The sequence below is a fragment of the Oncorhynchus clarkii genome, chromosome 13, assembly GCF_045791955.1.
Source record: "Oncorhynchus clarkii lewisi isolate Uvic-CL-2024 chromosome 13, UVic_Ocla_1.0, whole genome shotgun sequence".
Lineage (NCBI taxonomy): Eukaryota > Metazoa > Chordata > Actinopteri > Salmoniformes > Salmonidae > Oncorhynchus > Oncorhynchus clarkii.
Window position 1 is genome coordinate 20,618,636 of NC_092159.1, and position 144,179 is coordinate 20,762,814.

A 144,179-nucleotide genomic window follows, 5' to 3' on the forward strand; every position below is an offset into this window, starting at 1 on the left:
CAAAAATAATTAAATATAGTTGAGTATTGCAACAATTTGCAATGTTGATGTACTTACTGTACAGTTGTGGCCAAAAGTTTTGAGAATGACACAAAAGTCTGCTGCTTCAGTGTCTTTAGATATTTTTGTCAGATGTTACTATGGAATACTGAAGTATAATTGCAAGCATTTCATGGGTGTCAAAGGCTTTTATTGACAATTATATGAAGTTGATGCAAAGAGTCAATATTTGCAGTGTTGACCCTTCTTTTTCAAGACCTCTGCAATCTGCCCTGGCATGCTGTCAATGAACTTCAGGGCCACATCCTGACTGATTGTCACGACTTCCGCCAAAGTTGGTGCCTCTCCTTGTTCGGGCGGCGTTCGGCGCTCGTCGTCTCCGGCTTTCTAGCTTCCACCGATCCATGTTTCTGTTTTCCATTTGTTATGTCTTGAGTGTACACACCTGGTTCCCATTAGGTTATTATTATTTCCCTATTTAACCCTCTGGTTCCCATTATGTTTTGTGCGTGATTGTTCCTGGTTTATGTTAGTCGTTTGTGTTAGGGTTTGTGATCCCTGCGTGGATTTATTTTTCCTGATTATTTTCCAGAGGAATAGTCGTAATGGACGCCAGCAAGAAGAACAAGAACAATAGACATTGTTAAGTGAAGTCAACCAAGTCCTCTCTGGTATGTCTGCAGTAGATGGCAGCAGGATCAGGATGATACACCACATGACCAAATGTATGTGGACACCTGCTCATCGAACATCTCATTCCAGAATCATGGGCATTAATATGGAGTTGGTCCCCCTTTTGCTGCTATAACAACCTCCACTCTTCTGGGGAGGCTTTCCACTAGATGTTGGGAAATTGCTGCGAGGACTTGCTTCCATTTAGCCACAAGAGCATTAGTGAGGTCGGGCACCTGTATTTGGGGGAGTTTCTCCCATTCTTCTCTACAGATCCTATCAAGCTCTGTCAGGTTGGATGGGGAGCTTTACTGCACAGTTATATTTTCTGGTCTCTCCAGAGATGTTCGTTCAAGTCTTGGCTCTGGCTGGGCCACTCAAGGATATTCAGGGACTTGTCACGAAGCCACTCCTGCGTTGTCTTGGCTGTGTGCTTAGTGTCGTTGTCCTGTTGGTAGGTGTACCTTCGCCCAGTCTAAGGTCCTGAGCACTCTGGAACAAGTTTTCATCAAGGATCTCTGTGTACTTTGCTCTTTCATCATTGCCTCGATCCTGACTAGTCTCCCAGTCCCTGCTGCTGAACAACATCCCCACAGCATGATGCTGCCACCATCTTGCTTCACCGTAGGGATTGTGCCAGGGTTCCTCCAGACGTTACGCTTGGCATTCAGACCAAAGAGTTTCACCTTGGTTTCATCAGACCAGAGAATCTTGTTTCTCAGGATCTGAGAGTCTTTAGGTGCCTTTTGGCAAACTCCAAACAGGCTGTCATCTGCTTTTACTGAGTGGTTTCTGTCTGGCACTCTATCATAAAGGCCTGATGGGTGGTATGCTGCAGAGATGGTTTTCCTTCTGGAAGGTTCTCCCATCTCCACAGAGGAACTCTAGAGCTTTGTCAGAGTGATCATCGGGTTCTTGGTCACCTCCCTGACCAAAGCACTGACCAAAGCACTGACCAAAGCACCCCGATAGCTCACTTTGGCCGGATGGCCAGTTCTAGGAAAAGTCTTGGTGGTTTCAAACTTCTTCCATTTAAAAATGATGGAGGCCACTGTGTTCTTGGGGACCTTCAATGCTGCTGACATTTTTTGGTACTCTTCCCCAGATCTGTGCCTCGACACAATTCTGCTTCGAAGCTCTACTGACAATTCCTTCAACCTCATGGCTTGGTTTTTGTTCTGACATACAAAGTCGACGATGGGACCTTAGATAGACAGATGGACTCCAATCAAGTTGTGGAAATATCTCAAGAATGATAAATGGAAACAGGATACGCCTGAGCTCAGTTTTGAGTCTCATAGCAAAGGGTCTGAATACTTATGTAAATATGGTATTTCTGTTTTTTATTTTTAATACATTTGCAAAAATCCTTGTTTTGCTATGTCAATATGGTGCATTATGTGTAGATTGCTGAGGATTATTTTTTTAAATCCATTTTATAATAAGGATATAATGTAAAATTTTTGGGGAAAAAGTAAAGGGGTCTGAATACTTTCCAAAGGCACTGTGTGTATATATATATATATATATATACATACACACACACACACACACACACACACTCAGTTGAAGTTGGAAGTTTACATACACCTTAGCCAAATACATTTAAACTCAGTTTTTCACAATTCCTGACATTTAAACCTAGTAAATATTCCCTGTTTTAGGTCAGTTAGGATCACCACTTTATTTTAAGAATGTGAAATGTCAGAATAATAGTAGAGAGAATTATTTATTTCAGCTTTTATTTCTTTCATCACAATCCCAGTGGGTCAGAAGTTTACATACACTCAATTAGTATTTGGTAGCATTGCCTTTAAATTGTTTAACTTGGGTCAAATGTTTTGGGTAGCCTTCCACAATCTTCCCACAATAAGTTGGGTGAATTTTGGCCCATTCGTCCTGACAGAGCTGGTGTAGGCCTCCTTGCTCGCACATGCTTTTTCAGTTCTGCCCACACATTTTCTATGGGATTGAAGGTCAGGGCTTTGTGATGGCCATTCCAATACGTTGACTTTGTTGTCCTTAAGCCATTTTGCCACAACTTTGGAAGCTTGGGGTCATTGTCCATTTGGAAGACCCATTTGCGATCAAGCTTTAACTGAAGTCTTGAGATGTTGCTTCAATATAGCCACATAATTTTCCTACCTCATGACGCCATCTATTTTGTGAAGTGCACCAGTCCCTCCTGCAGCAAAGCACACCCACAACATGATGCTGCCACCCCCGTGCTTCATGGTTGGGATGGTGTTCTTCGGCTTGCAAGCCTCCCACTTTTTCCTCCAAACATAACGATGGTCAAACAGATCTATTTTTGTTTCATCAGACCAGGCGGCATTTCTACAAAAAGTACGGTCTTTATCTCCATGTGCAGTTGCAAACCGTAATCTGGCTTTTTTATGGCGTTTTTGGAGCAGTGGCATCTTCCTTGCTGAGCGGCCTTTCAGGTTATGTCGATATAGGACTCGTTTTACTGTGGATATCGGTACTATTGTACCCGTTTCCTCCAGCATCTTCACAAGGTCCTTTGCTGTTGTTCTGGGATTGATTTGCACTTTTCGCACCAAAGAACGTTCATCTCTAGGAGACAGAACGCATCTCCTTCCTGAGCAGAATGCCGGCTGTCTGGTCCCATGGTGTTTATACTTGCGTATTATTGTTTGTACAGTTGAACGTGTCAATTAGCCTTTCAGAAGCTTCTAAATCCATGACATAATTTTCTGGAATTTTCCAAGCTGTTTAAAGGCACAGTCAACTTAGTGTATGTAAACTTCTGACCCACTGGAATTGTGATGCAGTGAAATAAGTGAAATAATCTGTCTGTAAACAATTGTTGGTAAAATGACTTGTGTCAAGCACAAAGTAGATGTCCTAACAGACTTGCCAAAACTGTAGTTTGTTAACAAGAAATTTGTGGAGGGGTTGAAAAACTAGTTTTAATGACTCCAACCTAAGTGTATGTAAACTTCCGACTTAAACTGTGTGTGTATATATATATATATATATGTATCTGCATTCAAGTTTAGCTGCATCACTCAAGCTTGTAAACATCTTTGGTGAAATCAAGATTAAACTGAGGCCTACATTTAGCAATGTATAAATTATTCTAATTATTTTCCAGCCGCATTGCCATTCGCTCCGACAAAAATTGCCCTGCAGCTGAATCTATTTGCCTACCCCTGACGCATGTGTTAATGCAGTCATAAAGTATGTTTCTATCATGTGTGAAAAGTGTGGTGAAGCTTTCCTGTCGTTTGTGAGACTTAACGTCTTCCTGTTCATTCTGTTGCCTTGTCACGTAACCCTTTTGTTAATATAGGTTGAAGATACCCATTAACTTCAACCTATATGTAAATAAAGAGGTGAGAAACTTAAAAGGCAGGTTTGTTATTTAGAATGCACTGGGTAAGGTAGGAGGTGATACTGGGAGCAGGTGTTCCGTACAGTAAGAGGACAGGAAGGGTAGGGCAGAAACACTTGGAATTCAGTTAGAGTTTCAGCTCCCATTTCCTTTCCACTTTCAAGGTATGGAATAAAAATTATCTATACAAAAAAATATTTCCCATTCAGCTGAACATACAGTACTTATGAATACATTATTTATCTATACATAGTTAGAAAGGCATCAAATCTAAATATTCACCTACTGCTAGTCTCTCTCTCAACCCCGAGAACACATGCAGCTGAGTGAAACTAACACCTAAAATGTTTTGGAGAGATTGTTGTTGGCCTGATTAACAAGAGACAGGGAATAGAGCAAAGCAGTGAGTGCTAGAAAATGACAGGTTGTAGAATAGCAGATCCATAGTAGCCAAGGGACGTGATAGGAAGGAATGAGGAGGACCCGTGGTTGCAGAAAAGCAATACTTGAATTTATTGCAGATGAAGATTTTCAGGATACATGGCTTGTCTTGAAAAACCGTTGTCCGTAGCAGTAACAATCAATATCCAAAAACTCTCAAAAATGACAGCGAGTCTAAAGTTCAGCCCCTCAATAGGGTTCCTACTTCAGCTAAGACTATGCCTAAATCATTCCATGGAGGGCCTAGTGTCTGCAGTTTTTTTTTAACTTTCAGTTTAGACCTAGACAAACAGGTGAGGGAAGTTCTTCACTAATTAGTGACCATAATTCATCAAGTAAAAGAGAGGAGCGAAAACCCACAGACACTCCGTGGAATGAGTTTAACATGATCTAGTCCAGGATTTCCAAAACTCGATCCCGGGTTTCCCCCCCACATTTTGTTTTTTGCCCTAACACTACACGGCTGATTCAAATAACCAACTCCTCATCAAGTTTTGATTATTTGAATCAGCTGTGTAGTGGTAGGGCAGGACCGAGTTTGGGAAACTCTGACGTAAACCAGCCCCGTCTGTTTTGCCCCGCCAGTTGCGCTAGAGTCAGTTGTTGCTAAACAACCAACCCGTCTATGCTAAACAGCATATTAGGGATTACCCCTTCATCAGCTCTGAACAGAGCCTAACTCTCCCCTTTACTGGGACTAAAGAGAGTCTACCAGGACAGCCTAAATCAACTGCCTGTACATATCGGACACAACAAACTGCTTTGGAGCACGTTGTAAAATGGTGTTTAACCCTGAGCTGAGAGAAAAGGACAGCCTTTCTACCTTAGCACCTAAACCATTCCCATATCAATTAACCAATGTGTACATTTAATTACACCAGGCAATACTATGAAAACAGTGACAGGTGCTCTGCTGCGGCCTCTCCCTTGTAAATCAGAAAAGACAGTCATTTTTCAGACAGTACCAGAAACTGTAGTAGTTAAATGTATGCTCACTAGAGGGAAGCAAAACCCTGATCATCATCACATATATAAGTGTATGAGGAGATGCCATTGGCCATGTTCGAGAGCATCAAATCCATGGTGCATTGTGGGTAAATGGTGACCGACTGACTGATCTACTAATATTCAAGAGTTGTTATTTATGATGCAAGGTGATTTGTCGATCAGTCATTCGGCAGTCGGCTGCAGTGTCGAACAAGCCCAATGGTCACGTTCTGCTCAGACGTTGCTTGCATTAACCAATGGTTGCATGCCACGTCATCGACTGTCATCAACTGACATATTGCTACAACATGTGGTAAGCAGATACTTAAAATACCTATCCAGGCGTTGTAAGATCTGTCAGGTGTCAAACGTCTAAGCTCAGGAACACAGAGAAAAACGTCTAAAATAATTTGAATACATTTTTAAAGCAGACTTCTAAAAATGTAGTCACAGCTTGTAAACTAAAATGGCCAACAAAAGTCTACCCACTGGGCACACACTGGTTGAATCAACGTTGTTTCTATGTCCTTTCAATGAAATGAAGTTGAATAGACGTCTGTGCCCAGTGGGTATTTTGTCACAGCATTTTGTTTTAAACAATTGGCAATTGTTGTTGTTTTTTGCACATTGAGGCAGCAGTTATGTCAACATCATTCATAGCAAAAACTGACCACCTGAGAAGGCTGGTGGGATGAGTTATAGGAGGCTGGGCTCATTGTAATGGCTTGAATTGAATAAATGGAAGGGTATCAAACACAAACATATGGAAAAAAACGTTTGACTCTGTTCCATTAATTCCATTCCAGCAATTCAAATGAGCCCGTCCTCCTATAGCTCCTCTCACTAGCCTCCTCTGCAGACCAAGTATAGGCAGCCTGGATCAAAATGTTGTTGTTTTAAAAAGGTCAGAGTTGGAACTTACCATTTTAAATGAATATGTACTGTATTTCATCAAGGTAAGTGTTTCCTTTAGGCTTCACAAGAGGAGCCCAAATAATGTCTTAAGCTTGTGTGGATTTTGCCCTTATCATAACTCCAAATCAATTGCACCACATTGGGTCATTGGATGTCCCCTTTAGCCTTGTCAGGGAAATGCCCCGACTCTTAGGCGCTGCCCAAATGCTCTATCTAATCGCACTTACGCCTCGAATGCAAAACAGGTTTGGAAACATTTGTAACTTAACTTTAAATGCGAATGACAACATTTTTCAAACACAAAACATACACTTACTGTAGACATTACACCGTATAGCAAAGTTGCAGCCAGCTGTGTTTTGAGTAACACCTGCTTCTGACCAGACCGGAAATGTGGAATGGAATGGTCCAATGGAAATGTGAGTGCAGAGTGAGAGGATGTGTCATTCCATGGCTGAAGGCTGTTACAGCTGGGTGCAACTTTCTAAACTGCTTACAGTAAGAGTATCTTTTGTATTTGAGAGATTCTTACTCACTGGTATAAAAGTTAAGTTACAAAGGTTTCCAAAACCGTACTGCAAACTAGGATTATGAACGTTTCTAAACGTTAAAACAGAGCGTCGGGATTGTAGTTCACATAGAGCCAGTTGTGATCCATACCTTCAGTTTACAACCCAAAAGGCTATAAGCCCCCTTGGGTTCTCGAGAGCTAGTGTGGATTTAGATAAGGCCCAGACAAGGAGCTAACCTGCCTATTTCAAGTTAAATATGAAACTTAAGCTATGAGTATAAAAGATTACGTGAGTAACTAATCTCATCCATCTTGAATTCTCCTCTTTCCCATGTTATTTATTTAACTAGGAAAGTCAGTTAAGAACAAATTCTTATTTTCAATGACAGCCTAGGAACAGTGGGTTAATTGCCTGCAGAGCGACTGATTTTTACCTTTTCAGCTCAGGGATTTGATTTTGCAACCTTTCGGTTACAAGTCCAACACACCTGACAGGTGTGGCAAATGAAACAGCATGATTGTTACACAGGTGCGCCTTGTGCTGGGGACAATAAAGGCCGCTGACATATGCAGTTTTGTCACACAACAATGCCACAGATGTCTCAAGTTTTGAGGGAGCATGCAATTGGCTTGCTGACTGCAAGAATGTCCACCAGAGCAGTGGCCAGAGAATTGAATGTTCATGTCTCTACCATAACCCACCTCCAATGTAATTTTAGAGAATTTGGCAGTAAGTCCAACCAGCCTCACAACCGCAGACCACGTGTAACCAAGTCAGTCCAGGACCTCCAGATCCGGCTTCTCCACCTATGGAATCATCTGTGACCAGCCACCAGGACAGCTGATGAAACAGAGGAATATGTCTGTCTGTAATAAAGCCCTTTTGTGGGGTAAAACCCATTCTGATTGGCTGGGCCTGGTTCTCAATTTGGTGGGCCTATGTCCTCTCAGGCCCGCTCTTGGCTGTGCCCCTGCCCAGTCACGTGAAATCTATAGATTAGGGCATAATATAATTATTTCAATTGACTGATTTCCTTAAATTAACTGTAACAGTAAACCGTTAAATTGTTGCATGTTGCGTTTATATTTTCGTTCAGTAATAGAAACATCTGAGCCATTAATATTTATAGGTCTAAATAGGGTGTTTGTGACATTTCACACCACAATAAAATGCAATGGATGTGTTCTAATTTACGAATAGAACCTCCTCAATCTTCCATGTAATGGTCAGTATAGCGAAATTTTGGGGACGCCAATGAGCTCAAACAAATGTATTCCATAGGGCAACAACCCATGACGTCGTCTCTGCGACCTCTCTCTTAATATGGATTGACTGGATGCTTACGTACGGATGATGTCATGCATGGAAAGCGCAACACTAAAATAACAGCATGGTCATAGGTGGGACGTGCGTAAAAGGCACATCCACATCCATTCGTGCCACTGATGCACGCTTGATTCCGTATGCACGCTCGTGTGGTCTGAAACTTGGAGCATCCCACGAAGTGCACATCAGGCTTGGTGAAACATCCAGCGACAATAAATAATACAGTCTAGGCTACGATACATTAGAGTTGTCTACTCGGTTTGAATTGGGATACGGTGAACGGTTACGCATGAGCCGCGGCAACAGTGCGAACAGTGAAAGGACCAGCGGGATCTACTACAAGAATACTTGGACGAATACTCAATACATTTTTTTGAGAAAACGTTGACTAAATTGTCTCCCAAACGACCAGAACATGAAGAAAAGTCCTGCGAATTCAGGTATGTTGGGAAATGTGTTATTATTGTGGAATACACTATTTTGCGCCCAACCCGCAATTCCAAGTTGCTTTATTTCCAAATGATCTTGAAGGCTTGTTGTAGCTGATGTGATATTTTTGAGTACATGTCTGTCTACTGTGTATTTTCAGCACTTAGTTTGATTCCTTTGTATTTTAATTATTTTAATATGAACCTCCTTTTTATATACATTTCTGAATATATTTTAGTTTAATGATCTATCGGCTAGTGTTTTTCCCTTACATGTCTGCATGTGTACCAACTATATCCCTGGATTACCCTGTATTTTCATTACTTGCATGACTTGTCATTAGACAAATCAAAGAGCCTACACTTAAACACAGGGAGCAGTACAGGTCAGTCGCCTCTACTCCTTTTCTCTCCTTTTTATTATCAGACTCTTTACTTTGATTTCTTTTATCATTCTCTCTCTCTTTGTTTTCATTTTCTTCTCTCCCTCTGATCAATGTGTGTATGCAGACTGAGTGTACTCTACCTAGAGGAGAGCCCCCTGGACTTCTCTAGCCATTAAGGCCTCTGTCTCATTATGCATCATCCCTTTGTCCTTCTCCTTCCTGCTCTCTGTGGCTGTGATGTGCTGGCCCTCTCTATAGCTGTGATGTGCTGGCCCTCTCTATGGCTGTGATGTGCTGGCCCTCTCTATGGCTGTGATGTGCTGGCCCTCTCTGTGGCTGTGATGTGCTGGCCCTCTCTGTGGCTGTGATGTGCTGGCCCTCTCTGTGGCTGATGTGCTGGCCCTCTCTATGGCTGTGATGTGCTGGCCCTCTCTGTGGCTGTGATGTGCTGGCCCTCTCTGTGGCTGTGATGTGCTGGCCCTCTCTGTGGCTGTGATGTGCTGGCCCTCTCTGTGGCTGTGATGTGCTGGCCCTCTCTATGGCTGTGATGTTCCGGTCTCTCGCTAGGCTGCACTCTATTAATACACACAGTGGTGTGTGTGTGTGTGTGTGTGTGTGTGTGCGTGTGTGTGTGTGTGTGTGTGTGTGTGTGTGTCACAGCATACCTCTGCTCACTAGCTCCTCTCAGACCCCATCTGTGCTTCCCACTCGTTCCCAACGTTCAGGACCGCAGGACGGGCTCCTGGGATCAAGTGGATTAGAGAATCGGAAAAGAACACATGCTGATGCCACAGTGTTTTTTTGTGTGTGTTGGGATTCATGCTCAGGTCACAGTTGGCAATACACCACAAATAGATCAGGGACCAGGCTAAGCATCATTAAGTCAGTATGTGACCTTTCAGAGAGAAGGAGAATGGCCTTTAAAGCAGGACCTTTTCCTACATAGCATTATCCTCAGCAGTTTATGGGGTGCTATCAGTGATTATCACTGTATGTCGGCTCCTATCTCTGTTAATCATCCCAGAGACCTGGGAGAGCTCTGATACTGATACCAGCCCTCTCTTAGTGGTGGTGTTGAGACAAGCCAGACAGCCTGTCCAAAACACTCCCTAACCCTTCTCCTTGGGCCTATCCTTTCAATATTAAATCTGTAAGTTGTTAGCAATATGGTGGAAGGTCCCCCACTACACTGCTTTAACCTATCCAAGCCCTTCAGATCTGCTTATACTGATACCAGTGCTCTGTTAGTGAGGATGAGGCGAAACAGAGGCCCATTCTAAAGGGAAACGTACCCAGGGGCTTTTCTGCATAGTTCAAGCTTTGCATGGATGCGTCCTGATTAAGGGACCGCCACCGGCTCGGTTGCCTGTATTTCTGAGCTGATTCCTCATGAGTTATGATGATGCTCTGTTCTAGCGGCAATTCTGGGCTTGTGTAGTTGTCACAAGTGGAGATGTTGAGAGAAATGGGGAGAAATGTGAAAAAGCACCTGCACCAAAAAGGCTAAAAATGCACCTGCCTCAGGTTTGCAGTGGTCTATTTTGCATTGCTGTGATTAGCGCTGGTCTATTTCGCGTTGCTGTGATTAGCGCTGGTCTATTTTGCATTGCTGTGGTTAGCGCTGGTCTATTTCGCGTTGCTGTGATTAGCGCTGGTCTATTTCGCGTTGCTGTGATTAGCGCTGATCTATTTCGCGTTGCTGTGATTAGCGCTGGTCTATTTCGCGTTGCTGTGATTAGCGCTGGTCTATTTCGCGTTGCTGTGATTAGCGCTGGTCTATTTCGCGTTGCTGTGATTAGCGCTGGTCTATTTCGCGTTGCTGTGATTAGCGCTGGTCTATTTCGCGTCACTGTGGTTAGCTCTGGTCTATTTCTGTGGTTAGCACTGGTCTATTTCCCAACCCTGTAGTTAGCGCTGGTCTATTCCCCATCCCTGTGGTTAGCGCTGGTCTATTTCCCGTCCCTGTGGTTAGCGCTGGTCTATTTCCCGTCCCTGTGGTTAGCGCTGGTCTATTTCGTGTTGCTGTGGTTAGCTCCGGTCTATTTCCCATCCCTGTGGTTAGCGCTGGTCTATTTCCCATCCCTGTGGTTAGCACTGGTCTATTTCGTGTTGCTGTGGTTAGCTCCGGTCTATTTCCCATCCCTGTGGTTAGCGCTGGTCTATTTCGTGTTGCTGGGGTTAGCGCTGGTCTATTTCCCGTCCCTGTAGTTAGCGCTGGTCTATTCCCCATCCCTGTGGTTAGCGCTGGTCTATTCCCCATCCCTGTGGTATGCTCTGATCTATTTCCCATCCCTGTGGTTAGCTCTGATCTATTTCCCATCCCTGTGGTTGGCGCTGGTCTATTCCACATCCCTGTGGTTGGCGCTGGTCTATTCCCCATCCCTGTGGTTGGCGCTGGTCTATTCCCCATCCCTGTGGTTGGCGCTGGTCTATTCCCCATCCCTGTGGTTAGCGCTGGTCTATTCCCCATCCCTGTGGTTGGCGCTGGTCTATTCCCCATCCCTGTGGTTAGCGCTGGTCTATTCCCCATCCCTGTGGTTGTCGCTGGTCTATTTCCCATCCCTGTGGTTAGCTCTAATCTATTTCGCGTCGCTGTGTAACAGCGGGGGTTCCTTCTCCCTCATCTACTCTCCTCCTCAGTCTTCAATTACTAACAACCAGTGGACATACAGTTGAAGTCGGAAGTTTACATACACCTTAGCCAAATACATTTAAACAAAGTTTTTCAAAATTCCTGTACGATCACTTTATTTTAAGAATGTGAAATGTCAGAATAATAGTAGAGAGAGTGATTTATTTCAGCTTTTATTTATTTCATCACATTCCTAGTGGGTCAGAAGTTTACATACACTCAATTAGTATTTGGTAGCATTGCCTTTAAATAGTTTAACTTGGGTCACACGTTTCGGGTAGCCTTCCACAAGCTTCCCACAATAAGTTGGGTGAATTTTGGTCCATTCGTCATGACAGAGCTGGTGTAACTGAGTCAGGTCTGTAGGCACACGCTTTTTCAGTTCTGCCCACAGATTTTCTATAGGATTGAAGTCAGGGCTTTGTGATGGCCTCTCCAATACATTGACTTTGTTGTCCTTAAGCCATTTTGCCACAACTTTGGAAGTATGCTTGGGGTCATTGTCCATTTGGAAGACCTATTTGCGACCAAGCTTTAACTTCCTGACAGATGTCTTGTGATGTTCCACATCATTTTCCTACCTCATGATGCCATCTATTCTGTGAAGTGCACCAGTTCCTCCTGCAGCAAAGCACACCCACAACATGACGCTGCCACCCCCATGCTTCACGGTTGGGATGGTGTTCTTCGGCTTGCAAACCTCCCCCTTTTTCCTCCAAACATAACAATGGTCATTATGGCCGAACAGTTTTATTTTTGTTTCATTAGACTAGAGGACATTTCTCCAAAATGTACGATCTTTGTCCCCATATGTCGATATAGGACTCGTTTTACTGTGGATATAGATACTTTTGTACCTGTTTCCTCCAGTATCTTCACAAGGTCCTTTGATGTTGTTCTGGGATTGATTTGCACTTTTTGCACTAAAGTACGTTCATCTCTAGGAGACAGAACGCGTCTCCTTCCTGAGCGGTATGATGGCTGCATGGGCCCATAGTGTTTATACTTGCGTACTATTGTTTTTACAGATGAATGTGGTACCTTCAGGTGTTTGGAAATTGCTCCCAAGGATTAACCAGGAGGTCTACAATTATTTTTCTGAGGTCTTGGCTGATTTCTTTTGATTTTCCCATGATACCAAGCAGCGAAGCACTGAGTTTGAAGGTAGGCCTTGAAATACATCTACAGGTACACCTCTAATTTACTCAAATTATGTCAATTAGCCTATCAGAAGCTTCTAAAGCCATGACATCATTTTCTGGAATTTTCCAAGCTGTGTGAAGGCACAGTCAACTTAGTGTATGTAAACTTCCGACCCACTGGAATTGTGATACAGTGAATTTTAAGTTAAATAATCTGTCTGTAAACAATTGTTGGAAAAATGACTTGTCATGCACAAAGTAGATGTCCTAACCGACTTGCCAAAACTATAGTTTGTTAACAAGAAATTTGTGGAGTGGTTTAAAAGCAAATTTTAATGACTCCAACCTAAATGTATGTAAACTTTCTACGTCAACTGTAGATATTAGATATTTATTTCCACACAGAGCAACACATGTTTTGTGTCTGATGTCTCCTATGAAGGCAAGGCCAGAGAATCTTCATCTGGACAGAGGCGTCTGCCTGCCTGCCTGCCTGCCTACTTACTTACTTACTTACCTACTAATGGGTTGGATGTACCCATGCTGTTGCCTATTTTCCAGTAACAATCTCCAAATGAAAGTGCGGTGGGGGCTCAGCAGAGTAAATGCACTCCCCATCTCTCTCTCTCTCTCTCTCTCTCTGTACACATGAGTGAACCCAGTCAGCTGCACTGTACACTGACTCCTCTCAGGATTCGTCCGCACACTGAATGAACCTTTTGTGCTCAGGAGTTGCTTAAGGGGGTGTTATGAACGTGTTGCACTTGCTATTTTTTTAAACTGGCCTCCATAATGAAGTGGGTGTCAGGTCTCTGATGTGCATTAGCAGCAAGCCTTTCAACGACTTAATAGCAAATAAAATGGCTTGGTGAAGCGTAACGTCCCCATCTGCATGATTTGTCATCAGGAAAATCGTTATCCTGACCTACAGCGTTTTATATTCTAGTCTTCAGCTAAGTTAGTACTGACAGGAAAGAGAGACCAGAAATAAATGTATTGTTAGTGTGTTTGAGTTACTAATCAGTAACAGTGTTTTGTTTGTCAGATTGTTTGTGTGTGACGTAGTCGTCCCTAAGGGGGGCAGCACTCCCGGTGATGTCATTGATGTGAGGAAGTGACAAAATGATCTCAGCCCTGTGTACAGTATTTGGCTTAAGGAGGCTGTTGGCCCAGTTGCATCAGGTGTGTAAGTGCTGAATCAGATTAGTGCTGGGCTGGAACAAACGCCTGCATACTGTGTGAGTGTCCCTGGACCAGAATGGAGCAAAGCCGTAGTAAAGGGATGCTGTGTATCAACCCTCCGTGTGGCTGGACGAGTTGAGCAACCCTGCATGTAATAAGGAACTTTGTATCTAGTTTTTCTCATTGGGCTCCAGTGTGTCAGCCATCCTCCTACTCAGTAGCACAACGGCAGATCCAGGTCCCGTAGTGACCAAGCAGCAGATGAGGAGTCAATACTGCTATTTACGTCTCCTAAACAATGTTGCCTTACAGTGAAGCCAGCTCGTTCCCTGAGTCTGAGACACTCTGTACTGGACCAAACCCAACTCACTGTGGATCGTGCTTCCAATGGTTCACAGTGTTCGAGCATGGTGCTGGCAACACAAGGGTTGTGGATTAGACTTCCCACACGGGCCATTGGTTGTTAATGTGCGTCCTGTGTCATTGTTAATAATGTTGACTATTCTGTCTCTTTAGAATAAAGTGTCTGCTAAGTGACGTATTAACCTCTCCCGTTGATGAGTATCACACCAGAACTCCCACCCAGAACTCCCACCCAGAACTCCCACTCAGACCTCCCAAGGGACTTGGTGTTCTGTGAATTTGCGTATCCGCACAAACGGTTCCATCTCCATTTCCTGCTGGAGAAGCTTTAATCTTTCATTAGCCTAATCTTAAGCCCCGTCCCCATAGGAAGTAACCCATTACTTATTATGGCTCATTTGTCTCCTGTCTCCCCAGGTCCAGATGCCTCTATGATTAGCCTCGCTGTGCAGGAATGCCCACTGACGTTTTGTTTCGGAATGCCGTCAAAACCGCCGGAAATACTGTGGTGCGCTCTGTGACATCATTAGCCAGTGTGTCAGAGTTCAACTCTATATAAGGATGTTGATTTGTGTAACACGCATGACATTTCAGCTTAAAGCCTAGACCCCCCAAAAAAACCTCCACACACACACACACACACACACACACACTTAAAACAGGACACTGAAAACAGGGCCATGTCACTATGGCTTAGGGTGATGGGCAGTCCTCTAGTGTTAATCATTATTTAGTTATATAACTTATATAAAACACACACACCTTCTGTTGAGAGCAGCTGTCATTAACAAAGCATAACTAATGAGCTAGTCATTATTGCCATCAGATTAGCTTGTAAACATAATGCGGACAGTCATATTAGAGGGTAATATAGACTGGGTCAGTCATCTAATCAAAAGAACAGATTTTTCTCCAAAACTGTTTATTGCATTTCCGCAGCTGCATTAAAAACAGTCATTGTCTGAGTAATGGCGTGTGTTTTTAAAAAATAGTCGATTTTAAAAGTACTATGGTAGGTAATATGGATGGCCATGTCAATTAATAGTTGCATAATGTCCCAGTAGAAGCCACGTAGGGCATATTTAACGCTCTGAGGTCTTGTATTTATCTGGGAGTGCTCTGTGACCAAACTCCACATGCACAGACACTACCACTGTGTGTGTGTGTGTGTGTGTGTGTGTGTGTGTGTGTGTGTGTGTGTGTGTGTGTGTGTGTGTGTGTGTGTGTGTGCGCGCGCGGAGACTGTTTGGGTCAGTGCAGCAGATTTAGACATAAGCAGCCTGCCATGCTGATTACAGGGGCACAAGCCACAAGGAACCACAGGAACTCTTTCTCTCTCTCTGCCACTCCATTTCTCCCTCTCGTTCTCTCACTCGCTCACTCACTCCCTCACCATGACTCCGTTTAGTCTAATTCGCAGAGACAGGAGGTGTGTGCGTGGGTGGAATTATTGTTGACTACCTAGCCCTCAGTCTTGTTTGTCCATACACTCTGTACCCTGCTGTGTGTTAGGCAGCACTTACTGAATTGATAACGAATCCAAGCCACTGTTGATTTGTTTTCTCAGTGTCAACAGTTGTCAGTATTTAACTCCATCTATCAGTTCTATCAACTCTATCAGCCATTCAAAATGCTAAGTGTGGTTCTGATAGCCTGAGTCCAAGATCTGTTTGTGCTGTCTTGCCAACTCCCTTGCTATGAGTGTCACGCCAAACAAGTTGGAACACAAACAGATCAGAGACTCAGGCTAGGTCTGGGCTAGGTAGAGCCGGAGACTCCCGGGCCTGGACCCGACACTGTGAGGATAGATCCCATTCTGGTCTGTCTGCTGCCAGCTTCCTCCAGGCTCTAATTACTAACTTATGGTGAGGAAATATCCAGCAGATAAACCCAGTACCACCACAGCCACGCTGGGGAGGGACAGACAGGCGGACTGCAGTCCAAGCACTTTTACAACACTTTGATTTAACTTCTTACTGACCTGGAATTGGGGTGGGGGGGTGGGGGGGAGGGGGACTTTTGGAAAGCAAAAAGTCTGTCTTTGAGTTAGAGTTGAGAAATGATTGTACATACTAGTTTGTGTCTGTTTTGTCCTGTGATCAGCCGTTCCAAGAGTGGTTACTCAGCCTTCGGGGCCTTGCTTATTCCGCTGTATATTGGCCATGAAATTCATTCTCTATTTGGTTATGAACTGGGAAGTGTAACTTCTCTCACTGACTGGTTTACACCAGATCATCTTTAACCAATGAAAACCATTGAGAGATTGCTGGCAAACAGAACCGTCAAATACCAAGTCTAATCACTGTCTTATTGAAAGCAGGCCTTGCTCATTAACTCAACCACACATAATCTCAATCCGCGTCTTTACATCGGGTCAATTGCCTTCTATCTGCCCCGTGGCAGGAAATGCCAATCTAGCGAGTGGGAATTAGTGCATGTGTGAGAGAGTCCTTAGATTCCCCCAGAGCCCCAGTGAGCCCCACTCACTCATCCCCTCTACCCCAGCATTTGGACACCATCAGTGGGGAATATGGGGATTGGGGATGAGCATGTGGCTGCCATCGGGAGCAGAGAGAACCAGGTGATTGGATCAAATCAAGGTCCCTCAATCAGGCTGTGTGTGTGTGTGTGTGTGTGTGTGTGTGTGTGTGTGTGTGTGTGTGTGTGTGTGTGTGTGTGTGTGTGTGTGTGTGTGTGTGTGTGTGTGTGTGTGTGTGTCAAAGGCTCTAGATTAGCAGCTGCTGTATGTGTCGTAGCAGGGTTTTTATTTAAGATGGTGACCCTTTTTAGAACATTGCAGATAGAAATTAATATGTAGAGCTTATCGATTCCTGAATGTTGTAAGAGCATGATCCCCAGGCCAGCAGGTATGGTTGTAGGAGCAGGGCAGGAGACACATGAGAAGGACAGGCCTGTCTGTGTCTGACAGAGAATAAGGGAGCTGCGCTGCGTAGCGCTGAGATGAGGTCATAGATTGTGGCTGCAGCGACGAATCGGGCACAGTCTGTTTTATTTTCTCTCTCTCCCTCGCTCTCCTTTTATTCTACATCATCAGCTCTGACTGTATTTTTAGGAAGGCGGTCTAAAATTGTGTGTGTGTGTGTGTATCATCAGCCCCCCGAGGCCCTTCCCCAGATGTGCAGAAGACATGCTCCTGCAGAGGGAACCTCCTGATCTCTCCTCCCTTTTACCTTCACTCCTCTCTTCTTCCTGTCCATTTACATTCAGTCCTTTCACTACCTCCTCCTCTCTTATATTTACATTCAGTCCTTTCACTACCTCCTCCTCTCTTATATTTACATTCGGCCCTTTCACTACCTCCTCCTCTCTTATATTTACATTCAGTCCTTTCACTACCTCCTCCTCTCTTATCTCTCTCTTTTCTCTCCCCCCTCATCTTTAATCTCCTTCTGACTGTTCTGTGTCCTTCATAGTGCATCACCGCCCCACAGGCATGTCTATACTAGTGGTCCGATGTGTGCTGGTCCAGTCCTTGACTCTTATGTAACTAAATGTAACATGTTGTGGGTCAGGCGTTTGGCCATAGGTCATGTACTAAAGTGACGGCTTCCATTTAATGTGAGCCCTTAGGCTCACCATGCAACGTCAGTAGCCTCCAGCTTTTTTGGGCTTGTGTGTTTGGTCTTGCATGGGTGCTTCTGTGTACATGGCGGTCCGCGTTCTATGCCCATCTGCCCTACTGCACAAAGTGTGCTTGTGTGTTTACAGGATGTACGGTCATGCGAGAGAAATAACAGCCCTCTTCTGAATAGCCCCCTTCCTCCGCAGGGTGTGTGTGTGTGTGTGTGTGGTGTGTGTGTGTGTGTGTGTGTGTGTGTGTGTGTGTGTGTGTGTGTGTGTGTGTGTGTGTGTGTGTGTGTGTGTGTGTGTCTGCATGTGAGTGTGTGTGTGTGTGTGTGTGTGTCTGCATGTGAGTGTGTTTGTATGTGTGTGCATGCCCATTTGTGTGTGTGTGTCTGCATGTGAGTGTGTTTGTATGTGTGTGCATGCCCATTTGTGTGTGTGTGTGTGTGTGTGTGTGTGTGTGTGTGCACGTGAGTGTGTGTGTGCTAGAGGTCAACCGAATAATCGGCATGGCCGAATTAGGGCTGATTTCAAGTTTTCATAACAACCGGTAATCTGCATTTTTGGATGCCGATTGCACTCCACGAGGAAACTGCGTGGCAGGCTGACCACCTGTTACGCAAGTGTAGCAAGGAGCCAAGGAAAGTTGCTAGCTAGCATTAAACTTATCTTATAAAAAACAATCTATCTTCACATAATCACTAGTTAACTACACATGGTTGATGATATTACTAGGTTAACTAGCTTGTCCTGCGTTGCATATAAATGAACAGGCACCGCATTGATTATCGTCGAATCACAGCCAACTTCGCCAAACGGGGGATGATTTAACAAAAGCACATTTGCGAAAAAAGCACAATTGTTGCACGAATGTACCTAACCATAAACATCAATGCATTTTTTAAAATCAATAGACAGAAGTAGATTTTTTTTTAAACCTGCATATTTAGTTAAAAGAAATTCATGTTAGCAGGCAATATTAAACTAGGGAAATTGTGTCACTGTATATGCAACAGTTTGGGCCGCCTGGCTCGTTGCAAACTAATTAGCCAGAATTTTACATAATTATGACATAACATTGAAGGTTGTGCAATGTAACAGCAATATTTATGGCACAGTCCAAGAAGGGCACTTCTCTCTCCAGAATGAGCTCTCTCCTGGCAAGTTGTGCACATTCATTGTTTCATAACTTCATTTTTTGAATTGTTTGAGTTTCATTGTTAGTGTCTATCAATTCCCCATTACATACAGTAGCTCACCAGAAGTACATTTTACTGTTAATTCCTATAATTTCTAATCTACAACATTTATTTGGTTACGGTAATGTCTGTTAATGCTTTCAATATATTATTATTCCAGTCGTTTACCCGTTTCTCATTGTCGGAGTGGACACGTTGTTTGCAGAGCGCATAACCTGTACTACACTTGTAAGAAACACGTTTTGGTTTATTTCATTCCGTTTACGAATTCTGTCAATTTAGCCATTGACAGGAGCACTCCAAACAAAAGACAATGTTGAGCAAGGACGCGCACCTGGTTACACATAGAAGTAGGCCGGCCTATAGGCTTCTCAACGTAATGTTTTCTTCACAGCGAGGAAGCAAAGTCTGTTTTTACATCCATTCAGACTAACAATAGTTCCTCAATGTATTTGAAAAGTCTTTCCAGCTCTCTCCCTTTTTCATAACCACTCGGTGTGAAATGAAAGATGTCAAACATCATAAAATGGGCCTACCTGACTACGACTTATCCCTTGCGCAAATAGCCAACAGCTGACGGCACAGAATATTTTATACAATGTTGCAAGGAGCTTCAGGCCAGACCCAAGTTAATAGCCGATACAATGTTTCAAGTTCGTTGCAGAAAGGCCACCTGTAGCCACTGCCGGCTGAAATATTTTTAGATGTTTGCTTTATAGGCTATTTTTACATGGCAATTAAAGTTACTTTTTAGGTTTATCATTTTGCATTTAGAATTGGATAGAATTTTGATTAACCTCATGACAATGATTTTGAGATACGGAGACATTATTTTAAATAAAATAATTGTTCCACATAAATGTGCATATGAAAAACACAACTGGTACGCAGATCAGTAGAAGTTGTAAGATAAATTGGCATTCCACGTGAGAAAGTTGGCCTACTCCTCGTGTAGCCTATTACCGGCAACTTCAGGAGAGTAATAGCAGAATCTGCGAAAGCCAGCGAGAGCTGGATGGTCAGGACAGGTTAAGGTTTTTTTCTTATGGTTATCTTGTTCTCTGGCTCCCTCTTGAGTCATTTGTGTCTTATTTCATCAAACAGTGAGCTTAAAGTATAAGACAAGCTCAATGCATATAAAAACATATAGGGTGTGTCTATCACAGGAGGTTAGTGGCACCTTAATTGGGGAGGACGGGCTAGTGATAATGGCTGGTTTCCATATGTTTGATGCCATTCTGTTCACTCTGTTCCAGCCATTTATTATGAGCCGTGCTCACCTCAGCAGCCTCCACTGATATTTATTTTCTCCGTTGGGGACAGCGCTAGTGTGGTGGGAGGTTCTCCTCCAGCAGGCAGGTTGGGATGATTTAGAGGGGAGATGGTAAAACGCATGAGTGAGACCATCCCTCTACAGATGGACGCTGGTCTCTCTCTCTCCTTTCTCTACAGATGGACGCTGGAGCTGGTCTCGCTCTCCTCTCTCTACAGATTGGAGCTGGTCTCTCTCTCCTCAAATAGGTCTCAGAATGGAGCCAGTACAGTACAGCCCTGTTGAGGCTTATAGTAAACCAACGTTGAGTCAGAGCTGGCTTACCGCAGCACCACTGTTTAAATACCGTACACATATCATACATGAAAAAGTGTGTCACCAAAAGATACTGCTGTTTTGTTAGCTGTCTGAGTGTCACTAATAGGAAGTCACAGATTGTCACTTGTGTTTCTGTGTGTGTTTGTGCGTGTGGCCGCATGCGTGCCTGCTTGCATGAGTCTGTGTGAGAGGCCACAATGCTTTTGGGCTCAGGCCAAGGGTCTGACTCGATCTCGCCTGGCCAGCTGAGCACTGACTAGGTCCAGGGTAGACCGGGTAAGTGCTGCCCTTTGGCTGTCCTAAAGAGTTCTCCTTAATTAAAACATGTCATAAGCATTCATTGCATTCTACTAACTTTGTTATTGCGCAACAGCTTTAACAGAAAAGGGATCTTTTTTTATATATTGCTAGTCTTGGCCCAGATTAGCTCTGCTTTAAATGTCTGAGGACTAAGCAGCATGAGACACCCCCCCAACACCACACACACACACACACACACATGCTAAAACACACGCACGCACACACACACACACATGCTAAAACACACGTGCACAGTGCAGGATTTGGTGGAATCAGCCAGGGGCCTTAAAACCGGGCCTCTATTTTTGACAGACTTGGGTAACATTGACAAACACCATGTGGATGGAAGTTGGCTTCTTCCTTATGACTGAGTTCCTCTTTAATTCAGCATCAAAAAAGTGAGAATTTAGATCTGAGTGTATCTGTTTCTTTGTGTGACCTTTAGTAACCACACAGTACACATAGACACACACCTACAAAATCCACACACACCCCTATCCCTCCATCCAGTCCCTCTACTCCCCCACACAGACATATGGCCATATGACATGAGCAAGGAGGTGCAGCGGAGGGGGAGAGACATACAGTACGTCTCCACAGAGCTGGTTTAGGTCAGAAGAGGGACCCTAGACAGCCCTTTTTAACAGAACCCCGTTACGTAGATACAGATAACCCCACTGCTCATCCATGCCGGTCTCATTCCCACTAGGATCCAGTGTGTGTGTAGAGTGGGGTGTTTGTGTGTGTGTGTGTGTGTGTGTGTGTGTGTGTGTGTGTGTGTGTGTGTGTGTGTGTGTGTGTGTGCCACAACTCCGTGATCTATTGGCCATGGGGCACCCTTTTTATGACTGGTTCCAACTTCCTTGGGTCCCTCATACAGTTGATGCAGCATTTTTAAAAAGAGGATCTTACAATGAGGGAAAACCCAGAGAATGTTTGTGAACTCACTTCTGATCACACTCTTTGGCAGAGAGACTGTAAAGTTTGGCTACGGTTGAAGTTTTTGACAACGTACAAGAAATCCCTGTCGACACGTACACCATCCCCAGCCACGTCTCTTGTATCAACACCTCACCTTCGATAAAGCCTGGAGCTTGTCATCGGGGTGAGCCAAGAGAAACAATTTGCCCTATCGCAACTGTAGCATATTACTGTCCTCACCCAGCCGCGGTTACTGTAGACTAAACTAAAACAGCCCAGGACAGGTCACATTCACCTGAAAGAGCCAAAGGGTTTGTCTCAGTCATGTTTCCGCTAAAGCTATCTAGATAGCTAAGTCGCTAACTCTGGCTAGCTAAAGTCGCTAACTCTGTAGTATCTAGGGAGGGATCGGATGTCCCTTTGAGAACAAATGGAAAGGGCAGGGAAGTGCTTGTAACTTGGGCCGCCCTCTCCCTTTCACTCACACACACACATGGGTGTGTTTGTTTGGCTGTTTTCTCGCCCAGACGGCGGCTCGCTAAGTGACCCTTGACCACGCCTGGAGAGCAAGGTGGAGGGTCAGAGGTCAGAGTGCGTCCTGCTCTCCTGGCGTCAGGGGAGCGGTTGGAACGGGAGTGGGGTTAGGGGTGGGCACTATGGAATGTTCCAGGTCTGTTAAGTGGCTCCAGTGTTTGTTTTTCCTGATTAAACCCAAGTCAATAGACCTGGAGATACTCCGGGAGGATAGAATACATCGTCTCCGGTCAGGAAATGTTAAAGTTTCTCTATAACTCACTCAGTTGAGTGTAATGTTTTGAGAGTGTTCTTCGTCCTCTTACCCCACATTTACCTTGTACCCTCGGCGTCTTAGAATAGTGTCGAAGGTCCCAACACTTACAGTATCAGAGTGTGTGTGTGTGATTGGGGGCTGTTGAATGGAGGTAGCGGGACGCTTGAGTTCCAGGACCCTAGAGAAAAACGAATTAAAAGAGCGAGAACTTCCATATGATCCGTTCTGACACTGCATTATCACGGCAGATTGAAGACATTAGCACTACAGAGGGAGGGAGGGGGGGCGAGAGGTGACTAAGTCAGACAGAAAAAGGGGAAGTCTCCAGCAAAAAAAAAAGGGAGGGAGAGAAAAAAGACAGACATTACATGTGGCTATCTGAGGCTGCGAGCAAGTAATGGAGCGAGACAGAATAGCCGGTAAGTTCTAGGCTCTCAAACTTTTTTCTTCTGCATAGTTTGGAGCCTTTTTCATTGAAGAAAAGCTGCTTAATTTACTCTGTTCTAACTCACTTGGTAACTTTGCTGCCTCGCCTGTGTAGAGGAAGCCACGAGTCATTCGGGGTTCTGTTTGCTTCGTCGGCCAATACAGTAGACGCTGGGGCACCCTGTCTGTCTAGTCCGCTTGCCTCACTACTGTTTGAAAGAGTACAGGACTAACTAATTCATCTTGCTAGTAAATTCGACAAGAACATGATCATCGGCTCTAATGATGATTTCACTCTTCTCACTTTGGATTTTTGTTGTTGTTGAATTCACTCCATTTTTAAGGGTTGACTTGTAATAGTTTACTCTACAGCTGGTGGTAGTCTTTGTCTCTCTTTCTGACACGGTCAGCTGTGAGATGCTGTCTTTACTGAATGTGCTTGTCTGCATGAGTGTGTGCGTGAGAGGGGGGCATCATGTGAAGAAGTGTCTAAATCACCATGACTACAAGGTATCCTGGACACTACTATGGAAAGAAATGTGGAAAAGCCACAAAACCAAACATGCAATTTGTGACTGAGGCATTGCAGTAGGATTGCATTGGATAGGATGGAATAATGATTCACCACAGTTGACCTTGATGTGGGAGCTGGACTATAGATAGACATGATTAACTCTGAATAATGTCATAGCCATGCATACGAGGGAGTTTATGCTTGATTTCAGTCATCTGGATTAACTATGATTGATGGGAAAGTCTCTATTTTTAGTTATGGGATGAGGCATGAGCTCATGTCTCATATCGTCGCTAATATGCTTTTTTTCCCGGTTGTGGCCTCCGCCAGCGTCTTTTCAGGAAAGCCTGGCACGTCCCACACACTGTGTCCTGTCCGACTGCGTGTCTTGTCATGCTGTGTCCTCCACGCTGTTGCTCTCAGCTTCAGGGTTGATATTCCTCCACTTCCCCTGTTAATGTCACCCTCTCTGTTTACACACAGTGCTACAACTGAAGCTATCTCTGATCCATAGATCTGCCTTATCAGGTCTTTCATTGGATTTTCTGTTTTTTGATAAGTTTTGAGTTGTAGAGGGGCTTCTAAACTGGCCCATATGGGCTCAGTCTGGATTAAAACGATAACGCTAATCCAACAGGCTTGTGGAGATTAGCGTCGGACATCAAGCCGAGCGTCACTCTGAAAATGATCCTTCATTCAGCTGCTAATGAGATGGCTCCGCTTCAGCTCAGTGAGTCTGATCTGCTGTGCAGACTCTGTATAGTTCTAGATTAGACCACAGGGAGGCAGTGTTGCTATGTGAGTTTTCCCTTAGCCATCTGTTTCTGCAGGCAGGCAGAAACTGTTTCTGGAGTGCACCACCATTTCACTGAGTACTGTGAAAAGTTCCATGTGGATGATTCATATTTTGCAGACAGGGATTTCTTTCTTGTGTGATTTGGAAGAATATAGCAAAGTCGGACGTTGGTGGGGGTGAGGAGAAGTGTGAGGTTTTTCCACAGCTCGAGCGTTTGGTGGCAGCAGTCGCCTTTCATCCAGGAAGCCCTGGGTTGAGCAACTTCCTCTTTGTTTTGTCTTTATAGGGTTGTTTTTTAGATATGTTGCTACGACAACCCCCCCCCCCCCCCCCAAAAAAAACAACAACACGTAACTTGTTTTGAGAGCTATATGAGCTACAGTATTGTCTTAACGGGACATTTTGGACCCGTGTTATGAGCCTCTCTACCCTCTCCGTTTTGTCTCTGTAGTGTTTCAAACCTCTGCTATAAACCGTAGCATCAGACCTCAACGGTACGGCCGTAGCCTCTCTACCCTCGGCTGTGCTGGATTTAAGATAATATGTTCAATGTGATGTCTTATTGATCATCTCTAAGTATTGGCAGCACATTGGGCTATAATGTCAGATAGTTGACTCCCTCATTGTGTTTGGCTGCTGCTTCAGTGATACAATTCGAAATCTATGTTTAATAGTGGAAATGAGAGGAAATCAGAAATGCCATGTCCATGTCTGTATTGTGACATTTCTAATGGAGATGATCAGTACAGGATATCCTGTTGAGTGACGCTCTCATCACAGCCATGGCAGGCTATTGGTGGCTGAGGTGTGAGTTGACAGACCTGTTGAGGTCAAGGCGGAGGGAGGGAGGGAGGGAGGGAGGGAGGGAGGGAGGTGGCGATGGGGCTTTGCTCTGAACACTTACATGCTCTGGATCAACACAAGGCCTGTTCAGTGTGTCACGTCAGCTTACTCATCCTTCGGCTGCTGTGTGTGAATATTCCTTTGCATTCGTTTGGGTTTTGCACAATGTACACAGTGCAGTGAATGCTAACGATAGCCAATGCAGTACCCTTAAGACACAGCACAACAAACGCATGCAAGACTCCACTCACACACACATGCACACTACCCAGTGGCGAACCCCCTGTCGAGGAAGTCGCAAGGCTCTTTGTGTTCCATACAAGCAGTGTACAGGATTTCCTCCATGAGTCAGCTGTCGACACTTCTACCTTCCCACCCCCCATGCACCCTACCTTTTATTGTCTGCTAATATTATTATTTCTCCACTAGGATAAGACCGGGCCCAAAGAACATGGCCCTGGACATTGAGAACAGGAAAGTCGGAAACTGGGCGGGCAGCCCCACCTTTTGGTGTTGGGAGTTTGGCTGGTACTAGGCTATTACATGAAAATGATGGAACAGGGGTCAAATCATGGTGTTAGCTTAGTCATGATCTATTCGTCGATGGATACTGGTGGCCCTGAAGGTGTATCACGGCAAGGGCCAGCTCTCGTGTGGCCCTTGTATGATCTACGGGTCTGACTGGGCCTTGTACCAGTGGAACATTCATTGAAGGTGTGGAAAATGCTAATGTAACCTGTAGGGAATGCTACAATAATGGTACTTTTAGATGGTACGGGGTAGACGGTAGATGGCAAACCAGATGTCATTGTTTTCAATGAGAGCACGACAGTAAACCGTTGAGGTTGGCGGTGAATGCCGTCAGGTAGATGGGACTTGCCGCCAGAGTTCAAATATTGAAACTTTTGCCTTCTGCCATGTCTCGCTATGTTCTGTTCTTTATTTTTGTCTTATTATCTATCCTGATGTCTAGTCACTTTACCCTGCCTTCAGGTACATATCTACCTCAAATACCTTATTATTATCTATCCTGATGTCTAGTCACTTTACCCTGCCTTCATGTACATATCTACCTCAAATACCTTATTATTATCTATCCTGATGTCTAGTCACTTTACCCTGCCTTCATATACATATCTACCTCAAATACCTTATTATTATCTATCCTGACGTCTAGTCACTTTACCCTGCCTTCATGTACATATCTACCTCATATACCTTATTATTATCTATCCTGATGTCTAGTCACTTTACCCTGCCTTCATATACATATCTACCTCAAATACCTTATTATTATCTATCCTGACGTCTAGTCACTTTACCCTGCCTTCATATACATATCTACCTCAAATACCTTATTATTATCTATCCTGATGCCTAGTCACTTTACCCTGCCTTCATGTACATATCTACCTGAAATAGTACTACTGCACATTGTACTGGTACTCCCAGTATATAGCTACATTCTTGTGTATTTTATTCCTCTTGTGTTACTATTTTTGTTTTTTTTTGTTAACTCTGCCTTGTTGGGAAGGGCTTGTAAGCGTGTCACAGTAAAGTCTACACCAGTTGTATTCGGCGCCTGTGACAAATAAAATGTGATTTGATGACGACTGGTATGATGTTCTTTGCGTCCCTCGTCTAAACGCAGCATAACATGACTTGTGAAAAGGCACACTTCATCGCACAGTGTTTTTTTTTATGCCTGATGGGCAAAGTGTGAAATGATCCAGTCAGGCTAGGAGGCCTGGCGTGTTTACAAGTTCTAGTTGGACAGCTCTCTCGTGCCCTTGTTCTCTCTGTCTCTCTCTCTCTCTCTCTCCTCTGTCTCTGTCTGTTTCTGTGTGTGTTATTATCCCGTTTAATTGAGTAGTTTCTCTACTCAAGATTTTTATTGAAGCCACGTTTATTTAGCTCTGTTAATTCCATCAGCAGTCATCAGTGCACTGTTGCCACACTGTCTGGACTGAAAGGTCAGGACAATGCCGTTTTTAAAAGGTGACATTTTAGAGGAACTGTCTAACCTCTCGCATGCACACACGCACACACACACACACACACACACACTCATAAATGGAGTTGATGTGGGGCGACTGGTTTTGTCACTTCCTCGTGATAAACGTCTGTGGTTGTGTTCCTATTCGTCTGAAATTGGCCTGACGACCAGGTCTGCAGGTAGAACCAGGGACGTATTAGGAGGCCCACACAGTAAGTGACAAAGCTAACCCACCCACACGTGAAGTAACAAGTGTGAATATGTGAAGAGTCCTAGACCAGCCTATCCTATAAGTACATTGTACTGACCCAAACCGGCACCCTTTTACACAAACAACATGCATCTACACCACAGCTCTCCTGTCTCCTCTCTCTCTCTCTCTGCCATTATCCAGAACCCGGCTGTATTGTTTTGGTGGGGATTTTTCTACAGTTTAGCCCTGAGCCTTCAAACACTGTTTACTGGGCTATTTCAGGGGTACTGAAACACACACACACGCGCTCCAGATGTTGTTTTGAAAATCCGTCTCTCTATGCCTGGGAGGGAGCCATCATCGGCGTGTGTGTTTGCGTGCGTGTTTAGATAAATATATGCTGGCTGGGGAGGTGTGTATTTCGCACTGTGTGTTTTTAGGTTTAATTGAGGACTGGGGCTGTGTGGCATATGGTTTACAGTACTGCCACTGAGTCTGAGTACCAGGGGGCCACACACTGCTCCGTTTGACCGAAGATACGTACATGAATGCACAGGCATGGGTTAGTGTGGATGTAACACAGATGCACGCGCACACATCCACGCAGGCACACACACCACACGCCTATACACAGCTGTCAGGTTTTACTGGATGTGCGATACACACAATGTGGGTATGTGAGTACTTATGAGGCGGACTCAACCCATGGTTGCTTTCAGCACTGAGGCAGCCTACACAATCCATAGAAGACTGTAACCTTTCCAACACAGCACAAGTGGTAAAAAAACAAAACATGGTAGCAGTCTAGAAGAGGTATTCCAGTCCTATAACTGGTATATACAGTGCCTTGCGAAAGTATTCGGCCCCCTTGAACTTTGCGACCTTTTGCCACATTTCAGGCTTCAAACATAAAGATATAAAACTGTATTTTTTTGTGAAGAATCAACAACAAGTGGGACACAATCATGAAGTGGAACGACATTTATTGGATATTTCAAACTTTTTTAACAAATAAAAAACTGAAAAATTGGGCGTGCAAAATTATTCAGCCCCCTTAAGTTAATACTTTGTAGCGCCACCTTTTGCTGCAATTACAGCTGTAAGTCGCTTGGGGTATGTCTCTATCAGTTTTGCACATCGAGAGACTGACATTTTTTCCCATTCCTCCTTGCAAAACAGCTCGAGCTCAGTGAGGTTGGATGGAGAGCATTTGTGAAGCTGTTAGGGTGAGGCGACGCCAGCCACCAGGTGGGCCCACTTCCAGAGAAGTGAGTGTTCTTTAATTAGAGAGGTAGTGAGTCTAAGGATGAGTCTGAAATGGACCCCTGTTCCCTAAAAACATCTACATTTTTTTATTTAACCTTTTATATAACTAGGCAAGTCAATTCTTATTTACAATGACTTCCTACCCCGGCCAAACCTGGACCACGCTGGGACTATTGTGCCTTTCCCTATGGGACTCCTATCATGACCTGATGTGATGCAGCCTGGACTATACTATATAGTGCACTACCTTTTTGACCAGGGCTCCTATAGTGCATTACCTTTTTGACCAGGGCTCATATAGTGCACTACCTTTTTGACCAGGGCTCCTATAGCGCTCTACCTTTTTGACCAGGGCTCCTATTGTGCATTACCTTTTTGACCAGGGCTCCTATAGTGCATTACCTTTTTGACCAGGGCTCCTATAGTGCATTACCTTTTTGACCAGGGCTCCTATAGTGCATTACCTTTTTGACCAGGGCTCCTATAGTGCATTACCTTTTTGACCAGGGCTCCTATAGTGCATTACCTTTTTGACCAGGGCTCATATAGTGCTCTACCTTTTTGACCAGGGCTCCTATAGTGCTCTACCTTTTTGACCAGGGCTCCTATAGTGCATTACCTTTTTGACCAGGGCTCATATAGTGCTCTACCTTTTTGACCAGGGCTCCTATAGTGCATGACCTTTTTGACCAGGGCTCCTATAGTGCTCTACCTTTTTGACCAGGGCTCCTATAGAGCATTACCTTTTTGACAAGGGCTCCTATAGTGCATTACCTTTTTGACCAGGGCTCATATAGTGCTCTACCTTTTTGACTAGGGCTCATATAGTGTACCTTTTTGACCAGGGCTCCTATAGTGCATTACCTTTTTGACCTGGGCTCATATAGTGCTCTACCTTTTTGACCAGGGCTCATATACCTTTTTGACCCTATATAGGGAAAAGGGTGCCATTGCAGATGCAGTCAGACTTTGTGTCAGGAAAGCACCAGAGAAGTGAGTGTTCTTTAATTAGTGCTAGAGAGGCAGAATTACATGTTTATCAATAACTACTGAGGTACTTAGTTCATGTTAGCTCGATTGGAGTGGGACTGAGTGGCTTGAGTTTTATGAAGGCCATTTTTGAGGGCCTGAGCTTTCTGGTTGATTAGATGAAGCCAGGAAGTTGATTAAGTGGCTGTGTGACAATTCCCCTGTTGGCTCATGTCTTTTTTACAGACTTGACACACAGACACAGTCATTTTTATATTACTTTTTTTTTTTACCAGGCAAGTCAGTTATTAAGAACAAATTCTTATTTACAATGACAGCCTAGGAACAGTGGGTTAACTGCCTGTTCAGGGGCAGAACGACAGATTTGTACCTTGTCAGCTCAGAACTTTGAACTTGGAACCTTTCGGTTACTAGTCCAACACTCTAACCACTAGGCTACCCTGCCGCCCCTCATTGAGAGGGAGGCGGCAGGCAGGGAGATGCACAAAATAAAGGGAGGGAGTTTCTCTCTGAGGGGAGGAGAGGAGGGCTTGCTTTTCACTCTCTGAAGACTGAGTGCTGCGATGTAGTGCCAGGCATAGGAGGAAGCAGAGAAAAAAATAAGTTGCTCCTTTAAGAAAGCTGTTGGATTGGATCAGATCTACTACTCAGCACTCTGGTTTTTTACACTGGCTCCTAATTTTGGATTTGTTTAGAATCAATAGGGGGACTCTGGAACGTTACCTTGATTGGGAAGGGATTTGGGAATTCTGTTTACTTGGATATCAAACCAGCAAGATGTCTGACTCCAAGGTTACTGCTCACTTGGACGGAATTATCTCTGACTTTGAAGGTTTGTCACGTTTTGATCACCCTCTTTTATTTGTCACAGACGTTCCTATCGACAGCCAGTGGTGACTAACGACTGACGATAACTGATGTCAAAACTACTATTTCTAGATCGAATTTACAATTGAGTCACTAGCCTTTTCCACTTAACAGCACTGGTCTCTCTCACTCTGTTTTTGTTTCTTGAGTTTGTTTGTACACACATTGGGCATGTGTTCCCCTCAGTCTCTTTTTTATTTGACCTATATTGAACCAGGCAAGTCAGTTAAGAACAAATTCTTATTTTCAATGACGGCCTAGGAACAGTGGGTTAACTGCCTTGTTCAGGGTCATAACTACAGATTTGTACCTTGTCAGCTCAGGGATTCGAACTTGGCCAACGCTCTAACCACTAGGCTACCCTGCCGCCCCTCTTAATCCGAGTCTGCTATTGATTATATGGGGTTGCAGGTAGCCTAGTGGTTAGAGCATTGGGCCAGTAACCGAACGGTTGCTAGATCGGATCCCCAAGCTGACAAGGTAAAAATCTGTCGTTCTTCCCTGTAAAATAAGAATTTGTTCTTAGCTGACTTGCCTTGTTAAATAAAGGTAAATACAAAATATCCTAGTTACGTCACTGTCAGTATTGACAGTGCTACTCCACCACAGGAAACCTTCCAGCTGAAAGCATTAAAGGGACTCATAGTAAAGCCTCACATCTGGCCACCGCATCAAACCCCCATTCATTCACAACTCCTCAGTGTCCTCTGTCTCTCTCCTTTGTTTTCCTAGCTGTCCTGTGAAGCTAGCATTGATTTCCTTTGTTGTCCTCTTCCTCCTCCGGTCCGAGTGTGTCCTTCCCTCCAGCTGTGAGAGGTCTGACAGGTGCCACACACACACACACACACGTTTGTTTTGCTATCCTTGTGGGGAACAAACAATTGATTCCCATTCAAAATCCTATTTTCCCTAACCCAGCGTTTCCCAAACTCAGTCCTCGGACCCCAAGGGGTGCACATTTTGGGTTTTGGCCTAACTTAACAGCTGATTAAAATGATCAAAGCTAGATGATTAGTTGATTTATTTGAATCAGCTGTGTAGTGCTAGGGCATAAAACAAAACATGCACCCCTTGGGGTCCCAAGGAACGAGTTGGGGAAACACTGCCCTAACCCCTAATCCTTAATCTAACCTTAATCCTAAAACTAACTCTAACCCTAATTGTAAGCCTAAACCTAACCGCTGAAGCTAAAAAAAAAGCCTTATCCCTTGTGGTCTTGACAAAATGTACCCATTTGTCTGAATTTTCCTTGTTTTACTATCCCTGTGAGGGCTCTGGAGGCCGATACGTAAAGCTTATTAAAGAGCAGTGATACTATCGAGAGCAGTGTGCGGGTTTCTTATTTTTATCCCCACAACGATTGTAAAACCAGAACCCACACACTTTGAACTGAAAGTGTGTTTCCTCCGTCAGATCTGAGAATCTGAATGTGTGACTGAACACAGTTAAACATGTCAGTATTGTTCATTTCATTTCTTTAGGGTCACATGGACACAGTCCAGAACTTGATGAGCGTTGAGTTCTCGCTCTCTTGGTCAGATCGGTATATGTGCATTCACTCCCTTAGAATTATACTTCTGGATGTGTGGTCCTGCTTCAGAAAGTAGTTTTGAGTCAGTGAAGCTCAAAACAATATCCGTCCGGGCATGAGGGTTAAGACCTTGTTCTTTGACAGAAAGGATTGTGGTGATCTCTCCATATTGGACAGACCAAACTCTATCTCCCACATCTGTAGGTTTATGTCCAGGTAGTTTTGTTTAGTGAGTGATTATGTGTTCTGAGGGAGTGTGCCGCTGTTTGGGCAGGGAGAGGAAATTCCACCGAGAGTGAGTGAGAGTGTGTGTGTGTGTGTGTGTGTGTGTGTGTGTGTGTGTTACCCTGCCAAAAATAGGTAAAGTAAACATGTGTTCTATTGCCTGGGCTCTCTTTTAAAGTGGCATGTGTTTATGTATATTTGGTGGAGTGTCCGTGCACTTTTATGACCATATTTGGGGGCTTGTGCACCACTTTCTTTTGTAAACTCAGTTTAGGTACAGTGTGCTGTTAACTTTCCATTAGCAGTACTATGTGATCAAATGGATGAAAAATACCATATCAGTGCCATGGTAACAGGATGGTGTCAGCCACCCTGTCACTCAGCCTGTCCTCTCAGGCAGTAGTGGATTCTGCTTGAATCTGATACTCTCTGGTATCTGATCTGGGGCCGTGTAGAAACGTCACTATTGGTCGCGCACTGCTGCTGAAACACAGCTGACGTCGGACTACTCTGCCATTTAATTGCAAATCCAGTCTGGTCCGTGTTATGTCTGTCTCAAACTAGAAGTGTGGGGATTTTCCAGAGGCTTATTGTTTGTGGACAGTGTGTGTGTGTTTAGATTGTGTGGTTTATGTTAGTGCGTCGGTATGGATTTTAATTTCTTATTTCTGAGTGCACCTGAGATCACCATCAATTCATAAGCCTTGGTCTATTATTGCTCTCTGATTAATTGAATCAACTCAATAGAGAGTCAACTAAATAGGGAATGATCCTCTCGGGGTCTGTTTGCTATGGTGGAGTTTGAAATAGTTGCAGGTGTTGTCTGGAATCCATCCGCCTCTTGCTACTTCTAACATTGGAAACGGCTCCTGTGGTCAACAAGTGATGTAAATCAGGATGGCAGTGGCCTGCAGTACAGAAGGCTTTCTAGTCGTTAACCTGTGGCTGTTGCTTGTTCAAAGGACTGAACTAGGCCTTACCTGCCAAGCACCCAGGGGTTCAGACTGAAAGGTATGGAGCCAAGCACTACTGAACTACCAACAGCTGCATTCACTTTGAGTTCCTCTTTCTCTCTCTCTCTTTGTCACACTGTGTGTCAGCGTAAACCCAACCGTGTCCAGAGAAGACATGAGGAAGTGTATATTTGACACCCTAACGATAGCGGTGGCTAAGCTTTGGACTGATCAAGTGAAATATCTTCGGGGGAGGATTTGTGTAAAGTTATCGGTCATTCGATGGCCTTGCCTTGTCAGACTTGGTTTTGAAAGATTTCTATAGCTTCTGTTGACACTGGCAGAACCGCTGTGTGCGTACGCGTGGGTATGTAGCGCCCCGAAGTTAAACTTCACCATTATAGTTTGTGTTAGCGTATCAAGATAAAGTGTTGTCAAACTTGAATAGACATTCTGTTCAAGTCATAATCACTGTTTTGCCAGTGGGTTTGGTATTGTGTGTACAGTGGTATATATATATATATATATATATATATATATATATATATATATATATATATATATATATGTCTGAAACTGCACAGTTTTAAATGCTAGCATTATATCATCATGCCTCTTATGTTTCATAGACCATAATCTGGCAGTATTACAGTAACTGTCAGCGTCCTCATAGTTCCACCGTCATGTGATACGGATCAGGAAGTGAGCGAGTCGGGAATGTAAGAGATTGTTCAGTGAGACAACCATTGACTACAGACTTAATACCATGGTGTTATATGAGCAGAGAAAGGTCAGCAATATTATTCGGCAATATCTTCTCCAGTATCCCATAGATAGTGTGTAATACTATATATTTGCTACAGTACAGTTGGCCTTTTCTGCCCTAAAGAACCCTCAAAACACACACTTGCACATCCGACCCAATAGACATAAATTAGACTAGACAGACACACACACACACACACACACACACACACACACACACACACACACACAGATGAAACTCTAGCATTTGGGTCCCCAGGAGAGCTCCCTTCACTCTTCAGTTCTAAGAGGCCGGTCTGAAGCCGTCTGGCCCCCGTCTAGACCCATTTCTTTGAGGAAGCTGATCCAGCCGGTCACATCAGGACTCAGACGACATGGAGCTCAGGGCCCATACTCACAAAGCGTCTCAGAGAAGGAGTATTGATTAAGGCCTGGGACTCTAACATGAAGGCCACCATGATGTCCGTTGGCCTTGTTTAGTAGGATAGTGTGCTGATGTGGATGAGCTGTAGTGCAACAGTGGGCCCTAGAGAACACAACCTCATGTCTTGACCTTTTTAGTCAGTTTTAGTATACGTATATGGTCCCTCTCTCGCCCTCTCTTTCCTCAGTGTTCAATCTTTTCTCTAGCCTCACTAAACCCCACAACAGGATGCGGTGATGACTTTGATCTTTCTGACCTCAGTCAGAGCCCAACACAACCAGGAAGTCGGTCTCTTTCTATATCTACCGTGAGACTGTAAACAGGAAACAATACGTTTTGGTTCTGATGGCTCGTTTTGGTTGGAGCATAATTACATTTCCCAGCTCCATAAAAATCGAATTTTATTTGTCACATGCTTCGTGAATAACAGGTGTAGACTAGCAGTGAAATGCACACTGACTGTGTTAACTCAAACCATTAAATAAAAGCACCTGGATAGCTGTATAATTATCATAAGCATATCTCTTTCTAGCTGCATCAGAGCTGTACAGTATCTATTGTCCATTACTCTGTGTGTCCTTGAGGAGATGAGCTAACGCCAGTAATGCACACAGGGACAGGAAGTCAAGGCTAACACCTGGGCCTAGCAGGGTATTTCTCCTCTATTTAAATCGCCCAGGACGATACCAGTAGTGCGATACTCGTTAGTGTCGTGGCAGGGAAACAAAACACGAAGCAGATTTAACTTCTTTAGGAAAACAGGTTCTAATGTTGGAAAACAAACATCATTATGTTGTCGTCCAGAGTCACATGCATTTATTTTCCAAGCTACAGCACAATATTTTACATAGCTGTTTTTTTTAAAGGACCAAAGAGTTGAGTTTGCTTCGTGTTTTCATTTTTGCTATGGACATTTTTTTTTGCGATGCTGGTATCTACCGGCCCTACTATTTAGGCCAGGTGGTAAGAGAGCCTCCATCTTAGTGTGTTGTGCTATTCTAGGACCAGGAGTTTTTCTGACCACAACATCTGGCCAGGAAAAACTCTGTTGGCCCAGTTATAGGCCTTGGACTATGGGCCCAGATTTGTTCTTGGTCAGGAAAAATGCCTGGCCCTATGGCCACTGTTATGGTCATCCCCTCACGGGAGACTGTGGGACACAGAACACCAAGAGGTAGGCTACACATGGAGAGAGAGAAGTAGGCTCTGTTTGTTAAGGAGATTCCGCAGAGACGTTCTGTATTTCCAGCTCATTGTCTGGGAATGCCATTTCACTTTGGGGGGGGGGGGGGGGGGGGGGGGGGGGTGAGACGGTATCGTCCGCCTGGCCTACCGCCTGGTATCGTCCCAGGTCAATCCAGCATGTGTGAAATCCATGACAAGGATATCCTTGGATGCTTCCTCGGAAACACGTAATCCTTCTTCTCTGTCTTCTAATGGAATGACGTTGGAAAGAGTGACCTCTGAGTGTATAGAAAACCGTGGGAAACCGCATGGTGGAACTGAGTCGCGGAACGTTCATATTTGCTATAGCAATTCCCGTAATGTCTCTCTCTCTTTCCAAGTCATTCTGAGGCATATGGTGTCTGTTGAGAAAGTTGCATTTGTAGGTCATATTAAATCATATGCAGCCATCTTGGATGTTATGATAACACTTAAGTTCTATCAGTGTTATGCGGTTTCTGACCGTCGCTATGAAACCGTGGTCTTACACCCAGCCGACTGTTTTTTAAGCATCGAGCATTTAATCATACATTGTACCGTTTCTCCCTGATGGCAACACTTACGTCCTATCAGTGTTAGGCATATACCGGCTGTCTCTCTATGCATTGCAACTCTGCAATGTTCAAGAGCATGCAACGATACAGAACATTCAGATAGAAATGTATGTGGTAGAAAAGATAGAATAGGGAATCGTGCCAGCTCTGTTCATTCGATTTCTGTCTGCAACGTTCAGAACGTTTCCGATCACTGAATGCACTAATGGCCTCCCAGCTCACTGTTTGCTAAGCACTAAGCAGCGGACTGATTTGGCAGTCAAGTCCTTGTCCTGGACCGAGTTGAAAGTAGCCGGAACCTTGGAATCGTTCCACACAATCATAAAACACAAAAGGGAGGAAAGGGGGGTTATGGGGGATGGAGTAGAGTGGCAAAGGGGTTTGGACATGGAAATAACTTCTGTATTATATAAGCGGCATTTGGGATTGGGTCTCCCGTTCTAATTGAAGATATGGGAGATGGGACGTGTTTTTAGTAACAGCCAAAGCAACGCCCATCCTTAAAATGGAGGACTAAAACGTTTTTTTTTTTATAATGCCTCGTAGACTCGTAAAATTTAACGCCAATATTCCCCAAATCACGAGAGCGTAATGGAGGAAGCATGAGAGAATAACAGTTAGTCGTTGGAAATAAATGTTTAAGTTTTAAGTTTTCAGAAAGTGTTTTGGGGGGGTTGTTAAGAGCATTTAACAGCTACAGTATGTACACACGAGACCCTTCAAGTGCAGTTGGGCGATTTAGCAGTTTGCTAATGCTGCTATGCTAACGTTGGTTAGCTAGCTTTTCAATGCGCAGGGAATGCAAGACCACGGAGAGGCAGATCAGTCAAATAAAATGGAAAGACGTATGGTAGCCATAGCAGGAGTGCGTGTTTTAAATAGAGAGCTACAGAGGGAAGGGGTGCTAGCAACACCAATCATACAACAGAATATAGACATCATGGACACTTATGAGGCCATAAAAAGGTTCTTGAACTGGACAATTGCCATTGGACAGTCAAAGAAGAGCAAGACATTTCCTCCAGCACGCTAAATTATAGTTTGGCAAGAAGAGGATTTGTCTTAGGGGGAGAAAGAGTATCGCTGTCATAAAATGAAGAGGTTTATAGCAGTAAAATTAGATTAGGCCCGTAACTGATGTTTTGAGGAAAGGCTTGAGGTGTGATTGCCTCCAGCTCCCTGAGTCCCTTCACTGCTCTGACTGGGTTTACGGAGAGGGCAATGGGATAGGGGCTGAGTACCCCCTCTGTGGGTGTACATACATACATACACACATACATACACGCGTGTAGACAGACAGACACACACACACTCTTTAGGCCATAACAGAACGGATCATTAGCTTGGAGTTGTGTTGAGTGGTACAGAGAGGACATGGATGTGTGTGACTGTGATGTCATAACCAGCTCGTAACCACAGTGACTAGCTTAGCATGTTCCCCATGGGATTCAAGTTGACTTCCAAGAGGCAATGCCTACAAGGCCAAACTAGCCTTATGTTTTGGTTGAAACTTTTTTTTTTTTTTTTCTCACAAAGCCACCAGTAACCTGGGGGAAGCGTGGCTCCTTTTTGTTAATTTGGTATTAATGCATTGTATATAGGCTATGCATCAGTTACTACCACCACTACTCTTCCATAACTCATCCATATCTCATACAATATTAAAGAATGCATGTAGAGAATATAAGGCCACGGAAGTATACGGCCATTTGAGGCTGTGCAAGTGGGTGTATAAATTGGATCACATTTTATAACATACAGTAAGTACCACACTGTGTCATACAACTGGCACCATATAAACGTATGCAGTGCCATCTGCAGTCGTATGTAGTGACAGATTGGCACCACTAATAAAGAGTTATTGAAATGAGTTGAGCTTGGCTTAATTGCTTGTTGCTGCCATTTTCCTTTGTGATGTCACCGAAATTGCTTTTCCAGCTTCTCTCTACCCACTAACCTCGAGCAGCTATGATGCCAGGGACGTCAATACAGTTCATGTTGCTCCTCTGGAATTAGAATACACTGTTCATATATTTGCTGACGTATATGTTTGGTCCAGGACTAGCCGCAATGTTTGTTTAGGAAACCGGCCCTAAGTGCACTCTGATTATCAGCAATGTCAGAAATGGTCAAGAATGGATGACTCATTGACTGAGTGTGTCTGTCTCATCTCACCCTCCATGCAGCTCTAAAGAGGTCGTTTGAGGTGGAGGATGTGGACACCTCGGCCAACTCCTCACCAGGCTCCCGCCGGGCGCCCAGCAACCCCAACCACCGCCCCGTCATGTCCCCCACCAGCGTCTACTACCGTGAACTGGGCGCCAGCAATAACAACAACGGCTCCATCTCCAAGACCATCATGGGAGGGGGCGGCTCCAAGCCTCCTGAACCCATATCCCGGGGACGCACGGAGCTCTCCATCGACATTTCCTCCAAGCAGGTGGATCCAACCAGCCCTGGTTCCCTCCGATTCGGCACGAAACGACCCGAGGTCCTAGGCCACTCCAAGACCCCCGAGGTGGGCCACAAACGGGAGGTGACCTTCGCTAAAACACCCCAGGATGTGGTGATTCGCGGAGGGGCCCGGACCCCCGAGCCCCCCAGCCATGCCCGGAGGTTCGATCCCCCCAATCTGGGGGACGGCCCGGCCGCTAGGACCACACCAGGGATCAGCGTCACCAAAGCACCCGAGACAACGGGGAATGGAAAGAACAACCACGAGAACCATGGTCATCATGCACCAGTCCACCACCCGCACCACGCCAACCCCCACCACAACACCATCGTCACCACCATCCGCTGCTCCTCGCCCAACCGCACCAAGTCCCCCAACCCTGACAGTAAGTAACCTCTGACCCTGACCCTACCTCTGACCCTTTCTTCTCCTGAACCCTCTAACTCCTTAGGTTCCTCATGTGATCCTGGATGTAGTCACTCTAACAGAGTGAGGGGCTTCAAGTAGGGGAGAACACAAACAGCCATAGAGATGCTTGGGTTTGTAGGAAGGCCCCAACTTTCCATTGTCTTTCAATTGTGTCACTGTGAAGCTGCTATGGAGATGACCAGTATATACATGTATAAACAAGGGAGAGTAAAGCAGTGTTTTGAGGCTTTGGGCCTGCTGTGTGTGCTACTAACCACCGATCATAGGATCTGGTGTGTGTGTGTGTGTGTGTGTGTGTGTGTGTGTGTGTGTGTGTGTGTGTGTGTGTGTGTGTGTGTGTGTGTGTGTGTGTGTGTGTGATCTGGGCTAGAGTTCCCTCTGGCATTGCACAGGCTGCTGATCAGAAGCTTTTGTGTGTTAAAGCAGAGAGGCCCAATGAGGCGTGGAGGCAGTAATAGGCTCACTCCACTAATCTGGGGCCTGTTTCTAGGAGTGGCCTCCAACGCTGAGGCTGAGTGCCTCCAGTCTGATACAGACAGTTTTTAAGACTATTGGCAATATGCACATACCTCCGCAGTACACGATAGTGTAGGTATCCACATTTTGGATACACTTTTCGTTTTCACAACTCCAGTGGTGGGGGTACAGTACATCTTCCACAACACATCATCCCCCTCCAGTTGCCCCCCTCTACCACCTCACAGAGGGACTGGAAGATGCAATCATGAATGCTCGGCTGCGTTGTTCTTCAATTCCCTCTCAACTCAGTCCCCTATCGCTGACTGTACAAAAAATATTCGGCCAATTTGTTCTTCAATTCATGCACTCTTGGTAGACTGTGAGATAACAACAATATTTCGTTTTATTCTCCTACATATGCAAAAGACAAATGTATAAATGGTTCTCTTCATCCCTGTCCTAAAGCAAACCAGCGTGTTTTAGCAGTCGGCAGCATCTGACACATTTGGGTTCCACTCGCTCTCCTTTGCTTTTCACTTTCCTTGTCTATCCCTCTCTTTCCTGCGCTCCCTTTCTTACAACACACGCACAGACACTCCTCTTCTTTCCTCCTCTCTCTTTTTTACAACACACGCACAAACACTCCTCTTCTTTCCTCCTCTCTCTTTCATACAACACACGCACAAACACTCCTCTTCTTTCCTCCTCTCTCTTTCTTACAACACACGCACAGACGCTCCTCTTCTTCTTTCCTCCCTCTGCAGATTGAGCGTGTCTCAGGCCCCCAGAAGGGGCGTCCGACACGAGCCAAGTTAGATTCCTGTAAACTGAGGGATAAAACCCGGAGCCAAATATGACCTAATGTGTCAGCATTTACAGTCTTTAGACAGCATTCACGCCAGAGCGTTTTAGAGAATGTATAAATAACGTTTAGACAACGTTTCAGACCTGAGACTGAGGGAGCCGACAGCATGGGGCCAGCTGCAGGGAAACTGCAGGGAAACTGCAGCTGCTAGACGCGTTGGTTTTTGTTTATCAGGTGGACAAAAGCACACATTCTGCAACCCAGATGGTACCCTATTCCCTATATATTGGAGCTATGGCTCTAGTCAAAGCTAGTGCCATAGGGAATAGGGTAATTCCCATTTTGGACACAGCCACATGCAGAAAAGCATTCTACTTTTTGCTCGTTTCGCTTCCTCAATCTCCAACTCCGCAGTTATCAAATGACTCACGGCTTTTAGTATTTAATAAGCCAGTATGTTCCAGTGTCGCTATTAGTGACATTGCCAAGTATTTGGCTTACTTGGCCTTTAATTAGCTATAATTAATTAGCTATAATTCTGTAGGCTTTTCCCCCTGTGGACACAGACCATTTTAGCATTAGGTGTTCGAGGATTGGAACAGTATTGGTATAAATGAACATACTTTATCATTCGGTACGAGTTTGTAGGCTATATTCCAATATTAAGAGCTCAGATTTGATGGGACGATAGAGAGAGCGAGTGAGTGTTTCTTTCCTGCTCTGGAGCTGGGAGTCTTGTAGTCTGGTTCCTACTCAGGCCACGGAGGTCTGGGCTCGTTATTTGCCCAGAGGGAGAGGGCCTTATTAGGGCTCTCAATGAAGGGTGACCTGCCTGGAGGGCCTGAGGCCGGGGCCCACCCTGACTGACTGAGTGACTCTGACCCCTGCTCCGTCTGTCAATGAGGGGAGATGGCGTCAGTGGAGCAGAAACGTGAACAACACAGCACTGTAGTGGACTGCTAGTGGGTTGTTTCCATCAGATTTTGTGTCAAGTAGGAGAAATTGGCTCCAACATAACACACAAGTAGGCCCTAATTCATTTCAATAGGCGACTATGAGTGATAGATGTGATGGTTTCACAAGTGACTTAAAAGTGATATTGATTCTCTTTCATGACAAGATATTACCTAGATACTGGTGGATGTGAAACTCTTTACATTGGCGTACAGATTGTTGACTCCGTGCCTCGTGTGAAGTTTTCCAAGTTACTCTCAGCTGTGTTTTTGTGAGTGATAAGCCGTTTTCCTGTCCATTCAGTTTTTCAAACGGGTAATGACATCAGAGACACACACTCTGGTTTCCCGGGCTTCCTTCCTTCCGTGTGCTGTCCGTCAGGACGATTGTTTCCCCTCGTCCTGACCGCGCCTCTCTTCCTCTCTCAGCCTCGGTCATGGGATCAGAGTCAGTGGCCCTTCCAGACAGTTCTTTTGTGGTGAGATCACACATCTGGATACATTTTTAGTTCATTTCAAGGATCAAAATGTCAGTCTCTGCCTACCGGGTGGCGCAGTGGTTAAGGGAGCTGTACTGCAGCACCAGCTGTGCCACCAGAGACTCTGGGTTTGCGCCCAGGCTCTATCGTAACCGGCCGCGACCGGGAGGTCCGTGGGGCGATGCACAATTGGCCCAGCTTCGTCCGGGTTAGGCAGGGTTTGGCCGGTAGGGATGTCCTTGTCTCATCGTGCACCAGCGACTCCTGTGGTAGGCCAGGCTCAGTGCGCGCTAACCAAGGTGGCCAGGTGCACGGTGTTTCCTCCGACACATTGGTGCGGCTGGCTTCCGGGTTGAATGCGAGCTGTGTTAAGAAGCAGTGCGGCTTGGTTGGGTTGTGTATCAGAGGACGCATGATTTTCGACCTTCGTCTCTCCCGAGCCCGTACGGGAGTTGTAGCGATGAGACAAGATAGTAGCTACTAACAATTGGATACCACGAAAAAGGGGTAAAATTGACACACAAAAAGAAAATGTCAGACTCTAATCTCTGTAGGTGGCTTTAAATATCAACAAAGAAGAAATTGGAAGACTCTTTTATTGAATCACTGTTTTTTGTTTTTTTGTACCACCTTTTTCTCCCCAATTTCATGCACCTGCCAACCTTGGTTAGCGTGCACTGCGCCAGGCCCGCCACAGGAGTTGCTGGTGCACGATGAGACAAGGAAATCCCTACCGGCCAACCCCTCCCTAACCCGGACGACGCTAGGCCAATTGTGCGTCGCCCCACGGACCTCCCGGTCGCGAACCCAGAGTATCTGGTGGCACAGCTGGCGCTGCCCTTAACCACTGCGCCACCCGGAGGCAGAATCAGTGTTGCTCCCATTCACATGTCTACATTGAACATCACTGTAGATTGACAGGTTTATGATTTGCCTCGGTTGACTGCCCTTTGAATTTTTTTTTCTATAACATTTATTTAACTAGGCAAGTCAGTTAAGAACAAATTCTTGTTTACAATGACGACCTACCAGGGAACAGTGGGTTAAATGTCTTGTTCAGGGGCAGAACGACAGATTTTTTTTAACCTTTGTCGGCTCGGGGATTCAATCTAGCAACCTTTCAGTTACTAGCCCAACGCTCTAACCACTAGGCTAGCTGCCGCCCTTTGACCTCGCTACAACCAGAGGTCCATTATACTGTAGATGACTGTTATATTATACTGTAACAATACAGACAGGAATTCCCATTGAGATTCAAATCGACCACTCTGTCCTGGGGGGTGGTTGGTTATGCCATCAGTTCTGACACTTCAAGCCCTCTAACCCAGCATTGGATTTGTTTGTATAAATCCTCAGTGTCTCATTGGCCCTGAACTGACATGTTTGGTTGATCAACAAAGTTGTGACGAAGGAGTTTGTTTGTTCCGTGACCCACTCCTCTCACTGTTCTCCTCCATGCCCCGTCATTCTCCTCTGGTGGCCTGCCTGTGTGTTGCCGGTCCCGGTCCCCTACACCCTTGTACCCCCATGTGACCTTCTGCAGCGTCACACCAGATGAGGGCCCCTCTATCCCCTTTCTACAGAGATTCCCCCCGCACACAGAGAGCCAGAAGGGTGGGGAGATCCTAGGCTGATTAACATGATTAGCAGTGGACCCCCCAGGAGGAAAGGTTAGGGCATTGGGGGGGGCAGCCATTCCCATCTGGCTAACGTCGCGCTAACACACACACACACACACACACACTGGGCCTGTACTGTGAAATCGAGTGTAAACATTCCCAAAGTAAGAAACGTTGTACTAATTCCCTAGAATTGTAAAGTACTGTATTCAGTTTCCCCTTCCCCATGTCATTCCATGCTGTGTCATATATGTGGAGCCTGAATGACCTACAGCGCTATGTGATTTAAACCTACTCCGTCGCCTTAGTCTTTAGTTGAAGCACTCCGATTGGTATCTCAGGTAAGGTCGTTGTGATTAAAGCATCTCTTGACAGCAGGCACTGTGGTGCATTCCTTACGGAAACCGTTTACCGTTTAAGAACCAAACGGAAGCGAACAGAGCAAAACTAGAGTTTCTATTTGGACAAATTCAGGTAGGCCCCTTGTTTGCTTCCGTTTTAAAAGGAATGTTGCAACAGGATACGCCCCTGGTATCCATCATAGCAAGAGATGCCTCTCTTCTTTCGCTCGCGGGGCTTTCATAAAGTCATTCACCAAGTCACTATGGTACGAGGAGAGGAAGGAGGCCCCACTCCTTTTAACCTGGCAGATAGTGACCTGGAGATGATGCTTATTGGGTGTTCTTTAACACATGTCTACTCTGGAGTCACATTTGTTTTCAGTTTGTGGACAGAACTAGGAATGGGGCAACACCTTAGGGGAGAGGGGAGCGCTGCAGGGTTTGGGCTGGTGTACATTTAGCTTTTACACAGCTAACAAGCAGGGACTTGATGGCAAGGGAGGACTATGACACACTCACACACACATGCATGTACGCACACACACACCACCTCAGACAGTGGTCAGGCGTCTCCCAGTTTAATTGCACTCAGCGTGACCTGCTGTGTCATTATGAGAGCGAGTAGAAAGAGAGAGTAGAACTGTCTTTATTCTTTTGGAACTTTTGTGAGTGCGATGTTTACTGTTCATTTTTTGTTTATTTCACTTTTGTTTATTATCTACTTCACTTGCTTTGGCAACGATAACACGCCAATGAAGCCCTTGAATTGAGTAGAGGAGGCCGTCTGCTAGAGCATATCATTGTGGCTCATCTTAAACTGTTTACAGGTTCCAAACCTCTCAGGGTTAGCGTTAGCGGGCTAGGAAAACTACAGAGTGAGGTCATTAGACTGCAGTGTCGGCCACTCACTTTCAGCTCCCCTGAGGGCAAGCGGTGTTAGCTCATCATCATGTCTGTGGGTGCAGAGCTCAGAGTGGCCAGCAGGAGGTGCAGTATCACATGTGGAGTGTAGGGTTTGGCTTAGGGGAGATGGCTGTGGGACCTGGCTTGCAGGTACTGATTGCATCTTATACAGGACGTTGCTGAGGGCATATAGACAGTACTTAAAGGTGCATTTCGAAGTACATCTCTCGTTCTCTTATCCACTCTGTTTCTTTCATTTCTCTCCCCCCTTTCTCTTCTCTCACCCACACATTGTTCTGTATCTCACTAAAACTGAATGAATGTGTCTGGTTGTGTTATGTGGGATTTATCCCTGATGTGATTTAAAGTGTTTTTGGAGGCTGTGGACTCTGACTGGGTCAGTGGAAAGCCTGTGTCTGTCTGTGTGTATTGAGCGCTTCCACTGAGTGAGAGCTGAGCTGAGTGAAGTGGAAACCGGACAGGGTCCCCCAGATAAGGTTTCCGGAAGCTACTGTTTACTCTGCTCCGCCTGGTGGAAGTCAGGGGTTAAACAAGGTTCCCATGCAGCACACACACACGCACACACTCCACTAAAGCAACTCCAGTTCCCCATTCCTCCTATTTCCAGTCTCCCTGAGCTGCTATCTCCCAGTCCCCACCCTTTTCTTCCTTAGTGAGTTCTCTGAATGCTGGTCAAGCTGGCCTGACACTAGTCACGACCGTACAAACACCCTCTGCTAATGAGGTTTTCCTCATCCCTGGCTGATAAGGGCCATGTTTGGAATGATAATGGTGTTTTGCTGTAATTAAACTCTCTCTTTCACCATAACAATACAAGGTTCCCAGATATTGACGTCATGTACAGGTCTTTGTCGAGTGCAGTGCCTCGCAACCAACAGTTGTTGTTGTGTGGCCAAAGATTCAGTGAGCGCACACGAATTGTGAGGGGGCACTGGACAGATGGCCATACGTACCACTGTTGTGCCATCTGCTAGGCCGGGCAGTGGGCAGATGGGAGGCAGGGCAGGGTATGTGTGGGGTCAGTACACCCCCTCTCCCTGCTGGACCTCTCCTAAGGAGGTACCTAAATAATAGTAATCAGTCACCATAGAAATATAATTACTAGAACGGCGTCAATGTTCTGTGATTCTATATTGAGGGGGGGGGGTTAGAGACACAGTACTGCAGGGAGTTATTGACCCTTAGATGTTCAATAGAAGAGGAAGACGGTTACTTTTTATGATCAATTGTTAATTCATCTTCAATCATATATTTTTTATAAAGACATGATTCCATGTTAATTAAATGTCTCACTGGCAGACCTCATCGATTTGGTCGTATAGGCCCCTCCCAGGTTTACGTGATTTTGACCTGTCATTCAATAAATTTCCTCAGGACAAAATGCAAGTACTGTAGGGCCTTTGACACAAAATGGTGTCCAGTTGCACAGGCTGGGGCCCCATGCTGATTATAGCTGCGGCAACTGCTTCCTAGCTGATGCTCACTTTACATTGAGGTGAATGAGACCACTCTTCATAATGGAGTCATCATCGCACCCATTGACGCACGGCACAGTGCCTGGAGGTGTTTTTGACAGGGGTAATATGACTAGACTTAAACCCTAATCCCCTCTGAACAGCCTTAGATCAAACAACACTGGGTTAGCACGCACACAAACATGCACGCACACACATTGCTTCTCACCTCCATGGAGTCCTCTATTGCCTAAACACAGCTAACACCGCTACATTGGGAGTCATTATCCGGTGGAAGTAGCTAGCTTTGACAATTTAGCTCAAGTAGCTCGGCTCCGAGGAACTCTGCGTGAACTTTCACCTTCACAATGTGCGAAGCGTTGGAGCTTTGTACTCAGTGATGAGACATGAATGAATAAAAAGGTTTGTTAATATAAAATACAAAATATTTGCATATTGCTATTCAAATATCATGAGAAAATACATAATTATGAATTAAATATATTTTTGGTTTTGATTATTCATTATTCAGAAGACGGAACAAGCAAGAGCAGCTGAAGATGTAGGGGAAAGGGCAACGGTACTGCCTCTGACAGTATGTGGTGTTGGTTAGCTAAGTAAAGTCATTGAATTGCAGACAAAGTAGAGGCTGTTTTGAGTACAGTAGTACACACGTCTACGGTTAGTCCTATTCTCCCTTTCTGGACTGTACTGACATATCTTTTAGGAACAGGATACACCATTTAAATCATCCAACTTACAGTAAAGCTATAATTGGGGCAAACCGTTGACTACTTACGTTACGACTAGATCTTTTGGTGTTCATTTACTGTAACACTGATAAGCTCTCTGTCTCTCCCAGTTCAGCACATGGCAAAGTTTCTATTAAGGATCATTATCATCATAACTCTGGGAAGTGTTCTGGAACGACCGCGCAGAGAGGAAGTATGTCATCAGGGTCCCGTCTTCTTCCTCTCTTTCTTCTCATTCCAAGCTGAGGCATCCAGCTCCCCCTAGAATTCCAGCTGGAATTAGGGGCAGGGATTCCCCCGGAAGCCCAATCCCATCGGTGGAGCTCTGTTTATTGTTCAGTCTTGAGGCTCCGGGTAAGGAACGCAGAGTTGGGAATATCGGGAAGAGGGAGCGTTACAGAAACTGTACATTAGATCCCAGTCGCTCCCAGGCACTCCCAGCTGTCACCGTGAAGAGTTTAGGTTTGGGAAGCAGTTGGGAATTTTATTTGGGATTTTTTTTTACTTCCACTTCGGAATAGTTTGTTCTGTGGTGCTTCGACTGGGACTGTGATTGGAAGACATGGCTGCATGTGGTGCAGAGATGCACATTAACCCTGAGATGGAGGTCCTCTGTGAGTATGGCTGATGGGTTGCTTCACAAATGGAACCATATTCCCTATATTGTCCACTACTTTTGACCAGGGTCCATAGGGTTCTTTGAGATGCAAACTTGAAGGAAGGGGGAGGGCTGTTGAGACAACTGGTGTGACTGAGACAACTGGTTTCTATTAAGGCCAATCAGGGCTACATGATGTTTAACTCTACTTTAGACGCTGAGGAAATGGAAAGGCAATCAGGGACATCCCAAGATGCTTTTTAATAAGTTCCTCTTCTCCCCCTAAAACCTCAGTTTAGATGAGGTAAGGCCGCATAGGGTCTGCATTGATTTCTCTCTCCCTGAAGTTTTGTTTTATCATCTGTGCTGTTTCGTGCTACTCTTGTATGTTGCATTAAGGCTCCATGTCCACAGTTGAGTTATGTATCACTAAGAATTTCCTTGATTCGAAAGTGGAGTTGAATAGTTTGCATATACACAGTATGTGTTATGTCTGAGTCTGCATGCTTCTAATGTGGGTTTGATGGAATCCTTGTGCATGCTAGCCTCTCTTTCTCTCGCTCTAGCGCTCGCTCTAGCGCTCGCTCGCTCTCTCGTTCTCTCTAGCTCTCTCGTTCTCTCTAGCGCGCTCTCTCGTTCTCTCTAGCACGCTCTCTCGCACCCTAGCACGCTCTCTCGCACCCTAGCACGCTCTCTCACACCCTAGCACGCTCTCTCGCACCCTAGCACGCTCTCTCGCACCCTAGCTCGCTCTCTAGCTCGCTCTCGCGCTCTCTAGCTCGCTCTAGCGCTCTCTCTCGCTCTAGCTCTCTCTCAGGCTCTCTCTCTAGTTCTAGCTCTCTCTCTAGCTCTCTCTCTAGCGCTCTCTCTAGCTCTCTCTCTAGCGCTCTCTCTAGCTCTCTCTCGCTCTAGCGCGCTCTCTCGCTCTAGCGCGCGCTCTCGCACCCTAACTCGCTCTAGCTCGCTCTCTAGCTCGCTCTTGCGCTCTCTCTCGCTCTAGCTCGCTCTTGCGCTCTCTCTCGCTCTAGCTCGCTCTTGCGCTCTCTCTCGCTCTAACTCGCTCTCGCGCTCCTCCTCTAGCTCTCTCTCTCTCTAGCTCTCTCTCTAGCTCTCTCTAGCTCTCTCGTTCTCTCTCGTTATCTTGCTCTCCCGCTCTAGCGCTTTCTCGCTCTAGCGCGCTCTCTTGCTCTAGCGCGCTCTCGCACCCTAGCTCGCTCTCGCGCTCTCTCTCGCTCTCGTGCTCTCTAGCTTGCTCTCTAGCTCGCTCTTGCGCTCTCTCTCCCCTCTAGCTCTCTCTCCCCTCTAGCTCTCTCTCCCCTCTAGCTCTCTCTCCCCCTCTAGCTCTCTCTCTCTCCCTCTCTCTAGTGCTCTTTAGCCGTCATACCAGCCGTCAGGTACAAAAGTATCTATATCCACAGTAAAACGAGTCCTATATCGACATAACCTGAAAGGCCGCTCAGCAAGGAAGAAGCCACTACCCCAGAACCATCATTAAAAAAAGCCAGACTACGGTTTGCAACTGCACATGGGGACAAATATCGTACATTTTTGGAGAAATGTCCTCTGGTCTGATGAAACAAAAACAGAACTGTTTGGCCGTAATGACCATCGTTATGTTTGGAGGAAAGAGGCAGGCTTGCAAGCCGAAGAACACCATCCCAACCGTGAAGCACAGGGGTGGCAGCATCATGTTGTGGGGGTGCTTTGCTGCAGGAGGGACTGATGCACTTCACAAAATAGATGGCTTCATGAGGTAGGAAAATTATGTGGATATATTGAAGCAACATCTCAAGACTTCAGTCAGGAAGTTAAAGCTTGGTCACAAATGGGTCTTCCAAATGGACAATGACCCCAAGCATATTTTCAAAGCTGTTGCAAAATGTCTTAAGGACAACAAAGTCAACGTAATGGAATGGCCATCACAAAGCCCTGACCTCAATCCTATAGACAATTTGTGGGCAGAACTGAAAAAGCATGTGCGAGCAAGGAGGCCTACAAACCTGACTCCGTTACACCAGCTCTGTCAGGAGGAATGGGCCAAAATTCACCCAACTTATTGTGGGAAGCTTGTGGAAGGCTACCCGAAACGTTTGACCCAAGTTAAACAATTTAAAGGCAATGCTACCAAATACTAATTGAGTGTATGTAAACTTCTGACCTACTTGAAATGTGATGAAAGAAATAAAAGCTGAAATAAATCATTCTCTCTACTATTATTCTGACATTTCACATTCTTAAAATAAAGTGGTGACCCTAACTGACCTAAGACAGGGAATATTTACTAGGATTAAATGTCAGGAATTGTGAAAAACTGAGTTTAAATGTATTTGGCTCAGGTGTATGTAATCTTGAACTGTATGTATGTATATATCTGGAAGTTATTTGGCTCTGTTATGTAACACAGTTGGGAAGTGTCACTGTAAAACTGAGAGGAAACAATCCATTAGATAAACACCTTGGCTAAAACAAACCTCTGACCACAAATTCCGACAGTTAATCTACTTTGCGGCCGCTGTTCAAACAACAGGCGCATGGGTCTTTCAAAAGAGAGAGAGTGTGTGTGTGTGTGTGTGCGTGTGTGTGCCTCGAGTGCAGAAAAGTGCAGATGAAAGCAAACTAGGCCAGGTTTATTGTAACCTTGAAGAGCAACATACAAGCGGAGGTCTGCGATGAGTCAGGAGCAGAGTTGGAGGGATCGTGTAGCATTGCTGGAGTGCAGCACAGTCCCCGAGGGAGTAGTACAGTGTGTGTATGTGGAGGATTAGAAATGGACTGCACGAACGTCATGTCTTCAGGGTGGAGTGAGAAGAGCAAGTAGGCTAGGGGGTTTTCCTGACCATGTGACTAAGATCAGAGTTTATCCTGGTCTGGTCACACAGTCAGAAGTCGATCCCTAACTCTAAAACGGGCCTTTTTCTGTCTATACAATGTCTCCCATGTGGTGCCATGAGATTATGGGTTCATCTCAATAGTGTAAAGGAGCTACCTCTATCCGTCTGCTTTCCTTCACCTGCACTGATCTAATCCTGGTGGGAATTTGCTATCACTTATCCGGTTCCGTCAGATGAGTGTGGACGACGAGAAGGAGACGAGGAGAGGAAGCCCCTTTGGACTAGAGAGATGCTCCCAGAGCCTCAGATGTTTTCATCTGGTTGCATGCATCCTCACATGCTGTCTCCATCTGCACCACAGGGGAGCAGAGCAGCCTGGGCTACAGCTCAACAGGAAGTCGCTTGTTTCTCTCCTTCCCAGATAAGCTTGGCCAGATGTTCTCTCCCTCCTCCTCCGCTGTCCTTCTTCATCCCTTCTTCCATCTCTCTGGGTGGGAGGCTGTATGTCTGTGTGAGTCACTCTCTCTGCTGAGTCATTGAGGTGACTTGGTTAATCAGCTCCATGTGTTCTAATCACTGTGTGGGCCTCCTCCAATCAGATCTGACCTCTAGTCCAATCAGAGAGCTCCCCTCTGGGGTTGTGCCTGCATGGGTCTCCAGTTGCCTGTTCGGCCCACACAGTTTGATGTGATTATACGAAGCTGGCCTCCAGAAGTGGGGTAAATGACAAAACAAACAATGACAAACAAAACTCTGGCGAGACGTTCAGCCAACAGAGCAACAGCCGCCTAAGAACTGGGTCATTTAATAAGGTTCTGGCACAATAATTCAAATGTTTGTTTGCAACTGCAAAACAAGGACGTGGCTCCAGGGTCTCATCTCGTTATCGTGGCATGCAATCAAGATAAGGAAGGAAGTCTGAATGTGATCTCTCACCCACAGACTTCTCTTTGCCAAAAAAAGTCTTCTGAGGTCTATTAGCTAAAGGGCTGAAGGGCTGGACTCGGATCAGTTGCTATGGTCATGAGCGTACAGTAGTAATCGGAGGATGCCTGTTCTAGGACTTCTATTTCTATGGGCCGGCGACTTAGTCATTTTGCGACCATTTGGAGCACTGAAATAGACTCAGTCAATGAGCAAAGCTTTACTTTCAATTTAGAATTCGCTCATCGTGACAAGGGTGATCCTTCCGAACTAGCTGCTATTCCACAGGACCAGCTACATGTATGGCGGTCATTGATTCAGTCCCAGTTGATCTCTGGGTTCTCCCAAGACGAGGGAGAGCAACAAACAAACAGCATTTGTGCTGCAGTGTTTTATGCTGCAGATGAACAAATCATGGACAATGCAGGGCATACTGCATAACCTGCCCTACATTGAATCAGAAACCACATGCAGCTTGCCTGGCTTCAATATGAAGTTTTTTGGGGGGGGAGAATAAACAGACACGCTACCGATGTATTCCAAATAGAGCCTCAACCCAACGAGCCTGCGGGTGATGATCTGTATTAGTTCAGGAGAAGACGACCTGCTCGCTCATATCTATCTCTCACTGAGACCGGATGCCTATAGGGCCAGGTGCACAAACCATTTTGGTCCAATACATACACAAACCACCGAAACCATGACAGGAAGGAAGCGTTTGTGCTGAATATGAGAAAACGTCTCTTGGGCCCTCTCATCAGCTTGCAAATGTGGGGGGAAAAGCTTGTTTAGGTAAGTGCAGTACGGAGATGTTTCACTTTCCATCTTTCCACCCGCTTGTGATAAAACACATTTCTCTCTTAATTCCAGTAATCGGATAAGAAGGAAGTGTTTCGGCATTGAAAGGATTGTGATTTTCATAAGTGTGACTACAGATTTATGATAGACACAATTCCACACACGTTGCATGGATTGGCCCACGTAGCAAGTGATTGCAGCCTGGAAACCCAAGGAAAATACCACGCTAACGTATTTCACTGTATGTAGACATGATTAAGTCCAAGCTCCGCAGTTATTGCATGCAACAAGTGAACGTATGAGACCAAAAGGAAGTCACACATTGTACTCTTATGCAGTTCATAATGTTTTGAATTGCAGTCGACAGAGCTGTTTCCCATAGAATGTTTCATGCGGAGTCTGATGACTGTGGGATGCTATTCATTTGTTATCTGGGACATATTCCTTTAGTCATGGGGCTGTATGAGGCAGGCATTAATGTGATGGATGGGGACTCATTTTAACCCAGGAGGAGAAAGAGCCAGTGGCCTCCTCACAGTACACACACAGTGTGCATACACACACACACACACACACATACACACATACAGGGAGAGACACTGCGCTGAGCATTTGGAGGGAAGGGACAGATGGACATCAACACACATACTCTCTTTCACTGAATACACATTTGTTATACTTTTTTTTTCTCCTTTTTAAGCACGTGCAAACTGTCACATGTTCTTTAATCTTTCCGTTTCCACCTCTTACACACACTCACTTTTCCTGTCAAACACATTCACCCTTTTCTCTCCATTCCTTAAACATATGTACTCTTATAACACACTCCTTTCCTCCCATTTCCAACTGCCCCCCCCCCCCCCCTGAACACACACACACACACACACACACACACAATGTGTCCAGCACATTCACAATGCTCCCCATTCAACTCTCCCTGAATGAGGGGTGTGGCATGCCTGCTGCTGGCCGCCTGGCTGGCCTGCTTGGGTGTAGAGTGGTGGGTCATGTGTCCAGGCTGTGGGGGCGGGGCCTGGGAGCAGCAGCAGAGCCTGCCCAGCTGGAGCAGAGATCAGGGTGGCTGAGAGGGAAGAGAGAGAGGCTAGGGTGAGTGTCTCTGGTTTTCTGTTCATTCATAACATGCTACGGCTTCTTGTTTCTCTGATTTGTTTGTGTGATTTCCTATTGTAGAGAGGCTGGAGGAGTGATAGAAAGGAAAGAGAGGGCTGGCGGGGTTGTTCAGTCTGTGTGTGTGTGTGTGTGTGTCCTGTCTGGATGAGGTTTTGGAGCTGGACCGTGTAGTGTGTGTGACAGCTGTATTTGTCAGGGATTGGAACGGTGTCATAATAATATTCAGACCAGACCTTTTTTTTTCTATCGGTCTTTCTCTTGTTCCATTGTGCTCTCTGGGAGAGTTTGGGGGGTTTACTGCTCCCTCTCTTTTAGGTTACCCCCCTCTCTCTATCTGTTTCCTATCCCCCTCTCTCTACCCCCTCTTTCCTTTGTGCTCGGCCCCATTCAGCTTAAATAATCAATCTGCTTAAATGGGTGGGGAGTATTTATTGACCAATCATGTTAGTCCTAATTGCTCCCTGTGTCGAATGTTCTGGCTTGACTTTGATCAATTGCAGTGGATTAGTAAGTTTGATTTAATTTTGGCAACCCCATGCATCTGCTCTCTGGTGGGTTGCTGTTGCAAGTTCAAGGCGAAGCGTCAGGCCACATTTTCTGCATGAGACTTTCTTCAATGGAAGAGTGGCCCATTCCTTTACAACCCACCCCCAGCCCCTCCGCTTCACCTGCCTCTCAAGAAAGAACCACGTTTGTGCCCCGTCTTATGTGACTGACCATGTTCCGTTCCCTGTTTCTGCTGTTGAATATATCAGCCATATGGCTTCTAGTTGCAGTAGTTCCAGTTCTTGGCCACACGGCCTCCATTTTACCTAGCGTTCGACAGGTTGTAATTGTCCACCAATAGACAGCGACCGTTGAAGACAGTAGAACAAGACGCAGCAGTGTAGTTTTCTGCTCCTGTCGTCACACCATAGTACACGTCAGATGTTCTAGATGTCCTTGCCTCGGAGTGTCCGCCACACTGTATCCCTATACGACCAAGGAGTGATACTGTTAGCTTAAACTGCAGTCAACATTTGTGTGTGTGTGTGTGTGTGTGTGTGTGTGTGTGTGTGTGTGTGTGTGTGTGTGTGTGTGTGTGTGTGTGTGTGTGTGTGTGTGTGTGTGTGTGTGTGTGTGTGTGTGTGTGTGTGTGTGTGTGCACTATGCAGCGACGACAAGAAAAGTGGTCTCAGCACCAGATGTGACCGTACTTCTATCTCTCTTGCGTTTTGTGCTTTTAAAGAAAGGACTGTCCAGCCGGAGGCCCCAGTCGATTGGTGTTTATTCTGACGTTGGACACAAGGAAGCACATTAGACGTGCAGGACAACAGGATGTTGATGGCTGTAGATTCGTGATTCTGCACTCGGCAGGGAAATAACTGTGAATTTTAGCAGGGGCATTTCTCGAGCGAGCTAACTCACTCTTACAAGCAATAACATACGAAAGCACATCCCACACTTCCGGCCAGTATCGAACAGGTAACGTACACCACACGTTAGGAATATGGAGTTGCACCCTTTTGGCCATCAGAACAGACTCAATTCGTCGGAGGCGTGGACTCTACAAAGTGCCGAAAGCGTTCAACAGGGATGCTGGCCCATGTTGACTCCAATGCTTCCCACACTTGTCAAGTTGGCTGGATGTCCTTTGGGTGGTGGACCATTCTTGATACACACGGGAAACTGTTTAGTGTGAGAAACCCAGCAGCGTTGCAGTTCTTGACACAAACCAGTGCTACCAAACCCTGTACAAAGGCACTTGCGTTATTTCTGTCTTGCCCGTTCACCCTCTGAATGGCGCACACACACACAATCCATGAATCAAAATCCTTCTTTAACCTGTCTTCGTCTACGCTGATTTGATGTGGATTTAACATCAATAAGGGGTCATAGCTTTCACCTGGTCAGTCTATGTCATGGAAGGAGCTGGTGCTCTTAATGTTTTGTAAACTCTGTGTATATACACATCAGGATATGTACATAATGAACTCGTACACATTGTAAATATAACATTTAAAATATAGTATTTCAGAACTTGACCTACCGCTTGCGTGTTCATGGTCTCTCCCTGACCAATGTCATAACACCTCATTGATATGCAAATTCAACCAACCAATAGGAATACGTAAACATTGACTACATATTTCTGCGGTGTCAAGAGGAAACATAACCAACCCTGTTACAGGTGTTTAGTCCTTCATTCATTAGTTCACCACCGCTTTAGAGTAAGAGACACTGACGTTATATTAAAGTATATTAAGCTGTAACGTGTTTACAGCCTCTGGGCTAGCCGCTACAGTTATTAACCATCAACACAAGAAACCAACCGTTAATTAGCTACATTAGCCCACAAGGGAGTAGTTGCATTGTGATTACAGTGTAGCTGTTCGCTACTGCGTCCATCATTTGTTTCAGGCTTTAGTTACTATTCCGCTCGCAGGCCAGGTGGCAGGACTGAACGTGGGTCACACTCTGTGGCGAAACCCTTCGGGAAAGCAAATATCTGTCCCATTTCACTCTATTTCTTACGTGTTTTCTCCCTACTGAGACCGACCCTGTTCAGGTGACTATCCTGGAGGTAGAGCGCTCTTAAGAGGTGGATCTGTGGCCTGTTATGCCATAAACACCATAACGAATCGTGTTCCCGAAACGTAGCCTTTCCTTTTCTCATCCAATGACAGACTCCTCTAGTCCTCTATCTACCAGACCACACCGGGAGGTTAACTGTATAGTGTATATGAGAGGAGGATGGAAGGAGGACGAGACGGGGGAAGGGAGGACATGAGCAGGGAGGAACAGCAGACGTGTCACTTCCTGTTAGAGGTGATGGTTGTTGTTGGTGTGCCGGCGAGGGGCCCGTGGCAGCATGTGCACAGCCGGCTATGGGCCCGTCGGCCGTATGACAGCTACACAGAGTCACGACGACATGACAGGACGTCCGTCATGATTGACAGTACTGGGTGACGGCGTACGCACGGTCCTCCTTGGCATGGTGTTCGTCAGCGACACATACTTGCAATCTATTGACTCCGTTTACAGTATCAATCCGAATGATTGTTAGAGGAATAGCTTCTGGGTTTACGTGTAACCGTTGCCTGGCGTTTAAACTAACATCGGTCGGGATTAGCCAGCCGTTGCAGCCGTCATTCATTTCTCAGTGCTGTCTCTAGATCGGATTCGGAGAGTATTTGGTTTAGCTCTGGTGTAACAGGACTTCTTTCTTTGATTCCCGTACGTCCTCTTTGCTGACCTCCTCTGTTTGTGCTGCCTGAAGGGTACCAGCCTGTTTGAACCCTGTTGTGTGATCCCTCTCACGTAGTGGAGCACGTTCAGGTCGTTAACAGGGAAATGAGATCAATGTTTCTGGCCCTGTAGAACACACTACTTAGGAGATGTGAGCAAAACAACTTGATTAATGCCCAGACATCTGTAAACCCTTTTCTCTTAAGTCTATTGAAGCCCCCTATTAATGCGCAAAGGAACATTTATTTGACTTCTTTGTTCTTGTGGTTGTTCTTGGCCAATGGGAGTGCTCATAATTGCATATCTTCCAATAACACAATGTGTGGAAATATATAAAGGGGGTAACTGGCTAATACAACTAATTGGAAACATTTTTATGTGTAGCTAATTGCAGCACACGCAGGCACGAAATGAAACAAATATCTCTGAACGATATTCCCCACCGTATCTTCTCAGGGCAACGTATTGTCTGAGGCCTCCACTCTGAACGTAATTACATTTTCCTCTCATAAGGAAGAGTAACAGTTTTCAACGAGGATCCAATATATATTTTTTAAACCACCCAACTTCCCACTTCATACTTGGTGGTCGTGTGACTGTCATACACCAGTTTCCCCAGTTCCCTATAATGCTGCTCTGAATGACTTCCTTTCAGTCTCTCTTCCCTTTTTCTCAGAGGCCTGGAGGGTTTTATATTGTTGTGGTAGGTATATGACTTAAAGCAGCTGGTTTGCACACAGTGTCCGTCATGGCACTCAACAACACAATAATGGCCGCACTTATGCTGGGCCTTCCTCTCCTCTCTCATATACTCCATCTTGCTCTCTCTCTCTCTCTCGCACTCTGTCTTTCACCTTGTGTTTGTAGCGTGGGCCTCTCTCCTCCCTTATATCATTCTCAACTGTGTTTCCTTCTCTCCGTATTTCTCACTCTGTCGCTGTATTTACAGCCTGCCTCATGTTCTCTCTCTCTCTCTCTCTCTGCCGCTGTCTCTGTGGTGGGTAAAGGGGGCAGGTCATTATCTTTGTGTTCCAGAAGTTCCCGTGTGGAAAGCTGTCTTTTAACACCATCTGCTTTGGGCCGCGCGGGGCCAAAGGTCACATTCTCAGGGGGCTTGACGAGCGACGGCAGTAGTGAAAGATGAAGTGAGCCAGTAGCATTCGTCACCCACCGCCATCTGAAGCGTGTGTGAGGAGGCTGGGGGAGTGTGTGTGTGTGTGTGTGTGTGTGTGTGTGCTGTCCACCGTTCTATTCTTCAAGCCCACTGTATCGCATGCTATGGTGTTATTGCAGTAAAGTGGCACGTTGACCTCCTTAATCAGCTGGTTCCCTTTGGTTCAAAGGACGGATGAGAGATTGAGTGAGTGGATATCCTCTTGGATGTACACTACAGGGCAGTTACGTATGTCCCCCTACTGTACCTAGCCTCACCTCAACGGACTGTTCCAGCCTTCCATTGACCCCCAAGTTGTTGACCAACCGAAAAAATGACCTCTTATATCTCAATCACACAGTTCACCCTTCCTGTATTATACTTACTGCTAAAATGTTTCTTCTATTCTACTGGGCCATTTACTTTCTTCTCATGTTGTGTTAGTTGTTATGGTTGCGTTGTCGACGGAACCTGCACGTCAGCCTTACGTTGGACGGCGTGTGTACCCTGTTTATCCTGTACATACCACCAGTACTTGACTTGGTCCTCTTGGGAAACAGGATGTCCAGCATTGCTCTCCACTCTTTTGTTTCTGCTTGAGGACTTTTACAGTACCCAGCATGGGTTTAACCAATCAGGACGAGTGACCAGATAATCTCCGACCTTTACAATCGGAATGTTTCTTGATACCCGAGTTCAATCAAGTACAGGTCTCACTGACACAACAGCCGAGGATGGAGTGTCATTTAAATAGTTTGGGGTATGGCCTCGTCTCCGAGCCACATGCCGATGACAGGTAGCCCTTTGCTGTGCAGCGGGAACCCAGAAAGGAGTTGCAATGACGGGCCTGGAGGTTATTATAGCTGGTGGTGGGGAGGTGGATGGTTGTCAAACTGATGCTGAAAAACAGGAACTGAGAGAACATTGGTAAGTTGGCATAAATGCATCCCAAGATTTACACCCCTTGGTTGAGAGAGAGGAAAGTGATAATTGCCCAAGAGTGAGCCCAGCTCGTAGGTTAAATTGCCCAAGAGTGAGCCCAGCTCATAGGTTAAATTGCCCAAGAGTGAGCCCAGCTCGTAGGTTAAATTGCCCAAGAGTGAGCCCAGCTCGTAGGTTAAATTGCCCAAGAGTGAGCCCAGCTCATAGGTTAAATTGCCCAAGAGTGAGCCCAGCTCGTAGGTTAAATTGCCCAAGAGTGAACCTGCAGGTTAAATTGCCCAAGAGTGAGCCCAGCTCGTAGGTTAAATTGCCCAAGAGTGGGGGGGGGGGGGGGGGTGACCATTTGGTTGGCGCTGGGCTGAGACCCTAGCCTGATCAAAGATCTGTTTGTGCTGTCTTGCCAACTCCAAGTCCTGGTGTGACAATTGACACAAGACGCAAGATGGAACAAACAGATCTGGGACCAGGCTACTGGGACACAAGGTCACCCCCTAGGGACTGGGACTTTAAAAGAGCAGACCGTGTTGTTAAGTGGATCAGTAACGGTGTGTGACCAAGAAGCAGAGGATGCCTAGGCTTCCTCCCAAAGCCCAAACGGAGAGTCATGACATCCTTGGCATCCATGTGCTAAAGGGTTGAAGAGAAGACTGTCTCTTATCTGAGCCATGCAAATAGGATCTGTCACAATGTGTGTTGCACCAGTTATGAGGAAGCAGCTTAACTGGTGTGATCTCCTCAGAAGTCCAGAGACCTTCAAACTGGATTGGATGACTGGTGCTGGTTCTTGTTCTTTATGACCCGTTGTCTTGTGAAGAGACGAGGACCAGACCAGTCCCGGATGGACCAGCTCAATCATTGACCGCACAATTCAAACCGCGTGGTCCAACATCAGGCCAAGTTACTCGTTGTGCATGAGATGAATCATTGTCATGGTCTCGCTCACCCATGTTTCCCTTCTCTGTGGTGTCCGGAGTTCTGGTATCGTCAAAGGTTGGATTTGCCTCAAAGAACGGAGAAGAAGAAAAACACAACAGAAAGGCAACTAAAGAGGTTGTGGTTTAAATTGGAAAGGTTCTGACAGTTAACACGTTTAGAATAAGGTTCCGCCAAATTGCATTATTTAATATATCGAAACCAAAACAAACCGAAAGCACATCTCTCCGCAAACAACCAACCTATTGTCTCATAACTCTACAAACATGTTTGAATACAATTCATAATATGAATTACACTCCTTGAATATTGTATTTGGGTCAGGATGTGCCTGATATAATGAATGTCAGAATGAAAGCAGAACAATGTTTGGTTATGGCTGCATGTAACTCAGTAAGGGATCCTCCGGTGCAGACTGGGCGGATTGTATCCGAATGGGATGTGGGAGAGATTCCCGGAGAGAGAGAGGGGGAAACATTCCTTTGGGAACGCCGTGTAGGCTGGCCAGGAGCACCGGGTGGGCACAGGGTGCATGTTGGGTAAGGGGATTGCTTTTCAACGAGGAGAATTGGAATTTCAGTTTACTGACTGAATCGGAATTGACTCCAACCCTTGAGGGGAGTGGGGAATGTGGTGGCTGTGCTTTTTAAGATGGTTTGTGGTTTGATACGCTATATAGTAGTACTAGTGCAACACTGCTGTCAGCTGGCATGATTAACACTATCCCCCAAATTCCCTGTCCAAGGTCTTGAAATGGTCCGTGTAGCTGTCATTTGAAATGAATCAGAAGTGCTTTTCTCTTCTTTCTTTTCTTCTTTTTAAACATGTTGACTTTTATAGTCTTCAGGTGGCGTATGAGTTGATACATTTCTCATTGATGTCTCGTTCGCTGTCTCGCCTAGGCCTCTTCCGTTGTGTCTCCACTGACAAACAGGAAACCGTCAATCTACCGCCGAGCCTGAAACCTCACGTGTGGGGTGGAACGATGTAGCTCGTGCTCAATCTTTACTAGAGATCACTGATTTACGTATCTCTGTATGAGCCCATGTTCACATTCATTCTACATGGCAGTAGAGAGGTTAGATGTGGCACGCAGACCCGGGTGCTATCCCATACCCTAACCATAACCACCACCAATGCAGTCCCCTATGAGACCGTGTAGCGTAACTAGCCTTCAACATTCAGATCTCAACCGCTTCTTTACACAAGATAATTGAACTTCTAAACATCTTATTTCCACCCTTGTTCATTCATGTATTTTTAAATAGAATCCTCCTCATTTGACCAAGGTGCTGGGAGTCCACATGGTCCCCGTTGATCTAGGATGAGTGTCCACATGGTCCCCGTTGATCTAGGATGAGTGTCCACATGGTCCCCGTTGATCTAGGATGAGTGTCCACATGGTCCCCGTTGATCTAGGATGAGTGTCCACATGGTCCCCGTTGATCTAGGATGAGTGTCCACATGGTCCCCGTTGATCTAGGATGAGTGTCCACATGGTCCCCGTTGATCTAGGATGAGTGTCCACATGGTCCCCGTTGATCTAGGATGAGTGTCCACATGGTCCCCGTTGATCTAGGATGAGTGTCCGCATGGTCCCCGTTGATATAGGATGAGTGTCCACATGGTCCCCATTGATCTAGGATGAGTGTCCACATGGTCCCCATTGATCTAGGATGAGGGTCCACATGGTCCCCGTTGATCTAGGATGAGGGTCCACATGGTCCCCGTTGATCTAGGATGAGTGTCCACATGGTCCCCGTTGATCTAGGATGAGTGTCCACATGGTCCCCATTGATCTAGGATGAGTGTCCACATGGTCCCCATTGATCTAGGATGAGGGTCCACATGGTCCCCGTTGATCTAGGATGAGGGTCCACATGGTCCCCGTTGATCTAGGATGAGGGTCCACATGGTCCCCGTTGATCTAGGATGAGTGTCCACATGGTCCCCGTTGATCTAGGATGAGTGTCCACATGGTCCCCGTTGATCTAGGATGAGTGTCCACATGGTCCCCATTGATCTAGGATGAGTGTCCACATGGTCCCCATTGATCTAGGATGAGTGTCCACATGGTCCCCGTTGATCTAGGATGAGGGTCCACATGGTCCCCGTTGATCTAGGATGAGGGTCCACATGGTCCCCGTTGATCTAGGATGAGGGTCCACATGGTCCCCGTTGATCTAGGATGAGGGTCCACATGGTCCCCGTTGATCTAGGATGAGGGTCCACATGGTCCCCATTGATCTAGGATGAGTGTCCACATGGTCCCCATTGATCTAGGATGAGTGTCCACATGGTCCCCGTTGATCTAGGATGAGGGTCCACATGGTCCCCGTTGATCTAGGATGAGTGTCCACATGGTCCCCGTTGATCTAGGATGAGTGTCCACATGGTCCCCATTGATCTAGGATGAGTGTCCACATGGTCCCCATTGATCTAGGATGAGTGTCCACATGGTCCCCATTGATCTAGGATGAGTGTCCACATGGTCCCCATTGATCTAGGATGAGTGTCCATATGGTCCCCATTGATCTAGGATGTGTGTAACAAACCACTGTTTAGATGAATCAGAGGTGGTTCCCAATGGAGCAAATCTAGATGTGGAGTCTGGAAACAGCAGCTGTTAGGGTCTCATCCATCCATTTTATTCATTCATCCATGCAAGGAAAGCAGCTCCACATGCTTTCCCTTAATACTTAAATCTCTTGTCACACTCAAGTCAGAAATGTCAGTTAGCCTTTTTTTCAACCCCAGTCGTAACAGTTGTCTGTTTTCAGAGTTCTGGTAAACACTGTGTTTGGTAGTCAGTTTGAAGTGTTAATAAGTGGAAGAAATACTTTGACGTTGTGTTTGAGGGGTTCATTCTGGGGTCAGCTAGGTGTTTTTACAGGTCAAACATCTCATTGCGTTTGGATAAGCAACAGCTGCTTTGTTGGGCTTAGGGGCCGTTCGTCTTCAGTTTGGATGCAACGCGTATTGAAGGGGCTTTCACAGCAAATTAGGGTCATTAGCGTGAGTTAAGTTTAGAATGTGTAGTAGTCATAGTTTCACTGGTCCGTTTTAATCAGGTGACTCAGCCAGAGACCCAGCAGGCTTCAAAGGCTGCCAGTGCTCTGTAGAACAATGTTTACGCCTGGCCGCTATTCTGACTTATAAAAGGAAGGCAAGGCTTTCTATAAAAGCCTGGATCCTCAAACCCCAATGTTGTTTTTCTTGTAGCTCATAAATGAGGAGGAAGGGTCCTTGGAAGGTGAAATGTTTCTGACTAGGCCTATGGCCAGACTAGGCTAGAGACGAGAAGTGGACATTAATTCCATTCCTTTACTTTAGATTTGTGTGTATTGTTGGGAAATTGTTAGATATTGCTTGTTAGATAATACCGCACTGTTGTGGCTCGAAACACAAGCATTTGGCGACACCCACAATAACAGGTGTATTTGACCCAATAAAATGAGATTTGATCAGTGGTCACTGTCACTGAGAGTGAAACTGATCGTTCTCGTCTGTTGTGCCAGTCAAACAGGAACAAAGAATTCAGACAGCAGATTCTCAGGCCTGAGTAATGTAACTGCCATCAGCACACATTTTTCTCCTTTCTCTGTGTGTGTGTGTGTGTGTGTGTGTGTGTGTGTGTGTGTGTGTGTGTGTGTGTGTGTGTGTGTGTGTGTGTGTGTGTGTGTGTGTGTGTGTGTGTGTGTGTGTGTGTGTGTGTACACAGAAGTTACCCACCAGATGGCACAGGGGGAGCTGCCATTGTGGTACCCAGGGGTGGGATGGCTCATAGACCCTTAATATGCCACCAGTGCCGGTTTGTATCCTGTCTCTTTCTTAGAGAGGCTGCTTCCTGCACTTCCTTACTCTTTTTTTGAAAATGTATTTGAGTTAACTCTTATTTTACCAGATAAGTTGACTGTACACATCTAATTTATGGCAATGACCTGGGGAATAGTTACAGGGGAGAGGAGGGGGATGAATGAGCCAATTGGAAGCTAGGGATGATTAGGTGGCCATGATGGTATGAGGGCCAGATTGTGAATTTAGCCAGGACACCGGGGTTAACACCCCTACTCTTACGATAAGTACCATGGGCTCTTTAGTGACCACAGAGAGTCTTTATTTAAGACAGCACCCTACACAGGGCAATGTCCCCAATCACTGCCCTGGGGTATTGGTATATACGTTTTTTGGGGGACCAGAGGAAAGAGGGCCTCCTACTGGCCCTCCAACACCACTTCCAGCAGCATCTGGTCTCCCATCCAGGTCCCGACCAGAACCAACCCTGTTTAGCTTCAGAGGCAAACCAGCAATGGCAGGCAGGGAGGCACCACAACATCAACAAAGGCCCTGTACATGCCACTGTGTCATGCTTTCCCTCCCCCTTTAACATCAAATGAGCACTCTGTGTGTATTTCTACATCTTATTCCCACTACAGGGGATTGTCTGTTCAACAGGGATAGCAGCACCGCACATCTGCTCTTACATACAGTAGGGGCGGTTTCATCCGACCAAAGGGTTCACATTTCCCCATTTGATCGAATGTTTCATGTGAGCTTAATGAAGGCGCATAAAGAAGTTGAAGAGTGCTGAGTGTTGAGGGAACATAAAAAACAAAACCCAGTACTCTGACGGTGATGTGTGTTGATTGATGACCGTGAAGAGGCACGGCTTTTTCGTCTATGAAGTTCATGTTCCCAGGACGTTTCAGCCAAGCCGCTCTGCGGGGTCGTAGCCTCCATCAATCATCACAGGGTCTGGGAAACTGAAGGTCGAGACTGCAGCTCCACACAGATGCCGGCTAGTGAAGGTGTGGTCCATCCCCACCTACTCATTCTCTTCTATTGTGTCGTCTCACTCTGACTATGAGTGGAGAAGAAACGGGCATTCCGTTCAGAGATTCCCAGGCGTTCCGATTATTCTACTGGGAGTCCTACATTCTGGGGTGTGGGTTTTTGAAGGGTGTGTGGGTGGGAAGTGTGTGTAGGTGATGTATGCGTGTGTGGTAGTTACTGGGCGAGGGTCCCGTTTGGCACTGAAATTCTAGCTCCGATAGACCAGTTGGGAACACTGTTTATTAAAAGTTTATTAGCAGCACTTTTCCCAGGGCTTCCATGTGGAAAGTCTAGTACGTCCCAGTCCAAATAAACGAAAGCTCCTGCTGTAATGGTTCCACAACATGCTTACGTATTGTGCAGAAAGACACTGGAGAAGTTTCTATATGTGACATTGAATTTAGTGTCAGATCGGAGGCGGCGTGTTTTATGGGCACGCTCACAATTGTCGTTATCAGACATGGACAGGAAATGAGGCGCAGTGTGACAATGACTTCCGGTGTGCAAGACTTGAATCATCAGGCCCGGCGAGCTAAAGCGAGAGGATGTGGAGGCTAGTGTGATGAACAGGAAACCCAGAGACTGCGGTGAAGATTCCGCTGTAAAGACAGGCGTGGCTGTTGATGCTCAACCCATATTCATCAGGTCAACGGGGACACCGCGGACAAGGAGCAGGGCAAGGTGGTTACAATGACCTGTCACAGGCCGCTAGAGCTGACGTTGTCAAACTCGAAAGGGAGTCCCACTTTCTCTCCTACTGTGAGTGCATGGACACAAACTAGAATGTGAAGCACTGGAAACGACAGCCACAGTTCCCCCTTATCTGGAGCACGTTGATAGTGGTCCGTGTTTACAGGATATGGACATTTTGTCTTGAGGTTTGTCTGTGGATCTTCTGATCGCATGTTTGAATTCATTCACAGCTATTTTGCTGGCTGTGATTATGCCTCTGTCTGTGGTTTTGGAGTGTCTGTAAACCTCGAGCAGTAGATGATACCACAGCACGCTGTCAAAAGGGAAAAACACCCAACTGTCTCCTCCCACCACGCCGGGGCTAACGTGTGTGTGTGTGTGTGTAACAGTTGAAAGTAGCTTGTTTTCTGTTCAGTAGGCTCGTCCAGACACTGCTTTGGCAGTTAGCCTTGCTACGATAGGCAGTCATACCTTCTCTTCAACGACTTTGGACTATTTTAGGTCTACTTCACTGTAGACTGTACTTTTCATCTACCTGCCTCCCAGTCACTCACTCAGGTGAGTGGTAACTTGTAACTGCTACTATTCTTCAATATGAGTCTGTGTACTTACTTTTTTTAAATTTATTTGTAGTTTAAAATATTGTGAGTACTACATCCACTTTACAGCTGCAGCTTGCCGCCATTGTTCACCACAACACACGCGTGTACGTCTTCAGATATATGTGACGTAGGGGAGCGGATGTGTTTTTGTCCACTGTTCTATGTGTCATTTGTTGGGCTATAGTCTATAGGTTGTTGGACATATCACTCAGTTTAATTCCTCAGGGATCCGTGTTTGACGGTTGGGTGTGGACGGAGACGGCGGGGGGGGGGGGGGGGGGGGGGGGGGGGATCTGAGTCATTTCATGCAGTGTTGGTGTATGCAGTGTTGGTGTATGCAGTGTTGGTGTATGCAGTGTTGGTGTATGCAGTGTTGGTGTATGAGTGTCTTTTCCTGTGGCTACAGTTGGACTCTTGTTAAGAGTCTGAGTTATTGTGTGAGGTGGAGGTGTTAACCGTCATACCCATAGCATGTTATTCACCAAACATGCCACTACCGTTGTGAAGAATCAGTTTGATAAGTTGCATTTGTCCGGTGTAGTTTGGGTTCAGTACAGTTTGATATAACCAGCTGGAATTCAGTGAACTGTCGTGAAATCTACTCATTGATCAGCAGCTACAGTGATGAGTGAGATGGAACCTATATAAAATGTTCCATGCTGAACACTGATCTCTCTCTCTCTCTCTCTCTCTCTCTCTCTCTCTCTCTTTCATCATCAGGGTCAGAGGTCAAGCCGAGCCACAGCAACATGTCCACCCCGCCGCACCCGCAACCCCCTGCCAAGGGAGCGTCACATGCCGCTGGTGACTTCAGCTACGTGGGCATCGATGCCATCCTGGAGCAGATGAGGAGGAAGGCCATGAAACAGGGCTTTGAGCTCAACATCATGATCGTCGGTGAGTGGTGTTGAACAGTGAACACACACAAGCAAAACACACATGTGTAACACACACCCTTTTGAGATCATGGATGTGAGTGAATGGTTTTAAACACACGTGAACACACACACACACACACGTCCTCACCATCACATCTGTTACATCCACCCATCCCCAGAGAGAGAGACTTTATTTTCTAAACTCTGCATTTAAATGTTTTCAAAGTCAAACTGTCATTGGGAAATGAGCCTGGAGTGAGTGCTTGATCTTCCAGGACTAACTAGCGTGGAACCCCATTGGGGAACCCTTACCCCGAGTGCTCCTGAGATTGGTACACACTACACATAGTGGCATGCATCCTTCAGTATAAAATAAAGCTGTCAGGCAGAGAGATGGTGGAGTAATGATGCCCATTAATGGTGAAGAGCTCTAGCACACACCACTCTGCCCTCAGCTCACCACAGCTCGCGCGTGTCTCAGTCACCAGATCTCAACCGAATTGAACAGTGGCGCTTACCATCAACAAAACACCAAATGATGGAATTTCTCATGGAAGAATGGTGTTGCATCCCTCCAATAGAGTTCCAGACACTTGTAGAATCTATGCCAAGGTGCATTGAAGCTGATGTGGCTCATGGTGGCCCACTGCCCTATTAAGACACTTTATGTTGGTGTTTCCTTTATTTTGGCAGTTACCTGTACTTTACCACGGTGAGAAGTGACTGAAGCTACGAAGAGCATGTTGAAGGACCTTGAGTCTCTCTTCCCAGCTTAGATGTCTCTGTGTTTGCGTGGCTGTCGGAGGGGATGGTGGTAGAGTAGAGCGCGGAGACACACACACACACACACAGTATGTTGTATAGGAGCCCTATACATACTAGCTGTCATAGTGGTTCATTGGAATGTTTTTGTTTAAAATAAAGGTGGCATCTCAAGGTACCAAGTCAATGAAGACCCATCTGGGCAAGGTCAAAAAGTATTACTTTCTCTCATGGCCATCATGTAGGAAGATCAATTCAATCAATAAAACATTTTACGCCAGACTTCCATGTTCTCTGACTAGGCTATATCTTTCTCTTGTCGGCACGTCGTCATTGATATGCATCACAATCCTCATAGTTGTTTTCGGGCAAATTGCAGCATTCAGTCAGCGCTACATTAGAGACGTCAGAAACGTGTGCCCACTTGAAGTGGAGTGGTAACGTCGGAGAAAGGCAGACCTCTAGTGAATGGGATAGTTTATGAGCAAAGGGTATGTTGTGCAATAGTGTGCATACAGTGGGGAGAACAAGTATTTGATACACTGCCGATTTTGCAGGTTTTCCTACTTACAAAGCATGTAGAGGTTTGTAGTTTTTATCATAGGTACACTTCAACTGTGAGAGACGGAATCTTAAACAAAAATCTAGAAAATTATTGCATGACATAAGTATTTGATCACCTACCAACCAGTAAGAATTCCGTCTCTCACAGACCTATTAGTTTTTCTTTAAGAATCCCTCCTGTTCTCCACTCATTACCTGTATTAACTGCACCTGTTTGAACCCGTTACCTGTATAAAAGACACCTGTCCACACACTCAATCAAACAGACTCCAACCTCTCCACAATGGCCAAAACCAGAAAGCTGTGTAAGGACAGGACCTGGTCAATGACCTGAAGAGAGCTGGGACCACAGTCTCAAAGAAAACCATTAGTAACACACTATGCCGTCATGGATTAAAATCCTGCAGCGCACGCAAGGTCCCCCTGCTCAAGCCAGCGCATGTCCAGGCCCGTCTGAAGTTTGCCAATGACCATCTGGATGATCCAGAGGAGGAATGGGAGAAGGTCATGTGGTCTGATGAGACAAAAGTAGAGTTGTTTTGGTCTAAACTCCACTCGCCGTGTGTGGAGGAAGAAGAAGGATGAGTACAACCGCAAGCACACCATCCCAACCGTGAAGCATGGAGGTGGAAACATCATTCTTTGGGGATGCTTTTCTGCAAAGGGGACAGGACGACTGCACCGTATTGAGGGGAGGATGGATGGGGCCATGTATCGCAAGATCTTGGCCAACAACCTCCTTCCCTCAGTAAGAGCATTGGAGATGGGTCGTGGCTGGGTCTTCCAGCATGACAACGACCCGAAACACACAGCCAGGGCAACTAAGTAGTTGCTCCGTAAGAAGCATCTCAAGGTCCTGGAGTGGCCTAGCCAGTCTCCTGACCTGAACCCAATAGAAAATATTTGGAGGGAGCTGATAGTCCGTATTGCCCAGCGACAGCCCCGAAACCTGAAGGATCTGGAGAAGGTCTGTATGGACAGAGTTTGACACAGCAGCAGTACTGTCTGTCCCTCTCTAAAGGCATTGTGTGAAAGGTCAGTGGAGATTTAACTCAGACTCGTAAGGCCTCTCTGTGAGATGTATGACCCTAATCCCAGCCCTAAAGCCCCTTAGACCGCAGCAGTGTCCCCGATGCCTAAAGGTTAATTAAGCTGGCACGGCTGGGCTGCCGATGCCTGCTGCTAATGGATGCCTATGGGGAGATGGCGGAATCAATCAAATGTATTTATAAAGCTCTTTTTACATCAGCAGTTGTTACAAAGTGCTTATACAGAAACCCAGACTAAAACAGCAAGCAATGCAGATGTAGAAGCACAGTGGCTAGGAAAAACTCCCTTGAAAGGCAGGAAGAAGAGAAGTGAGAAGAGCCTCATGGTTGAGGAGAAGCCCCTCTCTGTTTGTGTGTCCAGACCTATAGTTCACCCCCTGTGTTGGTCTCTAACAGGTCAGAGTGGTCTGGGGAAGTCGACCCTGATGAACACCCTGTTCAAGTCTAAGGTCAGCAGGAAGTCTGTGGTGTCCACCCCCGAGGAGAGGATCCCCAAGACCATCGAGATCAAGTCCATCAGCCACGGTAACACACACACACACACACACACACACACACACACACACACACACACACACATACGGATCTGTGGTAATCAGTATACATTTAGCAATGTAATACATGTCATGGATTTCTCCTGTGTCTCTCTCTGTCTAGACATCGAAGAGAAGGGCGTGAGGATGAAACTAACGGTAATCGACACTCCCGGCTTTGGGGACCACATCAACAACGAGAACTGGTGAGTTGTAGTTTTTCTTTTTTAATCCCTACCACAGAGTGAATGACTGGGTCGTCGCCTGTCTGTGAACTCCATTTCCCATGTGCCCCCCCCCATCAGCTGGCAGCCAATCATGAAGTTCATCAACGACCAGTATGAGCAGTACCTGCAGGAGGAGATCAACATCAACAGGAAGAAGAGGATCCCAGACTCACGGGTTCACTGCTGCATGTACTTCATACCACCTACTGGACACTGGTGAGTTATGGATACACACTCTCTCTTGCTCTCTCTCTCTTGCTCTCTCTCTCTCTCTCTCTCTCTCTCTCACACACACAAAAACACACACACACACACACACACACACACACACTCTGTTTGTCTGGGACTTCACCACTTCCTCTAGACTGCCCCCCTTTTCTCTCGACCGCTTGTAGACGTCATCTTGTCCACCGAGACTCGGAGGTATCACTTTGGGAATCAGCTTTCACAAAGACTCAGATGCTATAGTACCCAATCGTATAGACTGTGAAAGCAAAACAATGAGTGCCAGGGAGACTAAGACCATGTATGTACAACAAAGTGTTTAGGAAACATTTGTGTATTTGACCAGGAACTGCGTCCGTGGGGAAATTTTAGAGAATTACTTCATATTAACTAACTGAAATATAAACATCAAAATCCTCGACATTCATGCAAAGTTAAAAGCATTTTATTCTAATCGACGGGGAAGTCGTTAAGTGGCTTCAGTCTGTCTCCGAGCATGTAAAGATTCTGTCAAGGTCCTGCAGTCTTCTAGATGGGTATGCATTACTAATAGAATAGTTTTTAAACACCCAGGTGGTGGCTGTTTGTCCATTAGTTATTCTCAGGAGTGTATTGAGTGTGTGTATCCCACTGTTTGACACACTCTCTCACCTCCTTGTGACACCACAGCTGCATTGTGTGTGTGTGTGTGTGTGTGTGTGTGTGTGTGTGTGTGTGTGTGTGTGTGTGTGTGTGTGGCAGCTCTACAGTCAGTGCATTGTCCAGACCCTCTTTCGCAAAGCACGAGCCAAGGCTTTTTCCCTCGTTCTCTCTCGTCCCAAAAGCTAAAATGCCTCTCTTCTCCTGCCAGTCCCCTCCCTCTCTAACCCCCTTGACCTCGAGTGCCCCATAAATTTGTTGCGCAGTGCCCCATGGCTGCGTAACAAATTACCCCCTGTTACCTATTTTAGTCCACTAGTATTGACCAGGGCCCCTATGTCTCTGGTCAAAAGTAGGGAACTACATAGGGATTAGGATACCATTTGGGAATGAACCCATGTGTCTAGGACAGCTCCGTGCTTTGGTGCCATTACGTCCGTAATGGACACTACGCTGAATATTCAGTAATCCTGGCATCCCATATCACCAAATAATAGCAGAGACATCAAGTTTTATATCCCAATGGTGGTGGCTCTTTTTATTGTCAAACTTCAATTTGAAGGTATTGCACCTTGGGTTAGTTAGAGTACTTTAAGTGTCAGCAATTTGCTTCAAGGTCTCTTTTTTTAGTAGCTCGACCGGTTTTCCATTGACATAGGGTGCGTCCCAAACGGCGCTCTGTGGACTATGGCCAAAAGTAGTGCTCTGTATAGGGAATAAGATGCCATTTTGGCCGCACCTGTCGTCAATGGAAGTGCATAGCAGCCGTTGACTGAATGGTTGACCGGCACTCCTCCCCTCTAGGCTGTCCTCGTGTTACCTCGTGAAGGATCCCTTCCTTGAGAACTACCAGGGTAACCCGCGGTTACGCCAGGCAATGTTGCACTTGGACTCTCTTGACCCGTGAGGGGGTTTTATTAAATGCATCGGAGAAAGTGGAGGGAAGAGAGCAGTCTACGGTGTGGTCACCCCCCCCCCCCCCCTTCCTCTACATGGTTGCTTCCATTTTGACCACAGAACAGAGTTATCACTGACAGCTCAGCACTCCCTCTGCAGACACAGCTACCAAGTTGACTATTTCCCTTTTTGAAGTGGAGAATTTGAGCATATGGCGTCTCTCTGTGTGCATAAATATGTACGGTACATATGTTTAGTGCGTAGGAGTGCATTTTGTGTGTTGGCGTCTCTCTGTGTGCATAAATATGTACGGTACATATGTTTAGTGCGTAGGAGTGCATTTTGTGTGTTGGCGTCTCTCTGTGTGCATAAATATGTACGGTACATATGTTTAGTGCGTAGGAGTGCATTTTGTGTGTTGACCTTTTTGTTGATAATTTCCCGTTTTAAGTGAAGAACTCTAGCCATATTGTGTGTGCACATTGTGCATGTCTATGTGTGTGTGTGTGTTGACATGTGCGTGTCTATCTGTGGTATGTGTGTGTGTTGACCGATATGTGATTCACACGTGCTGTGCGTCAATTTGAACCTCGGTCTCGTCTTTTTTGTTCCGGAGCGCGTGAACATTTTCTCAGTCGAACATCTACACTGTACCTGTGTACAGTAAGCCTACATACCACTGATGCACATGAAGCACGTGTGTGTCTGACTTACAGTCCACAAAGCTGAGGTCACGGTTCCTGAGGGGACACGAGATTAAATTATAGGCGGATCCAAGGAGAGCTGCAACAGGGGATCGTTGACCTATGGGGGGGTGGGGGGGGGGATCTCTCTCACACTCTCCTTTCTTTTTATTTCCCTATACCATGAAGTGGTGTTGACTGTCTGTCTCTGTCGCTCCTCGCTCTCTCTCTCTCACCGTGTCACGTGGGTCTCTCTCAGGACACCCTAGTATGACGTGTGTTGACTGTCTGTCTCTGTCGGTCCTCTCTCTCTCTCTCTCACCGTGTCACGTGGGTCTCTCTCAGGACACCCTAGTATGACGTGTATTGACTGTCTGTCTCTGTCTGTCCTCTCTCTCTCTCTCACCGTGTCACGTGGGTCTCTCTCAGGACACCCTAGTATGACGTGTGTGTTGACTGTCTGTCTCTGTCGGTCCTCTCTCTCTCTCTCACTGTGTCACGAGGGTCTCTCTCAGGACACCCTAGTATGACGTGTATTGACTGTCTCTGTCGGTCCTCTCTCTCTCTCTCTCTCTCTCTCACCGTGTCACGTGGGTCTCTCTCAGGACACCCTAGTATGACGTGTGTTGACTGTCTGTCTCTGTCGGTCCTCTCTCTCTCTCTCTCTCACCGTGTCACGTGGGTCTCTCTCAGGACACCCTAGTATGACGTGTGTTGACTGTCTGTCTCTGTCGGTCCTCTCTCTCTCTCTCTCTCACCGTGTCACGTGGGTCTCTCTCAGGACACCCTCGTATGACGTGTGTTGACACGTGATGTGTTCTGTTCCCGCCCCGTTCAGTGTGCCTGTCTCTCCTCTCTCCTGAGGGGGCCCCTCTATAGTCCAGCTGCTCCAGGTCTTTGAACCAGGGTGACCCAGCATGGCTGGGATAATTGGAGGGGAGAGGAGAGCAGAAGGAGAGGAGCTGGAGTGGGGAACAACCAGAAGCATTACTGCCAGCCAGGCAGAGAGTGGTGATGCCATAATTTTCACACGGTGAAAAGAGATTTGGGGGAAAAGAGAGGGAGCTATGGCGGTGCTCATACAATTATCAGAAATTCAGAATTAGCAGAGAGCCCACTCTGTAAATGTGATGTACTTGTATAGAGTATTGTTCCAAACGGTATGTCTTAAAATGAACAGCATCAAAAAAGGGTAGTGTTTAGATATTCATATTTTCAATGTTGAATGAATGAATGTGAAAATGTGTATTTCAGAATCTAGACATACGGAACAACCAGAGGCCCTGCCAGGCTAGCTATTGCCTGAACATTCCCATGCATTCTCCTCTGATAGAGAACAGAGAGGAGAGTGTGTACAGGATAGAAAGAGATGAGATGGGGGAAGAGATAAGGTTTACAGGAGGACAGAAGAGTAGAGAAGCTCTGAAGACTTGACTTGGGAGTAGGATGCACAAGCTTTGTGTGAGTGGTTAGTTGAGGACAATATCTCTCATCACATGATGCTCAATATAGATATGTATTCAATTGCGTTATCCAACACGTTTCACCTCCTAAAGCTGCCGTCCATGACAAATCTTGAGACGACCTTTATATGTTTCCAGGCTTATATCAGTTTCAGTTCTTAACCATTTTGTGTTTAACCTTGGAAAGATTAGTCTTTTAAATTTGAGAATTAGGATTATACTGGCACACTGCTGCACAATCACATTGTCATCGATCAGAAAATAATAGACAATGGACCATCATTGCCCCCTAGTGGTATATCTGTCTCATAACATCCATGACTGAAAAGTAATCAGTGGATGTGACATTCATTGCCCCACAACTGCTCTATCATACTCAAAAGAAATGTCCTTTGTGATTGAATACACGTTTTGGACATGTTTTCAATTATGCCACAGTGCTGCATTACAATATAACCTACCAAGCTAAGCTACAGGACGTTTTGCTAGCACAGACTGGAATATGTTCCGGGATCCTAATGATGTCATTGAGGAGTACAACACATCAGTCACTGGATTCATCAATAAGTGCATTGATGACGTTGTTCCCACAGTGACTGTACGTACATACCCCAACCAGAAGCCATGGATTACAGGCAACATCTGCACTGCGCTAAAGGGTAGAGCTGCCGCTTTCAAGGAGTGGGACTCTAACCAGGGAAGCTTATAAGAGATCCTGCTATGACCTCCAAGGAACCATCAAACAGGCAAAGCATCAATACAGGACAAAGGTTGAATCGTACAACACCGGCTCTGACGCTCGTCGGATGTGGCAGGGCTTGCAAACTATTACAGACTACAAAGGGAAGCACAGCCGAGAGCTGCCCAGTGACACAAGCCTACCAAACAAGCTAAATTACTTCTATGCTCGCTTCGAGGCAAGTAACATGAGAGCATCAGTGTTCTGGACGACTGTGTGATCACACTCTCCGTCGCCGACGTGAGTAAGACCTGTAAACAGGTCAACATTCACAAGGCCAGAGAGCCAGACGGATTACCAGGACGTGTACTCCGAGCATGGGCTGACCAACTGGCAAGTGTCTTCACTGACATTTTCAACCTCTCCCTGACAGAATCTGTAATACCAACATGTTTCAAGCAGACCACCATAGTCCCTGTGCCCAACACTAAGGTAACCTGCCTAAATGACTACCGACCCGTAGCACTCACGTCTGTAGCCATGAAGTCCTGCGAAAGGCTGGTCATGGCTCACATCAATACCATTATCCAAGAAACCCTAGACCCCACTTCACTTCACATATCCGCCTCAACAGATCCACAGATGGTGCAATCTCTATTGCACTCCACACTGCCCTTTCCCACCTGGACAAAAGGAACACCTATGTGAGACTACAGCTCAGTGTTCAGTGGCATTGCGCCCTCAAAGCTCATCACTAAGTTAAGGACCCTGGGACTGAACACCTCCATCTGCAACTGGATCCTGGACTTCCTGGCAGGTTGCCCCCAGGTGGTATGGGTAGGTAATCTGCCATGCTGATCCTCAACACATGTGCCCCTCATGGGTGCATGCTGGGTCCCCGCCTGTACTCCCTGTTCACTCATGACTGCATGGCCAGGCACGACTTCAACACCATCATCAAGTTTGCAGATGACACAACAGTGGTAGGCCTGATCACCAACAACGATGAGACAGCCTATAGGGAGGAGGTCAGAGACCTGGCCGTATGGTGCCAGAACAGCAACCTCTCCCTCAACTTGATCAAGACAAAGGAGATGATTGTGGACTACAGGAAAAGGAGGACTGAGCACGCCCCCATTCTCATCGACGGGGCTGCAGTGGAGCAGGTTGAGAACGTCAAGTTCCTTGGTGTCCACATCACCAACAAACTATCATGGTCCAAACACACCAAGACAGTTGTGAAGAGGGCACGACAAAGCCTATTCCCCCTCAGGAGACTGAAAAGATTTGGCATGTGTCCTCAGATTCTCAAAAGGTTCAACAGCTGCACCATCGAGAGCATCCTGACTGGTTGCATCCGCTCGGCCTTGGAACGCAAGGCACCTACTAAGGGTAGTGCGTGGGGACAAGCTTCCCGCCATCCAGGACCTCTATACCAGGCGGTGTCAGAGGAAGGCCAGCCAGCAACCCTAGTCATAGACTGTTCTCTCTGCTACCGCACGGCAAGAGGTACCGGAGTGCAAGTCCAAAACGCTTCTTAACAGCTTCTACCCCAAGCCATAAGACTCCTGAACAGCTAATCAAAATGCTACCCAGACCCCTCTTTTACGCTGCTGCTACTCTCTGTTTATTATCAATGCATGGTCACTTTAACTCTACCTACATGTACATATTACGTCGACTAACCGGTGCTCCCGCACATTAACTCTGTACCGGTACCCCTTGTATAAAGCCTCACTATTGTTATTTTACTGCTGCTGTTTAATTATTTGTTACTTTTATCTATTATCTATTTTATAGTTAACACATTTATCTTCTTAACTTCTTAAATAATTGTTGGTTAAGGGCTTGTAAGTAAGCATTTCACTGTAAGGTCTACTACACCTGTTGTATTCTGCTCATGTGACAAATAACATTTGATTTGATCAGAAAATATCTCCTTTACTCTTGAAGTTATCTTGTTAACATCTTTCTCTTCCTCCCCCCCCCCCCCCCCCCCTCTCTCTCTCTCTCTTCCCCCCCCCCCCCCCCCATGTTGTTTCTTTCCAGTCTGAGGCCCCTGGATGTGGAGTTTATGAGTCGTCTGAGTAAAGTGGTCAACATAGTCCCTGTCATCGCTAAGGCAGACACACTCACCCTGGAGGAGAGGGACTTCTTCAAACAGACGGTAAGGTGTGTGTGTGTGTGATGTGTATACATGCACGTGTGTGTACACAAAAAGCCTATGATGTTGATCTGTAGATTTGCTTTTTAACTAGTCCCTTTTGCACTACAACAACCTGACCTGGGCTGACATTAGGCCTTTACAGCAAGGTAGAAACAGGGTAACGAGAGGGTAAGATCACACACACACACACACACACACACACACACACACACACACACAGGGTAACGAGAGGGTAAGATCACACGGTAGAGGCTGTCTGGTAGCTGCTCGGTAGAGGCTGTCTGGTAGCTGCTCGGTAGAGGCTGTCTGGTGGAGGTCTGTCAGTAGCTACTCCTCCGTGAAAGAAAGCACAGCCCTTTCTGTTGATGACTCATGTCTATGGTACAGAGACCATCTCTGCTGATTTCGATGGAATTCTCTGTTGCTGCTTTCTCTTCCTGCTTTCTCTTGAAAGTTGCACCATACCAGGATACACAGGCCTCAATGACCTGCTTGGCTTAGTTTTAAAGAGGCCTCTGCCCCCCCCCCCCTCCCCCCTCTGTTCCAGTGTGTGTTTGGTGGTCAGCCTGGCAGAAGAAAAGAACACACACACACACACACTCGAGGGACGCTAGTCTCCCCCTCTCTGGCATCCAGAGACAGAACTTGATTAATTCTGGAGGAGGAAACACGCTGGGCAACTTGGCTACCATTTTCCTTGACAACGGCCAATGAGAACAAGGGCAGGCGAGATGGAAGCTCTGGGGCTTGTAACCATCTTGTTTTGGTTGGCTGCATGGACTGGGCCATGTACGACCCTGGGATTGTGATCTTAATGATTTTTTTTGACGTTTCTTCCTTGTTCTCTGTTCCCTGCAGCAGTTGACACGCATGCAAAGGGAACCAGAGAGCTTTTTATTGTTTTACCCTCTGTGTCCACAGTTCGTTGGGGGTGTGCGTGCGTGTGCGTGCGTGTGTGCTCTGGTCACAATCCCCCGACTTTTGTTGGCTTATAATATAGGCCTAAGACTGAGAATGTTACAAGTTTAAACTTTCCAAGAAGTATAAACAGAGAAATTTAGAAAACCTGTTCATCGTCGACCAAGTGGAAACTGCCAAAGTAGTAATTGTGAGCGGAACGGTCATTCATTTAAAGGCCATCACCGCTGGCAGGAGAAGTCTGTCATTCTCACTCTCTCGTCTGTCTTCCAGCCATTATAAAGACATAGAAGAAGGCAGCCATTTTGTAAACCTGGGTGTCTGGCTGTATATTTGTGTGATAGTGGTTAACCTCCACATCAACTCTCCATGTTAAGGATCATTAAAGATCATTTAACGTCAACACCAGCCTTAGCAGTGTTTACGGTGGACTCGGAGTGAGCTACTCTAGAATTGAGGTCAGTCATTTCCTGTTCTGTTATATTTTCAGTCACGTTGACCTCATACTGATCTAACAATCTGGCTATCTGCATGAATCATTTATCTTTTTATTGTTGGCAGTTAGCCAGTGAAAGTTGAGTTGGAAGAATGAGTACCGGTAGGCTTATTTACTGTCGATGGATTCTGACGTGATACAAGTCTCAGCTTCCCTTCCCCCGGGCTTCTACAGTACAGTTGATGTGACACTGCAACATGGTGTCAGATTGTGACGTATTTCTGTTTTATGTTTGTGCAGATCAGGGAAGGACTGCGAGCCAACGGGATCGACGTCTACCCTCAGGAAGAGTTTGACGAGGATTCTGATGACAGGATGATCAATGATAAGATCAGGGTGGGTTTACAGTGTGTGTATAGGCATGCGGAACCCCCCCCCCCCCTCCCACACACACACACACACACACACATACACACACACACTGACGCATGGATTCATTACAAAGCAATTGTTTGTCTTAAACTGTGTGTGTGGGTTCAGGAGATGATCCCATTTGCTGTGGTGGGGAGCAACCAGGAGTACCAGGTCAATGGAAAGAGGCTTCTGGGCAGAAAAACTAAGTGGGGAACCATAGAAGGTAATTCAACACACACACACACACACACAACCCTTACTATCCCTGTCAAACTAATCATGTCAAATGGGTTGAAGCAGATTTACTTGGCTGGACTGCACGGTACAGTGGAGAAACCATGCATACGTATGTTACTGCTGCCAGTACATGTTTAAATCACGGCCAAATGATTGAGTCTTTTGTGACTATGAGCGTGCGTTTCTCATATCCACGTTTCTCTGGTCTGTGACTAAAGACATTTCTGAGTCACAGACCCAAGGAGGATTTACTGAGCCATCTTTATCAAAAACACAGTGGGGGGAAAAGGAGAGAGGGCTGATTGTTTCCTTCCCAGAATGCACCTGGCCCCTTCAGGGCCCCTCTTGGCCCTTGGTGAATGCTCCTTTCATCACTCCACACTTGTATAGAACAACTATATTATTCTGGACCTCTATTCCTGTTAGGTCTGTTCAAAGAACCAACCAACCAGAGCTTAGCTTTCTAGTGTTCTGGTACTTAGTTCCTGTTCTGGAACTGTCAAGGTGTTCTTTAAACACCCATGGACTGTAATTGAACTCTAAGACAAAGGTGTGTTTGTGAGCACGGGTGTGATAAGAGTGAGTAATGTGGTTGTCCCCTGGCTGTGGGAACAATGACTCTAACCCAGCCAGGCAGTCAGTGTGCTCAGGCGGAGGGAAAGAGGGCGTAAGGGAGGAAAGGATGAAGAGGGAGGGAGCAATCGGAGAGGAAGCTGCTGGGCACGTCTGCACCGATATCATAAATTAGGCCACAAGAGGAGGGAGGCCTGTGGGCCCAGGATTCTCATAGCCAGGACCTGGTTCTCCTCGTTCTCCTCCTCTCTCCTCCTTTCTTTCTTTCTTTCTTTCTCTCTCTCGCTGATTCTCTTACTCGCTCTCACTTTTTCTCCCTCTCTCCTCTTTCTTTCTGTCGTCTCTTACGTTCTCTTTTTCCTCTACCACTGCCCCAATGTCATTCTCTCTTTCTCACTATCGACCGTTCTTCCTCCCCCTCCTTCTCTCAGAGAGGGCTGGTGCCCAGTACGGCAACATATACAACGCGTCGGTCTCTGTGTGTGGTTTGACGTGTTAGTCCCCTGTTTGCAATGGGTGGAGGAAAGTGTTAGCCCGAGAAACATTTAAAAACCTGCCTGGTTGAGGGAGACCCACCACCACGTGAATCAGTACACCCACCCACAGACTGTGGTGGTCACACAGCAGCACCCTCTTCTCCCCCCTCCTCTCCCCCGCCCCTCCCTAAGAGGGATGAAATGGAATGAAATTTCCTGTGCTGCAATTTCACGCTCCTTTTTCATTTTGCGGCAGATGTCAAGTTAAATGGGCTTCTTTGACCTGTCTTTGGCGCAACACTCCCATCTTGTGGCAGAGTGTAGAATAGCACATGGCATTTAACTTGTTACGCACACCCTGATACACAACATATTATGCTTACGTGGCTATTGTGTTGAATATGATTTGAGTAACTGTAAACAGAAAACACTTGCTGTTTATCCCATAGAATGCAATTTCATTTTCTTTACTCTGTTTTTGCAGTTGAGAACATTGCGCACTGTGAGTTTGCCCACCTGCGAGACCTTCTCATCAGGTGAATATTAACTGGGTTTGAAGTGATGGCGATACTGTGTTTGAGCAGTGTTTGGATGACGCTTGACGTTTCTCTGGGTTACATTGCTCACTAAATCGTCATCTGTGTTTCCTCCCTGTCAGGACCCACATGCAGAACATCAAGGACATCACCAGTAGCATCCACTACGAGGTGTACCGTGTCCGCAGGCTAAATGAGACCGGCGCCCAGCCCAACGGCCAGCCACCCAACACACTGGTCAACCCACAGCCACAGCAGGCCAACGGGGTGGCAGCGCAGCACCAAGTCCTGACCCATGAGATGTAGACATCTGACCATCTGCGCGCACACACACACACACACACACGCATACACAACACACACACAACATACACACACACACACACCTTTAATGGCTGGCAACTGTGACACACCACATGCAAACACACCAAGTGACACACACATGACTCACACATACCCACCCATCCTAACTGGCCGATATGGACTGTACACACTCCAAAGAGGATTCCAATATCAAGTGTATACCAATTTTTTACATGATCAACTGCCAAAAGAGTTTCTGTTACCTGGAAGGTCTAGTGTAGCTCGTTGTAGGTCAGAGCTGTTGGGTAAACAGTACAAGATGTCCCCTAGGGAGATCTTCTAACACACAGAAGAAGTGTATAGACCAGCTATCTAAGTATAGCGGATCAATTAGCTTAACCAGAAATAACTGGCCGAAATGACCTGGTCTACGTTTTGGGTTGTGCTGTATAGTGTTGTCTAGATACTGGAGATATTAGGAGGTAGGGTTTAGGTTCTTTGTATATTTTTGGACACATCTGCACTGCCTCGAAAAGCAGCAATGCAGTGTGGAGCAGCTTTGAAATCCCTTTTTGTCTTTTTCCATTGTGTTTTCGTATGTTTAAGACCTCTTACCAAACCATCCTGTCTATACCAATATGCCAATGTCATATGTTGTTAAACGTATCATGTTAATGCATAAAGTGCATTTGACATTTACTGTTGTGTTATATTATTGTATTGTTTATTGTCTGGATGGTGGGGACGCAGACCTTTCTCTAAACCAAATAAAATGTCCTTTCTGTTTTAAAGAGAAGCAAATATATAGAATTGATTTATAAATAGGTATTTATGCTTGTTATGTATTCACTTTTTAATTTGAGTTTGATATTCATATAGCCTACACACTCCCATTGTTCTCAGAGAGTAGTTGTGTCAGAGAGAATGGGAAATCTACAGAGATCCTCTTTGGTTGTATTTGCTTGCCACCTTGCATTGTCTCCCCTTTATTTATAGGGAATTGTATGAATCTAGATTTATATTCTGTCTTTTTGGACATGATGCAGAGTAGGACTACAGGTAGGTTGAATATGTTGCCTGTATACACAGTTTGAAATCATATTTAGTTCCCCTGACAGTTTTGCATTCTGGGTGTAGTCGACCCTTATCTTCCCTACTATTCATCACTCAGCTAAAAACTCATGGACGGAGGTCAAAACCGAGAGTACTATTCATTCAGCCATGTAGCTCGATAACATAAATGACAAAAGTTAATGCAATGTTTATTGTTGTATAGTTATTGTGTAACTTGTTATAGTATGATGAGAGTATGGTTTATCTTTGATATGCTATGTCAAAGAAATAAAGATTGATATTTTTATTGTTTACAATTGTCTTGATTGCCAATTCATTTCACCTGTGCAGGTGACTCCTCTCTTAACCAATCACAAAAGCCCCTTTGCGCAAGTGCAATTTGGCATGTCTGAAACCGTGCGAAAAAGAAGGGTACCCCTTTATTTAGTTTGCCATCAAAGTTTAGGTTTTAGTGTCAAAGTGTCTTTGCAAAGTCATAATGGGGAAGAACAAGCTGCAAGTTATTATAAACAATCTGTGGGTGAATTGATGTAAATACAATGTGTATTGGAGTTTTTATTTTTCTTTACGTGAAATTAGGGTCATTAGCGTGAGCTTAGTTTAGAATGAGTAGTAGTCATATTTTCACTGGTCTGTTTTAAATCAGGTGATTGGATCTTTAAATGCCAATGTTTTTCATGTTTACAAGCTCATGGCCAAGGGCCCATAGACCAGCGTTTCCAAAACTTGGTCCTTGGGACCCCAGAGGGATGAACTTTTTGTTGTTTTGCCCTAGCACGACACCGCTGATTCAAATAATGAACTCGTCATCAAACTTAGATTATTTTAATCCGCTATGTGGTGCTGGGGCATAAGCCAAAACGTGTACCCCTTGGAGTCGACCAGGACCGAGTTTGGGAAATGTTGCCATAGACAGTTGAATGTTCAGGGCTGGGAATACAGTATTGTGCGTTATGTGTGAAGTGTGTTCTTGGAGAACACAGATGTCACATAACCCAGCAGATGGCACAGGGGGAGCTGACTGGCACCGTCGTGGTATCCAGGGCTATAGATTGAACTTTAATATCATCATTAGTGCCTATTTGTATCCTGTTCTCAAACCTCTCCCCGGGGACCCCCAGCCGTTCCATGTATCTGAACTATTCCAGAGCTTTAACACCTGATTTAACTTGTCGACTACTCATCAAGCCCTTGACTTGTAGGTGAATCAGATGTTAGTTCAGGGCTACATCAAAATGGTGAAACGTCTGGCGATTCCCCAGGAGAGGTTTTGAGAACCACTGCAGCAGGGGACCTTGCTCCACCTCCTAGTGCCACACACCGAGTCACGTGTGTACACGCACACCCACAACGCACATTGTAGCCAGTTACACACACACACACACACTCCACTTTACAGCTTCCCATCATTGTTCACCAAATGTCCTTCTGGGGAACGCAACAGTCTGAATCCAAACAAAATGAATGGCTATTGTAAGGCATGACGAGTTGAATATATATCTTCAGATTGATGCGACGCTAGGGAGCGGATGTGTTTCGTAAGCTGCTCTGTGTGATTTACTGATCTCTGCAGGTTGTTGGCTCGGTTTGATCCCTCGGGGATCTGGAATCTTCCATTTTAACAGGTTGTTGGCTCTGTTTGATCCCTCAGGGATCTGGAATCTTCCATTTTAGTAGGTTAAGGGGGGGGGGGTCCTGAGTCATTTCATTCTATGTTTTGTGTTGGAGTACGAGTGTTTAGGCCTGTGGCTACAGTTGGATTCTTGTTCGACATGGTTGTGGCTGAGTGGCATTTAATATGCACGTAGACACACACACACACACACACTCCAGTTTGTTCTTTGAGTACTCGCATGGAACCCTTACCCCGAGTGCTCCTGAGATTGGTACACACTACACATTGTGGCATGCATCCTTCAGTAGATGAAAGAAAGCTGTCAGGCAGAGATATGGTGGAGTAATGATGCCCATACTCTAACAAGCTCTAGCAGACTCTCGTTAAGAGAACATCAACCGCTCAAAAGGGCCAATTAAAAGCCACCGCCAAATCTGTGCCCTTCACACACACATGATAGGGGCTCTTACAACTTCGCCTTTTTAAAATGTTGCATGCACTTCTTGTGCGGGTGTGTGGGTGTATGGGCGCCTGCGTGTGTGTGTGTATGACCAGGATCATCAACCAGATTCAGCCGCGGGCCAATTATACCTTTTTTTTAAGTGGATGGTCAGGGGGCTGGAACATCATTACAAATCCTTTGTAGACTGCAAATTGACCCCAAAAAGCCCAAACGGATATAATATTTGACTAAAACATCATTTCAAACCTTGCTAACGTTTGTATGCGATTGCATATATCTATTTTTATTATGCTTGGGAATACTTCGTAACACATTTCCGAAATTAAAATCACTTGGAGCTGATTTGCTGGTGTTTTTAGTCTCATGTCCAATAACAAACTTGGGAGGCCAAATACAATCCCCCAGTTGGGGCACCCTGGTTGTAGTATGAGTTAATTGTGTGCCAGTGGAGAGCCCGAGGCTAGGGAACGAGTAGCTACTTGTTATTGCTATTTTGTTACCACTTCATTTTTTATTTTGTTGATTTTTCTTTTTAACTCTGCGTCGTTGAGAAAGGGGTCATAAGTAAGCATTTCACGGTAAAGTCTACACTGTTGTGTTTGGCGCAAGTGACATAAACAATTTGAAGTAGGGTTTCAGACGTTTTCGGGAAGATGGGCAGGTTCTCTGCTTTCCTGATGTTAGGTGGTGTAACGATTGTCGTCGGGAGAAAGAGAAGAGGACCAAGGTGCAGCGTGGTAAGTATTCATAATACTTTTAATAAATACGAATACTTAAACAAAAAACAACACGACAAACGAACAGTTCTGCAAGGTGCAATACACACAAAACAGAAAACAACCACCCACAAACAAAAGTGGGAAAACAGGCTGCATAAGTATGGTTCTCAATCAGAGACAACTATTGACAGCTGCCTCTTATTGGGAACCATACCAGGCCAAACACTTAGAAATATAACACACAGAACAAGACATAGAATGCCCATCCCAACTCACGCCCTGACCAAACTAAAATAGAGACATAAAAAAGGACGTGACAGTCAGGACGTGACAGTACCCCCCCCCCTCCCCAAAGGTGCGGACTCCGGCCGCAAAACCTGAACCTATAGGGGAGGGTCTGGGTGGGCATTTCACCGTGTGGCGGCTCTGGTGCAGGACGTAGACCCCACTCCAACTTAGTCCTGGCCCACTTAGGTGGCGCCTTTGGAGCGGCAACCCTCGCCGCCGACCCCGGACTGGGGACCCTTGCAGCGGGCCCCGAATAGACGGGAGACTCTGGCAGCGCTGGACAGGCGGGAGACTCTGGCAGCTCCTGACTGACGGGAAGCTCTGGCAGCTCCTGACTGACGGGCGGCTCTGGCAGCTCCTGACTGACGGGCGACTCTGGCAGCTCCGGACAGACGGGCGGCTCTGGCAGCTCCGGACAGACGGGCGGCTCTGGCAGCTCCGGACAGGAGGGCGGCTCTGGCAGCTTCGGACAGGAGGGCGAACCTGGAGGGAGGAGACAGAGAGACAGCCTGGTGCGTGGCGCTTCCACAGGGCCCACCACTCGCACCTCTCCCTTAGGCTCAATGCCCACATTCGCCTGGCACGGGCGGAGCGCAGGCATAGGGTGAACTGCACCCTCCCATCGCCCAGGAGACACAGCACGCAGAGCCGGTGCAGGATACCCTGGGCCGAAACGGCGTACCGGAGACCAAACACGCTGAGCTGGCACAATCCACCCTGGCTGGATGCCCACTTTCGCATGGCACTTGCGGTGGGCTGGCCTATAGCGCTCCGAGCTATGAGCGCGTACTGGCGACACCGTGCGCTTCACCGCATAACACGGTGCCTGACAAGTACAATGCTGCTTTCGGTAAGCACGAGGAGTTGGCTCAGGTCTATCGCCTGACTCCACCAATCTCCCCGTGTGCCCACCCAAAAACAACTGCCTCTCGTGCCTGTTGCGCTGCCTTACCTCATATCGCTACCGCTCAGCTTTAGCTGCCTCCAGTTCTTCTTTGGGGCGGTGATATTCCCCAGCCTGTGCCCAGGGTCCCTTGCCGTCCAATATCTCCTCCCATGTCCAGGAGTCTTGAACCCTCTGCTCCCTGTTACCACGCTGCTTGGTCCTTTCTGGCACAAGCGGGGAGCCCAGCCAACAGAGTTTCAGTAGTCCAGACAGGAGATGACAAGTGCCTAGATTAGGACCTGCACCGCTTCCTGTGTGAGGAAAGGTCGTACTCTATGGATGTTGTAGAGCATGAACCTGCAGGAGTGAGTCCCTGCTTTGATGTTTGCAGGGAATGACAGATTGTTGTCCATGGTCACACCAAGGTTCTTTGAACTCTGGGAGGGGAACCCCATGGCGTCAACTGTGATGGAGAGGTCTTGGAGCGGGCAGGCCTTCCCCGCCCGAGGAAGAGTAGCTCCTTCTTGTTGAGCTTGAGGTGGTGGGCCGACTTCCAAGCTGAGATGTCTGCCAGGCACTCAGAGATGCATGTCGCCACCTGGGTGTCAGAAGGGGTGGGAAGGAGAAGAATAGTTTATAGGTGCAACTGTGAGGATATGATGGAGCCGAGTGATTTGGTGTTTAGAGGAAAGGATCTAGAATTGAGCCCTGGGGGACACCGGTAGTGAGCACATGTGGTGCAGACACAGATCCTCTCCACATCACCTGCTAGGAGCGACCTGCCAGGTAGGATGCAACCCAAGAGTGTGCAGAGCCTGAGCCAGCAGATGGATCTAGGAGGATGAGAACACACTGAGAAGTGATTGAAGCTACAAAGAGCATGTTGAAAGACCTTGAGTCTTTCTTCCCAGCTTAGATATCACTGTGTTTAAAGTTTCAAGTTTTAATGTCAGGTGTGTGGAGTTGGTATAAATGTGTGTGTGCATGTTATGTGTCATGGAGTGTGAGTGTGTATAGTCAGTGAAAAAATAAATGAAATACAAGGGCCAATTCATTCTGTTAGCTATAGCTTGGGGGTAGAAGCTGTTTAGGAGCCTGTTTGTGTCAGACTTGATGCACCGGTACCGTTAGCCAATTATTTATGTTTGCGTGGTGATGCTGGTAGAGAAGAGAGAATGCACACACATGCACGCACACACACACACATAGTGTGCTTGTATAGGAGCCCTGCGGGAGTGTGTTTTATATACATACTAGGTGTCATAGTGGTTCTGAGGAGATCCTAAACCATTACAAACAGTGATTGGGGAATGTTGTTTAAAACAAGGGTGGCATCTCATGCCACCAAGTCAATGAAGACCTATCTGGGCAAGGTCAAAAAGTATTCATTCTCTCATTGCCGTCATGTATGAGCTAGGAAGATTCTGTGTGTGTGTGTGTGTGTATATATGTGCGTGCGTGTCCGTCCGTCCAAAACTATAGCTAACTAACCCCTTGGTGTGGTGTCCACCCCCGAGGAGAGGATCCCCAAGACCATTGAGATCAAGTCCATCAGTCACGGTAACACACATACACACACACACACACACACACACACACACACACACATATGGTGGTGCCCAAAAATATTGACACCCTTGATAAAGATGAGCAAAAAATAACTTTAAAAAAATAATAATTCTAATACTGAGCCTTATTGTATGTTCAAAAAATGTGGAAATTATATTGTTTTATACTAATACAATGTCTCAGAGAGAATTGTTTTAACAATACATTTTATACCTGAAAACGTAGGGATCAAAGTGATTGACACCCCTGTTTTCAATACCTTGTCAATACCTTACCTTACCGAGAATAATGGCACTGAGCTTTTTTTGAAAACATGTTATGAGTTGGAGAACACATTGGGAGTGATCTTATACCATTCCTCCTCACAGAATCCTTCCAGATCCTTGACATCCTTTGTCTGGGCCAATGGACTGCCCTCTTTATTCAAACCACCGGTTTTCAATAGGTTTCAAGTCCAGAGACTGACATGGCCATTTCAAAATGTTGTTGTGTGGCCAATTAACTATTTCTAAGTGGATTTTGATGTGTGCTTGGGGTTATTGTCATGCAGGACGAGCCAGTTGTGGCCAAGTTTCAACCTCCTGGCAGAGGTAACCAGCTTTTTGGCTAAAATGTCCCTGGTACTTGGTGAAGTTCACTATGCTGTTGACCTTAACAAGGGCCCCAGGACCAGTGGAAGCATAATGTCCCAAACATGTAGGTTGATGCATTGCTATGTTTTCATTTATAACACCTTTTACAAAAAGTCCCACTGTACCTAACATCATTACTAAACTTTAGACATACGAGTTACAATACCCGGTCTCCGGGATGGTTAACTCTGGAAACTCCTTTGGTCTCTACTGAGTTAGGTAAATCAGCTTTTAGTTTTCTTACACCTTATTTCTGGAACAATCTTCAAAATGTTGTTAAATGTGACGTTGCGGTGCCTCTAAGTCAGGAAGCTGATTTGAGGACAGTATTACTGATTCAAGTGGTTTTTTTGTGACCTGGTTTCCTTCTTCCATTTTGTATTTATATTGATGTTTATTTTCTGTAATTTATGTAATTCAGGGCTCTTCTGTAAAAAGAAGCCTTGGTCTCAGTATGACTCCCTGATAAAATAAAGGTTCAATAAAATTCAACACTATATTTGAAAGTTGGTATGGGATTCATTTCTGCTCATGCATTCTCATTTTGATGCCAAACCCACCGCTGTTGTGCGTGGCCAAAGAACTCTATTTTCATGTCATCTGACTAACCTGTTCTACTCAATGCCAATGTTGTTTTGAAAATTTGAGTTTAACTCCATGCAAACTCTGTTTACATTTGTTGGATGAGAGGAAAATATACTGTAGCTCTTTGGCCTATGAACAACAATGGTGAGGGAGTTCTCTTCTTACCCTCTTCTACATGATAAAAGGGCAGCTACTTAAATGTCAAAGACGCACACTGGTTCTCTTTCAATTACTTGTTTCGACATAAGTAGCTTGAAGGACTAATCAGACCGGTCAAGTGGCGAGTGAGGGAGCCCTCATACCAAAGAGCCACTCACCTTCCCTCATTCTCACCTCTCTTCCTCACAGAAGACTTCTACTTGGCTCTCCCCAGCTCACCTCGACTTGATACTTTTTCCTGTTTAACTGTTCACATGTGCCGTTAGCCCTGCACTCGGTGGCGTAACCTTATCAGCTCAAGTCTTTTGTGTTGAGTGACATTTTCGGGTAAGATTTAGCTTCAGTGGCTTTATTCCTTTGTCTCCTTTTGTAGCTAGCATCACACGGCTAACTGCGGAGACATGGCTAGCTTAGCTGCAAGGCTTAGCTAACCTGGCTAACTCGCTGCAGGGCTAGCTATCCTACGACTAGCTTTTCTACTTGGAAGGGTAGAATTGCTAGTTTGCTCTCTCATTTAGGTCGACCCTTCATCGGCATTGGCTAGACCGACCATCCAAGCGTCACTGCTTATCGGTCAAGATAACGTTGCAAGACCAACATAGCCAAAGGAAGCTAGCACTAACTTTGCTGACTAGCTAGGCTACTAACCCTCATGGCAAACGCTAGCTACGTTCACATTGTAAAAGGATTAGCTTTTCCGGCCAGCACTGTTTTAACTACCTAGGCTACTAGCCCAAGTGGTGAACACTAGTTACGTTTCACTTTTTTAGCTGTTTTTTTGGAGCCATAGAACCTGCTAGCTTAGCTGGGCATCAATGGCGGATAAGATATTCGCTCATTGATGTCTGCAAACAGGTAGCATATTGAGTGGCCTGAAGCCATGGGGGGTGGCATCAGAGAGGGACTGGTATGACAGGAGTAAACTCCCCTCTAGCACTGTCCCAGGAAAACAACTCCTCTCAGCCTGCATGGCTGAAGCCAAATGTAATTTTGAAAACCTTTGACTGGCAATGTCCAAACCAGACTTTTTGCCAAAATGAATGTCAAGGACAAGCCACCGGTGGTTGAGCAGTCACTGGCCAACCACTTCAACCCCAGTACCTTGTCAAAGATGGACACTTATATCCCAGTTAAGACGAACAGCGTCTCCGCATCTATCTACCAAAATGTGTAAGTGTCTGCTGCACATTATTTACGAGCGTTGAACATTACGCCCCATACTACTGGCTTACCAGGCCAATTTGATGCTGGAGATGCATAATCTCCTATTGATTGGCAAGCCTAACCCAAACCTTTGGGAAATGTGGTCACAAACCTCAACCTCCGAGCCTCCAGGTTGTGCCATTCAAGCCTGTGGTTGTGCCATGAGCCTTGCGTGGTAGGGGAGAGGTGTGGCTAACAGACAAGGAGAAAAGCACATTTCCTGTCGAGATGAAAGGACTGTTTGGACCACCTGTCGCCAGCATTCGGGAAGAAGTGCAAACTCTGTAGATCTGGGAATCGTGGTTACCCGGCCAACCCCCTCCAGAAGCCAAGGCTTCATAACCAGAGAGGGAAATTTGCTGGCACCAGAGCTTTCTGCGAGAAGCCCCCAGCGACACAGCGGTCTTCGACTGTTCGGATTCCCTAACAGGGGCTGACAGTGAGGAAAATGTTCCTTCCCTGCAGCCACATCGAGGTCCCGCTCATTTGATTCCCCTGAGGGGAATGGGTGCCCAACCTAGGGGTACACGGCAGAGAGGGACAACCAACAGTTCAACCCACTATGGGGGGAGGGGCACACCTGTGTTCCTAAAACCCTTCCCTTTGTGCAGCGACCCATTTTGATGCATTCACTCTTTTTTTCTGACTAATAAAGCCTCTGCTGTATCAAGGCATCCACAGACACAGGTTGAAAATACAATTAAAAGGAGATTCGATTTGTGCCTCGCACACTCACTTAAATAAACTCAGCAAAAAAAGAAACATCCCTTTTTCAGGACCCTGTCTTCCAACGATAAGAATCCAAATAACGTCACAGATCTTCATTGTAAAGGGTTTAAACACTGTTTCCCATGCTTGTTCAATGAATAATTAATGAACATACACCTGTGGAACGGTCGTTAAGACACTAACAGCTTACAGATGGTAGGCAATAAAGGTCACAGTTGTGAAAACTTAGGACACAAGAAGCCTTTCTACTGACTCAGGGTCTCTGCCTAGGGTCCCTGCTCATCTGCGTGAACGTGCCTTAGGCATGCTGCAAGGACTGCAGATGAGGACTGCAGATGTGGCCAGGGCAATAAATTGCAATGTCCGTACTGTGAGACGCCTAAGACAGCGCTACAGGGAGACAGGACGGACAGCTGGCAGACAACGTGTAACAACACCTATACAGGATCGGTACATCCGAACATCACACCTGCGGGACAAGTACAGGATAGCAACAACAACTGCCCGAGTTACACCAGGAACGCACAATCCCTCCATCAGTGTTCAGACTGTTCAAAAATAGGCTGAGAGAGGCAGGACTGAGGGCTTGTAGGCCTGTTGTAATGCACCAGACATCACCGGCAACAACGTCGCCTATGCGCACAAACCCACCGTCGCTGGACCAGACAGGACTGGCAAAAAGTGCTCTTCACTGACGAGTCACAGTTTTGTCTCACCAGGGGTGATGGTCGGATTCGCGTTTATCGTCGATGGAATGAGCGTTGTACTCTGGCCTGTACTCTGGAGCGGGATCGATTTTGGAGGTGGAGGGTCCGTCATGGTCTGGGGCGGTGTGTCACAGCATCATCGGAGTGAACTTGTTGTCATTGCAGGCAATCTCAACGCTGTGCGTTACAGGGAAGACATCTTCCTCCCTCATGTGGTACCCTTCCTGCAGGCTCATCCTGACATGACCCTCCAGCATGACAATGTCACCAGCCATACTGCTCGTTCTGTGCGTGATTCCTGCAAGACAGGAATGTCAGTCTTCTGCCATAGCCAGCGAAGAGCCCGGATCTCAATCCCATTGAGCACATCTGGGACCTGTTGGATCGGAGGGTGAGGGCTAGGGCCATTCCCCACAGAAATGTCCGGGAACTTGCAGGTGCCTTGGTGGAAGAGTGGGGTAACATCTCACAGCAAGAACTGGCAAATCTGGTGCAGTGCAGTACTTAATGCAGCTGGTGGCCACACCAGATACTGAGTGTTACTTTTGATTTTGACCTCCCCCCCTCCGCTTTATTCCATTTATGTTAGTCACATGTCTGTGGAACTTGTTCAGTTTATGTCTCAGTTGTTGAGTCTTATGTTCATACACATTTTTGCAAGGAGGAATGGGAAAAAATGTCAGTCTCTCGATGTGCAAAACTGATAGAGACATACCCCAAGCGACTTACAGCTGTAATCGCAGCAAAAGGTGGCGCTACAAAGTATTAACTTAAGGGGGCGGAATAATTTTGCACGCCCAATTTTTCAGTTTTTGATTTGTTAAAAAAGTTTTAAATATCCAATAAATGTCGTTCCACTTCATGATTGTGTCCCACTTGTTGTTGATTCTTCACAAAAAAATACAGTTTTATATCTTTATGTTTGAAACCTGAAATGTGGCAAAAGGTCGCAAAGTTCAAGGGGGCCGAATACTTTCGCAAGGCACTGTATTTCCTGTGTTTGAGGGGTGCAAAATCCAATTGTCACTTAAATCTTGGATTGATTGCTTCAATTTTACTCCTGCGACTCTTTCATGCTCTTGCTTGTGCCTGTAGTTTTTTTCACGTTAACGCTATGACTGTGGAAATGTTTGTAATGACCTGTCAAACACTCAATGAAGCACAATTTTTTTTTAATTTTTTTTTTTAAATGAATATTGTCTTTCCGTTGCTTTTAATGCATCACCTTGACACTTGCCTCACAAGAAAGAGAAAAACTTAATTTCCTGTGGAATTTAAAAAAGTTATAACTTTAATACCGTAGAAATGTTTTCAAATTAGATGCTCCTCACCACTTCCTTTAAACTGCCCCTCTCCTACCCTCCCTCCTTCTCCTCCCCTCCCTCTTCACTCCTACACTATCCTCTCCCCCTTCCTCTCCTTCCCTCTCTCTTTCGACCACATGTGGAACTCATTCTGTCCACAGAGACACTGAGGTATCGCTTTAGGAATCAAGTTTCACAAAGACTCCTTTTGACTGCAGATACTTTTGTAGACTATAGTACCCAGTCTAGAAAACATTAGGCAGGGAGTATAGCAATGCATTTAGAATACATTTGAATATGTTCAGGTGGGAATAGTGTGTGAGGTGCCTAAAAATGACTAGGAACGGGGCCACAACCATTTAAATGTTTAAAATGTGCTGTTTCTTGTGATTTCAGGAATGGATGATTAAACCTTGAAACATCAGCATGCATGTGAATCATCACAGTTCATTTAGTGAGCAACTAGCAGCAAATATAATCAGATTAAACACCCGGGTGGTGGCTATTTTGTTAATTTTTCATAACGTTTGCATGGACACACACTCTTAATGTCTCAGCAATACCAACCACATTGCCTCATGCCGCTCTGCTAGTGACTTAGCAAATGTTCCCATTACTCACATCTGCAGTTTGTTAGATTCATTTAACCGGGAGGAAAGTGTCCTTGTGTGCACCCGGGTTAGTCTCACACGTGCCCGTAGGGTCTAGTATTTGTGGGTCTTCAGATGGCTGTAGAGGTTGAACCGGTAGCCACATATTTTGGTGCAGTGTGGGCAGGGGTGAGTGGTGGTTGGGCCTTTCTGGTGTTGAGGCACACACATGAATAGAAACAACACGACACACAACACTTAGTCACGCAACACTTAGTCACGCAACACTTAGTCACACAACACTTAGTCACACAACACTTAGTCACACAACACTTAGTCACACATCACACAACACTTAGTCACACAACACTTAGTCACACAACACTTAGTCACACAACACTTAGTCACACAACACTTAGTCACAAAACACTTAGTCACAAAACACTTAGTCACAAAACAGATGGCATGACAGGCGATGAGGGGAGAGACACTAAAATAATGTGTTGGGTAGTCGATGCTGCTCTTTAGGGCAATGTGAGGGTATAACTCTGAATTCTGGTGTTCTGGTGTTCTATAAGCAAATGTACATCTTACAGTGGGTGGAACATGGTTCATGGTCTAGACTTGAGAAGCTCTGGAACTATTAAAACATTTCTCCCCAAAACCCAAATACTCCCCATTTCTTCTTTCTCCCTTTTTCTTCCCTCATTATTCATTGCTTTCACAAATGGATTATCGTCAGTCGGTTGAGGTTTGAAACAAGGGCCTGTAGTCAATTACATAGACACGATGCCAAAGCCATTTGTGCATTCCAAATGTCACCCTTTTCCCTGTAGTGCACTGCTTTTGAGCAGAGCCCCTATGTCTCTGGTTAAAAGTAGTGAACTAGAGTGGGTTGCGAAAGTATTCACCCCCCTTGGCATTTTTCCTATTTTGTTGCCTTACAACCTGGAATTAAACTGGATTTTGGGGGGGTTTGTAACATTTGATTTACACAACATGCCTACCTCTTTGAAAACGCAAAATATGTTTTTATTGTGAAACAAACAAGAAATAAGACAACAAAAAAACAGAACTTGAGCGTGCATAACTATTCACCCTCCCAAAGTCAATACCTTGTAGAGCCACCTTTTGCCGCAATCCCAGCTGCAAGTCTCTTGGGAAATGTCTCTTTAAGCTTGGCACATCTAGCCACTGGGATTTTTTCACATTCTTTAAGGCAAAACTGCTCCAGCTCCTTCAAGTTGGATGGGTTCTGCTGGTGTACAGCAATCTTTAAATCATACCACAGATTCTCAATTGGATGGAGTTCTGGGCTTTGACTAGGCCATTCCAAGACATTTAAATGTTTCCCCTTAAACAACTTGAGTGTTGTTTAGCAGTATGCTTAGGGTCATTGTCCTGCTGGAAGGTGAACCTTCATCCCGGTATCAAATCTCTGGAAGACTGAAACCACCATGCTTTACTGTCTCATCTGACCAGAGTACCTTATATTATTTTGGGGGAGTCTCCCACATGCCTTTTGGTGAACACCAAGTGTTTTATTTTATCTTTAAGCAATGGCTTTTTTTGGCCACTCTTCTGTAAAGCCCAGCTGGAGCGGTTTGAGATAAATACACATGACTATGGTTGCATCCAAAATGGCTGCTTTGAAATGCTTTTTACATTCGAATCACAAACTATTTACCATTTTAGGCCATGTTTAGACCTATACATGCCTCCTGTAAGACCAATGATCTCTGAACAGTACATGATACAGGCATCTTGAAGTCAAATATACAACTTATAGTGTGCACTAACATGGATTATGTTCAGATTCTGAAATACACATTTTCACATTCATTTATTCAACATTAAAACTAGGAACATCTCCAAACTACCGTTTTTGATGTAGCTTTTATCCCTTAATTTTAGACCTATTGTGTGGGACACTATAGTCTTCATACACATCACATTTCCAGAGTTGGCTCTCTGGTACGACCCATTTTATACATAGAAATGAACATTATAGGTCATTAACCAATCACATCCCACCTTTTAGGATTACACATTCAGCAACAGTTGAGGACAATATCTCTCATCACATGATGCTCAATATAGATATGTATTCAGTTGCATTATCCCCACACTTTTCCTCCTAACCGTTTTGTGCATTTTGTGTTTAACCTTGGAAAGATCCGCCTTTTAAATTTGAGAATTAGGATTATACTTGCACACTGCTCATCGATCAGAAAATAATAGACAATGGACCATCATTGCCCCCTAGTGGTATATCTGTCTCATAACATCCATGACTGAAAAGTCATCAGTGGATGTGACATGCATTGCCCCACAACTGCTCTATCATACTCAAAAGAAATGTCCTTTGTGATTGAATACACGTTTTGGACATGTTTTCAATTATGCCACAGTGCTGCATTACAATATAACCTACCAATCAGAAAATACCTCCTTTTCTCTGGAAGTTATCTTATTAACATCTTTCTCTTTCCTTCTCCCCCCTCCCCTCTCTCTCTCCCTCCATGTTGTCTCTCTCCTTCTCGCCCTCCCTCCCTCCCTCCCTCCCTCCCTCCCTCCCTCCCTCTCTCTCTCTCTCTCTCTCTCTCCCCCTCCCTCCCTCCCTCCCTCCCTCCCTCCCTCCTCTCTCTCTCTCTCTCTCTCTCTCCCTCCATGTTGTCTCCATGTTGTCTCTCTACTCCCTTATCTCCTTTACTCTTGAAGTTATCTTGTTAACATCTCTCTCTCTCTCTCTCTCTCTCTCTCTCTCTCTCTCTCTCTCTCTCTCTCTCTCTCTCTCTCTCTCTCCCCCCCCATGTTGTTTCTCTCCCGTCTGAGGCCCCTGGATGTGGAGTTTGAGTCGTCTGAGTAAAGTGGTCAACATAGTCCCTGTCATCGCCAAGGCAGACACACTCACCCTGGAGGAGAGGGACTTCTTCAAACAGACGGTAAGGTGTGTGTGTGTTTGTGTGTGATGTGTATACATGCACGTGTGTGTACACAAAAAGCCTATGATGTTGATCTGTAGATTTGCTTTTTAACGAGAGGGTAAGATAACACACAGGCCGGTATGAAGCGATGCCAGGCATTACAAACAGCAGCCATCTGGATAAACTACTGTACTCTGCCCAGTCTGGGGAGTAGTGGTATGAAACCCTGGAAAACTTAACAGATGTTTTTAGCCAGAAAGGAGCATTTTAAGAAGTGCTTTATTTACAGTATTGCAGCTTTCTGTAAACCTCCGAGGCAGCTGACGTCTGCACAGATGCCAGTTTACTGTAGCAGGCTAGTCTCTTATTAGCAATAAGCTACTGGGTACAGGAGATGGAGAAACCACACAGGACCTCAGATGAGGAGTTCCCCTCCAGAGTTTAGAGTAAGGTTTATGCAGCACTTGGTAGAGGCTGTCTGGTAGCTGCTTGGTAGAGGCTGTCTGGTAGCTACTGGTAGAGGCTGTCTAGTGGTAGAGGCTGTCTAGTGGTAGAGGCTGTCTAGTGGTAGAGGCTGTCTAGTAGCTACTTGGTAGAGGCTGTCTAGTAGCTACTCCTCCATGATAGAAAGCATAACCCTTTCTGTTGATGACTGAGTCATGCTTGTGGTATAGAGACTAGAGGCCCTCTGCCGATTTAAATGTAGTTTATATTATTTGGAATTCAATGGAATTCTCAAATGCTGCTTTCTCTTCCTGTTGTCACTTCTACTCTACACCATACCAGGACACACAGGCCTAAACTACCTGCTTAGTTCAGTCTAAAGAGGCCTCTGCACCCCCCCTCTGTTCCTCTGTTTCTGTTGGCCAGTGGTCAGCCTGGGAGAAGAAAAGGAACATGTACACACACACACACACACAGAGAAGAAAAGGAACATGCACATGTACACGAGCACACACTCTCTAGAGGGACGCTAGTCTCCACTCTCTGGCATCCTGCGACAGCTTTATTAATTCTGGAGGAGGATACACATTGGGCGACTTGGCTACCGTTCCCACGACAACGGCCAATGAGAACAAGGCAGAGCAAGGTGGAAGCTCTGGGGCTTGTAACCCTGCTTGTTTTGGTTGGCTGCATGGGCTGGGCAATGTACGACCCTGGGATTGTGATCTTAACATTTTTTTGACGTTTTTTTTTCTTGTTCCCTGCAGCAGTTGACATGCAAGCAAAGGGAACTAGAGAGCTTTTTATTATGGTTTTGCCATCTGTGTCCAACAGTGTGTTCTGTTGTAGCTTAAAAAAAAAATGTAGTCAGTTTACATTTCATCCTATAATGTAGGCCGAAGGCTGAGAAAGTTTAAAAAGTTACAAGTTTAAACTTTTCAAAAAGTATAAACAGAGAAATGTAGAAAATCTGTTTGATCATCGGCCAAGTGTAAACTGTGAGCGGAACATTCGTTCATTTAAAGGTCATCACCGCTGGCAGAAGAAGCCTGTCTGTGTTTGTCATTATAAAAAAGGCGGCCATTTTGTGTCCGGCTGTATATTTGTTTAATGGTTGTTAACCTCCACATTACATTGTTTAAGGTCATCACCAGCCTTAACAGCATGATAGAGTATTTATGGTGGAATCCGAGTGAGCTACAGTGCGGTCGACATGTCGTCAATCATTTCATATTCTCTGAGATTAAATACTTGTATATTTATCGTTTCAGTAATGGTGACCTTACCCTGATTGTTTGGACCAGTGTATCTGGAGATCTACATGAAGAATATTTATGATGTCACCAAGCCTCCCTCTGTTTTTATTGTTGGCAGTTAGCCAGTGAAAGTTGAGTTGGAAGAATGAGTACCGGTAGGCTTATTTACTGTCGATGGATTCTGATGTGATACAAGTCTCAGCTTCCCTTCCCCCGGGCTTTCCCCTGGTGGTGAGTGAAAGGCTTTGGTGTGTGATGCACTGGGCAGGACACATACTCCTCCACTTCCCGGACTACCAGGGTGACTTGGTAGATGACATGAGGTGAAAACAGCCATTGTTTTGCCCTGACTGCTGTTCTACAGTACATTTGATGTGACACTGCAACATGGTGTCGGATTGTGACGTGTTTCTGTTTTATGTTTGTGCAGATCAGGGAAGGACTGAGAGACAACGGGATCGACGTCTACCCTCTGAAGGTGTTTGACGAGGATTCTGATGACTGAATGGATAAAGGTGAGTTTACAGTGTTGTAAATACACACACACACATGACCAACCGACCGACGCATGGATTCATTATCGTCTGGAGATGATCCCATTTGCTGTGGTGGGGAGCAACCAGGAGTACCAGGTCAATGGAAAGAGGCTTCTGGGCAGAAAAACTAAGTGGGGAACCATAGAAGGTACTTCCACACACACACACACACACACACACACACACACACACGACCCTTACTATCCCTGTCAAACGAATCATGTCAAATGGGTTGAAGCAGATTTGCCATTGCCTAACTGGACTGCACAGTACAGCGGATCAATCATGCATGTTACTCCTGCCAGTACATGTTTAAATCCCAGCCAACTGATTTAAACATCTGTCGTCTCACTCATTCACGTTTCTCTGGTCTGTCTTTGACTAAACAGATTTAGGAGTAATAGACGCGAGGAGGACGATTTCCCAAACCGTCTGAATCCGGGGAACAACGGGGGAAATTGTGCACAGACACCAGACCCCCAGTGTCCCGTCTGGAGCGTGATGTCATGAGCTCTGCTGGTCGGCTACTGCATAGCAACCTAGTAGTGCCAAAAGCCCTGGTCTGCCGCAAAAAGCCTATGTAAATTACAACTGCCAGGACGACCCCCACCAAAAAATGTTTCGATCTCGTTTTGGGCTCTAATATGTGTTTATAATGATCAAGTTCAATCCCCACTGTGAATTATTTTAAAGTTTGCTACAAATCGAGATATATATTTAATGTAGTCATCCATTCTGACTACTACGTTTGTCCACACAGGACCAGGTGCTGACACAGACCAAAATGAAGGGTCGGCAGGCTACGAGGAGGCTTGCCCCCCCATGCCGTAGACATTAAGGTTGACTCTCTCAGGCAGGATGAAAACGACTACATCGACCATGTTCCTTTGCTAGTTACGGTCACTTTCACCGTGATCCTTAGCTGATTTTTGTTGTTGTTGGTGCCGTTCAGTCTCATTTAGCAATATGGCGGCCCTTCAAATTCGGATATTTCCGGATTCATGCGCCATCGGGAGTTTTCCATAGGAATACGTGGATGACGTCAGCGCAATTCACCATCTACTGGTTTGAATGTCTATGACAGACACGGGTGTACTATACTGTAGTTGAGAGCATGCGTGCACCTACGCCTCACACAAACTATCGTAGTGTTTATGGTTTTTGGACTGCGCTGAGCATTCTTACTGCCAAGTTCGGGGTTGTACCAAGTGAGCGTCCTTGATTCACTGCTGGGGGAATAGGGGGGCGGGGGGGGGGGGGGGGGGTGAACAAAGAGAGGAGGGGGAAAGAGAGGAATGTCAAAGCACCTGTTTACTGGAGGCTCGACTGTTTCCTTCCCAGAATGCACCTGGCCCCTTCAGGGCCCCTCTTGGCCCTTGGTGAATGCTCCTTTCATCACTCCACACTTGTATAGAACAACTATATTATTCTGGACCTCTATTCCTGTTAGGTCTGTTCAAAGAACCAACCAACCAGAGCTTAGCTTTCTAGTGTTCTGGCACTTAGCTCCTGTTCTGGAACTGTCAAGGTCTCCTACCCCATAGTCGATTGACGTGCCTGTGCTTCAATCTAATTAGCATACCAATACAACTCTTTCTATTCAAGCTGGACGCCTTCTTCTCAATCGTCCTTCCGCATCTGTGCTGGAAGGTGTCAGAGTTACAGCGGTGTTTATCAGACCAGGAGACATCCCCGAAAATCTATTTTTCTCAATAAAACGTCTGCAGAGTCCAAAGAGTTTGGGCATTTTTTGCTTCACGACCCCACTAGCTTCACGACCCCACTAGCTTCACGACCCCACTAACTTCCCGACCCCCACTAGCTTCCCGACCCCCACTAGCTTCACGACCCCACTAGCTTCCCGACCCCCACTAGCTTCCCGACCCCCACTAGCTTCCCGACCCCCACTAGCTTCCCGACCCCCACTAGCTTCACGACCACACTAGCTTCACGACCACACTAGCTTCACGACCCCACTAGCTTCACGGGACTCGTCTGAAGTCTGTACTGACTGTGCCAACTTTTGTCTGTAGAATCTGAACTCTTTGAGCTACAAACTATTATGAGGGAGTGAGTGAGAGGAAGAGCGCTGCTGGGCATGTCTGCACCTCCATCGTAGGAAAAAGTCGGGGTGTTAATACTTGCTGAATGCACATAAAATACTATCTAAAGGTAAAAGTGTCATATTAAAGTGGCAATCTGCAGTTGCTTGATACATTTTTGGACTCATAAATAAATTGTATATACCAATTTGATTCCTCGAGAATACAACTTATAAATGCCTCATGAGCTTAGTTCAACTGTTGTACCCCATCATGAACCCTAAATCTAAAATTGTTTTAACTCCAATATTTGTAAACAACATACATTTAAGCAACACTGTATAGCCTCAAAACATGGTTAAAACTATCATTTTGATATAATGGATATAATGGTCCTTGCAAGCCATAGCTCGGTCTATGAATTTAAAAGTGATTGCATTTCTGGAGGCCCATCCCTCAGCTTTTAATCAAAACAGAGGCGGGGTTGCAGCTTTGTTGTGGTTTCAACTGCGGATTCTAGTTTTAATATAATGAATATGGCATCCTATTCATAGGGCTAATGATAAGTTCCAATCAACCATGGATGAATGATAGTATACCTTTGGGCAAATCAGATGTCAATAGCCTACATAAACCCAATCTCACTCCAAATGTACTTTCACATACAGCTTGTGTAAGAACAGTTCGTTAGGCTACTTTCAACTATTCAACGTTATTTAGGTAGTCTACGCAAATGAGTAGGGAAGCTGATCAATGTCTAAATATTATGAGACATGTCAAAATGCTGAATTTTGGCACTTTGTCAAGTCTTATTCATATTTTAAAAAATCTAATTTTATTTCATTCATTTAAACAGGCTTTTTAATTGGTGCACAAGTTCAACTTTAAATATCAAAGGGATGCAAAAGGGACTCATTTTGTGGAACAACCCATCACTTTAATGGCTGGCAACTAATGTGACACACACACACACACACACACACACACACACATCCACTCACACTGAGCCTCCTCCGACATCTCCCCATCATCACTGGCTGACATGACATAAAGGACTGTACATACCAATACCAAGTGTATAACCATTTTTACATGATCAACTGCCAAAACAGAGTCTCTGTTAGCTGGAAGTTCTAGTGTAGCTCGTTGTAGGTCAGAGCTGTTGGGTAAACAGTACAAGATGTCCCCTAGGGAGATGGGATGCCACTGTATTCTAACACACAGAAGAAGTGTACAGACCAGCTATCTAAGTATAGCAGACCAACGTTTAGTTAAACTAGAAAGACCTGGTTGAAATGACCTGGTCTACGTAGTGTTGTGCTGTACAGTGTTGTCTAGATATTGGGAGGTAGGGTTTAGGTTCTTTGTACATTTTGACACGTCTGCGCTGCACAGTAAAACAGCAATGCAGTGTGGAGCAGTACGACCTCTTGCCAAATGATCCCGTCTATACCAATACGCCAATGTCATATTTGTGACATTTACTGTTGTGTTGTTGTTATTATAATATTATTGCGTTGTTTTTTAGCTAGATTTGGGTGTAGGGAACACACCTGTTTTCTCCCTAATGTGTTTTCTCTTCTGCAAACCAAATAAATATCCTTTCTGTTTATGCTTCTTATGTACCCTTTTGAGTTAGATGACGCTCATAGGCTTCTAAACACACCCCTTATTCTTCTGACATTCTCCCGCTCTGTCGTTCGCTACGGAGAAGAAACTAACGTCTGTTGGCGTAGCCTTTGAGTCTGGGTAGCCAGGCAAGGAAAACCTATGTAGACCCTGTTTGGTTGTATTTATCAGTATCTCCTTACTTTATGTCCCCTTTATTTATAGGGAATTGTATGAATCTAGATTTATATTCTGTCTTTTTGGACATGATGCAGGTTAGGACTACAGGGAGGAAGAATATGTTGCCTGTATACACAGTTTGAAATCATATTTAGTTCCCCTGACAGTTTTGCATTCTGGGTGTAGTCGACCTATAACTAACTCCCTTATCTTCCCTACTAAACATTTATTCCAAAAAGTTATAAATGTGCCATTCAGCCAAACACAGTTCATCACTCAGCTAAAAACTCACAGAGAGTACTATTCATTCAGCCATGTAGCTCGATAACATAAATGACAAAAGTTACTGCAATGTTTATTGTTGTGTAATTTATGGTATGATAGCATATCAAAGACGCATCTTAACCTATCTCAAAGAAATTAAGACTTTTATTGTTTACACTTTTTCAGTATTGATGGCCAATTATTGACCTGACTCAACCAATCACAAAAGCCCCTTTCCTCATACGCAATTTGGCGTGTCTGAAACCCTGCGAAACAAGTTCACGTGTTCATTTCGGAAAAACTACCAAAAAAGCTTTTTACCAAAGCTTTACCATTGAAGTTTGGGTTTCATCGTCATAACGAAGTATTTTTTCAAAGTCGTAATGAGGAGAACCAAGCTACAAGGTATTTCGAAAACAATATGATACTGGAAGTGGTCTGATGGGGGTAAAATATGCCTACCAAATTGCAATGAAAAAGTCAACAACTTGTAAATATTTGTAAGTTTGGTGATGTAGGTGTACCGTTGCAGTCTAGTATTTCAAGGTGGTCATTGTATTTAACTGCCTTCATAGGCCTAATAAACAATGTTGGATAATAAACTACAGTAGAGAAGCTACAATGTTATTCCAAAATGTTCCAAGGCAAATGTGTAGGTCTATAGGCTACTTTTTGTTTTCTAGAACGGATTTATTAATTTCACAGTAGCCTATACATTTGCAGTTCTGACAACTATTCAGTTGTCAACGCCAGACAGGTACTGTAGAGTGGGAAAATAGCAACTAGCTCACGGCAGGCCATGTCCTGCGGCGTGACAACGCTTCAAACCGGAGCTTCACGAATCACACCTTGTTCACGCAACACTGGGTACACTCATTTATACCTCTCCTGTCATCTTTTCTCAGCTGCCGAGTACCATCAGTTCCTAAATCCATGTTGGCATGTTTAACTAGCTGGTCAGTCTATCTCACAGTCGCTCTCTGCCTTCCATGCCTCCTCCCAGGCTAGTTTTGAAAGACCTGCCTGAAAACTGAATAAGCCTAATCATCTACTCTGCTGACATTGATGCAGATGCTGACTACTACGAAGGAAAAGAGGTGGATGATGGGTTATACACAACTTTGTTCAAGTTGATAATGTGTGCAGGCTGTGTAAATGTTGTGTATATGAATGACACCTGCCATATTGTAGATATATTTGTACATATACCAGATTGTTACCTAAATGCTGTGCTTAAAACATCTCGTAAATTCGCAGATATGAGCATATGCCCCTCCAACTCGTAATTACTAGTGGAGAACTCATCTCCTCTCTGAGCTCCAACTTCTCCCACATGCTGAGCTCTGACGTCACCTACCAAGGAAATGACCTTGGTAACAGCATTTTCAGCAGTTAAATGGAACAACAAAACATTTATTTATTAAATGTATGACAATCTATTTATAGTCTATGTAAACACTGTAAATTGTTTACGAGCACGAAAGTTGTACTTTTCGTTTATAGTTGACGGAGCCTGTTTGCCATTAGCCAAATGGCATTCTCAACGAGTTCAACGCACGTGAACGCGCACAACTCGTTTCTCCCAGTCCACATTTAGTTCCCCACTTGTTATGAACGCAGAATAACTTAGCAGTTATCTCAACCACTCCACAACCATCGTTAAAGGACACCTTGAAAACATTCTGTACTCAACCCAAGTCGTCTGTTGGCTAATTAAGGGAGTCCTCTTGGCAGTGAAGAGCGAAGCTTATTGTTTTGGTATGCAAATGCTTTTGTTTAGAAGTGTGTGTGTGGGTCAGGGACTTTTCATACCCCCCCCTCTCTTCTCTTGTAAAATGGCGAGACGTCGGGGTCAAAATGGCGCCCGCTGTGTGTGGCTCTTTCTCTCACCTTTTTCCCCCGAACCAGCCAGCCGGGTGGGTGCTCTCGCTCCCTCCCTCCCTCACGCCCTTTCCTCTGGCTAGTACGTTTTGGATTTTGCTCTGTCTGCTACTGCCAGGTAAAGAGCAGCTCGTTATCTCACACTCTTTCCAGCACAGTGCCGCCTGCGTATCCCTTAGAGAGGGAGAGAGACACGTGCTGCTCTCAGATCCATAGCAGCAGTGTTCACTCAGTGCCCAAACACACACACTCCCTTCTTCCCTAACTTTTTATTTTCCAAAACACCGCTTTTGTGTCACGGTGTAATTCAATTAATTTGCCATTCAGTGACACTTTTAAAGAGCAGAGACCCGATGGAGTGTGTGTGTGTGTGTGCTTCGTGAGAGGCTGGGCATTGTAGCGCCATACTTGTTAGTTAGTAATCAAACAGCTGTAGATTGGTTTGTTTTTCCACCATGTATCTGCTACCCTTGTCAGACAGCGCGAGAAACCCCATTGAGCTTATCGCGCTCAAGGGAGCCCTAGTCTTTTCTCCCAGACAGTTCTCTCTGGCGCTGTGTGTGTGCACGCGTGCTGTGTGTGTTTACGCGTGCTGTGTGTGTCAGGGCGATGCCCCCATGTTGCTGCAGTACCAGTGTTTGTTACACTGTACCAGGGGAGTCAGCATGCTGTAGTACACTGGGAAACACTAGGTGGTCTGCATTAATGAGACAATCACACAGCCTAATGTACACACGCTGGAGGCTGGGGGCAGCAGACGTCGACATTGTACATTTGGCAGGGTTTCAATAGGGTTTCAGTAATTTTTTTGACAGGGTGTGTGGTCTGTGGTTGACTATCTGTGCCTTTTGTAGTGGATGGGAGTTAGTAGGATAATTCAGTATCGTTGCCCATAAATAAAGCATTGAAATTGATACTTATGTTACGACATTAATGCAATGGGTAGTCTTGGGTAACCCAGAACTAAATCTAGATTTTGTTTATTGTTTACGTTTATGTCAACAGTCAGTCTGTCATGAGAAACTATGCAATTGGAAAGTGAGGGATGGCGTCCTGAGCACCAATGTTGAGCTGAGGGTGGCCTTCAGGAAGGGGAACTGACCAAACCACACCTTTTTTCCCCTCCAGTGCTGAGTCAACGTTGGTACTCATGCCAAGTGTAACAGGGGGTTCGGTCTATAGGGACTCATATATGGCATCCTTGTGTGCCAGACTGCCAGCCACACCGTATTCACAACGTATTGCTTTAACGTGGCATGGCGCCATGGTCGTTTGGCACCGAGATGGTTCACTTCTGAAACCCGTCATCGTATATACACAGACGTGTCGTCGTATAGAGGGCGCGTTGTTTGGGTGGTAGAGAGAGAAGATGGCGTACATACAGTCACAGTGCTGACTGTCTGGTGCCTCTACAATCACTCTGCATGTAGTCGTACTGGTTGCTCGCTATGTCGTTGCTAGGCAGAGTTCATAGGCTGATACGCGGTCTGTGTTGGTAATATTGCACCAGAGGAAATTTCCTTCTCTTTTCTCCCATGTTTAACTATCCCACGTCTTCCTCAGTGAGTCTCATTCTCAGTCTCTCTTCCAGAGGCTCAGACACGCGGCACAGGAGAAGTCAGTCTAGTCAGTCTGTCGTCACTACTCCCCAACCTCGTCGTCTGTGAAAAACAGCCCATTCAAGCCAAAACAAACGATCGCCACCAAAACAAAAGATCGCCAGCCCCGCCCGCTCCTCTCCCCCCTGCCCGACGCAAATAATCAACACAAGGTAATTTGTCGCTAATTAATTGCGGGATTGTTAATGGCATCGCATTTAAAGCATGAATGTTTCGTTTTTTTCTGTCCCTCGCCGTTTGTTAATAAGCCGCTTGAAAATCTGTGTTTTGGGTGGTTTTCGACACCCCCGGTTCGTCTGGTGGCAGCGGGACCCCGCCCCCCCAGACACCCAGTCGCCCCCTTATTCTGCCCACTTTACCCTTGAGAGCTCCGCTCCGCGAACGGAAGAGCCTTCCGTACCCCTGTTTGTTGTTGATCTATGTTAATGCCCCATCGTCCATCTGTTTGTTTGCTTAATTCTGATTTTGCTTGTTTCCAGCCATGTTATCACCCTTCGACATGCACACACACACCTCATTACCGGCATTCATAACCACGCCAGGACACTCCCTTGGTTTCCATCTCCTGGCTAATAGCCAGCTCTCAGACGGCCCTCGGATAGGAGGGGCTGCCGCCCCCGCCCTGCCGGTATACAAATTACCCTAGTTTTGATTAAAAGACAGCTGCATATTTGTTTCAACTTGGCACCACACACACAGGAAGCAAGGATGAGGCATGCTGCATCTCCAGGGAGCTGGAGGGTTGTTTAGCTTAGTGAATGTTGTGAGTGTTTGCTGTTTTCAGATGGAAACAGGGAGCTAAAAGAGTGGAACAAAAGAGCTGCCCAGGGCCTGCTTTGGGGGGTGATGGACCACACTGGCTCATTGGTTGGAGGGTGAGGCTAACACTGTAGTAATGTGTTGTGTTACGATAGCAAGACAAATTGAGAGTGAAATCACACAGACGGACGCTAGAATGCAGTGGTTCTGTGACGTCAGAGACGCTTTGCAAAGTCTCAGGTTTGGTTACACTGGCAGGTGAAATGTGCGGCTTTCGCTTCACCGTCCTTGAGCCAAGTCAAGGAGAGCTTGTATTGTCTTCCTCAGTTTGTCCTCTTTGCCGTCCCTGAGGGCTAAGGTGGTGGCGTATGGGTCCTCTAAGGGGGTGTGGGTGATGTATGGGTGGGTGTGCACACTGTAAGGCCATAGGGGTGGGTGAGGGTAAGAGGGTGGGACTGTTGGCATGCAGCCAGCTCCAGTGGAATGTATTCGGGATGGGGGGATGCATAATAAATCACAAACAATGAAAGTAGACAGACAAAAGAGTAGGGGGTTGGTAAGGGGTGGGCAGGTGCAAGCCAAGGGTGGCCACATAGAACAAAAACCAGAGGAAATGGTGCCGTGAAAGTCATGTCAATGAAATAGGCAGTTATACGGATGGACCGGGTTGGCATCCACACAGATTGTATTTGTGTTTCTTTCAGTCTAAGATGGGCAGCGGTGCTTCAGGCTGTGTCCTTTTCTGAGAAGGTTGATGTTTTTCTCTGGGCAGTCACATCACATACTGTCGTGCAGGAATGCACGGTACAACTCTGTTCTTTTTGTGAAACTAAGGCAAATTGCTGCGGCAATATTTATTTTGGAGCAAAATCAGTGAATGTAGTTTATTTGGGGGAAAATGGACAGGTTGTTATTGATTTTAAGAATTCACAGCCTATGTTTTGGTAGGGATTCATTTATTGACCGTGCTCATGCTTTCCAGTACATGTGTATAGGCTATTGCTCTGCTGATAGTGTTGCTACACTGCCCCCTGCTATATGTCGGTAGTATTTCACCCTCCTGCCTGTTTACCCTCACCATGGGCTGAAGCTAATTTATTTCTGACAACAATGCACATTCTGATTCATCAGCCCGCTCTGAGCCCTCGCCACTCCATCCACCCCTCTCTCACTCATCTTATCACTGTTTTGTCAAGGAAAATATAAGTTAAGCTCACCTTATTTACATTTATATGATCAGACTTTCGCTTCCTTATGGACTATGCAAATGTGCCCTTTTCCGAGACTTGGTCATTGAACACACAGATTTGTTCCCGGGTAGAGAAAAATAATAACATTGCCCTGTAGGAAGATGCAGACCCACGTTTGGGATTTGTGGACCTCATGAATTTGGTAATGATACATTTTGTTTACCCTACCCTCCCCTTAAAGCTCTTATCAGTCTATTTTGAGTCATGGGTACATAACCTAAGATTTGATTTAGGGCTAGAAATGTCCATCTTTCTTGTTCTGTGTATATTTATTTATTTATTTATTTATTTATTTATTTATTTAGTTGGGTTGTTGCTGCCAGGGGCGGTCTTCAAAATATCATTTTTCATTTTCTCTCCTCTCTAATGGCCTCTAAATTCCATCATGAGGGTGGTGTGTTTGTGGAATGTTGGCAAGAATCTTGGTGGCGGGGGGGCGCTCAGAGACACATGTCTTTAACCCTTGCTGTTTGGAGGAGAGGAGTGGGGGAAATGAAAGAACGAAAAGAGGACTACGGGCTGGCTTGATGAATCCAGTCAGCTCAAGTTTATTTGAAAGAAAGCCCACGGCTCATGTGGGTTTGTGTGTGTGTGTGTCCGTGTGTGTGGGTGTGTGTACCTCGATGCTCGAGCTGAACTCCCCGGACCCATTGTGAAAGAATGGCCATTGATTTGGTGTGTGTGTGTGTGTGTGCTTGCCTGCCGAGTGTAGACTAGAGGGAATAGCACTGTAGAAAATTACTTTCTGCCAGCATATTACCAACGCCAGTCTTTATATTCATGGCGGACGACTCAGGTGATTACAGCCCTCCCCTCCCAGCCTCAGCCCTAACCCATGCAGCCCTGGTCTGCCTGCCCTGCCACTGATGAAACGTGGATGTGGAATATTTATCAGACACTCCAAGCCAAACCCAATAATATAATCCGGTAATACCAAATACATTTTCTCCCTGGCTGCACTTTGATTGGGGTGTTGATACAAGGTGAAGAAGTCAAGGGATTTCTCAGGTTGCCTCGAGTGAACCGCAACTAGCCCTCCTGGCTGACACTCCGCTGGCTCACTGACCCCATTATGCCCCCCCCCCCCCCTGCCCACCCACTTTGTGTCCCTGTCTCTCACACACACACACACACACATACCCTTCTGCCACCAACCCCCATCCTCCACGCTGGACCAATGTATGACATGACCAACAACAGTAGACGAATGTAATCAACACTCAGAGTAGACTCAAAGGTCACTCGTCACTGCAGATGACCTGGGCACCACATCCACACAAAACAACAGCCAGTGATACTGCAGGCTATCCCTCAGACGAGGGACATCGTGTTCTCAATCCCCAGAGAGTGGAGGAACATCGTGTACTCAATCCCCAGAGAGTTGAAGAGACGCTTGTGTGAGGTGTAACATGAGATGTGGTGATGTGTCAGTGTTGGGATGACGTGAAGAGGTATAGGCTCCCTTGTTTTAATCCCATCACAAATTCTCTCTCTCTCTCCTTCTCTCTCTTTCTCTCTCTCTCCTTGCGCTCTCTCTCACGCTCTCTCTCTGCGCTGTGTCTTTCGCACTCTCTCCTCTCTCGTACACTATCCTTTCTCTCTTTCTCTCGCACACTGTCTCTCGCGCTCAATCTCTCTCTCTCTGTCTCTCTCTCTTGCTGTCTTTCTTTCTCTCTCGCGCTGTCTCTCTCGCGCGTGCACGCTGTCTGTCTCTCGCACTGTCTCTCTCTTTTGGGCGCTGTCTTTCTCTCTCGCGCGCGTGCGCTGTCTCTCTCTCACGTGCTGTCTCTCTCTCACGTGCTGTCTCTCTCGCGCTCGCTGTCTGTCTCTCTCTGTCGCTCACTCTCTCTCTCACGTGCTGTCTCGCGCTCGCTGTCTGTCTCTCACGCGCTGTCTCTCTCTCTCGCGCCTGCTGTCTGTCTCTGTCGCGCTCTGTCTGTCTCACGTGCTGTCTCTCTCTCGCGTTCGCTGTCTGTCTCACGTGCTGTCTCTCTCTTGTGCTCGCTGTCTCTCGCTCTCTCGCGCTCTCTCTCTCGCGCTGTCTCTCTCTCTTTCGCGAGCGCTGTCTCTCTCGCGCACGCTGTCTGTCTCTCTCGCGCTGTCTCTCTCTCTCACGTGCTGTCTCTCTCGCGCTCGCTGTCTGTCTCTCTCTGTCGCTCACTCTCTCTCTCACGTGCTGTCTCGCGCTCGCTGTCTGTCTCTCACGTGCTGTCTCTCTCTTGTGCTCGCTGTCTGTCTCTCTTGCTGTCTCTCTCTCTCGCGCTCGCTGTCTCTCTCTCTCGCGCTCGCTGTCTCTCTCTCTCGCGCTCGCTGTCTCTCTCTCTCGCGCTCGCTGTCTCTCTCTCTCGCGCTCGCTGTCTCTCTCTCTCGCGCTCGCTGTCTCTCTCTCTCGCGCTCGCTGTCTCTCTCTCTCGCGCTCGCTGTCTCTCTCTCGCGCTCGCTGTCTCTCTCTCTCGCGCTCGCTGTCTCTCTCTCTCTCGCGCTCGCTGTCTCTCTCTCTCTCGCGCTCGCTGTCTCTCTCTCTCTCGCGCTCGCTGTCTCTCTCTCTCTCGCGCTCGCTGTCTCTCTCTCTCGCGCTCGCTGTCTCTCTCTCTCGCGCTCGCTGTCTCTCTCTCTCTCGCGCTCGCTGTCTCTCTCTCTCTCGCGCTCGCTGTCTCTCTCTCTCTCGCGCTCGCTGTCTCTCTCTCTCTCGCGCTCGCTGTCTCTCTCTCTCTCGCGCTCGCTGTCTCTCTCTCTCTCGCGCTCGTTAGCTGTCTCTCTCGCGCTCGTTAGCTGTCTCTCTCGCGCTCGTTAGCTGTCTCTCTCGCGCTCGTTAGCTGTCTCTCTCTCGCGCTCGTTAGCTGTCTCTCTCTCTCGCGCTCGTTAGCTGTCTCTCTCTCTCGCGCTCGTTAGCTGTCTCTCTCTCTCGCGCTCGTTAGCTGTCTCTCTCTCTCGCGCTCGTTAGCTGTCTCTCTCTCTCGCGCTCGTTAGCTGTCTCTCTCTCTCGCGCTCGTTAGCTGTCTCTCTCTCTCGCGCTCGTTAGCTGTCTCTCTCTCTCGCGCTCGTTAGCTGTCTCTCTCTCTCGCGCTCGTTAGCTGTCTCTCTCTCTCGCGCTCGTTAGCTGTCTCTCTCTCTCGCGCTCGTTAGCTGTCTCTCTCTCTCGCGCTCGTTAGCTGTCTCTCTCTCTCGCGCTCGTTAGCTGTCTCTCTCTCTCGCGCTCGTTAGCTGTCTCTCTCTCTCGCGCTCGTTAGCTGTCTCTCTCTCTCGCGCTCGTTAGCTGTCTCTCTCTCTCGCGCTCGTTAGCTGTCTCTCTCTCTCGCGCTCGTTAGCTGTCTCTCTCTCTCGCGCTCGTTAGCTGTCTCTCTCTCTCGCGCTCGTTAGCTGTCTCTCTCTCTCGCGCTCGTTAGCTGTCTCTCTCTCTCGCGCTCGTTAGCTGTCTCTCTCTCTCGCGCTCGTTAGCTGTCTCTCTCTCTCGCGCTCGTTAGCTGTCTCTCGCGCTCGTTAGCTGTCTCTCGCGCTCGTTAGCTCTCTCTCGCGCTCGTTAGCTCTCTCTCGCGCTCGTTAGCTCTCTCTCGCGCTCGTTAGCTCTCTCTCGCGCTCGTTAGCTCTCTCTCGCGCTCGTTAGCTGTCTCTCGCGCTCGTTAGCTGTCTCTCGCGCTCGTTAGCTGTCTCTCGCGCTCGTTAGCTGTCTCTCGCGCTCGTTAGCTGTCTCTCGCGCTCGTTAGCTGTCTCTCGCGCTCGTTAGCTGTCTCTCGCGCTCGTTAGCTGTCTCTCGCGCTCGTTAGCTGTCTCTCGCGCTCGTTAGCTGTCTCTCGCGCTCGTTAGCTGTCTCTCGCGCTCGTTAGCTGTCTCTCGCGCTCGTTAGCTGTCTCTCGCGCTCGTTAGCTGTCTCTCTCTCGCGCTCGTTAGCTGTCTCTCTCTCGCGCTCGTTAGCTGTCTCTCTCTCTCTCGCGCGCAGTCTCTCTCTCTCTCATATGCTGTCTTTCTCTTTCACGCGCTGTCTCTGCCTCTTGTCTTATATAGAGTTAATTAGGAAGCTGCAGTCCATTGGTGTCAGAGCTCTGGTGTTTTATTATTCCTCCCTCTCGGCCCCGGAATCAGATGGAAGGCCATCAGTCACACACACACATACACAGCTTATGACAGAATAGAGAGCTGCAGTGGCGCTCCTGTCTGGTATGCCCATCTGTTTCTATTTCTCTCTGTCATCCATCCCTTCTCCCCCTAGCCCTGCCATTGCCCCACGTGAGCGCATTTGTCATTCTGACGATATGCTTTCTGAGTCCCGGCCTCAGCCTCCCGCTCCAACGCTGATGGAAAACTTGCAGCAAAAACGCAAAAAGGTAAATGCGGACGGCAGGCGGAGGTTATTTGCAAGCCTGATGGAAATCAATGTCATGTGCCAGCCTCCTCCGTCCTCAGGAAAATTAGAAAGGGGGGGTAGGAGGAGGAGTGGGGAAGGATGGAGGAGTGGGGAAGGATGGAGGAGTGGGGAAGGATGGAGGAGTGGGGTAGGATGGAGGAGAGGGGTGGATGGAGGGGAGGGGAAGGATGGAGAGGGGAAGGATGGAGGAGTGGGGTAGGAGGAGGGGAAGGATGGAGGAGTGGGGTAGGAGGAGGGGAGGGGAAGGATGGAGGAGGAGTGGGGTAGGAGGAGGGGAGGGGAAGGATGGAGGAGGAGTGGGGTAGGAGGAGGAGTGGGGTAGGAGGAGGGGAGGGGAAGGATGGAGGGGAGGGGAAGGATGGAGGAGTGGGGGAGGGGAAGGATGGAGTGGGGGAGGGGAAGGATGGAGTGGGGAAGGATGGAGGAGTGGGGAAGGATGGAGGAGTGGGGAAGGATGGAGGAGTGGGGAAGGATGGAGGAGTGGGGAAGGATGGAGGAGTGGGGTAGGATGGAGGAGGGGAGGGGTAGGAGGAGGGGAGGGGAAGGATGGAGGAGAGGGGAAGGATGGAGGAGTGGGGTAGGAGGAGGGGAAGGATGGAGGAGTGGGGTAGGAGGAGGGGAGGGGGAGGAGGAGTGGGGTAGGAGGAGGGGAGGGGAAGGATGGAGGGGAGGGGAAGGATGGAGGAGTGGGGGAGGGGAAGGATGGAGTGGGGTAGGAGGAGGAGAGGGGAAGGATGGAGGAGTGGGGTAGGAGGAGGAGAGGGGAAGGATGGAGGAGTGGGGTAGGAGGAGGGGAAGGATGGAGGAGTGGGGTAGAGGGGAAGGATGGAGGAGTGGGGTAGAGGGGAAGGATGGAGGAGTGGGGTAGAGGGGAAGGATGGAGGAATTGGGTAGAGAGGGCTGAAAGGACAAAGAAATGTGTTGGAGGTTTTTCCTTCTGAATCTTAAGGGCTCCTGACTTTTCTTCAAAAGAGTCGCGGCCACTTCATCAGGAAGCCGTTCCTTTCTTTTTGACTTTTTCAGTCATTCGCCATAAATTTCCCCTTTTTGTCTTTTTTGTTTATGGACAAAGGGACAAACAAACTCCCCTGCTGTACGGTTGGCAGATCAAAAAAAGACACTGTGCAAATTGGCTCACCGAGTAATGTTGCACTGTGATACCAGGCTTCACACAACAACACAACATATCGACACAATACAGAACAGCCAAAACGATGTCATTGGACCAAGGTTTTTGAATATGCAAACACAGAACAAAACACAAACCACTGCCAAGATTGCCTGTGATTTAGGAGGGATGTAGAGGGAGTATGTGGATGGCATTGTAAAACACATCAGCCCTGAATTGCCTCTCCTATTCAGCCATTTTAGCCTACAATCAGAGCTGCATCAGGGCTGCATTGTATTTCCAGAGGAGAATCCTCAAAGTCGTAAGATTTGAATATTCTGGGCTTGTCTGTGAAATATCACAAGCGTGGGACTGAAGGCTACGATACACTGTTGGAACGGTTTGGTTTTGGATAGCATGGAGATGTGGCGATGGTGATCTTCTGTACAATACTCACTAGCGAATAGTGCATCTCATTGTGAGGTCAGGAGAACTTGGACAGCTGCAGCAGTATCCAGACAGTCAGACATACTTTAAGTTATTCATAAAACTAAATTTCTAAGGAACGAGTTTATTGTTGGTTGAATGTATTTCCATTATAATCTTTGACTAGATACCAGGGTTAGGTTGGGGTCAATTCCATTTCAATTTCACTATACAGGAGGTGAATTTAAATTTCATTTGAAACATGGAAAATAACCTCATTGAAGATACATTTTCAATTAATCTCTTAACTGAACTGAACTGAATTGAAATGGAATTGACCTTCGACCTTTCCTGGCACAACCACAGACAATCAAGGTCAAACCTCTCTCTCCCGTATAGTATGTTAACCCTCACTGTGACACACACACACCCACCCTCACCCTCTCTCACACTCACACACACAGTGTCACAGTGGTAGGCTAGATGGCCCATGCCGGGGCCCTGGCTGGCGTCTCATTTGCATACTTAACACAGTGGTCACAGTCTAGTTGACACGTTTGCAACCCACCACTTATCCCATTACCGGGTGTCCCTCGCCTCTGCATTGTCTGCTGTGTCTGCACTCTTTCTCACGCTCAGCTTTCCCACAATGTGAATGCATCATGTGTGTTCTGTGAATGCACACACACGTGACACACACACACACACACACACACACACACACACACACACACGTGTGTCATAAAAAGAACACTACTGTATTTTTCTCATCACTGAATGGACAAACATTTTCAATGGTTTGCCTTTTTTATTGTGTTTTAGGGATTTGTTCATATGCATGAATGAGTATTGGATAATAACTATACAGTAGTCCATATTGAAGCTCAAGTGATTACATAAAAGGACTTGTCGTTGACAAATCTGATTGTCCTGAAGTTTTTGGCCCGAGGAATGTTGAAGTCTGATCAAGGGGGGTACATTATTTAAACACGTCTTATCAAATTAAACAGTTAGTTTGGTAAGAGATCTCGCCACTCCCTCCTGCCACCCTTACACATACACACATGCAAGCATTGTCACACACACACACACACACACACACACACCATCGCCCATCCAGCCACTATGTATTTGCAGGGGTGTTAATATGGCCATTAAGGGTTTAATTTGGGTTGGCGACTCTGCTCTAGCTGTGTAATTCAAATCTCAAATAAACTCGCTCCCTGGCGCTTCCTGCAGCCATTCCTGCCTACCTACCCTATCCCTCTTCCTCTCATCCCTCTCTCTCTCTCTCTCTCTCTCTCTCTCTCTTCCGGGAGGGTACAATGTAAATATAACTGATACCTACAGGCGGTGAGGAGGAACAGCCTTTGTATTGTGTGTGTGTTCAGGGCTTTTCTCTTTGCTTTGTCTTTCCTCCTGGCCAGAGGCTACACTTTAGATTTTTGGTAAGAAACATTGATGTCACTTTTTTACTGAATGGAATTGTTGTTGCTGATAGGCCTACGGTATACCAACTCAAGCATTCTTACTACTGTTCGGCTTGAGAAGATCCGCCACAGCTTTCACATAAGGGCATGTGCCACTGGACCATTTTAGGCTTTCATGAGTTCTTATAGCCCAGGTCTAAGCCACATTTCACACCTTCATTTTGATCCTGAGCCCTGGACTTCGCTCACCCTGTTTAGTCCAGAGCAGGGTTACTGTAGCATAGCTCAGCTTTGTGTTATAGTAATGTGTTCTGCTTAACCTGCTAGGCTGAGAAGGGTTAAGCTAGCCCTGGGGCCAGTTTTAACCCTGAGTTAACCCCAAGGCCTATAGCAGTAAGTTATCTGACCTTTTGGTGGTGGATGAGCATCGCTCAATATCTTGATCTACAGTCAATAGCTTCAGGCAGTTTGTCCATAGAGAGACGTATCAACACACCCTATTTCTGAACAGATGGACAAACTTGATATATTTTGGGGGGAAATTGCACAAGCTTTAGGTCTTTCTGTCGTTCGCGTCATTGATGGACTGAGAAAAAAAATGCCACAAGTTCATGTTAGGGAATTGATTGCCTATTATAAAGACGGAGACAACTGATCGCTCTGCCAAATTAGACAAACTGAGATCGAAACAAAATAATTATAATTATGTCGCTCCCTTGCTCTTTCCATATAGAGAGGCTGTTGTAACCAGGAGACGCTACGTTATGATCTTTCCTTCTCTTTCTCAGAGTGCTCTCTCGCTCGCTCAGCGCTCTCTCTCAAGGGGAAATGGTTGCTAATTGTCTTCAAATATGCATTGTGGCGAAGAATATTAGCAGACAACAGTCATTTTTGTTAACTCTCCCCAGTTATAAAACACATCTGCCAAGGAGTTGGCAGGTTTTTTTGATCATAATGCTCATTCTGTTTTCATTGTTTTGATTCAAGTTCTCCCTGAGCTTCTCTACATTTCAGTCATACAGCAGCCTCTCTTATCCACAGCAACTTACAGTTAGTGCATCCATCTTAAGATAGCTAGGTGAGGCAGCAACACGTCACAATTGTATCTTGTACATTTTCCCTCCACAAAGTATTTATTAGAAAAGTCAGCACTAGTGGGGAAAGAGGGTGTCGGGGCACCGTGAGTTATTTAAGATGCTCTTCAAAGAGGAAGGGTTTCTGAAGTTTTCCCGGAGATGGGCAGGGACTCCACTTTTTGGACTTTAGGGGGAAGCTTGTTCCGGGACAGAGAAGAGCTTGGACTGGGCTGAGCGGGAGCTGCCCTCCCGCAGGGGTGGGAGGGCCAAGAGACCAGAGGTAGTGGGAATGGAGTGCTCTGGTTGGGGTGTAGGGTTTGAGCATAGCCTGAAGGTAAGGGGATGCAGTTCTGTAGCCAAGCACCAGGGTCTTGAAGATGATGCATGCTTCGACTGGAAGCCAATGGAGGAGTGGTGTGACATGGAACTTAGAAGGGCTTATATGAAGAAGAGTCTCCATTAAAGGATGGGGAAGGGGGATACCTAGTCAGTTGCACAACTGAATGCATTCAATCTGCCATTCTTCCCCTCTGAATCAGAGAGGTGTGGGAGGCTGCCTTAGTCAACGTCCATGCCATCGGCACCCGGGCAGCAGTTGTTGTTGGGGGTTAACTGCCTTGCTCAAGGGCAGAATGGCAGATTGTTCCACATTGCCGGGTCGGAAATTCGAACCAGCGATCTTTCGATTCCTGGCCCAACACTCTTAACCTCTGGGCTACCTGTAGCCCCCTTATTTGGCAATGTTTCTCAGTTCAATGTTTCTCAGAGAGCTGTCCTGTACCCGTGAGACATGTTCAGGATCTGATACCGCACGTGGTTATTCCTCGAATGAATATCACTAACCAGCTAAAATGAGATGGCTTCTATCAGATGGGAGCATAGCTACGTGAATGATCTGTTATGTATGCACACACGGGGTGGAGCGTCACATCTTTAAAGAAGTAGCGATGGCTGGAGGGATAGATGAAATAATAAGGCCTGGCTAGCGCCACACACAGGCTGAGGGTCACCTTTTGAAGAAGTCGAGATGGATGGACGGAGAGATGGAGAGAAGAAGAGGGGGGAGTAGGCCTTGTGTCTGTTTCAAGGGCCGGAGATGTGGTTCACGCGGGACCAGACCCTGTGTCTCTCCTCACCACCTGTTGAGACGACCCCTCTGTGTTATACGTACACTCACATGCACGTGTTAGTGTCTACATGTGCCTGCTTCACACTAACAAACCCATTATCATGAGGGCAGATATACAGTATGTGCCAAAAAGGCCTGTTAATACTGTGAGTTAGGTAGCACAGAGACACAAGATTACAAGGGGAGGAAATAGACAAAGTGTGTGTGAGAGATTGAACAAATCCATTCAGGGTTGCAGCCTCTCTCTGATCTAACAGACTGCATCGCCGTGCTCAGCCAGTTCATTGCTGTCATTCCTTACATCTTTTGACATTTTCAATTATGTCTTTCACACAAGGCTGGCCGCTTGTTTTTTCTCTCTCCTCCCATCACACTCCTCCACTCTCTCTTTTTTTCTCTCTCTTCTGTCTTCGCCTCCATTCCTATTCCTTTGTAACTGTGTGTGTGTGTGTGTGTCAGCCCTTTAGATATGTGGGGGTCAGTTCACCCAGGGATCCTATTACTCCACTGCCCTGTGGCAAAGCGAGGGATGGGGAGGAGGCAGGGAAGGAAGGGGGGGCTGTGGCGGAGCGAGGGAGGGATGGGGATGATTGTGGCAGAGTGAGGGATGGGGGGCCGTGGCCAAGGGGGGGCTGTGGCGGAGGGGGAGGAGAGAGAGGGAGGGCTGTGGAGGAGGAGAGAAGTGGGTGTTGTCAGATATGTCAAGGGCTCTGTTCAATTTATATGGTGATCCTAAGGGGATCTCACAGGGCTATGTGAGAGTGGGTGTGCCAGTCTGTCTGATACCTGGTTTTCTTCCCATTCAATACATGATGTCCACTGACAAGACAATTGTTAAAGGGCTTGGCTCATTGTAAAGTATGGGGGCGGTTCTCTTTAAAAAAAAAAGTGTTTTACTGACAGTGATTGGTTGAATGAGGGGGAGACGGATAGAGGGGTACCACTGCAGAAGGAATTTGATCCTACACAGGCAGCGGATCGTAGGCTACATGCGACGTAGATGGCTTCAACTGCAAGACCCACCCACAGGCACAAGGATATCGCTTTTTCAGTATTTCATTATGGTAATGGTTTCATATCGTAACTGATTCCGGGGAAACCCCTCTCTGGCAGAGGGACGTAATAATACTATGCAGTATTCGTAATGACTTCAGCAGCATAATCAGCATGTTTAGCGTCGTTATGAAACACGCTGCCTTTCCCCCACCCTCCGCCTCCTTCATCACCACAACCACCGTGCCTACTCATGCCTTACAGCCATGGTTTTTGGTTAATGACATGAGCGGGTTGCCAGGTTCCACACCCTTTACCCCCCTCCTACTGAATCTTGACCCTGACCCTCTCCAGGACCGTGAGGGGTGGACATGTAGACCTGGCAACCCACTGGGGCCGATGTAGATGAACAAGAAAAACGGGAGTCGTCAAGGAGGGCTGATTAACGAGCCTTTAATTGAATCAGTGATTCCCGTCTCGCCGGTCCACTCCACGTGGCTCCTCCTGAGCAGCTTATTATATTTAACAAGTCTGGGATCTCCCCGCCATTTCTTCTCTCTTTCCTTCTCTTTTCTACGGGCCCTTATCAGTGTCAGAGGCCCCAGACTGGGAATGAATGGAAGGAACGCCAATGATTAATGGAGATTTAAGACCTGTGGAATACGTCTAATCACTCTCGCTCTACCCCCCCCTCCCACACTCTTTCTCTCTCCTTCTCGTTCTTACTGTTTCACCCGCTTTACTTCTCTCTCTCTCTCTCTCCCCCTCCACCGTCCCTCCCTCTACGTTCATTTTGGACCACTTGCCGCCGTCAGGAAATTACGCCATAGCCAATTACAGTGTTGAGATTTTAGCCCGGCGAAGATACTTATCTTACACTGCCAGATTCCTGTGTGTGCGTACGCCTGTGTTTGAGCGGTTAAGAGCAATTCGCTGGGTCTCGTTTCGTACGGCTGAGCAATGGCATGGCTTTCTATTTTCTTGTATCATGCTGTCTACAGATACTAAGACAGTGACTTTAGTTCAAGTTGTTTCAGGCAGCAACCTGTGAGAGAGGAGGCTCTTTGCCCGTTGACCTAACCATGAGAGTGTGCGGGCAATTACTCAATCTGCACACCCCTAGATGGCTATGGGGAATGTATTCAAAAAATGCAATAGAGGTAAATGTGATACATTTGCTGATAATTGGACATTGCGGCAGAGAGAGAAAAGCTTTGCGGTAAGACAGAATACAATAGGAAACATTTAATTGACAGTGATTACTAAGAGCCCCCATCATTATCTTAGCTAACTGAAAAACCAAAGGTGTGCGTGTGTGTGTGCGTGACAGACCGGTAAGGGTAAAACGACTCCCTCGCTGTGCTTATTACTCTCGCAAGCTTAAACTCCTTCCTAGATTGACACATTGCCACTTTAACACACTCTAGAGTGCTTCTGGCAGGCGGCTGCGAGTGTCATTCATCTGGAAGCCTTTTTTACATTTTATTTCACACAAGATTGGGAGGAGGTGCGGAGGGCCTCCTTTTCTCTGAGAGGTATTGCCTCCCTTATTGCTGTTGAAAACCCCCCGTCAAGTGCCAAGCTAGGCTGATTTATGTGTCTGATTCCTCCACTTCCTGTTCTTTCATTAGCTTTACAATATTCCCATTGTTCAGACGCCACTGTTATCACCTGAACCCAGACCTGTCGGGCCAGCCGCCTCGGCCGGGTGAGGAATCATCAAACAGGGAAGGGATGATGGGGGATGTCCATCTAAGCCTTGACTTTATTGCCTCAGAATGAGGGTGTGTGTAATGTCTCGTAAGGTGTTGGGGTTAACTGTATGGAGATAGGAAGGAGGGAGGGAGGTGTGAAGGGAGGAGGAGGAGATGGGAGATGTCCATCTTAACCTCACTGGACTTTATTGCCTTCAAAAAGGTGGGGAGGGCGGTGTCTATGGGGTCTTTCAAGGTGCCGGGATTTAGCCTATCGAGAGAGGGTGGTAGTAGAGTATGCCCCCTGACCTAATGTTAGATGGGTCTTTATTGAGGAAGGTCAAGATGGAGGAGCCTGTCTGTTATGAGAATTAGCCAGGGTGATTTGAAGTGATTGAGATCAATACATGTTGTCATGATGTGGAGGTAATAAGAATGCAGATGCCATTTGGGTTATCGATTGGATCCCATTGGGTTATCGATTGGATCCCATTGGGTTATCAGTTGGTTGGTGGAATATGAATTTTCGCCATGCAAATAACGGTTTATTTTTAGTCTGTGTGTCTGTTTTCTGTTGCGTATTTCAAATCAAATTTGTGACATATTTTGCAGATGTTATTGCGGGCGATGCGAAATGCTTACGTTCCTAGCTCAGTGCAGTAATACCTCACAATACAAAATAATACATGTAAATCCCCAAAATTAAATGTTTAAGAAACATAGAAATACTATAACGAGCAATGTCAGAGTCCAGAATATACAGTATATCTCCGGAATATATATTTGGGGAGTTTCTCCCATTCTTCTCTGCAGATCAAGCTCTGTCAGATTGGATGAGGAGCTTAGCTGCACAGCTATTTTCAGGTCTCTCCAGAGATGTTAGATCGGGTTCAAGTCCGGGCTCTGGCTGGGCCACTCAAGGACAGTCAGAAACTGATGGTGTGTGTATAGACATTATGGACAGTATTTTTAAGGGATCAGCTGCTGCCCTGGCATATGGTTGTCCAGATGTCCTCTGTATTCGCTCAAAAACATGCTTCATTATTGGAAAAACACATTTTCTTTATACTTTTAATCAGTTTTATTCCTGTTAAATATATTTTTGATATGCACCTTTAAGAAGAGGGAGATGAGAAAAACATGAGGTTGAGAGAAGGGGGGGACCCCAGTATTGCAGGAATAGCATCACCTGCCTTCCTTCAACTCTGCCGAAGATAGAGGATGTGTCCCAAAAGCCCCCCTATTCCCTTTATAGTGTACTACTTTGAACTAGAGCCCTGTGGGTCATGGTCAAAAGTAGTGCACTAAATAGGGGAAATGGTGCCATTTGGGAAAGGGCCAAAGTGAGGGGAGAAGTTTTAATATCTCTAAATCAGCCGCTCGATATTGAAAGTGTCACCTAATTGAAAATGATTTAGGACACTCAGCGCCTCGGCAATCATATATAAATTCCCTCCGACACCCCTTCCAAAGTCTCTCTATTCCTACTTTATGACTCATTTGCATGGAGGGCCTTGGAGAGTATAAACCATGCAAATGATATGGGGCTGCTGCGCAAGGTGATTTCTCCATCCCTCACTTTCTCCATCCATCCCTCTCTCGCTCTGTCGTCGTCAATCCCACCCCCATAGCCTCAGGAGAAATGCATTCCATTCTGCTCGGCCGCCTTTGTCCAGAAATTAGTTTCTCTTGTTGCTGCCCTACTCACTGTATGTTATTGCTCTCCAATTGGCATGGGTTAGACAGGGGGAAGTCAGAAAACACAAGATGCCACGGCATGAATACCCACTGAGTACCAGTCAGTCATGTAAGATTTCTGAGCCCAGTATCAGACTGTTTGTCATAGGATTAATAGAGATGGCCATTAGCTAGGTTTCCATCCAATTGGCGACAGATTTTCATGCAAATATTCTAAAAATCTGCAAAAAGAAAATACTGTAGTTGCATTTTCCCTCCAGTGGTGTTTCCACTTGTTGTGGATAAGAATCAGTGAGTGATGAAGTAGTCTACACGGTGTACTTAAAGATGCACTATGCAGAAATCGCGCCGCCTTTTCCTTGTTACTAAAATTCTAATTGTTCACCTAATTTCATTTTGTGACAAAAAAAAGCAAGTATAGTGGAAATAATCATTATACAATCTAAACCGCTGTGAAATATATTTTCCCATACAGTAACCAAAAATATTGTATTTTCAGCTGCTTGGAGTTGGTGTACACAACCGTAAAAAGTAAAAGATACAAAAACTCAACTTAAAAATGGGATGCATAGAAATAATGTACATCGAACACATCTACTGCTTCTTAGACTTGCTTTCATTGAAAATGACAGATCTGTAACTAACATTTTTATGTGCATTTTGTCAGGTTGCCAAAAAGTTAGATTTTGCAGCTTAAAGTTTTCATGTGCCAATTTTTTTCCCCAAAGTTCAATGTGTTTCCATCACAATTTCAACTCTAACGACAGTTTTTTTTTTTCACAAACTGTTGCATTAAATAGCCAATGTGCCTAATCTGATATTTGCGCGTGTGCTCTGGCCAACAGCTCGCAAATACAGTGCGGGTAGGCTAGTCTACATGATGAGGTTATTGTGGATGAAAGCGAGAATATTTGTATTTGTCAAACTGCAGTCAAGCATTGATCATCATGTCAACCAGAATAAGACCTTTGATTTGTATTGGAGCATCAAGCTCAACACCGTGCACATTCACCACCGCATGAAGTTCATCATTTCGTCTGTAGCCTAATAAACCGCGTGGTTTCCCGAGTCGTAGTGGGAGGACCACACCATATCGTTGCGTGACTCCCAAGTTTACTTCCATATGATGGTTATTTTATAAATATTTCCGCATAAAGGCGTTTCCATCACAATTTCTCGCAGATTTAATTATACTGACCCAAAAAGATCCCGCCATTTCGAACGAACAAGTTATTTGTTGGCATTTATAAAATTGTACTGAAACTTCCTGTTTCCATCACAACTGTCGTGACCAAGAGGTACAATATGAAGATGGGCATCAACTGCTTCTGCAATAGAAATCACCGTGTCATGGTGACGTTGGCTAGCTAAGCTAATGTGCAGAAACACGTCATCGGTCTAACGGTCGTCTCACTGTCAAATCAAAGGTACTCCATCCATAGCCTTTTTTTTTTTTTTAAACGTGTCAGTTTGTCACTAATACGAGGTTGGAGTAATAACATGTTCAGCTACTTAAGACATTGGCTCGCATACGGGTTGTGCCTTTAGATTTCGAGAAAATTAACGACTAAGGAAGAATTATTTACTTCTCTCATTGACTTCTTAAACCCCAAACCCCGGCCTGGTCTGTTTCGCAAGCATTCCAGGAAGTCTCGCAATGTTGCGCATCTGGGTTGAGAAACTCTGTGGTACGACCTTACATTAAAAACTGGATGGAAATGAAGTTAATGTAATACAATGTATTCTATTTGCGTGCTTTCTAACACACTATTCTTGTGCTCAGAATAAGACACTTCTTAATCAACCACGAACGTCCTTCCTTCACTACAAACAAGCTTAGTTGACTGAGGGCCAAAGCCTGCGTGGGCTTACTGGGCTAGTAACATCCTCCACTGAGCGTTCCTTTCCCTTTCAATACTGTCATCTCTACAGTTCTACATTCAGATGGTTAAATAGACTCCTGGAAGGAGATGAAAAGTACATCTTCGTCTCCCTCTAGAGATTTTAGTTGACCCTGGAAGAGGATGAAAATAACTGAACTCATCCTAGAATAGATGAAGAGAGAGCTATTAGACCTACCTGAATGTCTTCCCTTCTCTTCCTTTCCTCTCAGTGGAGTATAAAAACTGGGGATGAGCTCCAAAAGGCCAAAAGTACACGATCGCTCATTATGGATGAAATAAATATTTTGACTTGAAAGTCCTCTATTTGGTCTCTAGAGAGGGAGAGAGTTGGGGGGGTGAGAGTGAGAGAGAAAAATAGATTGTTGGAGAGACACAATCAATAACAATCGGTTGTATTCCTTTCCAAATTGGACCAATGTTACAAAGTGAAATATTACTATGACCACTGGTGCTGCTGTTATCATTGAAGTGTGTATGGAAAGTGGCAGGAGAGAATATCGATTCACTCGTCAAATGCTGTTTGGTCTGTCCTTGTTGAAATGGGGCCCATCCCACTGGGTACAATTTGTGGGAAAACAACTAGGCCCTCTCTCTATTTTTCTGGGTCTTTGTTTATGGTTCATTCGCCAGATAGTTTTTGTGTGTGTGTGCTTTCAAGTTTAATTGTGTGTGTGTGTGCGTGTACAGACTGAGTGCTGCTGCAGTCTCAAGTGTTGCCCAGGGAGTGTTCAGTAGTAGCAGCCCTGTTTGTCTTCCAGTGCAGCTCAAACAATGCCTCCCCACGGGCCTCCTCTCAGGGCTAATTGAGAGACTACACAGAGAGGGCTGATAGAGCCACGCTCACACAGGCTCATTTACACAGAGGGAGACACTGACACATACACACACTTACATAACCTCACACTATAATCACACCTTTGGAGATGACTGCACTTGATACGACATCAGTGAGTACTCAGGTATAGGGGTAACCAAATAGTCGATGCATTGTTGTGTGGTGTCGCTGTACCTTCTCCTTCAGTCTGACGAAGGCACTATATATCTGTGCCTTGGGGAAGTGAGCGCATCTGATGTCTTGTGTGTGCATGATGTGTGTGCCGGTTGGCATGCTTTTGTGTGTGTGCGTGTGTGTGGGTGCGCGTGTGTGTGGGTGTGTGCGAGCGCTCTCGCTATACAGTATATCTCTATCCTCAGCACTCCATAGCCATTAGTCTTGAGGAGAGCTAGTCTACTATCAGGAGAATAACTGGTAGAAACAAGTGGATTAGGACTCATAACAAGGACAGGCAATAACCTCTGATGGATGACAGCCTTCCTATTGAAGCCGTTAGGATCCATGGCTTTTATTTTCTTCCTTTCGCTGCCGTTGTGTGACTGTCTGTGTGTGTGTGTGTGTGTGTGTGTGTGTGTGTGTGTGTGTGTGTGACTTTTACATTACAGTAATAGCATTCCATCCGTTTTGATACTGCTCTGCTCTATGGGATCCAGACTCCTCCTCTTAAAGCAGAGAGGACCGGTCTGGAAATGTCAAGAAATATTTCCTACCTCCAGTGCATTCTGCATTATTGAAAGACACACACGCGCGCACACACATGCCGCTAGAACAGACTTGTCGTCAAGGTTTCATTGCTTCAGTCGTCGCTTCGGAACAAAGGCGCCCCGAAAGAAAGACTGTTTAATCAATGGGTCCCTTTTACAAGCCATTTAAGGGGGGAAAAAGCCTGTCCTTTTCACGGGCGACACCAGTGTCAATGCTTACTGTGTTTCAAAGGTGCTTCAGGGCCATTTATGACCTTGTGGCACAGTAGTGTAGCTCTTTGATTAAAACCGCTTCAGTTGAAAAAGGAGCGGGAGCTGTGACACTCCACTGTTAAGTGAATATGGAAATGACCTCCCTGGATTTGTCATTTGCACCCACCACTATAGAACACTGCACGCCAAACAGAGAGTGTGTGTGTGTGTGTGCGTGTGCGAGCGAGCGCATGCAGTGTATATGAATAGCCAATGTGTGTGTGTGCAGAGATGGGAGGGAGAAAAGAGGGGGAGCGATGGGATGATGAGCCCTGTGGAGTGGCTTCGCTCTGATTCAAGTGTCCTGTTTTGATTAATTAATCGTCCTCCACAGGCTGGGGCTGGCCCCCCTAACGCACTGCCTCTCCTTATCTCTCAGCTCATCAGGAGAACAGTTAATACCTACAGCTACTGCATGGATAACACACTGGAGCCTGGGCTCATATACCCACACACACACATATTAAGACACACACACCTTCATACACCTATACACACGTACTGCACAGGCACATTCAAATTCTGTACACACCACAGATACAAATTCTGTACACACACATTCTGCACACGCACATCACAAACCAACCCGTCAATAACACAAAATGCATCTCTGCATGTCTGTAGGTGCAGTAGGTGAGCTAACTCATTAGCATGTGTGCTTTGTAACGTGTCATTGGCACTCGGATGAACAGCGTCCTCATGACGAGAGCTGCTCATTAACCCCAACAAAACTATTGTCATGCAGTAATGGGCCTAATTGTTAAGTTTGTCATCTTGTTTCTTTCTTGTGTATTAAAAATATATTAATATGGCTTGGTGTCATTAATCAAATAATTGTCTAGCTTAAATTGGTGGGAGTCTTATTTGGAGAGATACTGTAAGATATATTTATTGTATTGGATAGTTAATTAGCTGCTGTTGATAAGCATCATCATTTGAATAGATGCTTCATTGGTTGTCACTGTTGGTTTACAGAAGTGTCATTTCAGTACACAACTTAACACTACCATAGAGTTATTTTGTAATTGTGTAAAACCATTTACTGGTTTTAGATCACAACAGAATCACAACAAAATATAAATACATATTGTAGAAAATAGTAAAAATAAAGAAAAACCCTGGAATGGGTAGGTGTGTCAACTTTTGACGTGTGTGTACACAGTACCAGTCAAAAGTTTGGACACCTTCTCATTCCAGGGTTTTTCTGTATTTTTACTATTTTCTACATTGTAGAATAATAGTGAAGACATCGAAACTATGAAATAACACATGGAATCATGAAGTAACCAAAAAAGTGTTAAACAAGTCAAAGTAGCCACCCTTTGCCTCTGACAGCTTTACACACTCTTGGCATTCTCTCAACCAGGTGTGCCTTGGCATTCTCTCAACCAGGTGTGCCTTGGCATTCTCTCAACCAGGTGTGCCTTGGCATTCTCTCAACCAGGTGTGCCTTGGCATTCTCTCAACCAGGTGTGCCTTGGCATTCTCTCAACCAGGTGTGCCTTGGCATTCTCTCAATTAACAGGTGTGCCTTGTTAAAAGTTCATTTGTAGAATTTCTTAACGCATTTGAGCCAATCAGTTGTGATGTGACAAGGTAGGGGTGGTATAAAGAAGATAGCCCTATTTGGTAAAAGACCAAGTCCATATTATGGCAAGAACAGCTCAAATAAGCAAAGAGAAACGACAGTGTCACGACTTCCGCCGAAGTCGGCTCCTCTCCTTGTTCGTTCGGTGGTCGACGTCGCCGGCTTTCTAGCCATCGCCGCTCCATTTTTCATGTACCCATTTGTTTTGTCTTGTTCCCTGCACACCTGGTTTTCATTCCCCAATCAATCTGCATGTATTTATTCCTCTGTTCCCCATCATGTCTTTGTGTAAGATTGTTTGTGTTACATGTGTATTGTTGACGCGCCAGACTGGCTTGTTTTTTCCGTGTTATTTTTCACGAAGATGTTTATTGTTAAACATAATTCTTGTGACTCTTTTGCACGTTTTGCACTTTCGCCTAAATAAAGTGTGCGCCTGTTCACACAACTCTGCTCTCCTGCACCTGACTTCGCTACCAGTACGCACACACTTGACAGACAGTCCATCATTACTTTAAGACATGAAGGTTAGTCATTCTGGAAAATGTCAAGAACTTTGAATGTTTCTTCAAGTGCCGTCGCAAAAAACAGCAAGTGCTATGATGAAACTTGCTCTCATGAAGACCGCCACAGGAAAGGAAGACCCAGAGTAACCTCTGCTGCAGAGGATAAGTTCATTAGAGTTAACTGCACCTCAGATTGCAGCCCAAATAAATGCTTCAGATTTCAAGTAAGACACATCTCAACATTGACTGTTCAGAGGAGAATCAGGTCTTCATGGTTGATGGTCTTCATGGTTGAATTACTGCAAAGAAACCACTAGTAAAGCACAATAAGAAGAGACTTGCTTAGGCCAAGAAACAAGAGCAATGGATATTAGACTGGTGGAAATCTGTCCTTTGGTCTGATAATTCAAAATTTGAGATTTTTGGTTCCAACAGCCGTGTCTTTGTGAGACACAGAGTAGGTGAATGGATGATCTCCGCATGTGTGGTTCCCACCGTGAAGCATGGAGGAGGAGGTGTGGGGGTGCTTTGCTGGTGACACTGTCAGTGATGTATTAAAAATTCAACAGCACACTTAACCATCCTGCAGCGATACACCATCCCATCTGGTTTGCACTTAGTCCCACTATCATTTGTTTTTCGACGGGACAATGACCCAAAACACACCTCCAGGCTGTGTAAGGGCTATTTGACCAAGAAGGAGAGTGACGGAGTGCTGCATCAGATGACCTGGTCTCCCCAATCACCTGACCTTAAACCAATATTGGGATGGTTTGGGATGAGTTTGACCCCAGAGTGAAGGTAAAGCAGCCAACAAGTGCTCAGCATACAGTATGTGGGAACTCCTTCAAGTGTTGGAAAAGCATTCCAGCATTGAAGCTGGTTGAGAGAATGCCAAGCGTGTGCAATGCTGTCGTCAAGGCAAAGGGTGGCTACTTTGAAGAATCTTGAATATATATATATATATATATATATAGATTTGTTTAACACTTTTTTTGGTTACTACATGATTCCATGTGTTATTTCATATTCATTTCATTTGATGTCTTCACTATTATTATTCTACAATGTAGAAAATAGTAAAAATACAGAAAAACCCTGGAATGAGAAGGTGTCCAAACTTTTGACTGGTACTGTACATACACACACACACAAATGCTGTGTTTATTTATAGATATTGCAAAAGCAAGGTCTTTGTTTGCCGTTTGCTTGTTTTCATTTATGTACGTGTTGGTTAAATCTCATATGCGTAGTGTTGGCATCCCTATCTGCATTGCGTTTTCACCGTCTTTGCATGCATAACACACCCACACGCAGACACACACCCACTCATGCATGCAAATAGTAATTTGGTGTCGTGTTCTGTGAGTTATCATTTCCATACTATAGATTTCAATAATTGTTTGTTTCCAATTGCTTATTTGTGGTGCCAGCGGTTTAAGCCAGTTTTCTAGTAATCTGTTTAAGTGCAGTTATTCTCAGAATGCTGAAGAGGATTCAAGGAGCAGTACATGAGGGGTTTGAGGACTGGGCAGGAATACACTATGTGGGTGTGGTTAGCCCTGCTCTCCCATCTGTTACACTAGCAACTTGGTGTGATGTCACGGATGTATTTTGACTGTATTATAGGATTTATGAGAAGTATTCCCTCCAGAGTAGAGTGTTGATTGTCTCTGACGTTTTTCTAGATATTTCCTCCCAGTCCTCTTGGGTTATCACTAAATACAGCTCATCTTCCCAATTGGTTACCGCTATAATAGTCTCATCTTTTGTTTCTTTCTTCGATAATTCTGTGTACTGTATGTGCCCCGGCACATTCTTGGCATTTACATTGTTATATGCCTTTGCTATATCTAATTGAAAGGATGTTAATCATGAAGCGTTTTTATTAGATCCCACTGCTTTTGGGGGAGAGAATCTGCAATAGGCTAAGTAGCAATCATAAAAGCACTCAAAGCTGCATCCATTTTCCAATATGAATCCACAAGAACAAATAAGAATAGCCGATGAACAGCGGAGAGGCCAGGTACATCATTGCGCATGAAAGAACTGTGAAGACAGAAGACACACAGCTCAAAAAGCTCCCGTATTGATCTTGTTTAGGCACAATCCAAGTTTCCTACCCAGACTAGCCTTCAACACCGGACTAGCCTTCAACACCGGACTAGCCTTCAACACCGGACTAGCCTTCAACATTCTACTCCAGGCTGCAGTGAAAATGGAATTTGATTTGAAAGTTTCATTCTGTTTGGATCAGTTGTGGGTCTATTCTCCACACTTTATAAGGTCTAGAAAGGCACAGTAGCCGGCCAGTCTGGCTGTATTTTTAAGTCTTATGTCTTATGTCGGATAGAAAATGTCACAACATCATGAGAAAGCATGCAGTTTTAGGCTACACATGAAATAGGTTATGATGAACTTCAAAGGGTGGTGGAAAGTGCACATCGACGAGCTCGGAGCTCTCTTATTCTGGTGACATGAAGATTGATCCTGCCAGATCAAAATGATGTCCAGCCTTTAGAGCACACGTGCCAATACCAGTGGCTACACCTAGGCAACATTTATAGTGACAAAATCATCAGTGGGTCTAGAGTGGAAAATGTGATGGAAACCCATTTAAACTTGTCCTTTTTATTCTCTACATGGGAATTGAACTGTTATTTTTATGTGCACTAAGTATTTACGCACACTTATCTGCAACAAGCCAATTTGATGGAAAACACTCTGATTTGGAAAATGCACATATTGTTTTTAATGCAGATTTTTTTAGTATTTTCATGAAAATCTGTCGCCAATTGGATGGAAACCTAGCTACAAATGGACAAATAAAATCAATCATTCCAAACAGCGGCCATTTGATGAATGGAAAGTGACTTCTGTTACAACACAATTCGATATTGGGTATGCCTTACAAGATAGGGATGTATTTTCTGTTTGTCGAGATTGACATAATCTATTTATTGTGGTGTTGAAAATGCAAACCATGATATTGAAGTACCTGAAGTTGGTATGTTTTGTTTATTGGTTGTGAGGTGCATTGGCAGAGAAGCCTGTTGGTGGAAAATGTGTTGCATATATTTTATATCATTATAAATATGGCATAAAAATGTTTCAAATCTGATTTCCCCCTTGCTGGTCATTGTCTGCAGCCGGCTCTGATCTCAGTGTAATGAAACCGGCAGAGAGAGTGAGCACCTCCATGGTGGTCAGTGAACCCTCAACCTTTTGGTCCGTAGCCCTGCGTGGCATCGACTGTGCCACAAAAGCATGCTGAAGTGGCAAGTATTAGTTATTATTTGTGGTTGTAAACATTATTCTATGAGGGGGGGGGAGCGTGTCCAGTAAATGATGAACTGTCACTTAGTAAGATAACTTCTACAAGAAGTTATTTGATAGATTCTCAAATGTATCTAGCCCCTTCTCTGTGAACATCTGATACCTGGTCAGTCCTTTTTTACCCCAAAGTTTTAAATGTATCGCGAATTGGCTTAAAGTCGCTGTCTATAACAATTTATCGCAGGTAGATCAGGCCTTTTTGGAGGCATTCTGTTTTGGTGATATTTGTCCAAACCTTTATGGTGTTATTGAGGTATTTTCTATCTTCCTAGTGTGTGTATTGGTTGTCCTCATAAATATAGTTGTACTTATTGGTTTTTCCATTAGTTGGATTTCCATCGGTCTCCATTTAGGTGGTTGATGCCGGGTTCATCCATGCAATAATTGAATTTAGTTGGCCGGCTAGGTAATAATTAGATTCGGTAGTGCTAGTCCCCCTGCTTGTTTACATTGTTTGATTGTTTTAAGTTTGACACGGGCTTTTCTTCCTCCCCAGATACATTTACTCAGGAGTTTGTCCCACTGTTTAAAAGTGTTTGGAGTAATAGTTATTGGTCGATTTTGGAACAGGAATACAAATCTTGGGAGGACATTCATTTGAATAGTTTCAATTCTTCCTGTTATTGTTAAAGGTACTCATTTCCATCTTTGAAGGTCCTGTTTAAACTGGTTGTCCAGTGTTCTAAAGCCATACTGATGTAGTTTTGTCAGATCTTGAAGGATAGTACAAGGATAGTATCCATAAGTACTTCACTTTATTTGAATCCCATTTAAGTTTAAAATGAGTTTTGATGTCTTGGGATGTTGGTTGACCTACCGTCATGATTTCCCTGTGTTTATTCTGTACCCAGATACGACACTGTATTGTTTCATCTCATCCATAGTGGCAGGCACTGACTGAGGTATGTTTGTCAGGTAGATAATCACGTCATCTGCCTACATTGCTAATTTGTTGTTTTTCCTGGTCGATCTGTAGACCTTGTATTTGCCAATTTGGTTCTTATATTTTGAATGAAAGATGACAGACGTTCTCCCCGTCTTGTCCCCCTTAAGGCGTCCGCATGCTTCCCATCCGAAACAGTCCATATATTATGCATATATTATGACGTTTTTGTTAGTTATGGTCTTCAGCAAAGGTTTTTTTTAGCCAAATTTTGGTAGCCGAAGGCTACAGCACGTCTCTTTGTGGGTCATTGATCAACAGTAGGGTTTCTTCATTTAAGTGTTTGTTGTATTTCAATGATAGACTGGTTTTCATTAATTTTTTAAAAATCACTATAGAATACTGCACCAAAGAACTTAGTTAAATGTAAAATTGCCCGACTAAGATCTCCTTGGCAAAAATGTAAAACTGTCATACATTTTCACGTTTTCTTGAGTTATCTCAGATTTATTTTGAGGAAGAGTATACTGGCAACGATGTCTCGAGATGGACAAACAGTACTATTGCCACCTTTTTTCTAATTTTTCAATCTTAGGTCTTGTAATTTTTTAAAGGGAGTTATATGAGCACACCTGTTCGGTTCACCTAGCCGAGTTAGAGTGTGATAAGGAGGTCAAATAGAGCGCAAAATTGTACCATTTATCCTTGTTCTGCCATTTGGTGTTTTGTACATCATTTGCAGCCAGCTCAGGAAAGTTTCACAAAAGTACAATTTCTTTACATGTTTCAAAGATGAACGGCCATGACACCCTGTCAAAGGCTTTATCTCCATCGAGAGTTAGCATAGGCAGGTGAGGTTTTTTCTTGAGCGTGTTGCATTACATTAAACGTTGAGTTAACATTATCACTCAGGAGTCTGCTGGACACAACCCGTTTAGTCTGAGTTTATGATATCTGGAATTATATTGCTTAATTTCTCTGTTAGATTCTTGACCTGGTAAATATCGTTTTTGGTAGTATCGGGCAAATTCATTAGCTATTTAGATTATTTTCGGGATACTGTTGGCCCCTTTATTTTCTCAGTCTAAATGTTAGTAGTTTCTGGGCCTTTGGGCCACTATCATAATATTTATGTTTAGTAAATATCGCGACTAAAAAAAATCAATATTTTCTGACTTAATTTGGTATTTAAAAATAAATAAGTTTGGTTTTGGATCAGTCGGTTTCCATTTTTCACATGGATCCTAGAGGAAATTGGAACCCTTCCCTTGAAAATATATTTTTGTGGAAAAAAAAATATCCCTGAAAGCATGAATTCCTTTCAAATTAGACAATACCCGTAATAATGTAAGCACTTCATACAAAAATATAGTAACTTTTAACCAGGAGCAGTCAGTAGAAATGAAGTACTGAAGCAAACGGATATTATTGAAGATGCCAGGAATGACGATATGTAGGAAGAGAAGTAATACCAATACCAATAATGAGGATAATATTCATTGTAGTATTAACGTCACTAAAAGTAATAATATTATTAGGTTATTATAATAATACATTATAGTAACCATAATTTATAGTACAGATTATCATAGCATTCATAATGGCTAAGAGGTTTTGGTGTAGGACATATTGCCATTCCCATTTCTGTATTATACAGTCCTTATCATCACCCAACACGGCGACTGTGGGATGCATACACGCACACGCCCCCACCCGCACAGGTCCAATTAAGCTCTGATTCATATGTATCTTATGTATTTTTAATCACATAGCCCTGAGCTTATTGGGACGCTTAAAGCGCTTAGATGATATCCCTATATAATGTTGTATGGCTTCCTACAATTGGTGGCTGGTGGTTCTTTAATTTGGGAGAACGGGCTCATAGTAATGGCTGGAACGGATTTAGTGGAATGGTATCACACATCAAACTCAGGGTTTCCATGCGTTTGATACCACACCCTTCCAGCCATTATTATGAGCCGTCCTCCCCTCACCAGCCTCCTGTGCTCCCTACGTGGTAGTAGACATTCAGTCTAAGCTAAAAGCTCCCGTTGGTTTTTGTATTGAGCTGGCTAGCCAGGCTGGGCGGTCTAGCCTACTTTACACTGTGCAAACCCAGTGCATTAATAAAAATAACAATAAAAAAAGTAATCAAATCTGTAAAAACAATATCTACTTAATGTTGGGGCCCAGGATCCACTGCTAAAAGCCCACCTGATCAAACTGCAAATTAGTCGCCGTGGTAACTTTATTACGGCCAGCCTCAGCGACGGGCACCCATAAATAATTCAACTGCACTACTGTCTGGGAGCTACCCTGATTTAATTCTGGTAGAGAATGGTGCGAGAGTGCGTGTTTGTGTATGTCTGTGCACGTTTGTGTGTGTGTGTGTGTGTGTGTGTGTGTGTGTGTGTTTCTGACAGTGTGTGAAACAAGAGTTTCTCTAACCGCTCTCTCATTGGCAGGCGACCAGTGCAGCGCTAGCAGCGCACACACACCACCGCAGCATATTCCTCCCCATCAGGTACAGCACCATGGCAACCCGCTCACTCACCACATCAATCACCCAGTGCCTGTGTCCTTAGAGCAGAGCGGAGAGGGGGAGAGGAGGAGGGGAGTCGGGAGAGGGAGAGAGCCGGGAGAAAGGGAGGATGATGAAAAGAGGGGAGAGGGTAGTAGCCAAGGGCAGAGCTTGTTTCCCCATTACAGGATCTGTTTTTCTGTGTCTCGGTCCAAAACCAGTGACAGACACACCGTACAAAATGGTGCCAGAGGACAGATGAATAATGTCTTTAAATGTCATCTCTACACCTGTCATAGTTCTTCATTAACCAAATAGAAGTGTGTCCTGAAAGTTCCCAGGTTTGAGGGATGTGTGTCAAATGTCCTTTACTTTATAAAACATTGGAGGGAGGATGATTTGCATACAGTGCAGTACATGTTGTACGCAGTGAGATCCTCCTGTGTCATTTACTTCACAGCAATGAAAACTGACCTGGGTACTGTGCACGAGTGTGTGTGTGTGTGTGTGTGTGTGTATACAGGCTACATTATAAGTGTGTGGTGGTGTACTCTACACTCCTATGCTTCCTGACATCTATACCTTGTTTACTCTGTGTGTGTGTGGTGGGGGGTTGCTGAGGGTTGCACCCACCGTATCTTGCCAGTAATTGAGAAGTGGAATGAGAAAAGGCGGAGGGAGGAGAAAATAGAGGTGGTGGGGTGAGGGGGGGTGAGGGAATGAAATGGCTTTTCCGCGGCTGTGTCAGTCAGACGTGTGTGTGTATTAGGCTTTCTCTGTGTGTGTGTGGTGGGCAAGCGGGGCTGGTGTGGCAGTGCGTAGGCTGAGTGATGTAACGCCAGGGCAATATCAGTGGCAATATTGTGGGGCTTAGGAGGGCAGGGGACCTGGGGGAGTTAATGGAGCAGCACTGGGTTACGCCACAACCGCTCGGCAACGCACGCCTCGCTGGGCGCTCGCAATCAGTTCCGCCATACTGACATTCCAACTTCCAACCGGCTCCTGCCTCCCCTCGCCTTCCCCCTCGATAAGGGCAATATTACTCGGGGATAAAGCCGGAATTAGTTATCCGCGATAAAATGATGAAAAACGGAGGATCTCAAGACGTTCCTGGTGCAGGAAGGAGGAGAGGAAGAGACTGTGGGCATTACTGGGGATTGTGATGATCTTAGATATGCAGTAGCTGCTGTGGAGAATGAATGGCCAACGGAAAATGCCCTCCTAAACCGGGCTGCCCAGACCCAGCACTGCAAAACCCCTTTACTTTCATTTCATACCTCTTTCCTCATTTTCCCCCATCTGTCCTGAAAAGAGAGTGATTTGTAAACAACCAGGTCTGATAGGATCCCAAGCGGACAGGCAGCCTGGGTTATTTTATGGCTCTGTGGCACAATCTCCGGGGGTGGCCCAACTCCCCACTGTATGCTTTTATTTTGTACCAATAGACCTTCTATTGAGCCTGCTGCTGAATTCAGGCTTCACTTTACAGACAATCGGGCTTGCTTCCTCCTGATTTAACCACATCTGTGGCATAGTCGTGGGTTTTGTTCAGGTGTTGACTATTGCTTTTATTCCTCATCCACCGTGATAGAGCTACTACTTGGAGGGGGGTGCAATTCAAAGCAGGCTATTATAGACTAGTCCAGCACATGGTAGAATACAGAATAGTTGAGAAAGAGACTGATAAAGGAGAATATTGATGAGACTGCACCTTATGGGATCCCAACCCCAGCTTTGGACCCTGGATTCAATGCAAGCTCAAATGGCACCCTATAGGATGCCATTTCAAGACTAGTGGGACACAGCCCGGACATTTCTGGGGGAAAGGCCCTAGCCCTCACCCTCTGATCCAACAGGTCCCAGACGTTCTCAATCGGATTTAGATCCGGGCTTTTCGCTGGCCATGGCAGAACACTGACATTCCTGTCTTGCAGGAAATCACGCACAGAACAAGCAGTATGGCTGGTGACATTGTCATGCTGGAGGGTCATGTCAGGATGAGCACATTTTTTGTCCATTTAAATAACATTAAATTGATCAGAAATACAGTGTAGACATTGTTAATGTTGTAAATGACTATTGGAGCTGGAAACAGCAGATTATAATGGAATATCTACATAGGCATACAGGAACAAATTATCAGCCGCTGATACATAGGCGTACATCACAAACTGTCTCTAACCAGAATAGAAAGAGGGGTGGGAGGCCCCGGTGCACAACTGAGCAAGAGGACAAGTACATTAGTGTCTAGTTTGAGAAACAGACGCCTCACAAGTCCTCAACTGGCAGCTTCATTAAATAGTACCCGCATGCTGGTACTCCGGGATGCTGGCCTTCTAGGAAGAGTTGCAAAGAAAAGCCATATCTCAGACTGGCCAATAAAAATAAAATATTAAGATGGGCAAAAGAACACAGACACTGGACAGAGGAACTCTGCCTAGAAGGCAAGCATCCCGGAGTCGCCTCTTCACTGTTGACGTTGAGACTGCTGTTTTGCGGGTACTATTTAATGAAGGTGCCAGTTGAGGACTGTGAAGGGAGTAGTACACAGCATTGTACGAGATCTTCAGTTTCTTGGCAATTTCTCGCATGGAATAGCCTTCATTTCTCAGAACAAGAATAGACTAACGAGTTTCAGAAGAAAGTATTTTTTTCTGGCCATTTTGAGCCTGTAATCGAACCCACAAATGCTGATGCTCCAGATACTCAACTAGTCTAAAGAAGTCCAGTTTTATTGTTTCTTTAATCAGAACTACAGTTTTCAGCTGTGCTAACATAATTGCAAAAGGGTGTTCTAATGATCAATTAGCCTTTTAAAATGATAAACTTGGATTAGCTAACACAACATGCCATTGGAACACAGGACTGATGGTTTCTGATAATGTGTCTCTGTACGCCTATGGAGATATTCCATTACAAATCAGCCGTTTCCAGCTACGATGGTCATTTACAACATTAACAATGTCTACACTGTATTTCTGATCAATTTTATGTTATTTTAATGGAAAAAAATGTGATTTTCTTTCAAAAAAACAAAACTTTTGAACGGTAGTGTATATATATTTAAATTGTTTGATATTTTATATTTGAGATTCTTCAAATAGCCACACTTTGCCTTGATAACAGCTTTACACACTCTTGGCATTCTCTCAACCAGCTTCATGATGTAGTCATCTGGAATGCATTTCAATTAACAGGTGTGCCTTCTTAAAAGTGAATTTGTGGAATTTCTTACCGTCTTAATGCATTTCAGGCAATCAGTTCTGTTGTGACAAGGTAGATGGGTAAACAGAAGATAGCCCTATTTGGTAAAAGACCAAGTCCATATTATGCCAAGAACAGCTCAAATAAGCAGAGAGAAATGACAGTCCATCATTACTTTAAGACATGAAGGTCAGTTAATATGGAAAATGTCAAAAAACTTTGAAAGTAAAACCATTTGAATGAGTAGGTCTTCTAAAACATTTGACCAGTAGTGTATGTGATCGTATACGAAAATATTTGAAATTATTGTTTTCAGTCAAATATTATATATATTTGGCATCTTGTGTTAAATTTGCAGGCTACACATATTTTTTTATTATGTTTCGGCCCCCTGACCATCCTCTCAAGAAAAAACAAGCCATATATATATTCCAGGATCTGAAACATTGATGAGACTCAGCACTGTTCCTTGAGGGACCCCACTGCCAGCTATGTGGCCCTGTGGTAGAGTAGTGCTTCATCATACTCAGGGATAATTGAAGCGTGAGAGCGGGTCCGGGGGGCCCCAGGGCAACTCAGAGAGGCCCGAGGTAACACCTCACCCAGGCCAGGACCTCCCATGACACCTCCTCCCAGACCTCATCTGGAGAAGGAGGTGGTGCTGATCTCCCAGTTGGTCAGGAGGATTTATTGACCATCATTTATCCTCCTAATGCTGCTAACACCTCTCTGGTGGAGCAGGGCTTCAACATTAGTTAGGATCGGGGACCCGGAGGGGACAACAGAGATTTGTCTTCTCCTTGTACCCCTGTGTATCTGCCCCCTCTGCATTGGTACTAGGCGCATGTAGCCTGGACGCCCTAAGAAAAACAGAGAATGTCTGTCTAGAGACTGTCAATCTTGTTCATTCCCGTCTTACAAAAAATGGACTGTACGCTTGTCTTAGTACCCCCAAGCTATTTCTATTATTTTCATTTTTTTTCTCAATTCACCCTCCGGTTATATGCCGAGCTTTCATCAACACTCAGTCACTCACTACTGCGCTCTGAAACCACGATGTCATTCTAATTCAAACATTTAGCATATCCCCTCCCAACGGACCCAGCCATGGTATAATGACCATATTGTGAAACGTGTTAGTCTGTGCCATGCAACCAGCTATGCAGGCACAGAGCATGGGGGCTTGCCAGTTGGCAGAGAGGCGCTTCACGCTGTGACAGCAGTAATCAGCCAGGTCAATCGAGGGATGGAGGAAGGAGGTAGGGGGAAGAGACCTGTGTTCTGTGTCACTCTGTTACACACTCACTTTTTAAATCTGTTAATTAGCGCTCTCTCCATGGCGCAGAATGAGATTGACAAGCATGTTGCCATGAGATGGCTTATTGGCTGCTAATTAAGAGGGGTTCTTGGGGGTGTGTGTGTGTGTGTATGCGAATATATGTGTGTGCATGGAAGGGTACATGAGGTGAAAGCTGTCGGTGCTCTGTGAAACAAGCGTGAAAGGTTGAAGAGGGAATAGTTATTTTCTATAATTACCTCATTGTGTCACCGACTGTCACTGATTGCTTTGTTTATCGAGGAAAGGCAGGGAAATGATCTCCTGGCCGGCTCACCACTCTCTAGACCTCGCGTTTCTATATTTGTCATGATGCATGATCAACAGCCTGAACCTGTTTGTTTTCCTACAGTAAGGGTTCAGTTGTTAGGGAGAATTGCACCCGGTAGCCCTGACCAGGCATTTGTTTATGTACAACAAGGGTTCAGCTGATCATGGGAAGTAGAACCGCCTGGTAGTCCTGACAGTGCGGAAAATGTTTCGTAACGACACCAAATTGGTTGGTTATCGCTTATTTTTTTATTTTACCTTTATTTAACTAGGCAAGTCAGTTAAGAACAAATTCTTATTTTCAATGACGGCCTAGGAACAGTGGGTTAACTGCCTTGTTCAGGGGCAGAACGAGAGATTTTTACCTTGTCGGCTCAGGGATTCAATCTTGCAACCTTTCGTTTACTAGTCCAATGCTCTAACCACTAGTCTACCGATCGCCCCAATTTACTCCAGGGTAAATGTAATGGATTGAAAAGGAAGACGAGGGGGACATATGGGAAAAGGAGATTACTTACCAGAAGTCACATACAGTTGCCATATTTAAAATGTCCCTGCTGTTGAATACCCACGCTAAACATGATAGCACGTTTAGCGTGGGTCCTACAGGACCTAGTTTTGTCGCACCTTGACTACTGTTCAGTCGTGTGGTCAGGTGCAATTGGTTCAGAACAGGGCAGCACGGGTGGCACTTAGATGTACACAGAGAGCAAACCTTAATAATATGCATGTCAATCTCTCCTGGCTCAAAGTGGAGGAGAGATTGACTGTATCACTACTTGTACTTATGAGAGGTAACATGTTGAATGCACCTGTCTGTTTAAACTACTGGCAAAGGGCTCGGACCCCCATGCATACCCCACAAGACATGCCACAAGAGGTCTCTTCACAGTCCCCAAGTCCAGAACAGACTATGGACGGCACACAGTACTACATAGAGCCATGACTACATGGAACTCTATTCCACATCAAGTAACTGATGCAAGCAGTAAAATTAGATTTAAAAAACAGATAAGAAAACACCTTAGCAACACAAACATAGGCACAGACACATGCATACACACACACACGATAACATACGCACTATACACACACATACACAGAATTAGTACTGTAGATATGTGGTAGTGGTGGAGTAGGGGCCTGAGGGCACACAGTGTGTTGTGAAATCTGTGAATGTATTGTAATGTTTTTAAAATTGTATAACCTGCCTTAATTTAGCTGGACCCCAAGAAGAGGAGCTGCTGCTTTGGCAAAATACATACAAATAGCAAGTAGCAATTAAATTTGACCTAGGCACAAATCCACCCTAATCAAAGTTGCAAACGCACCCTTGCCATTGATGACATCACTGCCTCTCCCTGCCCCCACGCGTGCAACCTTGGACAACCCTGGACTCCACCCTCTCCATCGACCACCACATAAGACACAGTCGAATCCTAATTCTTCCACCTTCCATACACTTGACACATCACACTTTTTCCCCATCTCCTTCTCTTTGTTAAATGTTTTTGTTAAGTCTGATGTTGCTACAATTTTTTTCAACAATTAGAAAGTGACTTTGGGTCCTTGACAAGCTCTATATAATTCCTATCTGTTTGAATTACTATTATTAATCAACCAATTCCCGAAATTAAAAAAGGCTGTCTAACCATAGAGAAATACTCCAAAGAGCCCTCAAACTCAACTCTAGACCTCGAATCCAGTGCCACTGCTTGTTTTGATTGTTCCCTTTTAATCAGGGACTGATTTAGACCTAACACAGCCAGGTGGGTGCAATTAATCATCAGGTAGAACAGAAAACCAGCGTGCTCTCTCAGACCTCGTAGGGTAAGATTTGAATACCCCTGCCATAGAGAAACCTCATTGACTCTCAGTCGTGTTGGCGTAGGACTAGCTACTCTAGCAGTGTGAGGGCTACATCGCGCCCCTTTTGTCCAGAGGATCACTACTCCGCTGACAGATTCTCCATGGAGACAGAGGCTTTAGCACTATAGCCCTCCAGAGTAGCAGTGTGCTAATTATCAGAGAACGAAAGGCCAGTTTATAATTCAACACAATAGTCAGTGACTTGTGCTTGAGAGCCCCAATGGAAAAGCCTTGACACTAAGAGCATGTACTCTAGCTCTCATTCACACACTGATATGGATGAATTTTGAGACATTATTAGAGCCATTGCTGTATTGGTGTAAACCGGTGCATTTCTGCCTTGGGGGCTATACGCGGTTTTATAACGGAACCATTTTCTATGGGAAATACTGTAGTCTCCTACACGTGACTGTGAAGAGACTGTCAAATCCATAATTATTTTTTTCTTTCTCGTTCTCTTCCTCCTCACTATTATGTCCACTCGTACACACACACACACACACAATGTGTAATGGATGATCTCTCTCTCTCTCTCTCAAGATGGAAAGAAGGGTAGAGAAACAGAAGGGGGAGGTGAAAAATGTAGAGGGCAGTGAAGAACAGTTGGGTGGAAGATGGAGAGAAGGGGTGAGGATTGGTAGAAATGGAGGGGCTGGAATTCAGAGAAGGGAAGATAACAGGAACGAGGGGGTTGCAGAGATAGAGGGAGCGAGAAATGAGAGGATGGGGCAGGCATGGGTGTCCATGGGGCGGCTGGTGATGGAGGGAAGGTGAGGGCTCTAATTAAAACAGAGGACTGACTATAAGCTCAAATGAAGAAGAAGAGGAGGAGGGAGAGGAATGGAGATAGATGGACTAGGCTGCTGCAGCACTGAGATATGAAAGGAGGGAATGAGGCGGGGGGGATGACTGCAATCTAACCAACTCAATTAGCCGCCGTGCATAAAACAAACTCCTCTTAATCTGGTCTGTCAGACAGATGCACACAGGCAGACGGGCCGCTTCTCGTGCGCGGGAGACACCAGTCACTGGGCTTCTCCGTCTCACTCTCTCATCTCTAAATTTAACACCAGTCACTGGGATTCTCCGTCTCACTCTCTCATCTCTGAATTTAACACCAGTCACTGGGATTCTCCGTCTCACTCTCTCATCTCTGAATTTAACACCAGTCACTGGGATTCTCCGTCTCACTCTCTCATCTCTGAATTTAACACCAGTCACTGGGCTTCTCCGTCTCACTCTCTCATCTCTGAATTTAACACCAGTCACTGGGATTCTCCGTCTCACTCTCTCATCTCTGAATTTAACACCAGTCACTGGGATTCTCCGTCTCACTCTCTCATCTCTGAATTTAACACCAGTCACTGGGATTCTCCGTCTCACTCTCTCATCTCTGAATTTAACACCAGCTCTGGTTTCTAAAGGAACCATTTTATTGCATCCTCTTCTGTCTTTCACTCTCTTTCTCCCTGTCTCTTGACCTTTCTTTCTATGGTACGATACAGTATAAAGAAGTGGTGTAATTCTTAATATTAGCATCTGTTGTCCCCAAGTAGAGGTAGAATCTTAGGGCTCGTCTTATCGTCATGCCGGCGTGACGTCTCCCCACTGCCTTGCGTGGCATGAGTGGTGGCCCGTAATGATTGACAGTGGCCCCGGAGTTTAATTACCCTACAAGAGAGCCAGGCTGGCTAATTAACACGTAAACGAGCAGACTTGCTGACTGGCTACATCTCCGTGACTGTGAGAGAGAGTGGCTGACTGCCCCCCCTTCCCCCTTCCCCCGACAGGGTTGATGAAGTGTCTTGGAGTAACCCTTTGTTCTGCCAACCCCCTTAGTTCCTCATGTCTCAGTGAGGCCCATGAGGAGGAAGGCTGGCGCCGCCATAGATCAGGTTTGGCACCGGCCAGGAGCCATCCCACTCCCTGCCATGCACAACCAGCCATGCCCTACCACAGCACAGAAACCAACCGGGGTTAACCCGTGGCAGTAATGTGGGGCATTGGTGCAGACTTGGCACAGAGAGAAGCTCATCTAGTCCTAGATAGATTGGGCACACCCACAACCCTCCCACTGAGAGGACCAGCCTGCCAGTCTCTCCCCTCTTTCCACTCTCCCCTTTCATCAGAAACCACTTACAGCGACTGGCCTCTCATTGACCTTGCTGCTATAAAGCAATCTCCAGTTAGAAGTTACCCTTAGGCACAGATTTAGAATCATCCCTACCAGGGGGTAAAACGCCAAACTGACTTTAGATCAATGTCATGGGGCAGATTCACCCTACTCCCTATTCTAACCCATACCAGTAGTTCAATTAGATCCACTAGCACCAGTGGCTTGGTCTTAGACCCATTGCAGTGTGGAGCCATCGGGAGCCACACAGAGGATCACGCCTGTCGAACAGCTCCTCTTCCCCCTAAAATAATCTATTACGTCTATTACAGCTGATTTATTACTATGTCATACGCTACAACTAGGGTCCGGAGTTGGTTAGGTTAGCCTACTACCAGATCAGGAAAAACTCTGGGCCCCAGGAAAAAAAATTGGGGAATTTTTGCAAATGTATTTAAAATAAAAAACTGAAATCACATTTACGTAAGTATTCAGACCCTTTACTCAGTACTTTGTTGAAGCACCTTTGGCAGCAATTACAGCCTTGAGTCTTCTTGGGTATGACGCTGCAAGCTTGGCACACCTGTATTTGGGGAGTTTCTCCCATTCTTCTCTGCAGATCCTTTCCAGCTCTGTCAGGTTGGATGGGGAGTGTCGCTGCACAGCTATTTTCAGGTCTCTCCAGAGATGTTAGACCGGCTTCAAGTCCGGCCTCTGGCTGGGCTACTCAAGGACATTCAGAGACTTGTCCTTAAGCCTTGGCAGTGTGCTTAGGGTCGTTTTCCTGTTGGAAGGTGAACCTTCGCCCCAGTCTGAGGTCCTGAGCGCTCTGGAGCAGCTTTTCATCAAGGAGCTCTCTGTACTTTGCTCTGTTCATTATTCCCTCGGTCCTGACTAGTCTCCCAGTCCCTGCCATTGAAAAACATCACCACAGAATGATGCTGCCACCACCATGCTTCACCTTCGGGATAGTGCCAGGTTTCTTCCTGATGTGAGGTTCTTGGTCACCTCCCTGACCAAGGCCCTTCTCCCTTGATTGCTCAGTTTGGCCGGGCGGCCAGCTCTAGGAAGAGTCTTGGTGGTTTCAAACTTCTTCCATTTAAGAATGATGGAGGCCAGTGTGTTCTTGGGGACCTTCAATGCAGCAGACATGTTTTGGTACCCTTCCCCAAATCTGTGCCTTGACACAATCCTGTCTCGGAGCTCTACGGACAATTCCTTCGAGCTCATGGCTTGGTTTTTGCTCTGACATGCACTGTCAACTGTAGGACCTTTATATAGACAGGTGTGCCTTTCCAAATCATGTCCGATTCAATTTAATTTACCACAGGTGGACTCCAATCAAGTTGTAGAAACATCT

General features: G+C 45.7%; 1 protein-coding gene across 7 annotated transcripts; it reads left to right on the top strand.

Annotated features, from left to right (window-relative positions):
• Nucleotides 1-8,393: 8,393 nt before the first annotated feature.
• Nucleotides 8,394-81,659, top strand: LOC139424556 (septin-9-like). 7 transcript variants are annotated; one of them, XM_071176518.1, is made up of 11 exons: nucleotides 8,394-8,651; nucleotides 38,484-39,137; nucleotides 66,354-66,530; nucleotides 69,283-69,411; nucleotides 69,544-69,625; nucleotides 69,725-69,862; nucleotides 76,282-76,399; nucleotides 78,054-78,149; nucleotides 78,294-78,390; nucleotides 79,938-79,989; nucleotides 80,112-81,659. In XM_071176518.1, the coding sequence occupies exons 1-11, from the start codon at nucleotides 8,627-8,629 to the stop codon at nucleotides 80,293-80,295; spliced, it is 1,752 nt and encodes a 583-aa protein (XP_071032619.1). In that variant the 5' UTR covers nucleotides 8,394-8,626; the 3' UTR covers nucleotides 80,296-81,659. The 7 variants fall into 7 exon arrangements, with proteins under 7 accessions (XP_071032619.1, XP_071032620.1, XP_071032618.1 ...); XM_071176519.1 differs by lacking the exon at nucleotides 8,394-8,651 and adding an exon at nucleotides 23,094-23,149; XM_071176517.1 differs by lacking the exon at nucleotides 8,394-8,651 and adding an exon at nucleotides 30,297-30,586.
• The last annotated feature ends 62,520 nt before the right edge of the window (nucleotides 81,660-144,179 follow it).

What these genes read in the sequence shown, in the direction of transcription:
- LOC139424556 (XM_071176517.1), top strand. Translation starts at nt 30,532, where the DNA reads ATGTCTGACTCCAAGGTTACTGCTCACTTGGACGGAATTATCTCTGAC. An exon ending in GCTCAACATCATGATCGTCG is followed by an intron (nt 66,531 to 69,282) that starts GTGAGTGGTGTT and finishes GGTCTCTAACAG; the next exon opens with GTCAGAGTGGTCTGGGGAAG. An exon ending in GGGACTTCTTCAAACAGACG is followed by an intron (nt 76,400 to 78,053) that starts GTAAGGTGTGTG and finishes ATGTTTGTGCAG; the next exon opens with ATCAGGGAAGGACTGCGAGC.